Consider the following 144,179-nt stretch of genomic DNA (forward strand, 5'->3'; position numbering starts at 1 on the left):
TTTGGTTTTATAAATATGTTGGCACTTTATGCTTCTATACCTCTACATTCTGCTTTATATGATGGCCATTTTGTTACTTCATAACTTTATGAGCATTCCTTTCCTGGCTTCACCAAATCATCAAAATAAAGGTGATACTGTGATAGGATTTTTACATTATGGGGCATTCTGTTGTAATCATGTTTAAAACAGTGATTATTGAATATGTTCATTATTATGTTTCACTTTTCATTTGTATTTAGATTGTGCTCGTCATGTTTGTGTAGGGCAATGCTTTTAGTTCTGCAAAAACCTCCTAGTCCTGGGTTTGAAACCTTTATACAGTTAGCAGCATTATTGACTCTTAGATGACTAATTTGAACACAGAATCTAATCTAATAATAAACCTTGTGTTTCAGAATTCAGATTAAAATCCAGGATACGTAAAAGTAAAAAGAGACTGTCTATTAATGTTATTAACCCAAGAAACCTGACAGTTATTTTGTTTATGGTGGGACAGGTTTTGCAACACCTCTATAGCAAGCAGCTGCAGATGATAACTTCGCCTTCAACTTATCCTGTTACCATTAGGTGCGGGTTTGTTTTAGTACTGGTTTCTGTTAGATACTATGATTAATAATGTTATTTGATTAAATTTTCTTAACTCACTGAAAGTGTCAAAGTGTATACTCTAGTCTTGTCATTTGAAAGGTGCTTCAATTTCGGGAACCTTCCAATGTAGAATGTGTGAAGTTTTTTTGAGCAATTTTGTTATGCTTGAACCGTCATTAAAAACAGCAACAGACAAATGCTACAGGTGAGTTTATGATTGATGAGGTTGTGAGCCTATGCTAGAGTAATTTTTTCACCTCCTCTACGTTGAGTCATGTTATCCATACTCATCTTTTCATAATTTTTTGTAAACCAACCAACCCATTCTACTGCACTATTAGATAGCGTGTGAGACATCCCATACGGCATGTGCGGATGTGCCCTATTTTACATGTAATTTCTGAGTTTAACGTTTTCATATACAATTCAACTTTCGTAATAATGGATGCATATCAATTATTTAGAATGACGTAGCTTACTGTATGTGCTGCATGTTGGAGCCATAGTTTGCTGAATGATGATAGAAAAGGTTTGTTGACTTATTGAACCAATAGATTCACGAAATGCTTTTCGGTGATACAAGCCTTGTTTTTATTAGTTTGATGTGAAAGTAGTTGATATAAGGAAGATACACATTAAAGATTGCCAAGCTTCTTAAAGCCAAAATAAGTAAATGATCAAAATCAAAATTCAAAATTAGACGGTGCAGTAGTTGTTTTGCATTTATATATTTCTATAGGACTCAAATAATGAAAGATATGATACGTTTTATCTGCTATTCGACATCTTGACCGTGGGGCCCGTTCTCCAGATACTGACGCGCCAATTTGCGGTTACACACAGATGAAGAGTGAAGATCCATAATTTATTTCAAATCATTCTAAGCTTTTTTTTCTTTAATGTATAACATTAGGCATTTCAGAAGCGAGCAAAGGTCTATGAATGCCACACGGGTGTGGATTTTCTACTCCTATTGTAAAGAGTAAAGACTAGCTAAATATGAAAATGATATTTCGTCTAAAAGGAAAATGAGATCAGACCGAATTGAAAAAATCAAAAGAAAAAAAATAAAGCTCAAAATGAGGCGTGAAAAGAGGCGCGTTTTTTTTTTTTATATTGTAATAAAATGGAGTTAGGATTTGGATCTTCTAAAGTTTGAATTTTATTTTAGAGAGTAAAGTGTGATCTCTCACCATGAATTTCATAGATGAGACCAAGAATAAATATGAAAGAGAAACTATTCAAGGGTAGAAGGATCACACTTTACTCTCTAAAGTGAAATTCAAACTTTAGATGATCCAAATCCATAGAGTTAAGATTTAAAGTTGTATTCGAGTCTCAAAGTGATCCCTAAAATTAATAATTACTAAAAAATGGACTCAGTCATACTTAAGACAATTTTCGTCCATTTCTGCCGCCGGAAAACTAAGTTGAACTAAAACTACGTCGTTTTGTACTTAAAAAAAACTTTCAAGTCTCCCCTCCCCAACCCTACTCTCAACATTGCTCTTTCACTCACAATGGTAAAGGCAAGCTCTCCTCAACATTCTCTGTCGTCGCCTCTCGCCGGCCTCCATCTCGGTGCTGCGCCGCTCGTCCGCTTCCTAACCTAGTCTTTCACACTTCCCAATCTGCTTCCCCTTACCAAGATGAAATCGAGGTGCTCTCCCACTACGCCGTCTAGATTTTGCACTTTTTTTTATTGTTTTCAAGTGCTCCGTCAACCGCGTCCACTCCTCCGTCACCACTGTCATTGCTCTCGAGCACGTCGCACTCGTTGGCGACTCCAAGTCCCACCAACAGCTCCACAACAGCGGCAGTTTTTCGTTCCTCGAGAATGTCTCTCACGGACAACTCCATGCGCTCTCCACCATCCCAGCTGACAGCCCTTCCCTCTCTACTCGTCCCCGTCTGCACTCTTCTTTTGTCTCCTCTTTGTCTCCCTCTGCATCCTTCTTCTCTTCTCTACGGCCAAGGTGAGTTTTTTTAATATTTTTTAGTTATTTAATCTTTATTGTTTAATATTTTGGGTGATTGTTGCTGTTGCTGATGCTGTTTTAATGTAGCTTTAATACTTGATTTTTTGTTGTTTTTCATTCTGTAATTATTACTGATTTTTTTGTGATGGTTGTTGTTTAGGTTGATTGATGCTTTCTATTTAGGTTATAATTGATCTTGTTTGATTATTGTTGGTTCTTTTTTTGTGATCTTTTGTGATTATTGGTTTTCTTAACTCTGTGATTTTTGCTAGTTTTGATAATGTTGTTGCTACTATGAAGTTGAAAAAGAAGAAGAACAGTATAAAGAAGAGAATTGGTGAAGATAATTGGGGATTAGGTTTTTTTTATAAATACAAAACTACGTCATATTGGGGATTAGGATTTTTTTTATAAATACAAAACGACGTCGTTTTAGTCCGGCTTAGCTCTCCAATGGCAAAGATGGACAGAAATTGTCTTAGGGACTATTATGAGTCCCGGAGTGTAATTTCAGAGATGAATTTGAGTAATTTTAACTTTAGGAATCACTTTGAGACTCAAGTGCAACTTCAAAGACTATTTTGAGACTTAACTCTAATAATGTGTGATATGCTCCGTTATTTTTGTTATTGTAAGATTTACACGGCTATAGGACTCCTTTTGCTTTTCAGAGAGTGTGGTAAATAATTTTTTATTTCGCAAAACACAAAATGTCAATCACGTCTTGAGTAAACAAATTTCTTTTACAATTTTTAAACATAAAATGGCATTGCCATGTTGCTCTTTCTTTATGTTTTTTAATTAAAAAAATGAAAATGTTACTAACGTGATATTTTAACAATTTTTTAAATATACTTCAGTCAAAACATCACTGACATATTACAAAAAAGTAAACATTAATAACGTTTTGTGAAAATGTCAACGACATTTTGTTCTAAAAGAATTAAAATAATATAAAATTAACTATAAAAGGAACATTGTATTGTGCTAAAATATAGTAGTGTAGTTGTTCTTTATTTGGAGAGCTTAGTTCTCCATATTCAGACAGTGAAAAACTTTGTGTGTGTGATGAGTGTATAAAATAGAGTGTTATGTTAGTTTAAAAATATACTATAATGGTCAGAGTTTACTTCAGATATATGAGGATGTGAGCTTTTTATGTGAGAATTCATATGTTATTGTTGTTCCTCTTTCAATAACATATGAAGAACTTAAGAGTATACTTTTTCAAAGTATAGATCATCAAGTGCTAAAAAAAGTTATAGTTATGGTTTGTTTTGAACTATTTGTTTTGTTATAGGCTCTGTTTTATTGCTTTAGGATTGTAGTTGTTTTGCTTGTTTTTCGGATATTGGGTACTATTTGGTTGTATGGTTTGTAACTCTGCACTAACTCACTCCTTTGTTGGAGGTTGTGAGTGATTCAACTATCAAAAAAAAAAAGTGCTAAAAAAAGTGACAAATATTTTGTATAAGTAGTCTGTACTAGTATTTGGTGATTTCGTTCAATTTCAAATAATGCATGTAGCTTATAAAGCTAGTATGCAAGGAACGTTTTTTCGAGTCATGTTATGGTTACTTTGCTGAAATTAATTGTGTTGTTCAAATGGCGGATGGAGTTCAGACTAGTACATCGTCATCTATAAAATAAAAAAATGCGTAAAAAATTACATTTCACATGTCCACGAACACAACTATATAACAATTCACTTAAAGATACATTTTTTTACGGTTTGCGCCACTTGAAAATATCCTTTTTTGACCTTCTTCTTGAACAATGACAGGCTCTATCTAGATCGACTCGTACGGGCAGGGTCAATCCTAAAGTCATAACATTTATCGTGAGCATCTACGTGATAACGAAAAATAACAAATATAGTCATGATCAATTCACATTAATATAAATACCAATCCTAATCAATCATAAATATAATCCTAGACAACATATAACAACAACAATCAAATTACCCGAACCATCCTCATCAACCATATCCTTACCTAAACTAGGCTGATCAACCTCATCCTCACCTGTATGAGTCTCATCAACCACATCGTCGTTCTCCTCCTGGTCACCCTAATGCATAGGAATATGTGTTGGGGTTTGGCGACATCCAATCCCCCTATGGACACTCCTAACTGAATCAACAAAAATTATCATGCCTAAAGTTCTTAGAATAGGACCGCGGTAAATTCCTCCCATCCAAAAGTAATCGTCCAAAAACAACTTGAGGCATTGGCACCTATAGAGGATCCTGAGTATAGAATAAATCATTCACCCACTGAAATGACTTAAAATCTTGAACCCAATCAATAATGTGTCTATATTGTTCTTCATCTTGTATCACTGTATTTAGTAATTATGACAATAAATATTGCGGTGCCTGTGTCGGTATATATTCCTTGCACATGGTAGAGGGTTGACCATATGACTGTATAGAAGGTTGTGCATATTTCTGTGTGTATGGTGAATATAGTTGTGAGTATAATGGTATGTGTAGTTGAATGGAAGGTTGTGCATTATCATTCGTCAGCACTATGTTATATGACGCTCCAAGTTTTATAGCATCTACTGGGGTCTTGATGAAAGTCAAACTGTCTTTTAACCCTATCAGTTGGATGCCAATCTACGACCTCAAAGCATATTAGAGGGGCATTTTGCACTCTATAGATCTGCACCATGTTGATCTCAAATAGAATAAGATAATGGGCAATCCAGTTGGGACTATATGCATCCCACACAAACTATAAAAATACATCAAATCTCAAAGGTATAAATACACAATCATCAAAATATTCAACATAAGTAAAAGTATAAATGACAAAATACGTACTCCGTCTAAAAAGAGATTGTTCAACCTTCTCCTAATGTCAGGAGTTATCTAACTTTTATATTGATCGATGGTGGGTTGATAATCATTCCACCTGACATATCATGTTTATCTTAGAAAGTACTTACTACAGCAAACATAATGAAATGCACATCTTATTTAAATTTTACCTACGAGTGAGTGAAAAGTTAGTATCCACCAGCAGAGACCTTATTGACGGCTTTCGTATCCAAGCCCACACAAGGAGCAACGCCAGAAGACCATCCACGTCCTTGCAATCATATCTTGATGCCCGATATAATGATCGATACATGTCTATAAGGCATGCAGAACCTTAACTAAACTTATTAATCTAGGAAAACTCACGAAGCAATGGCATATACTTCCAGTGTATAGTGATTCCATACTTGTCACTGAATAATGTTGTACCAAATAGCAACATGATGTGACATTTCACATATATTTTCTTACTTGATCAGTCAGTGAAATGTTGGCGCCGCTTTAGAGCACGGAACCATGCTAGCTTAATTCTGCTTCCTCTATGGTCGCTCGGCCTAGGAGCACTGCTGAATTGGTTCATGCACTCATTCTCTTATGCACTTGTGCTTGATCAGTTGATCCAGTCATCGGAAAACCCTGATCTGAGTCCGAAAATCATGGTGACATCCTCCAAAATAATTATGCACTCGTCGTGCAAAAGATAAAACATGTGTGTCTCAAGACGCTACCTTTCAACCAGTGAGTCTATGGTCAGACTGTGAGACATGATCTTTTCAATCTGAGATATATGATAAAATCAGGTCTCTCTCAATTGTTCTTCTACCCTAACATCATATGAATCTATTTAGTGTAAGTGTCTGTTGTGCAAGTTTCTTGAATCTTGAAAATAAGAATAATAATTAACAGTCAATAACTATAACAAGTCAATAGCTATTATTGCTAATAAAATAAATTAATACTCAATTTAATAAAAATTATAATTAATAAATTACTACAAATTCTAATAATTGATAATTACTAAATTAATTATTAATTAATAACCACTACTATAAACATAAAAATTATTTATATATACAGAATGTCAAAAATATTCTATAATATAATTCTCAGCATATATGATATTACGTTTTTCTATTTTCATCTTTTCTAAACCCTACAATAAATATATATATATAGAGAGAGAGAATTAATGATAACACTATTTTTTAACAAATACTTAAAGTAAAAATAAACTAAACTTAATTAACAACATATACTAATAATTACTAATACTATTATTACTTTTTTACTTAATTAGCCATTTAAACTAGAACATAATTTATTAAAAACATATCCTAAGTATTAATAAGAATAACTCTAAATCTACTGTTTTCCTCTTTTCCAATAAATATTGCAAACACACCTAAAATCAATAAACATATTAAAAATTAATAATATTAATTCTGTTTTTTAATAAATAATTAAAATATAAAAAACCTAACCGTGTATATTAATAATTAATGATAATTCATTTTTATTATTAAAAACTAAATTAACTAAACCGTCTTCATCGTAATTTTTTATTTAAAATCATTCTTAACGTTTTTTTTCGTATTAAAATCATCTCTTTTAATAAAATTTTTTATTTTATTCCTAAGCTACCCTTATTTTAATAAAAATATAAAATTTTTAAAAAAATAAAAAACAGAACGTGTTTTGGGGGGAGGGGAAGGGGGAGGGGGAGGGAAGGAAACGCGTTTTCGTTGGGGGGGGGAGGAAACGCGAAGGAGGAAGGGGAGGAGGCCATCGCCTTCATCGCAGGTCTCCGCCTTCACCGCGGGTCTCCACCGTCGCTTCTTGCCATCGCTGCCGCCTTTGGGTCCTTCGCCATCGAACACGAGCAGCGAGAAAGGAGATCTGAAAAAGAGAGAGCGAGCACCGGTGGAGGGGAGGAGGCCGCTGCCATAGCCGCCACCACCATCCGACACCTGCACCGTCGCTAGTCCCCCCACGAGCCGCCGCCAAAACCGTGAATAGAGGAAGACGTCGCCGCCGTTCATGCATGCTTCTGCCGCTACCGTGGAGTGCGTTGCCGGGAAGGGGAGCCCGAGCTGCCGATCTACCCAGCCATGGAGTGCGTCGCCGCCATTCATGCATGCTCCTGCCACCGCCGATCTACCTAGCCGCCGTCGCTCCGTCGCCCACGAGCTGCTGGTGGTCCTGCTCTGGCTTTTGCATTTGCTTCTTTTTCTGCGTCTGCTTCTTCTTCTTCTGCATCTGTTTCTTCTTCTGCATCTGTTTCTGCTTGTGTTGATTTTTTCTACTTTCTGCTTCTACTTTTGTTGATTTAGTTATTGAATTTGTTGAATTTGTGTTGATTTCATTGATGTTATTTTTGGTGGTGGAGGTATTGGTGTTGGTGTTGGTGTTGGTGTCGGTGCTGCTGCTGGTGCACGTAGTAAAGGTGTCGGTAGTGAAGGAGAGTATTTTTGTCCGGAAAAAAATTAAAAGGACGATTTTAATACGAAAAAAAAACGTTAAGGATGATTCTAAATAAAAAATTACATTGGGACGATTTCGATTCTGACCCTCAACGTTAGGGACCAAAACAATACTTATCCCAAATATAAACTAATAATAACTGAAACTTCTAATATTTTATGTAAAATAAATAAAAAAAAAAACCTAAAAATAAATCCTAGTAGTCATTAGATAACAATCGAGGCTAATAATTTTAGTAACATTCTAACACAAAAACTCAAATCACTAACAAATTAATAGTAACAACTATTAAATAAATAATTTTATATTTTAAAAAACTATTTAAAATATACTAAAAATACTAAAAATATATACTAACAACTAATTAATAATATACCCTAATAACAAACTAACACTAATACTAGTACTACTATTACAGCTATAACAACAAAATTATATTCTTTAACTACTCTTAATCAACTAACAACTAATTTATTAGCTACTAAATAAGAAAATAATATTAAAAAAATGATAAACGGTTTATTTTGGTACTACTTTCAGCTTTAAAAAAAGTAATATTAACACTAACTAACTACCTAATGACAAAATAAACTAAAATTAAAAAAATATATATAATGAATGCTGCCATTTTCAACATGTTGGGGTGAGGAGCAAACTTTAAAGTTGTTCTTCAAGGGGATGGGATCGAAGAAGAAGGAATGCATGAGAAAAAGGGTGTTGTTACTTTCAAATTAATGTGTGAGAAGAGAGGGAGAGAGTGTCATCATGTGTCGGACATGCAGAGCAAAACATGCACAAAACCTCATTGTTGTTTTCCAGTGAACAGCATCGACATTTTTATTGCGCTAGTAGCAGCCTCCTATAACGTCGTTAATCACGACTATTGACTTATTTTAGTGATATACACCTCTTTTACTCTAATATTAAAAAAAAAAATTGAAAAGCCAAATGTGAAAAAAGATTAGGTGGTTTTTGTCAGAAATTAATTTAAAAATAAAAATAATGATGGAAATGTGCAAGCATATTGTAATTTGGGGTGTATTCTATATATGTGGATCTGTTGAAGTCAATAACCTGCAAAACGCAGGTTACGTTTTGCATCACCAGAAACCAAAAAAGCTGAGTTTCCTGTAAAACGCAGGATACGTTTTGCGTGAATTCAAAATCAGAAAGCTGCAACAACTTGCAAAACATAACTTCCGATTGGCAGAAAAGCAGATTGAGGACTCGAAACGTGTTTCTGTCCCCTGCATGCAGACCAGACCTGCTTTGTTGACCATATTGAAACTTGAAAAATGGAAGCTGTGTTTGGCAGCTGGCCAAGCCAAAACGCAGGTTGCGTTTGACGGTCTTTCCAGTTGTATGCACGCCACGTGTTGGAGAAAAGTGTTGGGGGTGTATAAAAACGCAAAATGCAAAGGGAGGAGTTACTGAAGGGTGGAAAGTGTTGTGTGAGGAAGGTTATGGAAGGAAGAAGAAGAGTAGAAAGCTTAGGTTCATTTGGTTCTTAAAAAAAAAATGGTGCGTGATTTATTAGACTTGAAGATCATATTATTGAGTACTTAGATCATCCTCAATGGGTAACTAATTTTTTTAAAAAATTTTATGATAAATAAATATATTTATTTGGATTTTATTTATTTATCTTTTAATAAATAATTTAATTATTATTTTCGTTATTAATATTAATAATACTACTATTATTATTATTAACCAGTATTATAATGCTTAAGTCTGATGAAAAAAATTGTTATATGAATAGTATAATAATAAAATACTGTACAATATAATGATAATAAATTATTAATATATTTTAGTAATAAATAAATAATACTGCCTAATAATAATAATTAATCGTTAGTATTTTGTAATGAAAAATAAATAATGTTTAATTATTTTTTAGTTATTATTATTATTATTATTATTATTGTTATTATTATTATTATTATTATTATTATTAGTTTTATTATTATGATTGTTAGCTATTATAGAATACTGTATAATATTTATTATTATTTTTTAATAATAAATAATAATTAAATATTTTTTATTTTTTAATAATTTTTTTAAGATAATAATAATAATAATATTGTTTAGTTACCGTTTTAATATTATTATTATTATTATTATTATTATTATTATTATTATTATTATTATTATTATAGAATACTGTATAATATTTATTATTATTTTCTAATAATAAATAAATAATTTTTATTGTGTAGTAGTTTATTATTATTATTATTATTATTATTATTATTATTATTATTATTATTATTATTATTATTATTATTATTATTAACTGATATTATTTAGAATTTAATAATTATCATTTTTTTTGTAGGCTAACAGAGTTGTCCAAAAAACTCGATCCACCCGATACCTTTAACCATACTGGCAGAGTCTGGTAAGAAACTTTTGCGACAGCTTTCTGCTTTGCCAACCAAGCCTTCCAGTAACTCACAGTGTACTTGAACCTGCCTTGAACTTCTGTAATAACAGACTTCACCTTTATCGAGGGGTCTTGATGTTGGGATTTTTGCTAGTAAAGAATTTGTAAAAATATAGTCGCGTTGTGAGTATAGATTCTAAACCAACAGAAAATTCCTTCGTACAAACGTTTTGGTTGTCACAAGTAACAAATACCTTTAAAATTGATAACCGAGTATTTAAACCTCGGGTCGTCTTCTCAAGGAATTGCAGGGAGGTGTGTTTTTATTAGTGGTTATGAAAAGGTATGTTTTGGGATTTTCAAAAGGGTTGAACAAGTAATGTAAAATAATAAGTCGTCAAAATAATAACTAGTAAAGCTCTTCGCAAGGTATGAGAACTGGAGGTCCTATCCCGGTTATCCTTATCAATTGTGATGAGAATTAGATTTTTCTCCCACTAAGTCAACTTCTAACTATGAAGGTAAGTCAAGTGGATGAATTAATTTTGATTCTTCAGGTCCTAGTCTTTCCTTGGGAAAGGCTAGAGTTATTGGAACTCGAATTAATTCTTGAAGAATTCTAATTTTCAGTCAACAATGAGTTTGATAACTCAAGAGTCACCAATTAATCAACCAGAGCCAAAAGGCAGAAAATCTAAATTATCTATATAAATAAAGGAAAGTAATCATAAATCTGAAATACCTCGAATTGTATTAAATAGAAAGTTAGATTGAACATAGAAATCCATAAGCCAAATTGGCAACATCAAATAATCAACTAAAGTAATAAATAAAAGTAGAAAATAAATTAAAGGAACATTAAACCTGTGATGAAGAAGTTGAAATCCTAATCCTAATCCTAATCCTAAATCCTAAGAGAGAGGAGAGAACCTCTCTCTCTAAAAATTAAATCTAAAACCTAAAATTGAATTATGATCTTATATGAATTGATGTCCTGAGTCTCTGCATGTTCCCTGACTTTAATCTGTGTTTCTGGGTCAAAAGCTGGGTTGAAATGCAGCCCGGAATCTGTGCCAGCGACTTCTGTAATTCTGCAGATCGTGCTCGTCACGCGTCCGCGTCGTCTACGCGTTCGCGTCACTCAGCATTTCTCGTACCACGCGTGCGCGTCGTCCACGCTTTCGCATCGTTCGTGCAGCTTCCAATCCGTGCGGTCGCGTCAGGAACGCGAGCGCGTCACGGTAATTCCTTCTATTTCGCGCAGTCGCATGAGCCATGCGACCGCGTGACTTCTCGCTGGTCATCTCCTCAATTCCTTATGTTCCTTCCATTTTTGCATGCTTCCTCTTCATTCCTTACGCCATTCCTGCCCTATGAAGCCTGAAACACTTAACATACAGATCACGGTATCGAATGGTACGAAGGAAGATAAAAATATACAACAAAAAGGTCCTTAGGAAGCAAGTTATTAATCATAGGATATTTTTAGGAAGGAATTGTAAATACATGCAAATCATATGAATAAGTGGGTGAAAAGCTTGATAAAACCACTCAATAAAACACAATATAAACCATAAAATAGTGGTTTATCAACCTCCCCACACCTAAACATTAGCATGTCCTCATGCTAGACTCAAGGAGACTAAATAGATGAGTAGGGAAAGGCAAGACTCATGCAATGCAACCTATGAATGTGAATGCAATTACATGCTAAAATGATTCTACCTACTTGGTGAAAAAGTAAATAAATCTTTCAAGAATAAATATGAGCTGGATTTCACTAATTCAAATCACAAAATACAATACAAATAATTTGCAAGAAGAAGATAGCTCATGAAAGCAGGGAACATAGAATTAAGCACTGAACCCTTACTGGTAGTGTATATCATTCTAACTCTCAAGTGTCTAGGGTCAATTCTCTCAATTCTCTACTAATCTTGCTTTCTATAGCTTGCTCTTCATCTAATAATCAACAAAAATTTAATGCACAAATACACAAATCAAGAGGTCTTTTAAGGGTTGTAATGGGGTTAGGGTCAAGGTAGGATTATATTTGGCCAAGTGGACTAAAATCTAAATCCTTAATTAACATAAACTTTCCACCTAACTTAGGACAATCTATGTAATCATAATATAGAATCAATAACTACCCATTAACTGTGTTTACTACATATTTATGCATTCCAAGTTTTGAGTACAGTACATATGCATTGCTATTGCCATTTACTTTGGGGTATTTTGTCCCCTTTTTATTTTTCTGCTCTTTCTTTTTTTTCTTTTTTTCTTTTTTTTTTCTTTTCTTAATATATTTTTTTCAATGCATATGATTAAGATTTTGAATGCATAAACATGTTCTTAACATTTTTCATATTTTCACACAAAGTCTAACATACTCAATTCCCAAACCAAATGTTTCCAAACCCACTTTTTTCCACACTTAATTCGTGAGCATTTTCACTAGTCTAAGCTAACCAAGGATTCAACTTAGGGACATTATTGTTTTTCGCTTAGAGTTAGTGATGAGCTAAAGTAAAGAATAAAGGGGCAAAATAGGCTCAACATTGGTTTGCAAAGGATAATGAAAAGGTTAAGGCCATATGGGTATGTAAGCTGAATGAAACAAGGCCTCAATCATATAAGTGCATGCATACATTAAATAATGGAAATATAGAATTAAGCAAGACAAAGATCACAATTTTAGAGAGAATGACACACAAAAATAAAATATATTGATTGATAAAATGCAACCAATCAAGTAGGCTCAAAATCTCACTGGTTTTGTGTGTTCGAGCTCTAAACCATGTTCTAGTATAATATTTCTTCAGACAAGTTTAACAAAAATTTTAATTCAAATTAGTGAAATTCTCTAAAAAGATTCTTGAAAAAGAAAATATTACTTTAACCAAGTGGTAAAATATGAACAAAATCAAACAAATATGCAAATGCAACAACTATTTTATAACAAAAAAAATTTAAACATTGGTGTTGAGATAGGAAGGTACTAACCCACGGAGATCGGTATCGATCTCCCCACACTTAAAGATTTCACCGTCTTCGGTGTATGCTGAGATGTGCAGGTGGACGGGTTGTTCCAACTGATGCTTTTCTTCAAGGATTGTGCAGATAGACTTGTTTGTCTCCCCTTTTAGAAGTTTCTTTCTTTTTTCGTCTTTGGTGGCCGGCCTGAAAGAAGAGAAAAAGAAGAACAGTAACCCAGAAATAAAGATAAGAAAGCAAATAAAACATGGTTGGGTTAATGCCAAATAATGAGGGTCTCAATGACATGGCAGCTACAACAGGCAAGTGAGAAAACAGTAGAAGTACATGGCAAAGCAAGAGTGCAAAAATTTGCAACAATGGGGAAGAGAGTGTGGGTAAGGAAAGATAATATAAATTTATGTCAATGTAAAAGTAATACAGGTATAAAAGATTGGCATTGATTTAAATAATATTACCTAACCAGAACAAGTCACTAAGCACCCAAAATAAATCAAGAGAAGATGCAACAATTAAATAAGAAAAATTTAACACTAAAAGAAAAATAATGAATTTAGAAAAAAAATAAAAATGTGCACAAAATTAAGATGCAATGAATGAAATATGCAAATAAATAAAATGAAAGATAAGAAGAATGAGAAGGGAAAGAAGGGAAGAAAGAAGTAAGGAAGAAAGGATGGAGGAAAAATTAGGATTGGGGAAGAAAAGATAAGATATTTTGGCAATTTAGGGTAAGCTATGCGGCGCAATCGACGCGGACGCGTGGGGGACGCGGTCGCGCAACTTGCGCTTAAATTAATCGACGTGGTCGCGTCGGTCACGCGGACGCGTGACGCATTTTGTGCTACTGGCCCTCGCGCACGCACAACTCTCTGTTCAGAATTCATTATTGCCAAATTTCAGGGCGACGCGGTCGCGTGGTCGACGCGATCGCGTGAGTGGCCATTATAGGAATATGACGCGGACGCATCAGCCAAGTGTCCGCGTGGTAAGGCTTGCGCGTTCAGCACCAATCCAGCACCACTCCAGCACAACTTTCGGTCGTGCACCCTTTCTTACGTCGAATTTTAGGTCACGCGTTCGCGTGGGTGACGCGGACGCGTGGGAGGCTTTTTTCCCACATGACGCGGATGCGTCAGCGACGCGGTCGCGTGGATCAATTTGTGCCAAAGGCACGCCTCCAGCTACGCTCTCGCGTGACTCTCTGTTCGCTTTTCTTTTCTCCCTAATGCACCTGCGACGCGGATGCTGTCGCGTCGCGTGCGATTTTTTTATTTTTTATTTTTTTTAATAATGTAGTATGTAGAATGAAAAATGCAATGAATGTCATGCAAAAATTTCAGGTTCAAGCAAAATTCAAAAATAGAGTAGAATGGAGAAGGAACGATCATACCATGGTGGGTTGTCTCCCACCTAGCACTTTTAGTTAAAGTCCTTAAGTTGGACATTTGGTGAGCTCCTTGTTATGGCGGATTGTGCTTGAACTCATCCTGAAACTTCCACCAATGCTTGGACTTCCAATAAGCTCTATCAATACCAAGTAAATTTACGAAGTGTTGATGAAGTTCTCCACAAGCTTCGAGCTCCCAAAGTTGATCCTCATTTATTCCTCGATCCCAAATCTTGTTTCTACACCCATCTTCAAGTTGATTATCATGATTCCATCTGGGTGGCAAGCATTCTGAATTCTCACTAAAGCGGCCAAACAACTTCTTAGACCCATTCAGTTGAGCTGTACACCAACCTTTGCGTTTAAACTTAAGGCTTCCAACCATAATGAACCTTGCAGGACAATTCTTACCAATGACCATCTTCCTCTTACTCTTTATGCCACAAAGAGCTCTAAATTGACCATCCGTCTCCAGTAGCCCGTATTGTGGAATTAGAAAGCTAAGGGATATGAATTTTACCCACTTGAATGTTGTGAAGGATGATGGCAACTTAGGGGGAGGTGTTTCTAATGAACGTGCAAGCTCCACTCCCTTGTGCTCTTCTTTGACATCTTCCACCTCTTTGCAAGCTTCTTCAATTTCAACCTCTTCCTCTTGGTAGCTTTCTTTTTCATTGTTCACCAAGGACATGGGAGGTTGTGCTTCTTCTTCTTTAATCTCCATGTCAAGTCCAATGGGAGAGGAGTCAAATGTAGATAGGAATTCATTAATGATTAAATCCATCTCTTGATCATCTCCTTCAAAGTCTTCAATCATGAGATGCCTTGGAGGTTGTACACCCTCCTCAACTTCAACATCAAACACCTTGGAAGGAGGCTCTATGAATGGACTTTCCAATGGAGGCTCAGCATCTCCTAAATCTTTGACCACTTATTCTTCTTCAATAATTCCGGCTTCCTCCACTTGTTCCAGTACAAAGTCATGATCCTTACTGTCCACTGGAGTTTCTAGTATCTCCTTCATGCTACGTTCTTCATTAGATTCTCCATATGAAGCCATGGGGTTTCTTGAGTGTCCAAACGTCTGGAAGGTAATTGATTTATTGCTTGCTCCAGTTGATGAAGGGTTGCATGAAATTGATCTACTGATTCCTTGAGGCGAGCCTGTGATTCTTGGGTCGATCCAAAAATTGGCAGTGGTGGTTCTTGGGAGTAATTGGGGTGGAATTGGGGTGGTTCTACATATGGTTTATACGGTTCATAGGGTGGTTGGTATGGTGGATATGGGTTAGGGTCATATGGAAGTGAGTGGCGGAAAGGGGCTTGTGAGTGTGGTGGTTCAAAGCTATGTTGAGGAGGTGGTTCATTGGCATATGATGGGGCTTGTTGGTAACTACAAGGGGGTCCACCATACCTATCATCTTGGTATGCATTATAGAATGGTCTTCGTCCATGATATCTTGGAAGGTGTTGTTGCCTAAAGGGTTGATCAGATCCTTTTGGCTCCGTCCATCTTTGATTGCTTTGACCTTGATGTATATTCCTGTTATAGCTTACTCCTCCTGCAACATAGTTGTAACCAGACTCATAGCCAAAGGGGTGAGAGTTCATAGTAGTGAGAGAAAATAAAAACAAAAAGATATAAACAAAAACTAACAAAAAGAAAATATTTTGAAAAAGATATAATTTTTGAAAAAGGATAAGATAAGATAAAAAATTTTCAAATCAGAAAATTATTTATTTTTTTTTTGAAAAATATTTACAATAACCAATAATAAGGCACACGTTTGCAATTCCCCGGCAACGGCGCCATTTTGTCGTTGGGATTTTTGCTAGTAAAGAATTTGTAAAAAATATAGTCGCGTTGTAGGTATAGATTCTAAACCAACAGAAAATCCCTTCGTACAAACGTTTTGGTTGTCACAAGTAACAAACCCCTTTAAAATTGATAATCGAGTATTTAAATCTCAGGTCGTCTTCTCAAGGAATTGCAGGGAGGTGTGTTCTTATTAGTGGTTATGCAAAGGTATGTTTTGGAGTTTTCAAAAGGGTTGAACAAGTAATGTAAAATAATAAGTCGTCAAAATAATAACTAGTAAAGCTCTTGGCAAGGGATGAGAACTGGAGGTCCTATCCTAGTTATCCTTATCAATTGTGATGAGAATTGGATTTTTCTCCCACTAAGTCAACTTCTAACTATAAAGGTAAGTCAAGTGGATGAATTAATTTTGATTCCTCAGGTCCTAGTCTTTCCTTGGGAAAGGTTAGAGTTATTGGAACTCGAATTAATTCTTGAAGAATTCCAATTTTCAGTCAACAATGAGTTTGATAACTCAAGAGTCACCAATTAATCAACCAGAGCCAAAAGGTAGAAAATCTAAATTATCTATATAAATAAAGGAAAGCAATCATAAATCTGAAATACCTCGAATTGTATTAAATAGAAAGTTAGATTGAACATAGAAATCCATAAGCCAAATTGGCAACATCAAATAATCAACTAAAGTAATAAATAAAAGTAAAAAATAAATTAACGGAACATTGAACCTGTGATGAAGAAGTTGAAATCCTAATCCTAATCCTAATCCTAAATCCTAAGAGAGAGGAGAGAATCCCTCTCTCTAAAAACTACATCTAAAACCTAAAATTGAATTATGATCTTATATGAATTGATGTCCTGAATCTCTGCATGTTCCATGACTTTAATCTGTATTTCTGGGTCAAAAGCTGGGTTGAAACGCAGCCCAGAATCTATGCCAGCGACTTTTGTAATTCTGCAGATCGCGCTTGTCACGCGTCCGCGTCGTCTACGCGTTCGCGTCACTCAGCATTTCTCGTACCACGCGTGCGCATCGTCCACGCTTTCGCATCGTTCGTGCAACTTACAATCCGCGCGGTCGCGTCAGGAACGCGAGCGCGTCACGGTAATTCCTTCTTTTTCGCGCAGTCGCGTAAGCCATGTGACCGCGTGACTTCTCGCTGGTCATCTTCTCAATTCCTTGTGTTCCTTCTATTTTTGCATGCTTCCTCTTCATTCCTTACGCCATTCCTGCCCTATGAAGCCTGAAACACTTTACATACAGATCACGGCATCGAATAGTACGAAGGAAGATAAAAATATACGACAAAAAGATCTTTAGGAAGCAAGTTATTAATCATAGGATATTTTTAGGAAGGAATTGTAAATACATGCAAATAATATGAATAAGTGGGTGAAAAGCTTGATAAAACCACTTAATAAAACACAATATAAACTATAAAATAGTGGTTTATCAGGTCTACTTCGACCAATGGCCTAATGGTATCTGCAATTGTGTTTGAGTCCAACTTGGCATGATCTTGTGAAATCGTGCCCATGGTTCATGTGTGCTTGCCATTGTATCTCCTGATCTCCCAACAAGCTTTTTTTCGAATCAAGTTAGCTCGGATAAACCAGTCGCACCTTGCACCATACCCCTTGCATTTCGTATAGAATGTCTGCGACTCAGACTCATACACAGTGTAATCAACTCCTCTAGAGATGGTGTAGCTTTTGATTGCAGATATCACCGACTCTCTCGAACCAAATTCTATTCCAACACTAAACTCGCCATCTTCCGCCGCAACGTTGCATTCACCTACGACATGCGCACCACCATCAGTCAGACAAGGCAAATAAAATAAGCACTATAGGAAACTTGAGTTAATAATCATAACATACCCGTATTCACATACTCAGGAAATTCCGGGACATGCATGGCTTCGAGATCTAGAGTCCGCATAAAAGGCGGAACACCAAACAGGTGTTGGCTTACAATCGCATTTGCTTGATTTTGCACCGCTGGATTGCCTGCTAAGTCTCTGTCATCGTTTTCGTCATCGAGTTCATAGTTAGCTTCGAATTCCTCTTCACTGTCATTATTATCTTCTTCTCAATCTATATCCCCGAACTCATCAACATTGACCTCGTCGCCGACCGTACCCATCCCCGACAGCTGTTCAAACTCAACGTACAGCTCTATCATCAGCACGTGAGATCGGGTTTGTTGATAAATATATAACATCTGCTGCATACTATCATCGTCAGTGATGGACATTATTTGAAACTGTATTAGCCCACCAAATACTTGTACAGGACTTCTATATAAAAGATTACTCACCCTTTTCAAAATGTGGCTTTGAATGTTATTACAATGACAATTTTGCAACTCCACAAAACTCATGGTATGGAATAGCAAATGACAACGGACATTCACAAACAAAAGTCACTCCTTCATGTGTGTTTGGTATAACCTCACCGTTATAATATACTCACAAATATGCAACACCTTCCATAACTTCAGCCTCAACTAACTCTATTTTTTTGGACATAGTTATCTGCCAAAAAAGTACACCACTAAGGACTTTATGCAAGAAAGAGTAAGAGGAGAAGTGAAGATAAAGATGAATGAAACTGGACTTCGTATTTATAGGCAAAGCTGTGAATTTAAATATTATTTTGTGTACAAAACGCAACCTGCGTTTTGGGACTTCTAAGAAAAAGTTTCTGACACTAACAAAACACAACCTACATTTTGTGGGCTTCAAAAAAATTTTTAATTTTTCTGGCTTAAAAAACACAACCTGCGTTTAACCTAAAACAAAATAAAAAAAATGGAAATGCCAAAACTAAACCTATGTTTAGTGAATTTCAAAATTAAAAAAAAAAGTACAAAACGCAACTTGCATTTTATATCTGACCCGTAGTTGTGCAATTTTTTTTATTCCCTCCATTTCATAGTGTTACACGTTAACACTTTTCATAACAAAAAAAGCAGCCGATTTTTGTATCGTGTGTGTGTGGATGGAATAATAAAAAATGGCTATTTCTCCTAAAGTAATGTGATTTCTATATATATATATATATATATATATATATATATATATATATATATATATATATACTTTTTAATTTAGATATGGAAGAAAAATGGTGTAGGATGTGGTTATGAAATGCATGGGTGCTTTACGCAGTTGTGGTGTTCGTATCAAAGTAATCGAACGGATCAATTTTAGGCTAGGTAATCGAACGGTTCGATTAAAGGAGCACAAATCGGACTGTCCGATTTGCGTCCATCCAGCCATGTGTCGCGCATATGCAGCATCCCAGCACTGTGCTCCTATACCAACATACCCCTTTCCTAAACTCACTTTCTCCCTTCGAAGTTCCTTTCTTGAACCTACTTAGCCACCATTTTCTCTCTTCTTCTTCTTCACCATTTTAACTCCTTCTTTTTCAATTAAAAAAATTACAATGCCAAAGAAAAAAAAATGTAAAAATATTGATCGTTTTGAATATCATATTATCAATTATCTCTGTAATTCTAATTATATAAGTTTGTTTTTTAAATTTTTTTATTTTACAAAATTATTATTATTATTGTTAGAAATTTAAGAATATATGTTTAAATGATATATATTACAGAATTATTATTATTATTATTAAAAATTTAGAAATATATGTTACAGAATTATTATTGTTAGAAATTTAGGAATATATATTTAAATAATAGTTACAAATATATATGTTTAAATTTAGTTAATGAACATTTTAATCAATGATAATGTTTGAATTAGACTAACGTGATAGATTAGTAAAAAAAATATATGTTTATATTTTTTATAATAATTTTGAAAATTATAATTAATTATTATTAGAGTTACGTTAATTCTTGTATAATTTTTTGTAATAATTTTGGAAATTATGATTAATAATTAGGTTTTGTAAAATATAATATATTTTTGCTCCGGTAATAATTATTTATTTATTGTTAGATATTTAATTGACATAAATATATTATTATAGTTGAGGTTTTAATAAAGTGGAACATTATTAGTTAAATAAAAATTGGATTTATTTATTAATTATTATTAATAGTAAGTTAGTATTTATTATTAGTGAAATAGGAATTGTTACCAGTAAATTATTTATGAATAAGTAAATAAATAATTATGTAAGAAACAATTCAATAAAAATTTAGGAAATAGTTGACTAAAATATTTAATATGAATAATAATATCATAATTTTTAAAAATAAAAAATTATTCGAAATAATTTTTAGTATTATTAATAAAATTTAGAAGTTAAATTATTATTATTCTGGAGTTTAGTAAATTGGATTTAGTAAAATTAATTGTTTTTTGATATTTTCAATAATTAATGATAGTTGTTAGGTATTTAATTAATATGTTTTGTGTATTTAAATGTGAAATTTTTTAATAATGATAATTAATTAATTGGTAGGTTAGTTGTATTTGTACATACATGCTAGTTACTAAATTAGCTAATTAATAGTAAGTTTAGCATTAGTTTAATAAATTAATTACTATTATTAGAAAATTATTAACTTTTAGTAGTAAATTAGTAATTATTAATGATTTAACTAATAATTTGTTATGTTTTTGTAGAGTTTACGGAATTTGACATGTAACCACCTACTGTCTCCGGATCGGTACAACCATAATATGGAGGAGCATTTACGATTTTCTGATTTTTATTATGTTTTTCAGATTGGAATAATTCAATGTCAGAAAGGACTGGTAAATGCTCTAGTCGAGAGCGGGCATCCAGACACACATATTTCACCTTCTGATTTGTGAGTGTGCTGTGACAATGAAAGATGTGGCTATTATTCATGTTCTTCGGACAAACGGTCTTTCAGTGATAGGAGTGACTATGAGTAGTTTTGAAGTCTTAGAGGCTGAGTGTTTGCACCAATTCGGGGTTGCACCGAGAAAGTCAGACTGTAGAGAAAGTGATGGGTGGAAAAATAAATGGTTTTCAATTACAGCAATGAATAATGACAAGAGGTGTTATATATTTGAAATAAAGGGTCTTGGCTAGGAGAAGATTAATTGGAGTTTCTATCCTTGTTGATTTTTTCAAGTATAATAGTAAAAGGTTATTGCTTCCACTTAGTTATCCTCTAACTAATAAAGAAAAGTCAAGTAGATAATACTAACTCTAATTCACAAGTCCTAATCACTTCTCACGGAAGGATTAGAATTAGTGAAAATTGAGTTAGCCAGCAATTTTTTATTACAGATTAATACTTGAGTATTCCAACTCAAGGGTTTCTAATTAATCAACTCCAAAACCAAGTTAAAAACTCTACTCCATTAACATGAATGCCATTTTCACAAACATGTCAAGGGAGTAGATAGGAGACATGGTAATTAAAATTAAATTAATAAAAGCAAATTTGGAACTGATAATCAATTAAAAGAAATCAAACAAGTAATGGAATTAAATATAAAAATGGTTTTTTGCATTAATAAATTTAAAATTAAAAAAATCCAAACATGAATTCAAGCAAGAACAAAAGAGTAGAGTGATAGAAAGGCAAATTATAACGATAATAACTCTACTTGAAGGTAGTAGCATCTCTCTTCAAATCCAATCCCAAAAGCAAAACTAAGAAATACTAAGAACCCTAGGAGAAGTAGTGTTTTCTCTCTCTAGAATTCAAAAACTAAAAAAAACTAACGTAATAGTAAAAGTGAAGTGTGTGTTCAGTCTCAGCTACACCCCTACCTCTAGTATGCATTTTTGGGCTTGAAATTGGGCCAAAAAGAGTTCAGAAATCACCCTAAGCGAATTCTAATACCTGCAGCACGTGACACTCTGTCACGCGTACGCGTCGCCCACACGTACGCGTCGCCAATGCGTACATGTCGATTGACAAAATCCTAGTCACGCGTACGCGTCATCCATGCGTGCGCGTCGCTCGTCTCCTGCGCCAGTCACGCGTACGCGTCGTCCACGCGTGTGCGTTGCTGTCAGCTTCTCAAAACTTCAATTTCTTATTTTCCTTCTATTTTTGCCTACTTCTTATCCATCCTCTAAGCCATTCCTGTCCTGTAAAACCTGAAATCACTTATCACACACATCACGGCATCGAATGGTAATAAAGAAAGATTAAAAATTAGCAATTTAAGGCCAAAGAAGCATGTTTTTAATCATAACACAAAATTAGGAAGGAAAATGTAAAACATGCGATTTCTATGAATAAGTGTGAGAATAATGGATAAAATACACTAAATTAAGCATAAAATAAACCCTAAAAATGAGGTTTATCAGGAAGTTTCATAAAATTGAAGTGGCTTTGGGATTTAAAAGAACATTTACAGTTGATTGACGAAAATAGTATTCCGAGGTACGTGAAGTGCCACATTATATTGTTATTTGAAACAATCTTATTTGGAGACAAGTCTGGGGTATCTGTGCACTGGAAGTTTCTGCCTTTGCTTCGTGGTTTTGGCAGTGTCAGACAGTATAGTTTGGGATTGGCATGCCTAGCACACCTGTACAGAGCGTTATGCAGGGCATCTTGTTTTGACTGCAAGAAAATCGATGGTCCACTAACACTTATGCTAGCTTGGGCTTAGATCCGGCTATCATATCTTGCGCCGGTTCCTAGGAAACCTCGTAATGTGTGGCTTGCTAACGGATAACATTATCGACTTACATTGTATCTTCATATTTAGAATCCAATTGTGTTAATGAAATAAATCATATTAGGTAGGGTAATTGGGAGTGTGGAGACCGACGCTATAGATATCTTAGTCTTTCTCACTTTAAGAAGTCATTGGATGATCTTCAAGAAGGCCAGTTATGTTTTCATTAAAGAAGTATTTATTTCGGATTTAGTCTTATTATTATTTGGCTTGTAATCATCTGTTTCTTTTATTGTGTGCAGTTTGTGTGGGTTGCCTACAGTGTTGATCGCATTGAACCAGATATAATTCCTGCAGACATCTACATGCGCTCAGTTGTGTAGAGCACTACGGTACCATTGGTATCATTTGAATGCATTGAGTGGCATGCAACCGATAGGTTTAAGTGACAGTTTGGTTTCATTCAGGGAGTTTCTCATTAGGAATGGAGTCTAGACAAGACACACGGAGAAGTCCTGACCGGTCCTAAGAATCTTGACTGGGACACAGCCATGACTCATTCATTTTGAGTGATGCAGTGGACAAACAGGTATAATCACGTTCTTACTGAGCTTTTCATGCCTCCACAACATCTCTTAGAGATTTACATGTAATGGTACTGTACAAAATACGGCAACCACTTGAATTTGTCGGATCTTATGGTGTAAGAGAATGATGAGGGTTGTCCAGTTAGGGACGATGACAATCAAGAGCAGGAACCACAGTCACCGCCACCTCGACCTCCACCTCCACAAGAACAACCATAGTCCTCGGTCCCATATGTACCTCAAATACAGTTTACCCCGTCATACCTATTACATCAGCAGTATTGGAGTACTCCACAGTTTGACACAGGAGATGGAGTTTCATTTAGCCAGTTACTTAGGTTCATGGCTGCAGATCCATGCCAATCACAATCTAGCCATCAGCCTGATATGATGATGGGTAGGTATTCCTTGGACGCGAGGCATCCATGTCGAACTTCCTTGGACCCTGTTAATAATGAACTTCGACATACTCAACGTTACCTATATTCACGACAAGCTTTTGCAGGTACGGTGCCTTCAAATTTCTCAAAAATTTGACTCTATATGCCTGATGCAAAACATGTAAAAAGATTTAGGAGGCGACCAAGCTCCATTACTATGGGCAACAGCTGTATTGATGGATTCGTGTCAATTAGATATCAGTCCTACACCATCCTGAGTCACCACATATTGTCGCAGGTTACTAAGAAAAAAGTGCAACGCATTAGAAGTCTCTCCCTCCACAATAGCAAATGCAATTGGGACGATATTGTTGTTACCATCTTGTGAAACTGCAACCAACAAACAACCCTTATACTTTTCGTACAAGTGAGTCCCATCCACCTGGACAACCGGTTTACAATGTCTGAATGATCTAATGCAGGGGTAATAACTCTAGAAGACTCAATGTAATACTCAGATATCAATTACCAAGTCATCGCCTTGATATGCAGGCATAGTTTCACAATGGACGACTACTGATGGCTCCTTATGACACATGGCCTCAAACCATATGGGCAAAGTTTTGTACGATGCTTCCCAACCTATAAATATTTTTTCCACTGACTTTTACTTAGCCAACCATGCTTTTCGATAGCTGATGGTGTAATTGAACTTCGACTGCACTTTCTCAATAACTGATTTCACCTTTATCGAAGGGTCAGCCTTAACCAACAGCTTTATTGCTTCTGCAATTGTGTTCAAATCCAGCTTCGAATGATCTTGAGAAATAGTGGCTCTGGTACAAGTGTGACTACCATTATACCTCCTTATAACCTAACAGCACTTTCTACTGATCATGCTAACCCTGATCAGCCAATCACAACCTGACCCATACTGTGTACACTTGGTATAAAATGTCAATGGCTCCAACTCATACACCTGATAGTCTACACCACTTCGAATGGTATTTTTCTGGAACTAAATTCCATTCCCACGAAAAATTCACCATCTGCCACAATAAAAATTTTTACCACGACGACAGCTAAACCATAAATATTTAATAAGTGAAATTAAAAGTAAAATCTATCTATAATTTATAAATGAATCATATCAAGAAATTAATACAAATTAATAACTAAATAAAAACATAAATAAATACTAATTAATATTTAACTAAATCAATAACTAACTAAAAAGATTATTATCTTAAATTTAACTAAATAAATACAAACAAATGCTAATTAAGTATATTTTCACATGTCGCGTAACTTTTTGGTCCATCGATCAATATAAATTATTACAAAATTCTAATCCTTCATAAAAATATAGGTAATCACGTACTTGCATTCATATATTTCGGAAACTCCGGAGCATGCATGACTTCCAAATCTAAAACTTGCATGAAAGATGGCTCCTCAAACGAATGTTTGTTTGCTAGTGCATCATTTGCCACGTCTGTCACATTTGCCTTCATAATGCCGTCACCTTGATCTTTGTCTCTGTCTGGACCAAAAATTTCATAATTGCTTTCAAACTCTTTTTCACTGTCACTATTGTAATCTTCTCGTTCAATATTTCAATTAGTTTCAGATTGTTCGAACTCAATATACAACTCAATGAACGACATCTGAGTGCAACCTTCAATGTACATTGAAAATATCTCTTACATGCTCGCTTCATCAGTTATATATTTGGATTGAAATTGAACGAATCCACCAAATACCGGTATAGGATACCTGTATAAAATACATGATATTTTCCTGAACTTTCAGAATCTATCTTCTCACAAATCACACCTTTTAGTTCTTCAAATAAGATTGTTAATGGAATAACAATATCTAACGAATTTTCACAAATAAATTTCACTCTTTCATATGTTTGTAACAAAATTTTACCAACATAATATACTTTTAATAGGACTCTATATTCCATTTTTCTCACTCACATGAATATGAACTTCACTCTCAATTTTTTTAAACTCATACGAGATGATAGAGATAGATTTGGGTGCAGGAACTGAGGGGAAAAATGAAGAAGGAAAGGAAATCTGCAAACTCGTAGACAACTTACACACACTAATATATATATATGTGTCCGATTTGTATTGATGCATTAAAATAACATATATAATAATCAAATCGGATGGTCTGATTTGATCTTCCCGAAAAAAATTAAAATTATATTGAAATCGGACGGTCTGATTAGATACACCAAAATTCAAAATTTCCTTCCCACATAAAGGCGGTCCGATTTGTGTACCTAATTTTTTTAATAAAGAAATCGGACGGTCCAATTTCTTCACCTCATGATTCAAAAAAAGCTGCTCCACATTTATGTCTAGCAGACTAACACCTTCAATATTCATAACGAGGCACAACACACACAGAGCTTCCATATAAAAAAAAGAGCCACATATGGGCTTTTTTATATAAATAAATATTCAAAAAACATTAATTCCAAAAATACGCACGGCATCAATTTATTCCACAAATACGCAGGGCAATTCTTGGGAGACGCCTGCGAAATGGTATTGCACTACAAATCATGGATGGTGGCAGGCATCAGCATTTCGCCGCTGGCATCGAGGAAATGGTGCATTCCAAGCATGGCGAGCACGAATTGGAGCACTTCAAGGGCAGCGCCAGCGAAATGGCCCATTGTGCATGTGGGACTAAAATAATTAGAGGAATTAAGTTTAGATTTTGCTAATGCAATTGATAAATAAATTGGTAAAATACTATCTTAATTTTTATATTCGAATTAAATTTTAATTTTGTGTTTAATATTTAATTTTTTTTTTAAATATTTTATATTTTATATTTTATTTTTAATCAATATTAATTTTTTTTAAAATATCATTTGTTTAAATTAGGATTTTTTTTTTCTTTTTTATTCTTTCTAATAATTTTACCATCAAATCACTACAACTACTATCATATCCATCACCATTGGAAAATAATAATGAAAGAAAGAGGTATATTTAGAAGAAAATAAAATAATTTTTTTATCAAAAACCTAATAGAACAGAGGATTATTATATTGTGTCTATAAATTTTGTACCTAAATTGCTTAAATAAGTATTGAAAAGTGAAACTTATATTTCTATGAAATTAAAACATGTGTAATTTATAAACATTATAGAATAACGCCTAAAACAAAATATTACATTTGACACAACTGTGATATTTTAAATTTTAATTTAATTGTGAAAGACTAAAATAATATTTTCTAAACATGGGATTGTGTAGCCATAACTTGCTAACATCACTAGTCATGATAAAACTCTCCTAAAACTTATTAGTTCAAGTGGCAAAAAACTCACCTTAGAGAATACCATATTAGTTGGTCTCTACTTTCTACTGTTAGATATATTTTGCAAATATCAAATTTCTAAGAGGTGAGATAAACAAACAAAAGAAAATCAAATGATTCAAATCCAAATATAATCCATAAATGTTCACCTATCTAGTTGACATTATTCCCCGGGAACCCTTACTAGTTACAGGGTACTGTAAACACACAAGATTAACGCACCAACATAAATATGACCGTTGGTCCCCAACGTTCCGAAATAACTTTACGAATTTCGAAAAAGAAATATATCCTCACTCCTCAGTCCCTACTTACCGTTGCAAAACGGCCACCTCCTCCTTCCCCCTGTTCCTGAAAGCAGAACTTCAAGAACAAGAACACCATTTCAAGAACCACCCTCACTCGCACCCAAGACTCCATGCAAATTTCTTTCAACCTAACCCAAAACAGAAGAAAAAGAAGCATCAGCAGCATAACTTACTAATAATGGCAACGCTGGCACCTGGAATCCTCCAGAAGCTTCTAGAAGGCCTGAAAACAGGCGAAAAGCCGACGAGCGAGCACCGTAGCTCCCTCCTACAAATAACCGACATAGTCCCTGCGGAGCTCGACGAGAAGAGCCTCTTCCCCAAACACGGCTTCTACATCAAGCTGTCCGATTCCTCGCACTCCATCTACGCCGCACTCCCTTCTGACCAACACGACTTCGTTTTGAGCAACAAGATGCAGCTCGGCCAGTTCATCTACGTTGACAGGCTGGAACCCGGTTCGCCCGTTCCCATCGTTCTCGGCGCCAAACCGCTTCCTGGAAGACACCCTCTTGTAGGCACTCCTGAGCCTTTGATGGGTTTAAGAGAGAGGGGTTCGCACAGAAAGGAAAATTCCGCTTCTGTCCCTAGACGAGGCTCTTGGGAAACTTTGTCCTCTCCCATGGTTGTTAAGCCTGTGAACTTGGATTTTGACCAGTGTACCCCTGTTAAGGGATCTGTGGTCAGGAGTGTCAGTTCTTTTATCTCGCCGTTGGTTAGAGTCAGGGCTGGTGGTGGTGGTGGCGCTACGCCGGCTTCCGGTGTGAGGAGTTCGGTTGGTGGAGGGGTTCTTACGGCTAGAATGATGGATTCTAAGGGAGAAAGAGAAAAAGAGAGTCCTGGTTCCTTAATTAGGAAAAGCTGTGTGGTGGGAACTTCTGCTACCAAGGTTTTGAGAAGCAGAAGTGTCTGTGAACGAGAGCCTAGGGTTCCTATTAGTCCCTTCAAGCTAGCTGTAGGTACATTCTTCCTCTTTGGTTATTAATATTTAATAATCACATTGCTTAATAGCTAATGGTTCATAAGTAGAATTTCTGGTGTAGTTTAAATGAACATTATTTTAGCGTAGAATTTGAATTTATTGTACAATTTTCTGAGGTTGCTATGGGGTGAATTCCACTGGTATATTACAGGAAAAGAAAAGCACTACTCCACCACCGAGGTTGAGGAATGCAAGGGCGGTATGTACCCCAAGTGTTGCCGGAGATTCACAGAGCCAGGACTCATCAAATTCGTCAAACATGGCTTCTCAGCCGTTGTCTAAGTCTACAACTAATAATTCAGCTTTTGATAACTCCAATGGCCTTAGCCTTCCCATGAATTTACCAGGAAAGCTGAGCTCACTAGGGAAGGTAGAAAATTCGAAAAAAGCTTGCTGATTTTGCATTCCTCAATGGTTGACTTCCAAATTTACAATTGTGGCCTCTATGTTCTTTCCTTTAACAGGAAGCTGTGCAGCAAAGAGAAGTGGCGCAAAAGATTGCCCTTCAAGCATTAAGAGATGCTTCAGCTACTGAAACTGTAATCCGGTCCCTCAAGTATTAACTCCTTCCCAATTTGATTTTGTATAGCTTTGCTCTTTCTCTACTAAATTTGTAATAGCTGATAAAAATTCATTTTCTTCCTTTAGGATGTTCTCGAATTTATGCAAATCAGCTCGAGCTGATTCTCCTGCGGCCTGTTTCGAGCGGTTTATTGAATTCCACAATGAAATTGTGCAAGGAATTAACGACATGGTGTCCATTCAAGCAGCTACTTCAGCTTCAGAATTGGCTCAGAAACCAAAGGGAGAAGAGGAGCCACAGGTTTTACATGAAGTCACACAAAACTCCATGGATCAATCATCCAACAAAAGAAAGTGTGGTGTGTACAAATCAATGGCTGCAATTCCTGAAAGGCAAGAAAACAAGACAAGCACCGGGAGGGTTCTCAGATCAAATATCAACCAGAAGGTTCAAAAACTCGGAGCACTGGAACCAGTTGGTGAGAATGACGAGAACAAGAAACCAGCAACAGCACCATGTAGCAGTTTGAGCAATACAATAAAGCTTGCTAAACAGATTGAGACAGAAGCTGGGAACTGGTTTATGGAGTTCATTGAGAAAGCATTGGAAACAGGGTTGAAGAAAGCAAAGGGAGAATCAGCAGGTGATGTTAGAAAAGTTCCTCAGTCTCTTGTACTCAAAGTTATGAACTGGGTTGAGGTTCAACAGTTTGATAGCAACAAGCGACCTAGTCATCCCAAAGCTGCACAGATAGCTCGAAAGTTGAGGATAAAGATGAAAAATCCTTGATAATAGTTGTTGTTGTTGTTTGTTGTTCAATTTGATGAACACCGCTTCAACGTTTGTGTGTACTACTGGTTTGGAATAGCAGTTGTGAGATGTCTTGTTTCGATTTGAGCAATTTTTTAAGATCTTATTGTAATAATAGCCATTATATTTGTTTGTAACAATAGTCATGATTCATTAATCACTATATTATACAAGTTTATCTGGTTCCACTTCGAAATTTTAGCCACATGTTTTACTAGCTATGCCTAAATAAAAGTTCAGTTCATACACAAATATCAGTTACCATATTAGAGTAGTAAGGTCATTTAAAGGCTGTGTTCTTGTTAAAACCGTCTTCTGAGCTAATGTGATCAAGGGCTAACAAAGCTATGGACATCATTAAAAACACACAAAGTATATACACCTCTAACCTCTCAAATTGTCTTATTATAATCTCCTTTTTATACGATTTGAGATTATATGCCGTCATACCATCCCTGTGTCTAGGCTTACTGCTTGATGTTGTTGGTCATGGATTCCTTCCTCAGGTTCTCAATGGCTCCACTTGCGCATCAGAGAGTAATGAATTCAGATTATATCTTATAACTTGGTACAGTAATAAATATTTTAACTTGTGGTTACTGGCTACTGATTGTTTTGCAATATATAATGTTTACAATATGGCAACTAATCATATGTTCTAGTACTTATAAAGTATACAGATGGCAGACAAAAACAGTGAAAGCTCAGAAACATTAGACTACCTCTGGATTCAGTATTTAATTTTGGTCAATTTGTTGAACTGATTGCAATCCAAATTTTACAATGCCTTTGGAAAATCTATGGTCTTTATATTTGGGCAAATTGTAGTTGCACCTCAACAAGAAAATAACGAGTTTCCTTGGAAGAAAAGTCTTGTATACTCCTCACAATCGTTATCATTAACATGCTCATTGCTTAATGCTTATAGTATATTCAAATTGTCTTTCTTCCACATATTGCTGTTTTTCTCTTAATGCATTGCATAGGTCTAACCAGCTTTTTATTGTGTTAGGACTATGTGAGTAAGGAAAAGCTTACCAAGACACAATAGTGAGTCACAAATCTGAAATTAGTCTGCAATGTTACGTTCATACGTGATACAAACTTTTTTCTTTCATACTTACAAATGAATAGCCAGCTTCATTAAAAAACAGAAGCTGACAAATTTATTAGCTCTTTAAAATGTGAGCTAATATTTTCATGAGTGGAAAGACCAAGAAATGTTACAAGTTTACAACACATTTACTTTACAACAGTATCTACAATTGATACTTAAAGAAATAAAAGAATACCGAGGTGAGTAAAAAATACTGGGTTTTACCACACGTGAACAAATTGTTCTTGTGGAATAACTGAAGGCTTGAAGCCAGAGGACCTCCTTTCAGAAAAATCATGGAGGACCTTGATGAGGGCACTGGCCTTCTTGCTTGCTCTAGATGTGCCTTCACTGAGTTGGGAATATAAGGACCCCATAAGCGAAGTGCTCTTTACCAAATCAGCAACCACATCCACTCCTCCATGCATTGATAGAGAAAGCAGCAGAGTCACACAGTGATCCTTCCCCATCCTTGAAGTGGAAGAACTAAGAATCTGAACAGCTATATGCAGAACTCCCCATTGAAGAATCGCCATTGCTCCATCATTCTTCTCTGCAAGAGTTGCCAGAATTGCTAGTGAATCTGTGAGAAGATCTTCTTTCTCACATGTTCTTAATATGTCAATAAGCAAAGGGATTCCCCCTGCAGCAAGTACCCTCTTATGGTTCTCATGTTGGTTCATGAGGATGCCATACATTGCAACCAAGCCATTCTTTTTGGTGCGATCTGAACCATCTTTGATCAGCCTCACCAATGAAGGAATTGCGTCTGGTTCCTCCCCTATCAGTTTCCTATACTCAGCATCTGATGCAAGGTAGAACAACACCGCGGCAGCGTGCTGGCGAGCTTCAATCTTTAGCCCGTTCTTCAGGACCCGAACAATGAGTGCTAACCCCAAACTCTCAGCCATTAGAGCTCTACTCTTGGGGTACTTTGAGAGGTTCAGAAGTGCTGCAATGGCATTCTCTTGCGCTGACGAATCCCTAAGTGACAACATCTTCAACAAATGAGAAACCGAACCGGCTTCCACCAAACAAGACCTATTAAAAATGCTTGTTTTGGAAAGAAGCCTCATCTCAAACGCGGCTCGGTTCTTTTCTTCAATGGCTGTTTCATTCTCAAGCCTGGCACTGAGAGAACTAGCAAGCATCTTCATGGCACCCTCAGCAGCAAAACTCCCTGGATGCAATGTCCTAGTGATGTCGCTACTCTTCCTTTTACCCAAATCGGTAATAAAAGGAATGCCATTAACATAGCAATGCTGCTGAATCAGCCTCTTAAGCACCAAATTTGGGACCAATTCCGTGCTTATAAGCCTCTTACCTGTCTTGGGACATATTGCATTCCCACTCCTGAACCATTTGAGAATTGAGGAACGATCATAAGTGTGACCTGTTTCTATAGTCACTGGATCACTCATCAGCTCTAGAGAGATTGGACATCTAAAATCATCAGGGTTGAGCCCACTCAGAATTTTCTCATCTTCAACACTGATTTTTCTTCCGGCTTCAGGTTTTGGGTTGCTGTTACCACCTTCACCATCAACAACTTCCATCACCAAGCACCTACAATAGCACATGAACCCCATCAAGCTACATAAAAATCCAACCTTTGACTTCTCCTCACTGTTACTCTGAAACCCAATTTCAGCAGCAAGAAACTTCACCTCTTTGTTACACTCACTCCACTTCCTAACCCCAATATAATCAAGAACCAACCTTAGATCATCCTCATTCGGTTCAACCCGGTTCTCAAACCTGGTCAAAACCGACCTAACACAAGTCAAAGCCTTTTTATCGTCAACCTCAACTTCAAACACTGCATTCCTCGCTTGCCTCATCAACAACACAACCTGGTCTCTAACTTCCTCGGACACATCGACAGAATCAAAAGGGAAAACATCCAAAGCCGTGGCAATTGATCTTGACAAAACCACAAACTGTGTGGCGACTCGATCCGACTCCATCAACATCGTCAACCTTGCACCTTCACGTGCAGCATCTTCCAATAGGAAAAGAAGCTTCTGGAAGGTCAAGTGGAGCTCGGAAAACGAAAGCGTAGCCGAATCCGGAAGTCCCGATTGGTTTTCCCGGATCTCGTCGATGAAAGGTTGGAGAAGATGAACCAAACGAATGGCGTTCCTCGCGTTTCGCTTGTTGCAAGGGAAGGTTCTCCATTGGAAACTCGAGATGGAGCGAGAGAGGGCTATGAGGGAAGCGATTACGGTAGAGAGAGAAACATTCACGCATGGATGAACCGCCGGAAAAGTAAGAATCCGGCGACCCGACCCATTTGTTTTACCGATCATGGAAAGAAAACAAAGGAAGACAGAAAATCTGAAAAAAAAGGCAAAAGTGAAAAAAGGTTTGTTTTGGATTTTGTGTTTGGATTTTTGGATCACTGTTTTGTTTCTTTTGGGGTGTGTGTTAAGATTCACGTACGTTTGGGTTTATTTATAGAAGGTTAAGGGAAGGAGGACACGTGTTGAAAGATCATAGGGTGATGCGGTGTAATGGGATCTTGAGATGGAGACACGTGGGGGTTCATGGATCTATAATGGCGGCTTTCGTAGATTTCTTCGTTTTGGGATGAAGACGTTGGAAAGAGCAACACGTGGCGCGGGATATATGGAGGGGAGGCGTGATTTTGAAGGTGCTTGGAGAGTGAGTGCCGACAGCTACAGAGGTTGACAACGTGGTTTTATGAATTTCAACACGGCTTTCAATTATTTCATGTATTATTATTATTATTCAACTATAGTTATTTCATTATTATATGTTATTTAATTAAAGGATTATTTTAATAAAGTCTTTGATTAAATTTAAAAATTTATTATTACAATAAAATTTTATTTAAACTAAGTCCAAACAACTTTATAGGTATGGAATATGTTATTTTCGTGAACTATTAAATTTATTGAATAAGAATTAAAGAATATTATTGATAAATTTTAATAAATATAATATATATTAGTACATAAATAAATAAATACAGATATAAAAAATTATGAGAGCTTTTTCACTAGAGTGAATTAAGTATAGAGTAAAATTTTTATTATATTAAAATAAATTCATATTAAGGTGTTATTTTTAATTACAAAATATAAGATATAAAATAATTAAATTTTATTATATTATTGACATATAATTAGATTATTTCATATATATCAAAACTAAAAGCAAGTTAAATAACTATCTTTTTACCAATATTATTACGTGATCTAAAGTTATATAAATATTATTAAAAATATTTTTATTTAAAATATTATTACATATATGTAATCACATAGAAAGAATTAACTTCTTAGAAAAATTAAAATTTATTTTCTTTTCTAATTTTTTTTATTTGTTTTATTTATAATTGAAAAAATAGAAATAGAAAATATACAATATTATTGTTTCTTTTAATATATGTTACATATTGTTCATACACTGGCCCAACACTAAGGCCCAGGTCCAAATACACCAAAAGGCCCAATCCAAAGATTGGCCTTTGTTATTCACCGACCTCCTCAAAAGAGGTCGGACTCAACACAGACTTCTTTCCAAAGAAGTCGGGTTCAAGAGATAGCTGGCAGATAACGCTTATTCAAATAAGTAACTGCCCCTAAAATCTCTCTAACCACTTCTAGAAGCCATATCCCAACAATCCCTAGATAAAAGGGACGGTTATCCACCTAAAAAGGTGGCACTACTCCAACGGTGGTTATTGGATCACCACTATAAATACCCTGACACCCCTCAGGTATCTCTAAGTTCCAATACATTCTAAACCTGCTTTACCCCATGCTGACTTAGGCATCGGAGTGTCTTTGCAGGTACCACCCCCCATCTCTTGGAACACACAACTCGGAGGCGGCTCCCAGACGAAAACCAAGTCGGAGACCACACTACTCCAGCGCTTGGGCCTCAAACAAGTCCAACCACCGTCCGGTTCTAGGTAAGCCCCGGAACATTGGCGCCGTTGCCGGGGACCCGGAGCTCAATCCTTGATAATGGCGGATGATCAACAAGATGGTCGGACAACCTCTCGACATGAATAAGATGAAAGCATGTTAAAAAGAAGCTGGAGTACAGCTTCTATGGATACCAGAAATCCCGTAAAAACTTCTCCCAATGGGCAGAGGATATCAAATAGGGATGACGATTCTACTTCTACAGTTAAATTGGATTAAAAGAGAAGAAAACACCGTCCCAAGGCCATTGTAGAAGGCAAACCAAAGACGAACTCGAAAGCCAATTGAATAAAAGAATTTTCAATTCAGAAAATTCAATTGGCAAAAGAAGTTACGTGAAAAAAAAAAAGACGAACTTGAAAGCCAATTGAATAAAAGAATTTTCAATTCAGAAAATTCAATTGGCAAAAGAAGTTACGTGAAAAAAAAAAAAGACGAACTTGAAAGCCAATTGAATAAAAGAATTTTCAATTCAGAAAATTCAATTGGCAAAAGAAGTTACTTGAAAAAAAAAATGAACTCGAAAGCCAATTGAATAAAAGAATTTTCAACTCAGAAAATTCAACTGGCAAAAGAAGTTACGTGAAGAAAAAAAAAAAAGAGGAAAAGGGAACGTGACTAATCCCAACCTCTTCGTGAAATAGGATGGATAATGACATCTGTGCCGACTTACAAAAGTCCATGATACCCACTCATGGAATGGAGCAGTTGCATGTTCCAAATTCACAGGTTTTATAAATAAATAAAATATCCCATATTAGTCAGTAATTGAAGAAAGAAGGAAAAACGTTGTTGATAAAAACAATGAAACCTTTCTTTTCAACTTATGCCAAAAAGTGCAGCATCAATCCATTTGAATGCAACCCAATCCGACAATGAAGTGATGAATCCAGTTTTTTCTTCGTTGGATTCACATATCAATTACAACAGAGTAGTGAATAACACGAAAAATTCACATGGTACATCTTTCGTTGGTTGCTCACAAATTACATCACTGCCAATGAATATGGAAAGAAATATTCCTGCGGTAGAATTTGATGTTGTTTGCACACCAATAAAGATGGATGTCTTCCAGGAAGAAAACTGGAATCTGATCCAAAGAAAAAAGAAAGTCGGAGCGACAAAGGCCCAGTCTTCATTGGAGGGAATAATGGTCAGACTTTTCTTTAAAGGTCGGATGAGTTGGGAGCTCACCAAAGAAAATCCGACCTCTTTAGTATCCGACAAAGAAGAAATCCGACCTCATTTTGGAGTCTGTAAAAAATCCGACCTCTTTTACGATCAACTCTACAATGAGGTCAAAAACCTCGAAGAATATCAGAAAGAGGTTCCGACTTCTTTTAAAGATCAGAGTCTACAATGAGGTCAAAAAACCCCAAGCTTAGAAAGAAAGCCCGACCTCTTTCCAAGCTTAGAAAGAAGAATCCGACCTCTTCTAAATATCCAAACTTATGAAGATAATTTGACCTCCTCTGAGGATTCAAGTCTACAAATAAAAATCCGACTTCCTTTAAGAGCTTACAAAGAAAAGTCCGACTTCTTTCTTGAGCGGACGAAGAAAAGCCAACACCAAAAGGAAAAGATCCAACAAAGTCACTTAAGACTTGAAAAAGAACTACTACAACATACTCAACTTATTCGAAAACAATCTACCTAGATTGTGCCATGTTTACAACAAAAGGGATACTACAGCTAGAAAGTGCACCTTACTCCTTAATGCACACTTTTTCTGACTTGAAGTGATGAGATCCAAAGTGGCATAAGAAGTTATAAATACAAATCGTGGTCTAACCTCATTAAGCCACTTGTACTAAAACAAGCTGGCAAGGGGCAAACCTGAAACGAATTGCAAAAATAACTTGAGGACAGTGTGACCATAATCAAACATCAATACGAAGAGGATGTAAACCCGACCTCACAACAATTTGTTTAAAACAAATTGAAAAAAGGATGGCGATTTATAAGAATGCCTCCTCGAGTCAAGAGATAAGGATCCGACCTTACTAAGTTGACACAACAAGTATAAAACAAGTTATCCGACCTCCCAAAAAGAGAGTCCAAAATAACTTGTAGAAGTCACATAGCAACAAATAGTAAGATTCAAGAATGGCATGACTGAATACTCGAGTCCGGCTTTATGAAGCTCGACTTCGAGTAGGGGCACTGGCTTATCATGAAGGCTAAGTCCAAAATTATTAAAAACTAAAGACAACATTCTACAATGATGCTAGAGCACGAAAGAAGAACGTGACCCCCTTCCAGAAGCCTGAGAGCAAACTCAGATAAGGAAAGAGCTCTTGAGACAAAGGATGACTACGAGATTCGCCGCAAAAGACCTCATCTTGATAAGAAAAAATATCAGGCTTGGGCGAATGAAAGATGACAACAAAAAGGATAGGACCCTACAAGATTACTGAGATCTTAGGAAAAGGCTATTACAAGGTGACTGACTTAAACAGCACCGAGCTACCAAGGTCGTGGCATGAAAAGGTACTAAAAACGAACTCTACTCCCTGATGTACTCTTTTTCCAACTTCATGATAGGACCCTACAAGATTACTGAGATCTTAGGAAAAGGCTATTACAAGGTGACTGACTTAAACAGCACCGAGCTACCAAGGTCGTGGCATGAAAAGGTACTAAAAACGAACTCTACTCCCTGATGTACTCTTTTTCCAACTTCATGATTTTTTCCCAAAAATTAAAGGATTTTTTCTGAAGAAGGGTTTTTAACGAGGCATTGTAGTAGAGACTAAGGGATCATAGATAGTAAAAAACCCTTAGTAGCAATAAAAGTACCTTCGCAAATAAATAAAGATCTTTTATCTCTTATAAATTCCTTCTCGTTTTTCTTTCTTTCTACGAAACGCACCGACTTAAGCTCGACAAAGCGTGAAAATCCCATGAACCGACCTAGATGGTCGTCAGGATAAAACGACGAGGTACAAGTCGGTGTAAAGAGGTTATAAAAGTCGATCGTAATAAACTCGGAAATTATCTGACTTACAAGTCAGAAAAACCGAGAAAAAAGGAAACGCATCGCAAAAATAACCTAAATCATAAGAGCTCAATAGATCAAAAATTGAGTGTAAGGAATACCAAAAAGAGATTAGGAAACCTATTGAAAGCACTAAGGCAAAAGGCTGTCCCGAGTTGTTAAAGAAAACTTAAAGAAAGGGACAGTCAGCCAAGTAAAAGGTTTTCCAAAAACAAAGATCAAAAAGGTTTTTTCTAAGATTACTGAAATCTTAGAAAAGGGCTACTACAAAGTGTCTAACTTCGAAGGTGAAAAACTATCCAGGTCGCAACACACCTCCAACATAAGGAGATAAAACAATTCCTTATGAAAATTGATTTTCTACAATTAACACACACCAATTGAAGCTCGATAAACCGCGAAAGTCACGGGCCGATCATATAGAAATCGCCTGGATGAAGCGACGAAGAACCAATTGGTGGAAAGAAGTTACATATGCGAATTGGAAAGAAAACACCTCGAAACAGCTCGGGCCAAACGGGTTGAAAAAGTTGTGTTTAGAACAAGTCGCAAAAGTAACTTAATATGCCCCTTGAGGCATAAATACGATCTAACAACTCGATCCACACGGATAACAAATGGATCGTACAAAATCTCAAGCCCAGAATCTCATCTCTACAAGTTCTAAAAATAAACGACCTAGTCGTATAAAATGGAACACTTTCACAAAAACAAGTTGTTCCAAGAAAACTCGTTCTAGCATTCACAACAACATAAGGATAACTTGGATAAAACGAGTTATGCCAGTCAACCATATTTTCAACGAAATTGTGTCAAGCACAAGTCGTGTCTATCTAAAAGCAAAGCTTTAAAAGTGATTTGTATCAAAATGAATCACTTCAAACGACTCGTATAGAAACGAGTTAAAAAGGAAGGATTGTAAACGTTTTTGAGCAAAATCGAAACGTAAAAACTATCCTCCAAAACAACTTGGATAAAACAAGTTGTATCATACACAAGGACGACAACCTTGTAAAAACTAGAAAGGGGAGGGAATAAGCATATAATCCTTTCACCTAAGGCGCCAATTTATGCTCGACAAAGCGCAAAAATCACAAGCTGGCCTTTTCAATGGTCGCTCGGATAAAGCGACGAGGTATAAATTGGTGTCCAATGGTTATAATACGGCTTGATGATTTAAAACAACTCAAGCCCATGAGTTGAACAAAATCGAGTAAGAAAATAACCATATGATCTAAGTAATTTAAATTGCGCAAAACAACTTGATATATAACGAGTTGTGCTTCAAAAAAGTGACTTGTATAAAAAACAAGTCATCTAGAAAACTCAGAATGAATGAGTTCAACAAAAAAAGGCTTCATTCGAAAATCCTTTCTGCTTGATTGCTCGAGTCCGACTTCATAAAGCTCGACCTCAAGCAGGGGCATAATGGATAAAGCAACGAAGTCCGATGGTTATAAAGATGATCTGATAGTTTAAAAGGACTCAAAATAAACAATTTGTACTTGAAACAAGTTGTAAGAAATCAGAATAAGTTTCAGAAAGGTGATTTGTATTAAAACAAGTCATGGATCCTCAAAACAACTCGAATTGAACGAGTTGTATGAAACTAGGACAAGAAATATTCTTTGGTTAAGTAAGATGTGCTAAAACCAATTATACAGAGCCTACAAGCCCGAGTTTAAATACTCGAATCCAACTCTTAAGAAAAAGAGATTGAACTCGAGTAGGGGCACTGTTCATACACTGGCCCAACACTAAGGCCCAGGTCCAAATACACCAAAAGGCCCAATCCAAAGATTGGCCTTTGTTATTCACCGACCTCCTCAAAAGAGGTCGGACTCAACACAGACTTCTTTCCAAAGAAGTCGGGTTCAAGAGATAGCTGGCAGATAACGCTTATTCAAATAAGTAACTGCCCCTAAAATCTCTCTAACCACTTCTAGAAGCCATATCCCAACAATCCCTAGATAAAAGGTACGGTTATCCACCTAAAAAGGTGGCACTACTCCAACGGTGGTTATTGGATCACCACTATAAATACCCTGACACCCCTCAGGTATCTCTAAGTTCCAATACATTCTAAACCTGCTTTACCCCATGCTGACTTAGGCATCGGAGTGTCTTTGCAGGTACCACCCCCCATCTCTTGGAACACACAACTCGGAGGCGGCTCCCAGACGAAAACCAAGTCGGAGACCACACTCCTCCAGCGCTTGGACCTCAAACAAGTCCAACCACCGTCCGGTTCTAGGTAAGCTCCGGAACACATATATTGTAGAAATTGGTGCAATTAAGATAGCGACATAGCATAGGTACTTGTGGTTTTCAAGTCGTATCGTCATTCTTAATTTTTTTACGTAGTATTTTTATTTTTTGTTGTTTAAAGAAATTAGTAGAATTTTAAAGCATGATGCCTCAACTTAAGTATGGTTATAATAAGAAGATCAAATATGATATATAAGTTATTATAATTCCATACTTAAACCATTATGATTAGTTTATGACAGATTAAATTTTGATAATTTAGATCTACATATCATCTTTAGTTTTTGCATTATGTAGAAACAAAATTTTACATATATTTATAGAAAGTAAAAATAATAATGGATAATTTACTTAATTAAATCAATTGAAGTTAAATATTATTAGATTGTCCTAAATCTAAATGCACTACAATTTTGTTTTCTAACTTTTTTATATAAATCATAGCATTGCCATTAGTTTTAACTTTTAAGTTTTAACCCAAAAAAAAAACTCAAAAATAACCACGATTTATGCATTCATTTCAAGAATAAATTGTTGTATATTAGGTTTTATGCTTTTCAAGTACCCCAAGTAAAAGCCATAGGAGGACAACGATTTATGGCCATATATATGTGCACTGCATACAAGAAAATATATTACCATTCATGCCGAAAAGAGTTTAAAGGACAATTTACATAAATAAAATGAATAAAAAAAATTATTATGCAAATATAACATTTTGAAAAACTATATGTAAATGTAACAAATCCAATTATATGTAATTCGTGACATTCTAATGTGGAATCTGGATATACGTAATCTGCTATACTTTGTTGCGGATTACGTTGAGAAGCAAAAAATTCATAAACCGCTACATCCTGTAACAGTTTATGAACAAATGGATCCAAAACGTATTCTGTTACATTTTCTAGCGGATTATGAAAAGAGTGAAAGTTTTGAAAATGTCTATATATACCCAACAAGTTGTGTAGAGTGTCATTTTCATTCATTCATAACTTGAGGAATGGAGAGTGAGGAGAGCTTTTTGGTGTTAGTGCACTCTTTTGGAAAAATAAAAAAAAAAGTAAGAGGCGCTGTGAAGTTTACCGATAGAGAATCACTATGTGTTTTCATCATGTCATCTGATACATTGTTGGATCTGAAGACCAGTATATTACAAAAGTTGGGTGCGTGTGGCACAAAGTGGGTGAAGAAGCTGTTCTACAAGATTCCTATTGCAGTTGTGTCAACCGGTGTGCAATATGAAACATTCGTGTTACGATCAGATGAAGATATGCAGGTGTTGTTTCATTGTCGCTAGAGTTTTCCGGAAGTGAGGATACACAAGTTGTTTGCGAAGTTGTAATATGGCATCGATAGTTCTGGGGCATCCGCGCTAAACCCTCAGTCCACCACGATGGGGGGTGCCTCTACCTCGATGCCCGTCATTGCACCTGAGTGTTTGTTGGAGTATCGGCCAGCTGGTCCAGTTGGGGTATTCACCTCAGCCCATCCATCTTCAGATGTTGGTCGTGAGGGAAAACTGGATCGGATTGAAAATGCGATGCTAGAGGATGATTCGGATGAAGAGCCTGCTGACATTGGAGGGAAAAGTGATGATGAAATTCCGACAAACCCAGCAACATGTCAACCACCATCAAGTGCCAACACACATGAGCAACCTGCACATTTTTCTACCCTGAACCTGGAAGTCGTCGGCCAACCGCCGGAGTCAGTTCCAACCTTTGAGGGTCAAAGTTTGCACGAGGAAAATTCTGTAGTTGAATTTCAGTTGGCCAATCTTTCCACAGTAAGGAGAAAGCTGTTCTTAGTGTAAAGGATTACAGCATTCGCCGCGGTGTTGAGTACAAAGTGATGGAGTCGGATCATCTTAAGTACCATGAGAGATGCAAGGAGTTCGTCAAGGGTTGCACATGGATGATTCGCATCAGCCTTTGAGCGCGAAAGGGAACCTGGGAGGTTCAATGGTACAACGACCACACATATGCTTGGCTACATCGATATCAAGCGACCACCGACAGCTTGATTATCACGCGATCTGTGTGAAAATATTTCCTCTGGTTCGAGCCAATGCGGCGGTATCGATAAAGGTGTTGCAAGAAGCTACCAAAGCAACATACGGGTTCAAGCCAACTTACAGGAAGACGTGGTTGGTAAAACAGAAGGTAGTAGCACAGATATACGGAGACTGGGAGGAGTCCTATACCAAGCTACCTTGTTGGATCCTTGGTGTGCAGTCTACCATGGAGGGGACCGTTGCGTTGTTGAAGACGTCTCCGGTTCAAGTCGGTGATGACGTTGACGACTCAACCGTGTACTTTCATCATCTTTTTTGGACGTTTCCTCCTTGTGTTGAAGCTTTCCGACATTGCAAGTCATTGGTCAGCATAGACGGTAGTCATCTGTATGGCAAGTATGGTGGGACTTTACTCCTAGCCATCGCCCAAGATGGGAACTCCAACATCTTGCCTATTGCTTTCAGTCTTGTGGAGGGGGAAAATGTCGAGTCGTGGTCTTTCTTCCTGACTAACCTGCGCCAACATGTGACTCCGCAACAGGGGATATTGGTCATCTCGGATAGGCACAACAGTATCAAGGCTGCACTAGAGAACCCTAACAGTGGATGGTTACCCCCTCATGCGTATCGAGCATTTTGTATTTGGCATGTTACAGCTAACTTCGCACTCAGTTTCAAGGGCACGGATGCAAAGCGTTTGCTTGTGAACATTGCTTATGTGAAGACTGAGGCAGAGTTTTATTAGTTTGATATAATGCGGACTGAGAATCCAGCAATGTGTGATTGGGCGAACAGAATAGAATACGATAAGTGGACTCAGCACCAGGATGGTGGCAGATGATTCGATCACATGACGACCAATATATCTGAGTGTGTTAATTCTGTTCTGAAGGGTACATGGAATCTTCCAGTTATCGCCCTGGTGAAGTCCACATATGGTCGGCTAGCAGAGTTGTTTGTGATTCGTGGTCAGACGGAAGAGGCCCAGTTGGCCAGCGGTGCCAAGTTTTGCCAGTCTTTTATGAAGGCGATGGACCGCAACTTGAGAGACTTCAGGTGCTTCACTGTCACTCTATTCGATAGACGCCAGTCTGAGTATATCGTTGCCGAGACAACACCGACTGAGACCTTTTCACTTGGGACGTACCGAGTTTTCCTTCAGAACTTTCAAGCTCTCCATTATCCATGTTGACATGCGATTGCATGTTGTGCCCAATCAGGGGCGGAGCTAGAAGAAATATTAGAGGGGGGCCAAAAATATTTACACACTAAAAAAAGACTAAAATAAAATTTTAAGGGGGGGCTAAACTGAAATTTACATATAATTTACATGTAAAAAATTAAAATTAGGGGGGCGATTGCCCCCCTTTCTATGTATGTAGCTTCGCCCCTGTGCCCAATCACGGCTTGACTGGTTTATCTATGTCGACGAAGTCTACACCATGCAGAAGTTGTTCAGGGTGTACCAGATGGGTTTTGTGCCGCCAATACCAGAGGGACTTTGGCCACCTTATGATGGTCTGACCGTTATTCCGGATCCTAGCTTGAGGCATTGTCGTAATGGGCGACCGAGGTCTACCAGAATCCAGAACAACATGGATTAGGCTGATCCTAACTGACCGAAGCGATGCGGGCTCTGTAGACAGCCTGGGCACATGCGTAGATCTTGCCCCCAGAGAGGCTCCACCATTGCTGGTAGTTCGTAGGACTTGTAGTGTTTGTGCTTCAAGTTTCTGAATTTTATTTTCTCATGTAGCGATTACATTTTTGGGTGTTAGTGTTAGTGCCTTGGGTGTGTTAGTGTTAGTGTTAGTTCCGACCTATTTGTATAACTTATGACATTTTTATTTCCTGTTAGTGTTAATGACTTGTGACTATTATATTTATATGACTTATGTAGTAATTTATTCTGTGTTAGTGTTAATGCCTGGCGTGGCTATTATATTTGTATGACTTATTGCTTATGACGAGTATATTTGTATAACTTCGTATATTTTGCATCACGGATTGTTACTATTATACTGGTATTCATGAATATGTTCCAAAGTTTTCACTCTCTTTATAATCCGTTAGAGGGTGTAACGGAATACGTTTCGGGCCCATCTGTTCATAAACTGTTACAGGGTGTAGCGGTTTATGAGTTTTTAGCTTCTCAACGTAATCTGCGACAAGGTGTAGCGGATTACGTGTATCCAGGTTCCGCATTAAGGTGTTACGGATTACATATAATTGGATTTGTTGCATTTGCGTCTGATTTTTCAGAATGTTGTATTTACGTAACAGTTTCTTTCATTCATTTTATTTATGTAAATACCTGAGTTTAAACCTATACATTTAAATATATTTAAAAACTTAATATATTTAAAAATTAATATCAATAGTTTTAAATAATTAACAATAAAAGTTATAAAAAATTATCACAAATAATTAAATAAGTAATATCAATAACTCTAAATAATTAAAATTAAAAAATACAAAAACTAAAGTATATTAAATCTATACTGATTTTTCTAATAATTTAATTACACTAATTTATGTTTAATGTATATTTTGTATAATATAATATTTTTTTAATAATTTAAATTACAATAATTTAAATCATTAATAAAATATCCTAATACTTAACACTAATTTCTAAATAATTATCTATATATTTTTAAATAATTAACTCTAATTTTTACAAAATAATTATTCTAAATTTAAACAAATAATATTTTTTTATTTCTATTTTTCTAATATCAATAAAACAAAAAGAAAACTTTAAAAGTTTGAAAAAAAAACTTTAACCTTTTTCATGAATTTATATATACATAATGTTTTAAATACATATTTACTAATATTTGAGAAAAAAAATTATATTATATATAATAAGTTAGGATTTTTTTACCTAAATAAACAAACAGAAAAAATTAATAAACTATTTTTTTTATTCAACATTATTTACGCATATGTCTTATTTTTATTTATTTTAGATTACAGCGGAGCTTAACTATCTAAAAATATAAATATAAAGTAATTAAATTTTAAATTGCAACAAGACGTACTTTTTTTAGTCAATTGATAATAAATTTGTAGGGATATCTTCTTTTCTTTTAAAGTCAAAATTCCTTCATAAATTGTAGTATCTACAGTGATTTAAATTTTTACTGAAAAGATCATACTTGCTGAGCTTCATGGCTTATTAACTAAAATTAAAAATGCTATAGTAAAATTAAATCACTCACTAAAATCAGTCACTAATATATTTATATATAAATATATATATTTTAATTTATTTTTTATGTGTATTTATATTTTAATATATATTTTATACTGATAACGTGTATAGTATAGTTGAACTAAAATACATAGCTCAGTGCAATTTAACTGCGATTTAATTTATGCCAGTTACGAACTTCTTTCAACATGCTTCATTGATTTACTCTACGAGAAATTTCCAAAATAATTTTTCGGATCAGTCGATGTACGAATGAACTATCTCTCTTGAATTAATTTTGAGTAGTTTCATATACTTGAAAATGATGAATGCAAGAACAAAGAGAATATTAAAATTCTCCTATGCATGCACGAGTACCGTGCGAATTGCTTGAGGAGATAGTTGAATGTGAAGAATGTTTGCTCCAAGCTTTGACTCATGGAAGGAAGGATGCATATAATAAGTCAATAACAACTCTTTTTTCTCTTCTCTCTCGAATGTGGAGTTAAATCCTAAAATAATTTCTAATATTCACAAAATACTTCGATTTAGTTCTTAATTTTTTAATTGTACTATTTATATTCTTGAAATTGAAAAAAATATATCAAATTGATCTCTCTTAAATTTTCCGTTCAACTGGCTTTCTGATGAGAATGACCTGGCAAATGATTGTCACGCTGGACAATAAAAAATATCGTCGTATTAGGTTTTGACGCTAAACCCATAACAAGACGATATTGTTTCAACTAGGAAAGAGTTACAAAACGTTTAAACCCTCCATATTCAAAGAGATCACTTCGTCTTCTTCATCTTGTTCGAATTAAAAGCTCCAAACCCTGGCATTCAGAAGTCCTTGTGAGAGTTTTTGGGGTGAAGCAATTTTGAATTAAGAAGAATCTAGTCATCGTTGGCTCAAAATCGGTGAAGAAAAGAGCAAAGCTTCTACATGAAATCTCCTGTCACAGAGGTAGGCATGCAGTATATAAAATATTTTTGTTCTATTTTTTATAGTGTTAAGGTATCCATCATTATGGATTTTACTTGGAAATTTTGTGTAGGTTGATGAAAAACTATCGATGTTATATTATTAGTTAGGATTTTTTTGCACCGAGTGGTGTGGGTAGGGGACTTTTAGAATGCTTTATTTTCAAACAGAAAATAAGGGTTGTTCTATAATGGCAATGTCAATGAAGTAACTGTTTATAAATAATTTTGGGTTCTGTTGTGGTTTGCTGATTCTATACATTAGATAAAATATTATAGTTTTTTTTGTGCAGATGAAAAAATTGCTGGACATCATGTTTCATCATGGTGGAACGTTTAAGAAGAATGTTGATGCAAGATTGGTTTACTCACCCGACAATAGAAGTTTCTTAGGAGATTTTGATGAGGATACACTTGATGTTTTCTTCATCAGAAACTATTTCAAGGAGTTGGGGTATGACAAGGTAGTTGAGTGCTGGTGGCTAGCTCCGGACAAGAGCTTGGAAGTTGGATTGAGAACTCTGACCACTGATGATGAATTAAGGGAGATGTGCTTCCATGCACAGAGGAATGATGGAGTAATCGATGTTTATTTCAAACATGAAGTTTCTAAACCTGAACTGTTGGAGGGGAAAAAAGTTGTCCTCTATCTAGATTATGAAGCACAAGATATTTTTGATGGTGACTTGAAGACTAACAGGAACAACCTTAAGAATACCTTAAATGAAATTTCAGATGACAAATCAAATGCAAACCCAATTCCTCCTACTTTCATCCCCATCCCAAACAATCCATCTGCAAACCTAATTCCTAATACGCTAAATTCCATCTCAAACAAGTCTATTGCTAACACCTCCACCACAAATCCTATCAACCCCAAATCCATAGGTGATCTTGAGAATCCCAAATCCCATCATAAACCCAACTCAAAAATCCAATAGGAAGCCCAACCCAACTCTTATTGTCAAGCAAAATCTGAAGTCTAAGTAAAATCTGAAGCCCAAGTAGAATCTGAAGTCCAAGTAAGTACGGATTATGCATGAATAACGTGGGTGGAAACCGTGCTAGGTTCCCACGGTTTATGAGTAGTCTATGTGATCATAAGATCCCTTAAGTTACCACAGTTTATGCGTGGAGTAATATAAATACAAAATTCACCTATCACATTAACTAAACTTATTTATTTACGTAAAGTTTGTTTATGGACTCAGAAAAATTGTTTACATTTTAATACGATTTAAATTGTATTAGTATATTTTTATTTTTAATCAATTTAATTTTATTTAAATAATTAGATTTTTAAATTATAAAATTTGTATTAGTTTGTAATTTAAATTTTAAATAGATATAATTTAAATTAATGATTTATAAAATTGTATGTATTCGCATTATTGTACTCATATGATTAATTATATTTATTCGATTTATTGTACTAATATAAGTGTATTTATTTGTTAGTTAAAAATTAACAACCGTTATTTTTTTTATAAACCGTGCTTACCTGTCACGGTTTATGTGTAAAAAGTAAAACATGGTAACTTATCACGGTTTACATAATAATGAATCAGGACACGCAAGTAAAGAAATTCCAATTGTTGCATTTGAGTAAAGATTTTTCCCAACCATTTTATTTAGGTAAATTGCCCTTAATTTTTTATTAGACACAGTCAACAAGGCTGCGTTTGTTTCTGAAAACAGGATAGGACAAGACACTAAGAACAAAACAAGACAAGACACTGATGGACAGAGACACAAAATTTTGTGTTTTTATATTTTATTTAGTAATAAACTAGAACAAATTATGAAAATATAATTTATTCTTATTTTTTTCATTCAAAAAATTTGAGATGAAAGATATAATAATAAAAAATATAATTATAAAAAATTAACAAGAATAACGAAAGAAAAAATAAAAAATAAGTTGTGTTTCTTGTTAGTATCTCTGTGTCCTTTCTGTCAGAATGGACACAAAATACACTAATTTAGTGTCTCTGGACATATTATTTCTATCTATATTTCTCCTGTCAAACACAATTTTATATCTCTGTGTTCTTATATTAGTGTCCTGTCTCTGTAAACAAACGCAGCCTAACATACAAGTCAATGTGTTTAATGATGATATATAAAAATTTTTGTGATTGAGTTGTAACTTTTCTTAAAAGATAAAAGATTTTTTAATATTAATAAAAAAATAATGTATAATAATACAAATACTATATATATATATCGAAAAAATCATCACAGGTATAATAGTATTGAAATATATTAATATATTTAGGAATGATCATCACAACTTAATCTATCTATTCTATCTATTCTATTATATAAAAATCGGATGTCAACACTTAATGATGGAACTGACGTAGCATGCTCTGGAGAGTGTTTCCCGATTTAATTATTTTAACTCATTCAATACAATTTATTACCATGACTTAATTATATTAGCTAATTGATTTGATTAGATATTTAAATATTAATATAATTTATTATAATATATTACTTAATTAAATTTACTACATTAATTATAATTTGTTATATTAGTTAATTAATTTATTCATTTATAAAGTCTGAAATAAAATAAATAATTTATTGTTTATTCTAATTGAATTCATTAAATTTAATTATACATTATATACGAATTAATAATAATTTGTAAATCACTTTATATTATATATGTATTAACAAAATATTATATACGTCTTAATGTGTTAATTAAATATTATATACGCACAGAAAAATAAATACAAAGATGATTTATATAATATTAATAATATTATATTAGCACGGTATTTTTTTTTTTGATATCATATAGTATTGATCATGATAATATTATTATATAGTATTATATAAACTTTCTAATATCTATTCTATTATATAAAAATCGGATGTCTGCATTTAATGATGAAGCTGACGTGGCATGCTTCGGAGAGTGTTTCCCGATTTAATTGTTTTAACTCATTCAATACAATTTATTACACTGACTTAATTATATCAACTAATTGATTTGATTAGATATTTAAATATTTCTTTTCTTAATATAATTTATTATAATTTATATTACTTAATTAATTATACTACATTAATTATAATTCGTTATATTAGTGAATTAATCTTTTCATTTATAAAGTCTAAAATAAAATAAATAAATTGTTATTTATTCTAATTAAATTTGTTTATATACTATATATGAATTAACGTCTATTCTATTATATAAAAATCGAATTTCTACACTTAATGGTGAAGTTGACGTAACATGCTTCGGAGAGTGTTTTTCGATTTATTTCTTTTAACTCATTAAATATAATCTATTATGAGATTAATTATATCAACTAATTGATTTGATTAGATATTTAAATATTACATAATTATTATAATTTATATCAATTTATTTTAATAGTATTTCCTAATTTTTTTTAATATTCTGGTAGTATTTTTTAATTTATTAAATCAAATTAGGTATAAATTATGTATATTAATTAATTGATTTGATTAAATTATTAATAATTAAAATAATAAATCTATAAATAAAATAAGCAAATGAGATATTTTTAACTAATAATTAAATCAAATTAAATTATATGTATTGAGTCAAATTCAAATCATGTGAATTAAATACTAAACTAAAATATGATCATTTCTTGCTTATTCAAATTAAATGCAATAAATACAAATTAATTTTATTAGATAATTATGATTTTCTGGTCTTCTATATATAGACAACCAAACAAAATGATAAGAATCATCATTTTTATCGCTCTTGCTATTTCAACTCTTCTTTTCTTCTTTTTTTATGTAAAATTTCTTTTATGGATAAATAAAAAGGTATAGATGAATAATATTTCGTTGATTGTTTGTTTATAACTCAAAATATCTCAATTTAAGCCTTATCGTTGCTGATGGAATTGGATGACAATGTGCTCGGCATACTTGCGGCTTAAGAAATCAAGTCATGTGCTCGAGGTGCACCGATGCAAACTTTTGGAGCACTGCCGTTGAATTCATTGTATAGCTACAACAAATTATGATATAGTTAAAAAACGTTTATGCATGCATGTTATTCTTCTTTATATATGTATCCCTCTATTTTTACAATTCACATTTTTATATATTAGATTCTTTTGACATCTTTATAATAAATAATTATTTATTTTTATAATTACTATTTATAAAATTTATTACATAATTTTCTCCTCTTAATATCAATATTTAATGAATATAAGATACAAAATATTATTTATATTATTTAACATACAAAACAAATATCTTAAGTCATTATGTAGAACAAGAAGTATAATAGTGCAAATACTTACTTACTTATTTATTTTATTTATCTATTCTATTATATAAAAATTGAGTTTCTACATTTAATGATGGATTTGACATAGCATGCTCCACAGAGTGTTTTCCGATTTAGTTATTTTAACTCATTCAATACAATTTATTACAATGACTTAATTATATCAACTAATTGATTTGATCGGATATTTAAATATTAATATAATTTATTATAATTTATATTACTTAATTAATTAGACTACGTTAATTGTAATTCATTGTATCAGTGAATTGATTTTTTCATTTATGAAGTCTAAAATAAAATAAATAATTTATTGTTTATTCTAATTAAATTCATTAAATTGGATGACGCATAGCAACGCATACGGTGGCGGAATAGACACAACAATGGTAGTGACTGGGCAGGTGGAATAACAGCGACGAGATGGAAGTTGCATGTTCTTCTCTACTGCATTCGAAAGTAAGTCAAGCAATATTTTATTCTTCTGGGTTTTTGGGAGTAAGGTCACAGAATTGAGGGCAAGAAAAGTTAGGTGGCTATTTAGTTTTTCAAGGCTTTTTTTTTGTTCTAGATTTCTAAATACCTAAAAGAGTACCGTGTTAAAGATTGTATATCCTTTATTTCTTTCTTTTTTTTAATGTAAATGAATATAAAATAGATTAAAAATTGTGTACGAAAAAGTTAAATTAAGTTAGACAAATATATTATTATTATTATTATTATTATTATTATTGTAATTGAATAAATTAAAAAAATTAATTAAAAAACATCGTTATCCTTGAATTTAACTCTATCTATTATGCAAAATCTCTATTTATATGATTTATTTCTCATTATATCTAGATTACATCTCATTAATAATTATAGATAAAAAAATTTTATTAATTGCATTTTAAGTTTTCAATTATATGTCAGAATTAATTTTTTTAATCTAAAGTTAATGTAAAAAATAAAAAGAAATTCACATCAAATTATTTAGACTCTAGAGTCATTAATAAGTTTTTTGACCAATAAGATGTCATTCATAATTTTCTCTAAAAGTTTAAGTTGTATAAATATAATTAGATAATTTTAATAAGAATAATATTATACATTTAAATTTATCTATTCTATTATATAAAAATTGGATTTTTGTACTTAATGATAAAGCTGACATAGCATGTTTCTTAGAATATTTTTCGATTTATTTCTTTTAACCCATTAACTATAAGTTATTACGATAAATTAACTATATCAACTAATTAATTTGATTAAATATTTAAATATTATATAATTTATTATAATTTATATCAATTTAATTTGGTAGTATTTTTTAATTTATTTATTTTAATATTTTGTTAGTATTTTTAATTTATTTCTTTTAATTTATTAATCCAAATTTATTGTGTGTACTAATTAATTAATTTGATTAATTTATTAGTCATTAAAATAATAAATCTATGAATAAAATAGGCAACTGAGATATTTTCAACTAATTATTAAATCAAATCAAATCAAATTATATATATTGAACTAAATTCGAATCATGTGAATTATGGACCAAATTAAAATAAAATAATTTCTTACTTATTCAATACACTTTTTGTATTTATAAATAAATTGTTGTCTACTTCAATATATGAAATTTTTATGAATTTTTTATTACGCAATTCACTTTAACACAAATAAATTAATTTATAAAAATTTAAACTTGAACGCTTGATTAAACTCAAATTTTAATTTATTTTGTCATATTATTATATAAATATTAAATTCTTTGATTAAACACTTATTTGATTACGAAATGATATTATATATTACTTTATATTGACAATTAAATTTCAGTTACTACACAAATATTATATTTTAGGTAATTGTATATTTTTTTGTTATATTAAAAATTATTATATAATTTTAAAATCATTTAGTTATGTTTATTTTTTTAAAAGTATTGTCATTATTGGAGAGTAACTAATGTTTGTGATAGTATAAAATTAAAAAATAAAAATACAAAATATTAATAAGTGTGTTTTGAAGTATAAATCTTGAAGTAAATATATGTAATTATAATTAATGATCATAATTAAAAGTCTTTATTTTATTTCAATTTGTTCAGGACATGTTTGTCTTAAATTTTATTTTTTTATTAATTAGTATTTTTTTGTACATTTAATTATCATTAATTTATATAAATCAAAATGTATAACTTAAAAAGATAGATACGTGTATAAAAAATAAAAAAATATTTTTTTTGTTCGTTAGTAAAAAATGTATGTCATTTTATTTTTTTTTGGCATCAAATTTTATATTTTTACCATAAGTTAGAGTAAATTATTAAATATAAATTAGATTTACTACTTATTATCCTAATTTGAATTCATTATATTCGATTTATATGGAAATGTAAATGAAGACAATTAGATAACGTTATTGGGTTTAGGGGATTCAGGTAATTTTAGGGTGACTTTGGTTTATCAACATAAATTAGCCTAATATGTGATATTAGTTATTGTTATATATAATAGAATAGATGACATATTTATGCATTGTTTAGATTAGAAGAATTTGTAGAGGAATAACATGCTGGAGAAGAAAATAGATGGAAAAATTAATTTTTCATTATTTGGTTCAACAAAGAAATTGAATGAAAAACATAAAAGTGTATATGGAGCTCACGTAAATTTTTTTTCTTCAAAGTTGCGAAAAAAACTGATTCAAAAGTGCAAACATGGATAAAAATACAGAGTTACCATTTGAATTATAATTTTTCTCTATTATGATTTTTTCTCTTCTTACTTTTCCTTCCATTCAAACAAAAGAAATTTTTTCCTCTATTTTCTTTTCATTCATTTTTTTCATCTAAACAACACACACAAAAAATATACTTTTCTTTTCATTTTCTTTCCTCTTATTTTTTTATCTTATATCCAAACAATAGTTTAGTGTTTATCCATTTATCTTTTATTAATATTGTTATAATAAGGATACATGTAACTTTATAAAAATGATATAACCTAGACTTTGATTATCTGAGAATTTATTGAGTGGCTAGAATAGCTCCACGTCATGAACCAATGAATGCTAGCAATAAGGATGATCACAAAAACAGCCGAAACGGGTATTTGCAGGAATTACTCGCGTTTTGGAGCTAGATGGGGACTCCCGAAATCCTCACGACCTGCCATGCGAAAATGGATGGGGACTAGGAGTGGCAAACGGGTCAAAACCTGTCGAGCTGGTTGCATAACCCGCCAAAAAATGCGAGTTGGGCTGAAAATTTATGACCACCAAACTTAAAAATCCCGCCTACCCTGCACCGCCTAATCCACGGGATTTGGAGGACTTCGACGGGACGGGGCAGGCTTTCCCGCCCGCAAGCTTTTATTTTGGTAGAGACATAGAGACATTTTTTACAAATTTTTATAATGTTATTGATCTACAAGAGGATGAAGATGATAATTGAAGGAGTTTTAAGTTATATTTTGAATTATGTTTATGTTTGATTGATTATAAACTTGAAGATGTTTAATTATATATTTTGGATAATATTTTTTTGCTTTGGACAATGCTGGTTTTATTATTTTGTTTCAAAAAAATTGATTTATAAGTATATTTATTACATATTTATAATTATAAAGACGTTAATGTGCGTGAATTTAAAAATTATAATTTTTTTATATTTTTAGAAATTATAAATTTATTGAAATTGTTGTGAAATTATATATATTGTTTAATATTTAATGGTTTATAAAAAAAAGAAGATCCCGCTAGCCTACCATTAGGTAGGCGGGGGAAAAATTCAGAACCGTTTTACTAGGCGGAGCGGGCTTTTGGCAAGACAGGGCGGACTTTCCCATTTGCCACTCCTAATAGGGGCACGGACATAAGTACCCGCCCCATGAAACTTATTAAATATACGCGAATATAAAATTATTAATTTATCCTATTTTATATATATGTAAATCTATTTCTTGAATTTAGTAACCTTAATTTCTGCCTCCAATTTGAATTTTTCCTTTTTCTTCCAGACTCATTCTCAGCCTTGATCCTCTCTCTCTCTAACTCACTTTCTCTACCTCTCATCAAGTCCGTCACTATGTCGCTCAGTATCGTCCTAAAAAATTATGTTATGTTATTATGTTGGATTTTTTTATGTTTTCTCCTTTTGAAATGTTATTTTTCATAACGAATATGTTATAAATTGTGTTGAATTATATTGAATTGATTATTTTATGATTTATTATATTATGTCTTTTTGTGTTAATTTTTTAAAAAATTTTCAAAGAATATTAATAGATACCCGAAGAGATCTACGTTCTCTTAGGAGTAATTAAATAGGAACTTACAATGACGGAGAAAGAACAGAGACATTTTTTTAAATAGGAATGAAGGATGAAAAGTGGGTTTCTCACGCTCCCCTGAGTTCTCATTACCATATCTAACTAGCAACGGAGATCCAATTTGAGCCGATTTAAGAGGAAACACATGGACTTCATTTGCATTGGGTCTTTAAGGTAACGAACTCAAGTCAGATTTGGGACCCTAACAATAGATTTTAGTTGATCTTGCTTGCATTGAGGTCTTACCAGGTTCAAATATATCTTAAATTAATATTTTGAGTCATTGTTATAGCAAATACCATACTATTTAATATTATAACACTTAGTATATATAAAAGTTAGATATATTTACAAGACATTTTTTAATTCAAATTAAAAAAATTAATTATCTCTTTTTTAGTTTTAAATATTATTTTCTAATGTAACAAAAAAGTGAAAATAACAATAATCACTCACATAATTAAAATAGAGAATTTTAATATATACATGACACTATATATCAAGAATTATTATATATGATATATAATTTTTTTTCTTTTCTGTAATGACTATTTATATAATTTATTGAACAATTTTAATTTTTCATCTTAATATTTAATAAATTTAACATACAAAATAAATAACTTAAGTTATCATCTAGCACAATAAGTATAATAGTGCAAATATTTATTTATTTATTAGTAGTAAAAAATATATAAATAGTATAAATTGATATTTTTTTAGTATAAAAGCAATAATAAAGATTATTAATTAAGTTAATTACATAATTAAAAAATTAAGAAGAATTTATTAAATAATAATAAAAAATAAGATTACTATTTTCACATATTACAAAATTTATAAAAAAAATTGGATAATAAATCAATTCTCACTAGATTATATATTAATTCTGTCAAAAAAAATAAATAATCAATACATTGGATATTATTATTTACGTACTAATATATATATATATATATATATATATATATAATCGATTATTAAGTTTATAATTAATTTTTAATCTAATTTTTGGTAATTAAAATTTAAATGATTGAAATTATTAAATGATGAATAGTTTGCATCTAACTAATTTATTTTTATTGAAATTAAAAAATGATGAGTTGTTAATCAATTCTAAATTTAAATTTAAATTTGAGTAAGAAAATAAAAAAATATTTTACATTTTATCTCACTAACCAAAATTAATTTTAAGATAAGAAATTACTTTGTACATCATATATATTGTAAGATAGTATGGTCATTTGTTATTTTTTAATAGTAAATATTGGCAAATAAAATGGTGTAAGAAATTAGAAGAAAATGTATTTACAAGTTTAGAAAATATTAATTTATTTTTCAATAGAATAAATTATATATTGAATAACAAAAGTTGTTATCGGTTTCTTTTCACACTAACTAATACTCAACGATGGTGTTTCGATACACCATATTTCCAAAAAATATTAATCGATCTAATAACTTTTGTAATGACATAAGTTTATGAATTTGAAAATTTAAAAATTATTTCATAAAATGTGAAGTTTTAACAAGTAACAATGTTGATCATATTGTTTTGATTTCAAGAATGAATACGATAGTAATAAATAAAATTGTCCCAAGAAAATTTCAACAAAGACAAAAATTCATAAGTATTTCTATTAATGAAAAATTAATCTATTTTAAAGACAAATACAATTTTTTCTACAGATTTTTTAACTTGGCAAGTCGAGAATTAATCCACCACATATTAATGTTCTATTTATTAAGGGTCTGTCGCTAACTAATGGATTGTGATACACAAGGCGAGATTCGAACTCCAAATACTTGCTTAAGCGGGCAAATGAAATGACCATTCAATAAATTTAAATTGATTAAAATAAATATTAATTATTTTTAATATTTTTAAGTTGTAAAATATTTATAATAATAATTACTATGTATATTTTTTATTTAAATTTTAATAAAAAATTTTATATAATTTTATGTATTATCCCGTGTAGGACACGGGAACATACACTAGGGATAAAAATCGGATGTCTGCACAAAATTTAGATCTTGAATTACTGAATAGCATAAATTGCTCTGGTTTGCCTCCATATAAATTAATACTCAAGGTTGGTGATCCGGTGATGTTATTGAGGAATATTGACCAATCCAGTGGTATTTGTAATGGTACATGGCTACAAGTTAGGAAGCTTGGAAATCATGTCATAGAATGTGAAGTCTTAACGGATAACAATGTTGATCATATTGCTTTGACTCCAAAAATGAATATGGTACCAACAAATGAAACCGTCCCAGTTAGATTCCAACGAAGACAGTTTTTCATAATAGTATCGTTTGCCATGATAATTAATAAGTCTCAGGGACAAACTTTATCTCATGTTAGATTGTATTTGCCCAAACCAGTTTTTACACATGGCCAACTATATGTGGCACTTTCAAGAGTTAAGAGTAAGAGATATTTAAAAGTTTTACTTATGAATCACGTAGGAATGTCTATAAATTTAACTATCAATGTTGTTTATGGAGAAGTCTTTGAAAAAATAAGATTTTAATATAAATATTTTAATTTTATTTTAAATTCTGTATCAATGTATAATTATTTTACTTAAAAAAAGTGTAAAATAATTATTACTCACTATTTTTAAATTAAACTTTAATTTTGAGAATAATTTTATAAATTTCTTAACATAATAATTATTTTATGTTTTTTTTAAAATATTTAAACATATAATTTTTTTTTACTTTTATAAATTTTTCCGTGCTGAGCACGGGTTCATACACTAGTTAGTATAGAAAATTGGAAAATTATTCTTTATGGCAATCATTCTTTGTGGAATAGTGTGTCCCTTGTATAATATTGATAATTGTTGCTTAATTTAAAGTAATTGTATGTTGGTATCTTAAATTTATTTTCAATAATGACCTAAATAGATAAATCTAATTGAATTGAATGATTATATAAAATATTTTATATTATTAATATACTAAAATTAAATTCATTTTTTGGTACAGAATTTTATAGGTAAATTTTATACAAGATTAAGTTATTTTTTATTTTTTTATTTGTTTTATCTATGTTACTTTATTTAATTTTAAGTAGCGTCATATTTACAATTACCGCCTGTATGATATTTTATAAAATATGAAAATCAATTTTTTTATAATTTAAATATCAATGTTTGAATAGAAGAACTTAACAGACTCACAATGAGAGAGAGAGAGGAAAATTTACTTACAGAAAAGAAACTCGCATGAGAATAGTGGCGACAGGCTTAACAACGACGGTAACGGGATGTGTAGCGATGATGACATAAGCTGTGAACAGTGACGGACCCAGAAAAATTTAGTAATGGAGACAAAAATATAATAAAATTTAGGTATAGATATTTTTTTTGTTTCCACAATATTCAACAAGTTAAGGACTAATTCGTCATGAATTTGAATTCCATTTAAGAATCTACAATTGGCTGGCAACGAGTTGCTATACATACGAGACAGAATTTGAACCCTCAATACTTATTTAAACAGACGACTAAGTCGATCACTTGATCAATCTAAATTGGTTTAGATATATTCAAAATTTAAAATTAGAACTATTTAATACATATTGATAAGAACTAAAAATATACACACAATCATTATTATAATATTTAAAATAATAAAAAAATAATTTCATACGCATAATATAATATTTAAAATAACAAAAAAATATTTATAAGGACTTTTTTTATTTTTAACATGATTAAATATTATTTTTTATATATATTTTTAAACAATTATTTTACTGAATTGTCAAATCTACTTATTATAATTTTTATAGTATAAATAAATTTTTTAACCAAAATAATTACAGTATATTAATACATAGATAATATTTTTTTTATCTTAAACAATTTTTAAAAAATCACTAATAATTTAAGTTGTATTTAATTAGAAAACTAAGTTTTAATTTAATTATTAATTAATTAACTAATATAATAAAATTAATTATCACTAATTTTTGAGTGTATTTATTTATTTTTTATACTAAATCAAATTTAACAATATAATTATTATGTGTTAAGTTTAACAAAATATTTTTTAACATAAAATTACAAAATAACTATTTATATTTTATTTTGAGACAAATATAATATAATAAGTGGTATATATGTATATAAGTATTAATTTTTTTTTAAAAAATTTGTGGGGGCAAATGCCCCCTCTATATTAAACGTGGGTCCATCTCTGCCTGTGAAGGAAGATGGGAGTTATGAATAGGTAAGCGGCGATTGACTCAGCAACAACATGACAGGAGTTATGCGGTTTTTTTGTGAAGAAGTCGAGAAGAAGAAGATTTTAGGTGAGAATGATTGAGTTTATCTTGCATGGCTATAGAGTATAGACTGAAGCTATGAATCACGTGTGATGTGAGGCAAATCTTAATTCCTAAAAAGTGTTTATATGTATATATTCGGAGCGGGTACACCCTACACCCGACGATACCTGTCTTGAGCAAAATCTGCCCCGACTCGGGTCAAGTTATTACCCTTTTCATCCGGGTATGGACAGGTCGGGTACCTGCGTATTCGAAAACTCCTGCCAAGTCTAACCACGTATTGATACTCCTTTTATTAAGGGTTTATCGCTAGCCAATGGATTGCTATATACACAAGATGAGATTCTAACTCCTAATAGATGTTTAAACGAGTGAGATGATCACTTAACAAAGTCAAATTGATTAAGATAAATACTAATTATTTTTAATATTAAAAATTTTGAGAGTTTGATTTTAATTATAACTTTATAAAATATTTATAATAATAATTACTATATATATTATTTAATTTTTTAATAAAATTTTTAATATAATTTTATGTATTATCCCGTACAAGGTACGGAACATACACTAATTAAATATAATAATACAAGAATGCATATAAAAAAATAAAAATATTCTAGTATAAGAAATTGATCACGATTTATATATAATAACACAATAATATTATATATAAGGAATGAAATAATTATTGAAGTACTAAATATAACCACCGCTTAAATGTGCATTAATATTTGTTGATAATATATATAACGTAATAATTATCATGGTATAATAATATTAAAATATAAAAAAAATATTATTTATACACTAAAATTACTCATTAAAATCAGTTACTAATATATTTGTGTATAAATATATATGTGATTTAATTTATTTTTAATGTGTATTTATATTCTAAAATATATTTTATATTAATGTCTGATTTTGGTGACTGATTTTGGTGTACACATAACATAACCCTAAAATATAATAATATGCAATGAAATATTCATCACGGCTTAAATAATTATGTAATTCAAACTATAATAATTTTACTAAATGAAATATAATTATGAAACACTAATAATATAAACAAATAATTTTATACTATTTTAATATTTTATAATAAATTTTTTAGCTAAACTATAAAATAGAAAAACTAATTTTGCATGATTTATTATATAAGAAGATTATAGATATATAAATATTTAATATATATAATTTCATTTAAATAATATTACAAAATCTAATGAAAAAAACTATGGTCAAAATCTAATTCTGTTGTCGTACCAAAAAACACTAGATGAAGATTTTTGGGTAATTACTATTGTTCTAAAAATCAAACTCGGTTCAACCTAATTAATTGAGAACCGATCATTAGACTGGTCCGATTGGGCTCGAAAATCATTTGAAAAAATCGATAAAAAAATTGGTTGAATCGGTGGTTAATCGATGAACCAGTAAAACCGGCCAATTTTTTAAAGGTCTTCGGGTTCGGTAATCCTCCCCAAAGTGCCGTTTTGGGCTTTAGAAAAAAAAAAAACAAAACGGCAAAACCCTAAAACTAAAGAAGGAAACTAACACAGCCACACCCACACCCATACGCACTCACTCAGCATCAACTATCCTCTCCTCTCTGAAACTACACAGCAATACAGCATCAACTAAACCTAACCCCCAGCCACCTAGCCCTGCAGCCCGCCGCCCCCAGCCACCGCAGTCTCTGCCGCCACTGCAGCCACGCAGCCCCCGCACCAGCCCTCGCAGCTCCCCACACCCACGCAGCCTCCACCGTTACCGTAGAAGATCCGTCGCCGTTGTAGGAAGCTGTGTCGCCGTGATTGGAAGCTCCCTCGCCGTCGTTTGGAAGCTCGTTGGCCGTCTCCTCTGTTCGAGCTCTCTCTCTCTCTGTGTCGCCGTTGTGTTTCTGCCACTGCCCTTCCTCCTCGCAGCCGGTGAGTAATGTGATAAATTGAGAACATTGAATGCTGTGTAGTTTGTTAAACAGTCACTTTGCTGTTCATAATTTTGTTCATTTTTTTATTCATACTTGTTCATAAGCACTGATAATATTGAATGCTGTGTAATTTGTGAATTTTGTTCATAAAATGTCTGTTTGCTGTTCATAATTTTGTTCATATTTGTTCATAAACAATGATAATATTAAATGCTGTGTAGTTTGTTAATTTTGTTCATAAAATTTTTGTTTGCTGTTCATAAGCACTGTGATAATTCTGTTGCTGAGTTAATTGACTTAATTCTATTCATAAATTTTTTGTTTGCTGAGTTAATTTTGTTTGCTGAGTAGTTTTGTAAGCACTGTGATGAAAGTTTGTAAGCTGAGTTAATTTTTTTTGGTAAGCGCTGTGATATTTAATTAAACCGGTTGAATCCCGATTGAACTCCGGTCGAACAGGTAAACTGTTTAACCAGTGATTTTACCGGTTTATTGATCGGTTCGGTTCTCGCAACCTTGGTAATTACTCTTGGTTGTTATCCAGTACCCAGACCCAAGTCCCAACCTTAGATTGCTGCACTTCTGTGACTTCATCTTCTCCCTTTTCCTTTGCCAACTTCGCTGCTCCGTTCAACTCCTGCACCGTCGCCGTCCTGCATTGCTACTCCGCATCTCTGCTCTTCTCTTCGCCGGCATCTCTCACCTCTCCGGCCATTTCTCCCCTGTCCCTGGTAAGATTCACTGCTCTCTCCTTTTCTGCTTGGATTTTGGCATTTTACTTCATTAATTTGATTTCATGCTAATTAATAATTAGTTTCTGATAATGTAATTTTTCATATTTTAAAATTCTATTTTTTCCCCATGAATTTGATTTTGATTTTTTGATGTTGGTGGCTGTTGTTTTTGTTAATGAATGTGGTTCTGATTTTGTTGGCTATTCTGTTTACAGATATATGATTCTATTTCCATTTTTTCACCATATCTCCCTTTCTGCCATGCTGTGTTCATGCCATTCCTCCTGTGCAATACAAGAAACTCCCATGACTGTGTAGTGTGTGGTTTATCATTAATTAGAAGAGGCCCTGTTTTGCTTTTTTTTGTTATTTAACATTAATTAGTGATCTTTTAAGTTATGTGCGTTTAGTTAAGAACTTTGATGGGATGAACTTGAATGTGAAATTTTAGGAATGAAATAGACAAAATATTACTTGGGAATGTGAAATTTTGAATTTTATTGTTATTGAATCATTGAATTTAGATATCTAGAAATTAATATTGATATATTTTAAAGAGTTTTATTTTATATTTAATTAAATTGGTTCGATGACAGTTCACTTGGTTACACCATTGAACCTTTGAACCAGTCACTTGACTAGTTCACTGACCGATTTGGTTCTTGCAACCTTGGGCAGAACCATATTGATATGCTGTGTGTGTAAATTGCTAGGCAACAAAGTAGCAATGAGTTCTTGTTACTTCAGCCCTCTGCATACTACTTGTCATCTCACTTCTACAGGCTTATCTACAAAGTTCAAGATTCCGAAGCTTCACATGGTAAATTTCTTGGGCTAATACTTTATTGTCATCCTTATTATTAATTTCTCCCTTTAAAATTACTTTAATCACCCAGTGTAGCATGTGTTCACACATTAATTGTCAACATCTAGTTTCAGGTAGCATATTTCTCGTTTGATCGATGTTTGAAGTTACACCACATGAACCATATTCACCTTTGATTGAAAAGGTGTTTCAGATTATCCACATGAACATGCTTAAACTATTAATTATTTTCTACAAAAATAGAAGGTTAAGAAACTACCATTTTGTGTTCCCCCAAAAGATTCATTTTTTGACAAAATAGTCTCTGAAAAAAAATGCCATTTTGACCCTCCAAAGATGATCTTAATTTTACAAAATGTACTATTTTTTCCTAACCAATTCATGCATTTGATCCAATTTTTGTAAAAACATTTGCATAATTATTTAAAAGGTATATATAGAAAAATTGAGTTAAAATACTAAAATTCGATTTTTGTACCCTTTTTAAATTTCATTTTAAATGTTTTGCCATTCACATAATAGAAATTGTAAAATTAAATCAACTTAACGTAAAATCATCAAATTTGGAGAATCGAAATATATCATTTTTCTTTCTAAGTAAACTTGAAAAATTCTGTCGGAATTTGATCTTTAGAGCCTTTTTAGAGCATGTCTCTTCATATTTGGTGCATTTTGTTCGATAGAGATGATCCTTGATGGGCCAAGATGTCATTTCCTTCTTTCTGGGTCCATTTTGGAAAGAACTGAAGCTTTTGGGGACCAAAATGGTAGTTTAGTCTCTCCGTTTTATTTTTTGAATAAGTGGTTGACACTTGACATTCAAAATGAATGAAGCAAACTTACAAGCTACACAAGAAAAGCCTTTAAATACAAAGACTAAAGAAACAAGTGAAAGTAATTAAATTACCAAGCACCCACCAATTTATAATAAAATGAAGTCAGTTTTATCTAGTTTGTGTCTTATTATATAACCTTCATTAATAAAACCCAATAGAAAACCTAATAATGGAAAAATAGTACACTTCCTACATAATTTTAACGGTAGATAAACCAAAAAACCATATATTTTTCTTATCCTTGTAAACTTTGGTAGGATTTCTTCTGAAGCCTGTGGAATCGCCTAGAGAGTCTAAAAAATGCAACTCTCAAACAAGAAACATAATCAACAGAATCACCCAAGGCCTAAATTCATCTTATACAAAGTCTTGCCAAGTAGGAAAGTCTTGCCAAGTAGGACTTACTGCATACTTTCTGTTGATATTGTTTGGTTTCCAGTCATGGAATTCATGTAAATATGACTTTTTTGTGTGGCTTTGTATTATTTTTGGCTGCTTGTCGACTATGTTTCTTCAAATCTCTATATTTTCTTGTGTGAAATGGGATAGGTTGATAATAACTTGTAGACACTATTGGGTAATATCATTCCTTAGGATAGAAAACTATGAATTGTTAGTGAAGGCTTACGAATATTGTATACTTGGGCAAGCTAAATAGGTATTGGCAATTGCCAAATACTTATTTTGTATTAATGAAATTGATTTCATGTCATTCCTGATTCCACATGAAGAGCCTCTTCAGTAAGGCAACTTCCTTACCGATTTGTGCTGATATCTTCCTTTTCAATTGTATTTAAGCAGAAAAAGAGGTGTCAAGTCTCTTCAAGATCTTCGAAAGTGACTGCATTTTATGGCTTGAGGACCCCTCCTTATGAACATGTAAGTGAATCACTTAGTTACTGGATTTCATGTTTCTATATGAAGATAAATAGGATTTTGGTGCAACATTTACCAAAAAACTAAAAACTAGAATTTCGCCACATATTATACAATAATGAAGATCTCATAATTTACATGAAAAAGAATTAAAAATCCCAGAAACCTTTGTGGCTCTTAGAAACTGGAAGCTTTTAAAACATTTTTCTTCATTTCAAATTACAAATTTGATTCTTGAACTTGTATTTTTTCCAAGTTTTGTTTGTTTGTCTTATACTTTTGCACTGCTTCATGCTCTTATAGGATGCACTAGAGCCGTATATGAGTAAGAGGACAATTGACATGCATTGGGGAGAACATCATCATAATTTTATAGAAGGTTTGAACAAACAGCTGGAGAAGGATGATATACTATATGGGTACACCTTGGATGAACTAGTCAAAGTGACGTACAACAATGGCAATCCCTTACCTGAATTCAACAATGCTGCTGAGGTACTGATTAGGTGTCATTTACTCCAAAAAATTCCCTTAACTTATATTTATCCATAAAAAGGAAAGAAATTTAAGGAAATTAAAAAGATCTAATACGAAGTAGCTATGATAATATACTACATATACAAATGGGAGCATCCCTGAGTAATTTACTAGCACTTTCAGAAACACCGAAAGTTTCATTTTGGAGCTACATAGGTCATAAAGGGACTTCATTCTTCATTCTTCAATACTGGGATGATGTATATGTCTCCACAAAGAACTTAAGATTTTCGGTACAATAGCATGTTAAGATATATACTGCTGTAGGTTAAACACAAAACATGACAATTATGGTTAAAAGAAGAATTAGGACATTAATTGTAACACCCTAATATTTCCAAACCAGGCTTAAGTTGTGCTTGGATTATGTTAGTGGTTAGCATTTAAGTTTGCGGAATTTAACTATATTTATAGAAAATAGTTTACAAAAAATAGTGGGTAATTAACATTTTTCCCCTTTCTTTTATCTTCTTGAAAGCCATTTTGAAAATAACTACGGTCATGATCATTAGGATTATTACTGGTATTTGAAACTTAGGGTATGCATAATGATAACACTGCAAAAGTTGAGCCTACAAATAAATGTCTTTTATGTGAGGTTGGCTATAAATATCAAGGTTGCGAGATATGGCTCAAATGTGATCAAAAGATAATTTTTGCTTCATGCTCCAAAAAGCAGATCTCTGAGACCTAGTTGACTTTGCCGCCAAAAGAAATCTCCATCTTTCTGATTTCCATAGTTAGTGTATGACTTAGAGTTCAATGAGGGTCCTTTCTTCGAGAATCTATGGGTGGAAATCCTTTCAGTTTAGTGAAGGACAGTATAACATGAGAGTGAGGAGGTGGGAAGAGATAAGGGCATAAGGCGAAAGTACGCGAATGACATATTGAAAAGATAACCAGAGATACAAGAGATAGATAGCCTAGGGATTTTCTATAAAAAGAAGATTAGAACGAGTCGGAAAAGGTTCAAATGTTCCTTAGGTGTGTTCAAATTGGGTTATGAAAAATCTAATTCGGGTTTAGGTGAAGTCTTTCTTCTAGAGTGTCACTTTGCAAGCTCTGTAGTGTTCTCTATATTTGGAAATAGGAAATAAATTATAGATAATCAAGTTAGCTTTAAAATGACCCTTAAACCAAGTCAAATGTATCTGTAGTTGGAGATATTTATAATTGATCATTTGTCAGGTTGGTTGGTTATAGCGTGATTTCCTACTCTAAACTTGCTACTATTTTGTCTCCCTAACATAATTCAAAATTGATCTTGTGGTGATCTGAAAGAATGAAGGAATTGTTCTCATCTTCTCATAGTGTCAAAGATCATTTAAATTCGATAAATATGGAATGAGTTATGACTATATTTGTAGAGTTATTATTGCCGGTTAAGAATTTACTTAAGTTTGTGTTGTCATACTTTCAAATTTTAAATTAGGGAAGTTAGTTTTCATGTGCATCATCTAGGTTTTTGCCATGAATTTAATTAATTAATAACGAATTTATTATTGAATAATTAAACTTATAAATGATCTTATGGATTTTGAATTTCTTTTGCATCTTAAGCTTGTGTTTATTAATGATCATTAAACTTTTATAATAACTTTTAATTTTAAATATCTACTTTTATTTATTAAAATTTTATGTTGTGATATTTCTTATTTTTCCCTAAGTTTATCAATAGACTACCTTATGACTTCTAATTTGTTTATTATCATACCAAACATTACAAAATGGGATGATTAACATGGTTAAAAAATTTAGGATGTTACATTAATGGTTTTGGTGGGGGCATTATTCCATGTCTGAGTCGTTTTCTCAAATCTGTGTCTAGTCCATATTTAAGTTTTTTTTATAGATATTTTGGAATATACATATAGTACTTCAAATATTAAATATTTTGTCTTGATCTATATAAGATTTTAAGGATTTTCATTCAGTCTTTGTAAATTACACCAGATAATCCACGGACTAATACAACAAAGACAACCTCACATTGAAAAAGAGGGACGAAATGATACCGGGAAAAAAAATCCTAACAACTTAGGAGGGAGTGGGGACCAAAAACATATTTAAGCCAAAATATGCAAACCAAGCAGACACTTAATAATCATTCTTGTTCTTGTTCTTGAACCATTTTCTTTTTGTGGCAACAAATAAGTTGTCAGTCCTATCTGTATGATTAAGCTAATCTTGTTTGTTCATATGATTGATAATAATGAAGAAGTTGCAATTGTGACTGTAAATGCTTTTTTTATTTAAACAGAAAAACACACATCATAGCTGTGTCAGGTAATTAATTGTGCCCCTTTCCCGCTCAGGTTTGGAATCATAACTTCTTCTGGGAGTGTATGCGACCAGATGGGGGTGATATGCCCGAGCTAGGTCTTCTTCAACAGATTGAAAAAGATTTCGGATCATTTACAAACTTTAGAGACAAGTTTGTAGAAGCTTCCCTCACACTATTTGGTTCTGGCTGGGTTTGGCTAGTTTGTAAGTCTACTCAATGCTTAAAAAATAATATGTTGGTTGCACAGAATTCATAAATGATCTTAATATGTGTATATAACCATTGGAGTTCCCCTATAATACATGTGTGGCTATGGAAGGACACACAGGTTTTCTAGAAGATTTCAGTTGACAGTAAATAAAGAGAAAAAAAGGATTAGTTCAGCTAGGATCAGTGATATTTTGGAGAGTAAGGGTCTCTTTGATCATGCTAATCAAGATCCTTAGTCAATAAACACATTTCTTGAGTACTTTTTGTCCCCCCTGCGGGCGCGTATTTTTTTTTAATAAAAAGAATAAAAAAAGAAATATTTCTGATTCCAGTCTAACATTATCAAAGTAAATCAATTTTTTCAAAAAGTAAGATGTTCAAATTGTTTTACTGGTGTGGTTCTTAAACCCTCATTGCCATTATGTAGAATACTTTTGTTTATTATTCCTGAGGCAGAGCTAAACTTTCCTCATTCCCAGTTCAAATATGGAACAATTGTTTGGATGATCTGTGTTTGATAGAACTATGTTCAAGTATATTATCTTAAACTATCGAATATTTATAATTTTAGGATTAAGGAATAAACAAAGGTGAAAGATTCACCAAATATGATTATAGATAATAGGAAAAGATCAGCCTAATATGTATTGCTAGGTCAAATAATGTAGTCCTATTGATGTGAGCCCATGTATGCAAAGAATAATGCCCTAATAATATGCATTAGGTATATGATAAAACAGAAATCTGAATTTAGAAATCCTAAATTTTGTTTTATCAATTAGATGATTAATCGACTTCACATTGCACTTTATAGATATTTTATTCAATATCCTCTTCCATAAACGTAATGTCATTAGGATTCCATTATCATCCTCCTGTGCTTAAAATTGTCAAGGTTGTTTGTGAATAATCCATTGATTTAATCTTTTATCAGTTGTCTTTTTCCTATTCTGTTGATACAATTCTTTTCCAGATATTTGTTCTAATAATGTCAATGGTTATTGCTAATATTCACATTTGATTGTTTTAGTGAAGCGAGAAGAAAGACGACTAGCCATAGTGAAAACTGCAAATGCCATTTGTCCAATTGTGTGGGATCACATAGTAAGCTAATTTCCACATTCCTCCAAATTGGTTGATTTATTATTGTCATTGGAACTGATAATATTTTTATGATGTAGCCAATTATCAACTTGGATTTGTGGGAGGTATAATCTCTCTTTCTCTCTATCACAACAAAACTTGTGGTCATGAGGATGTACATACAATTACATCGCAGGAACCTTTATGTTTATCATTACTAACTGGAAATGCTTTCTTCCCTTTTGTACAGCATGCTTATTATCTGGATTATAAGGTATGTTCATCATGGATTATCACTTAGTTTCCAGGAGAATATTAACTGAAAAATTCTGATGCGACTTTTTGGACAGAATGACAGGGCAAGGTATGTGAATGTATTTCTTGACCACCTTGTATCTTGGGATGCTGCATCAATGCACTTGACACGGGCAGAAGCTTTTGTGAATTTAGGGGAGCCTAAAATCCCTGTTGCATGAACTGCTGAAATGGTATATGTGATCCTCACTGCAAGGAATTCCCCGTGTGTTTTTTCCCAGTTGTCGATTTTTGCAATTTTAAGTCTACGATTAATGACAACTTGACATATCGGGGTGTATGTGACTTAGAACAGTTTAAAAGGGTTTAGGCTACCATTCTATTTGTATGCATGTAATATCTTCTACAGATATATATATATATATATATATATATATATATATATATATATATATATATATATATATATATATATATATATAAAAGAGTAAATACTTAACCTGGTCGCTGGCCATCTTTTTTCTTAAATTGCTGCACGATCATGAATTTGTTCATCCACCCCGTAACTCTCTCTCTTCGGAATACGTTGAAATTAAGGAGATTGGAGAGGTAGTTTGTCTAATTTGTGTTTATAATATGAATTATGAAGAGTTAATTTTGCATGTTAACGAAAAATCTGAGTAGTTGAAATTAGTTATAATTAACGTGTTTTAATGTTTCCATAGATATTTATTGTAACCTTAAAAGTAAGGTTTTATTTAATTCTTTGTTAAAAAAACGGTTACATGTTTTGTCTGGTAGAAATGTTCTAAATTTTGTTTGGTAAACGATAATGTAAAATATTCATAAATTGATAAAAAAAAATGACCACAGCACGAGTATTATTGGCTGAACCAACACTACCTAATGTATCATGCGGGCTCTGATGTCATGGCTTTGGTTCAACTTGCCACTTGAAAATAATATAATTCACACAATCATTAAGAATTAGCATATAACATATATAGCACAAAAACAAAGCAATACCGCTTGAGCATTCCTCCCCACACTACACTCATGGCTACTGCTTTACTTGGAATTGTCATTGGAAACTTGCAGACTTTTGTGCAGAATGAGCTTGCAACAATTTGGGGGGTTGAATCACATACCGTAAAGCTATGTAGTAACCTCAGTTCAATCCATGCAGTGCTCCAAGATGCTGAAGAGAAGCAAATTACAGAGCGTGCTGTGAAGCTTTGGCTGCAGAAGCTTTCAGATGCAGCATATGTGCTTGATGATATCTTAGATGAATGTTCAATAGAATCCAACCGTCTAGTGCTTAAGGCACATGTTATGTGCTTTGCCTGTTTTCATCCCAGGATCATTCTGTTTCGTCGTGACATTGGTAGGAGGATGAAAGAGATTACCAAAAGATTCCATGAGATTGATGAAGAGAGGAGGAAGTTTGAGTTGCGTGCAGGTGTTGCAGAGAGGCAACAAGAAGATGATCAATGGCGCCAGACGAGTTCTGTCCGAACTGAGCAGCACATGTATGGAAGAGATCAAGACAGAGATGAGATTTTGAAGTTTCTTTTAAGCCATTCTGGCAACAGTGACGAGCTCTCCGTCTATCCCATTGTTGGTATTGGAGGACTTGGAAAAACAACACTTGCTCAATGGATCTTCAACGATGATTGTGTAATCAAACACTTCGACCTCAGAATTTGGGTTTGCATTTCCAATGATTTTAACATAATGAGAATTTTGCAGTCCATTGTAGAATCCATCACCTTACAAAACCCCAACCTCTCTACTTTAGAATCAATGCAAAAGAAAGTTCAAGAGATGCTACTCCGCAAATGGTATTTACTTGTTCTAGATGATGTGTGGAATGAGGATCAAGAAGAATGGAAGAAGTTGAAATGCATGTTACAATGTGGAAGCGGAGTAAAAGGTTCTGTAATTTTGGTAACTACTCGAAATGAAAGTGTTGCATCCATCATGGGAACATGCTCTATTCATCGCCTCTTACCTTTGTCCGAGGATGACAACTGGTCATTGTTCAAACACCATGCATTTGGCAATAACGAAGAAAGTGCAGAGCTTGAAAAGATAGGAAAGGAGATTGTGAAAAAATGTGTAGGTTCCCCTCTTGCATCCAAAGTACTTGGAAGCCTTCTACGCAACAAAAGTGAGAAACAACAATGGCTTGATATAAAGGAAAGTAAGATTTGGAATATATCCGGAGGTGATGCGATCATGCGTGCTCTGAGAATAAGCTACTTTAATTTGAAGTTGTCGCTAAGACGGTGCTTTTCTTTTTGTGCCATTTACCCTGAAGACTTTCGAATCTTGAAAGAAGAGCTAATTCATCTCTGGATGGCGAATGGGCTTATTAAGTCAGAAGGAAATTTGGAGGTTGAGCATGTTGGCAACGATGTGTGGGATGAATTGTGTCAGAGATCATTTTTTGAAGAAGTGAAGGATGATTTATTTGGAAATGTTACATTCAAGATTCATGATTTATTCCATGAACTTGCTCAATCTATTGTAGGGGAAGAGTGTAAGGTTTCTAAGTCTGCAAACTTGAGTAATCTGTCAAGTAGACTCCACCATATAAGTTTGGTAGGCTTGGATGGAGAATCCAAATTCAACATGGGTGCCTTCAAGAAAGTTGAATCCCTAAGGACTTTTATTGAGTTTGATTCGTTTGTTTTGTTTAATTCACATGGCTTGCCACCATTCAATTCTCTCCGAGCATTAAGCATGAGCTCTATGCAACTCTCTGCACTCAAAAGCTTAACACACTTGAGGTACTTAAATATTTGCAATAGTTTGATCATAACATTGCCTAAGTGTATTTCTATGCTGCGAAAATTGCAAGTTCTAAAACTGTATTCTTGCTTTTATCTCCGTTCCTTACCTAAACACTTGACATGCCTACAAGATCTTAGACATCTCTCCATTCAAAGGTGTCCGTCATTAGTATCAATGCCCTCGAAAATCGGTATACTGAAATGTCTCAAGACATTGAGTACTTTCATTGTGGATTCAAAAGCTGGGTCTAGCATAGCCGAGTTACGCGATCTTAATCTTGGAGGCAAGCTACATATCAAAGGACTTGAGAATGTCCTCAGGGAAATTGATGCTAGAGCTGCTAATTTGATTAGTAAAAAGAACCTGAATTGTTTATACTTGTCCTGGGGCAATAATAATGCAGATTCAGAAAAGGTGCTTAATGGCCTCAAGCCTCATTCAAATCTCAAAAGTTTTGGGATGAAGGGTTATGGAGGAACACAATTGGCCCCTTGGTTGAGAAATACCTCACTTCTCTCGAGCTTAGTCAGTGTTACACTTCACCACTGCAAAAGTTGTGAGCAACTTCCTCCACTTGGTAAGTTACCTCATTTAACTTATCTTTCTATACGTGGAATGGAAGGTGTGGAACACATCGATGATGACTCGTATGAAGGCTTTGAGGAGAAGGCTTTCAAGTCCTTAAAGAAACTAATGCTACATGGGTTGCCAAACTTGATCTCGATGTTGAAAGTTGAAGGAGCAGAGATGCTGCCTAATCTTCTAGAAGTTAGTATTTCATCTGTTCCCAAATTTAAATTGCCATGCCTTCCATCTGTCAAGAATCTTGAAATTCAAGACATGGCTTCCTTCCCAGTAGAAATTGTGAATAATTTGGATCATGTTGAGACACTATGCGTTGACTACTTCCCTAATCTCAAGGCATTACCGGATGTATTGCGCAGCCTCACCTTGTTACAAACTTTAGAAATCGGATATTGCGATGAGCTTGAGACTTTCTCAGAAAATGTTCTGCAAGGTCTGAGCTCACTTCGAGCTTTGAGCATTTACCGCTGCAAGAAGTGGAAGTCTTTATCCGAAGGTGTGAGACACCTAACTTATCTCCAGTGCCTTGACATCTCATACTGTCCAGAGCTGGTGGCTGTACCAAGCAGCATGAATGTGCTAACTACCCTCCACCACGTTACAATCTTCGGTGGGGACCATAATCGAGTTCTTCCAGAAGGCTTGCAGGGTATCCCTTCCCTACAAACTTTGAGTCTATACAATGTAGATTCATTGCCAGAATGGTTAGGAGACATGACTTCTCTTCAAGAACTACGCATCAGTTACTGCCCTGAGTTGAAATCATTGCCAAGTAGATTTGGACAATTAACAAACTTGCACAAGTTATTAATTGAGAAAAGTCCAATGTTGGAGAAGCGATGCAAAAGGATAACAGGGGAAGATTGGCAACAGATAGCTCACATCTCAGAACTCGAATTGGTTTCAGGACACAAAAGGACATTTTGCGGTAAGTTGATCAATGTTTTCTTTGTAATTTTCCTTAGCTTTGGCTTAAAATGAGAAGAAAAATTTCGTGAACGAGTTCGATAAGTAAATTTACACTCTACTTTTAATTACTTCTTAATGTTTCCAAACTCCATACTATACACGTAACATTCTTTGGTTGGTCCTGCATACAGAGAAAATCAGGTTTAATTGGAATTCAAGGAAGATTTTATTTCATAATTTGATGAACGGTGATCAGTGCCTTTATTTGGATGATGAATTTGACATGATAGCTGATGATCCAAAATTCAATTAAGTTTGCCAAACAAGGAAATATTCTGGTTAGTATTGAGAAGCATGTCTGTCTATTTGTTTATTTTTTTACATTCTGGTATTTAAGTTTTTTATTGTTGGGGAAAAAAAGGAGAGAAATGGTTAAAAAGAAAAGGAACGACCTTAAGGATCCTCAAATAAAATTGAAAAGGATGACACAAAAATGCACAAAATTTTACATTCTCCACCATTTCAATTACAGCATAATGTGTATATCTTATGACAATGAACATGCCAATATGTGCAGGTCCTCAGAATTTAAATGAAACATGATGTCCTGCATCCTCTGAAAATGTCTTAATAAACCCACATGCTTCCAAAGGCTTCTTCAAGTGCCCTCTTCCTGCTTATTTCCATACTCCATCCTGCAGCCCTTGCACCTCTTTCGGCTCGTAGCCGCATTGTTTCTTCATCATCTGCATATCCCAACATGTCACCACCACCAAGAGGTAAAGGTTGTGGAGCCATGCCAGTGGGTCTTGGCTGTCCTGCAAATGTAGGTGCATACTGTCCCTGAGGAGCTGCACCAAACCCTGCTTGCGAATTTTGGTTTGCAGCCTATTTCCAAGAGAGCAGAGAAGAGAAACTTACTCAAATGCATATATTGCAGCATGAACATCTTCAAGGATCAAAGATTTAAACACACTTGGAAGTCAGAATTCTTTAATAAGTCTCCCATTAAAAATCTTACAATTAGTATCCCAAAAATATTACTCCCTCCTTTTCACAATATGGGTCACTTTGGTTCCTTGTCACATTACTTAACAATAAATTCAAGAATTAATTACAAAGCTATTGATCAAAAGCCCCTTATCATACAACTAATTTATAGTGTAAATCTTTTGCTGTTTGTGTGCTTAACAGTGTAGAGGGTAAACATGAAATAATTAATAAATATTATATTAAAAAGTGAGAATAACAGATATATTGAACCAAAGAATTTTCTCTGAATTGATGGATATTGAACTGGAGGAAATACCAAATTGCATGTAAAAGAGGTCACTTTGATTTTATACATTTGATGGGAGATGGGGTGGACAAAAGTAACACTGCAGGACCTACTGGAACTGAAACAATGAGACCATATGTGGATCGTAATTTTTAGAGAAGTATATACATAATGAAATCTTCACAACCTTAGTCTGAGCACTATTCTCTGTCATCCCATTAATGCAAAATCTTATGCACTTCACTTCCACTTCCACTCTCCAAATGCTAGAGCTTGTTAAGAAATGATTATTTATTTTATTTTCACTTCATATTTCTCGACAATTGTTAAGACATAACAACAAATCAAGTGTTTCCTCACTTGACGGATTTGCTATTGGCATTTCTCAACAACCATATTCATTTCGGTTTTTTTATTAAAAAGAAAAGAAAAGAAAACTGATGGGGATTTCTTTATTTGTTTGGGATTACAATGATTATTTTAGTGTTTGTCAAATATCAAAAAGCCACCCAATTCTAACACAAGGGGAAATGGTTGTTTTCAATGATAATTTATATGTTTGTAAATGCAAAAAGCAGAAAGTAACTTAATAAAAATGAATATAAACTTAGTTTAAAATAATAAAACAAATTGATTTAAGTTCAACAAATCATGCCAAAAGATTAACAGTTAATAACGAAAATAAAATAGATCAGCAATATAATGCTCACCGCATCATTGTCTGTTTGTACAGGTTGGCCCTTGCTTGCTGCCAGAGCTGCAGCCAATTCTTCAGCCTGTTCAGTAATTCAATTCCTATCAACACAACGATACATTACAAAAGTTTGAAGCCCACCTAAGAAATGGTGTGTCTGCATGCGTTCGCCCCATTTTAAAAATGTCAATTTGAAGCTCAGATACAAGCTAGACACTGCTCAAAACATGGCATACACGGCTCAGACACATAGAGAACACAGCTCCAATACATACAACATATGGCCTATTTGTTTTTCCTGCTTTTTTTCCAGGTGAGATGTTTAATTTTTTGCAAACCAATCTTCTTTTATCAACCTTACCTTTTGGATAGGCCAAAATACATACATATAAAGACCAAAAAGAGAAGGAGAAATAATGATGTGGGATATTGTACAACATGAGTTTTCACCGATTGATGAAATTCTAGAAGTTTCTAGTCATGCCCTTGATGAACCACAGATTGAAATTGTGAACTTTGTCAATAAAGGAAATAACGTTAATACTTACGGCTCCATTTGGTTTCTGTCTCAAAATTTGAGACAAAGGCACAAACACATAGCTATACATAGAGTCATAGACACAATAGTTCAGTCTCATATTAAGTTTGTTTGATTGTGAAGACACTAATCAAGAGACATAAATACATTTTTCATAAAATACCAATTTTCCCCTATTTCCTCTCCTTTCTTCTCCCTTCATCTTCAAGAGAAAAATCATTAACCTCCTTTCTCCTTTCTTCTTCAACAGAAAACAGCAACTAAAAATTAAAAAATCCAACCTCAACACATTATTAACTGCACTAAGTCATTAATCAATTATATCACACATCCATACTTCTAAAATAAATTAAAAATAAATAAAGAAAAAGAAAAGAAAAAGGAAAAGGAAAGAGAAGATCAAGAATGGGCCAGAGGCATTGGAGGGAGAAGAGCCAACAGCGGTAAGAAGGGAGGGGAGGGGAGAGGAAGAAGAAGCAGAAGACAGAAGACGACGCCAAAGACAAAGACGAACGAAGAGGCATTACAACTCAGAAATACCTTTCGGGCCCGATTAATCATTATTTGCTCTGTATTTTCTTCCTGATACTTAGCAATTCTTGCTTCAATAGCAGCAACATCTATTCCTTCAATCAAATTGAATGCTGCAAATGGTGGATATGGGATAGAAATCTTCTCAATAAAGCAAAAAGGAAAAATGTTTAATCTGTGAAACACTTGTAAACAAGACACTTGAAACTTACTCATGTCCTCTACTTCCTCCAAATAATCATTGTATTCTCTCAAAGAAGGAAAATCATCTTCACGTTTATTAAATCTATGAATACACAGTAAAGTAAACATTATTGAACAAATTTGGTATAACATGGATATATTTATGCAAAAATACGTTTGAACCTAATGTTTCCCACATGACATATTAATCTAGCAATTAAGTTACAATAGGATTGAGGAAAAATTACATGTTAGCAATCCTCCTCCTTATGGCTATTTCCTTATTGTGGGGATTGTTGGAGATCACCATTCCGCTGTAGTCAACTTCCTATTCCCCTCCCTTCCTCAACTGAAATTTTAAGCATTAAGAAAGAATGTGATTTACAAGTATGGATGAGAAATATCAAATACCTTTTCTGCTTATGAGAATCATGAAGTAAAATGAATGCCAAAATGCTATATGCAAGAATAATCAAATAAACAACAATTTGAATACAGGTCATGTACAACAATTTCGGACTTCCACAATTCAAACAACAATTTTGGATTTCCACAATTGAAGAAGGAAGACAAAACTAAAGCAACAATCAAATTGAAACAACAAAATCCAAAACATCTGCCCTTTTTCCCATGTCTTCTATAATCATACAGTAAACAGTATCAGAAGCATTCAGAAATGTGAAAATGAATGTGAAAATGATTTGGGTTTCATTCATAAGGATAGTAGGTTTTCTTGTGCAACACTTGGCATACAGATCTCATGATAACCAACAAGAACTAAACCATATATTGAAGATGAAATATATGCATAATACAACTATTAAGATGCAACGAGTATAATTGAGTTTAACCTAATGAATAGACAATAGAAATAGATAAGAGTTAGATAACGAATACAAAAAGAATAGTATAAATAGATATAAGTACGGATGTAATGAGTATAATTGGGCTCGGCTCAATTATTAGAGAGAGAGAATTAGATAATCGATATTACTAAAAAAAAGTATAAATAGGAAATAAGTATTGTCATACTAAATTAGTGAACATGTGAATTGTGAAATGTAAAATGTCTTGGGACATCTCTCCTTCTCCTGAAATTCTCTTTTAACTAATGAAATCTTTTCTTTTCTAATTATAATAAACCTATTACAGTGGTGCTTTCATTGAGCACTCTATCCAATTTCTAGAGTGGTTTGGCAAGCTCAAATATCATCTAAACTAAAATGTTACCGAATATTATGACAATTTCATGGCTTCATGCAAATTCTGTTCATATGCATCTCTTCAAAAAAAAAAATATTTTGTTCATATGCATGATCATGAAATTTTAGTTGCTTGCTTTATAAATGGATTGCAAATTCACATTCATAGAGAAATGTCTTTCGAAAATACAGAAACTATTTTCCGAGCCCTGGCAAAGTTCTATTAAGGAAAAATTGCAGATCAAGATTCAGATGCAAACATCACAGATCAACATTTGAAGTCAAAAAGACCAGATCACAGTTCGATAGCAAATCCAGATTCGGAGATAAAATTTGTTGTTGCAAACATGGAATCATCAATAGCAACAACTGAAATTCAAGAATCACTCTCACCAACATACGAGAAGCAAGAAGACGAAGATGACTTAGATGAGCCGAACAACGGCTATGGCGATGCAACGAGTGACCTCTAATATCGAAGCAAAGGCGAAGGGTTTGAACTGGCGAGGGTGAATGTTGTGCAGAGACAACCACCAAAGCCACCGAACTTGAACTCGCACGCAGTGGTCTTTGACGGAGATGCGAGAGAAGATGTGGCAGAAGCGAAGCCGCGCAAGACGGATAGCCTGGCGGCAGCAAGTGATAGTTGGTTCTTGGCGGTTTGTTTGGCCTGAGGAGAAGCTGCTCACAGTTTCATTTTGGACGATCGGAGACGAGCGGCGCAATGCGATTTGTGGCGGCGGATCAAAAGCTCCTCAGTCATCGGACTTGCCTTCTCATTTTCACACACCGACGTCGGCGCAAAACAAGCCGCAGGAGTGCTTCCTTTATTTTATTTTTTTGGACAAACCGCAGGAGTGAGGAAGAGCCGCTCTTTCCTGTTCCAGAGTTGGGCCTTGGATGAGCATAGACCATGCCATCGTTGAACCTTCTTTTGTAAACAAGCCTATATCCAATCTGGTATGAAAAAATGTGCCTGTCGTAAATTTTATCTATCAAGCCCAATGGAATTCAGGTATTAGAAGGCCACATTAATAACCAAAACGTTTTTTTTTTTAAAAAAAACCTCATTAATAACCAAAACAAAAGGAAGGCAACATTTACATTGGGTTAATACAATGTCCCCCAAAAAAAAGAAATATGAGGTTAATACAATATATATATTTTTAATATATACCCAAAAATATAAAAGAAAATATATTTAATACAATATATTCAAGTTTTGTTTATACAGTAACTAAAATTTATTTTGCTTAAAAAAATAAATTTAATTTGTTTCTTTTCACAACTTTGAGGATAAAATTGGAGTTAAATTTCATTTTAGCCCTTGAGATTGACGAGTTGCACTAATTTGGTCCCTGACTTTTTAATTGCCACAATTTGGTCTTCTAAATTAAAAAAGTGCACCAATGTAATCTTTCGTGTATCTTCCGTCGCTAAAACGCAACACCGTTAGTGGCGTAGTTCAAGTTTTGTCACGCTAGACATATTAAAACGACGTGATATGCATTTTGGCGTTAAAAAATGCACTAAATAACGTCGTTTGAGGGTTTGAACAATACTAAAATGTTATATTCCTCCCTTTTAATATTGTTTAAACCCTGAAATGATATCACTTAGTGCTCTTTTAGCGACAAAACATGTACAATATTGTTTTAATATGTCTAACATGGCAAGATTTGAGCTATCTCACTAGTGGTGCTGATGAATGACTATATTAGTGCACCTTTTTAAATCTAGAGGACCAAATTGTAACAATTAAAAAATCAGGAACCAAATCAATACAACTCGTCAATCTCAGAAATCAAAGTGGGGTTTAACTCGATAAATAGTTGTCTTGAAAGAGAATATAATGTTATGATTATAATTAAGTTCGAAAAAAATTATAATACTAAAAATAGTAGAAATAGAAATAAATATTGATGTAATGAATATAATTGGAACAAACTCAATTATCGGAAATACAATATGATAACGGTTATTACTAAAAGTAGCATATAAAAATATTATAATACTAAATTAGTATTTTTCTATTCCTAATTTTTAATTATAATAAATTTATTACATAAAAATAAAAAATTAATATTTCATTAACATGATATTTCAGTAATGTTAACTAAGTTGATCTAATATATTTATTTATTTATTTATTTATTTTTCATTACTTTCATTCACCTACTCACTCAAATTTTATGGTTCAATTTAGTTGGTCTTAATTCACAAAAAAAAAATTGTATCTATAATATTTCTCACATTTTAATTTATAATTTTTTTTATAGCACTTTGATGGACAAAACACATGATATCCAACAAGAATCTAACTTTATTAAAACTAGAATACTTATTTTTTCGACCAGGGTGATTTGAACTTGAACGTGAGATCCAGACACCTTTAGGTGAAAGATCCGACATCTTCTCCTATAGAAATGAAGTCGTCCGAATTTCTTGTGAGGAGATAGGGATGGTATCTACAAGAAACTTTAATACTTAAGTTAGCAGCAAGGATTTTAGGCAAGTTTTTTAGTAGATTGGAATTCGAATGGTATTTATAAATATAAAGGTGGAGTTAACAACTACCTTTTGAGTAGTTCCACATTTGGAGATGGATTAGTTACTCTTTTTTGGTAGAGATGTTGTTGAGATCTCCTTTCTAAATGAATGGGAGAGATGGTACAAAAACACAATTAGTGATTACGTAAAGAAATTTACTACTTTCGTACTTCAAATCTCTAACTTAACTTTTGATGATGAATTGTCTTTTTTATTGACAAGTTTCACTTTCAGAAAAAGCAAGAATTAGAAAATTTTAATTTTGATACATACACTATTATTTTTTTCAAAGACATTACTATTATTGCAATTATAAATAGGTTTTGATTACAGTACCTAAGTGCAAAACGAACATAAAAAAGGGGACTCCCAAAAATATCCATAATACAATTATCTAAAAGGGACTTCAGGTAAAAGGTAAAGTGAACACCATCTTTTCCCTTGTGCTTCATCTTCGACGACCATAAGCTCCATGTCTTTCAAATTCCTCAACAAAATTCAACGCTTGAGTTAAAACTTCCTCACATTCTTATCTTCTATCCTCAAAAACTAGTAAATTTCTTGCCAACCAAATTTTCTGTAAGAGGTAGCTAGCCTTTGCCATGTGATTCCTCATTTTTCCTATCTACTATAGGTATTCAATCATTTTTTCCACCATTACCATTGTTGAAGGCTCGAGTCTCTCAGTATCACACTCGCCATTGAGAAAAAACTCCAGATACTCTGTACTTCCGAACAAAACACCATGGCATGAAGATGGATTTATGGTGCCAACAAGCATCTTGGGCATATGTTGCTGACCTGTGCTATTCGGGTGTGGAGATTCGTCTTTACTGTCAGACCCTCATGCGCAAACTTCTAGATCAATGCTTAATTTTTTGTTGACTTTTCAAATCCCAAATGCTCTTCCATACCTTCTTTTCTCTAAATCTCTCATTTAGTTCTTCAATTGGTGGATGAACAAATTTGTAAGCTATTTCATAACCTGTGTTAACTGTGCAGTCACCTGAGTTATGGTTGTTTTATATTACTGAGTCTTCTCCCTGTTCAATTTTCATTTGACAGATTTGTGGTGCAATATTCATACTAAAGTTTTCTTGAATTAATTCGGTGTTTCAGTTGCCTAAAGAATCGATGAGTAGCTAGATATAAGTCAAATTCTTCTTACTGCATTCCTCTACATCTTATCTGAATGGCGGTAAATTCTCGAGCTATGGATTATCTTTGATTTTTACCATGCTTTCCCTTGTGATCTTCCATTTTGCTCCCTCTTCCAGGACCTTCCTCCCTTCCAGCAAGCTTTGCCAGGCCCAAGACAGTCTCATACTAGGTTTAGCTTGTAGAAAAGAGGTTAGTCTAAAATAGTAAAATACCTATTTTTAAATATCTTGTAAAACAGAGTGTTAGGTATAGTTAATAATCACCATCCCTTTTTTGCTAACATTGCTAAGTTGAAAGCCTTAAAATCTTTGAAACCCATTCCTCCATGTTCCTTTGTTCTGCTCATAGTATCCCAACTAATCCACTGTAGCTTTTGCTCACTATATCTCTATTCTCACCAAAACTGCATCATCATTCTGTGTAGGTCATCTAGCATCGTTTCAGGCAATCTAAAGCAGTTTAACGTATATATAAATATTGTTGTTCCTACTACTTTGATCAATGTTTCTCTACCATTTGTTGACAATAATGAGCATTTTCAACCCTATAGTTTCTTAGAAACTTTATCTTTCAAAAAAGCAAAGGTCTGAGTTTTGAATCTATTGATATTTGATAGTGGAAGGGAGTCCTAAGTATCTGTCACGTGCTCCTATATTAGGAATTCTTAGTAATGCAGCCAACTCTTCTTTAATAGTCTGAGGGGTGTTTCTACTTAAAAAGACAGCCGAATTACTCAAGTTAACTATTTGTGCGCTTATAGAGCTATATTGTTGCAGGATATTGAGCAGATTACCACAGTTCTGGGAATTTGCCTTACAAAATAATAGAGAGTCGTCAGCAAATAAGAGATGATTAATAAATGACACCTATTGTTCAGCCGAAACTCCTAAAATAGGTTATTCTATTCTCCTTTGTGGAACAAAAAAGGTAGACCTTCCGCACATATAAGAAAAAAATAAGGGAAAAGTGGATCTTCTTGATGGAACCCTCTACTAGCTTTGAAAAAGCCCGTAAGAACATTATCCACAATAACAAAATAAGAAACTATAGTGGCACACTCCATAACTCACTCTATCCACCTCTGACAAAATCCAAGCTTCTCCATCATAAACCATACAAACCTCCATTCCACCTTGTCATAGGCCTTATTCATGTCTAGTTTCAAGGCCATATCTGTTCCTCCATAAGTTTTAGTCTTCAGAAAATGTATGCATTTATAGGCCACCAATATATTATCACTAATTAGCCTTCTCTGGATAAAAGTGCTTTGGTTATCACTTAGTATTCTGTTCATGAGGGGTTATAACCTGTGCATTAGGATTTTTGATATCACCTTGTAAAATATTGTGCTAAGACTAATAGGTCGAATTTGATTCATAACTCTGCATTCGAAAATTTTGGGATTAGGCATATCTCCGTTTGGTTAAAGCTCTTCAGAATGCGTCCACCTCCAAAAAAACTCTTAACAGCCCAATAGACATCTTCCTTAATGACTCCCTAATAAAACTAAAAAATTTTTGCTGTAAATCTGTTGTCCCCAAGTTTAGCTCCTGGGTTAGTGGAAAAACAATTTTTTTAATTTCCTTTTCTCCATCAGTTTTGTAAAGTTTCGGTTAAGATCAGAAGATACTTTCCTTCTAATGTCCTCTAGCATCAATGCTGGGTCTTGAGGGTTGCTGGTAGTAAATAAGTCTTCAAAAAATTTTTGTGCCCGACCACCGATTTTCTCTGGTGTTGTACACCAATTCCCATTCTCATCTTCAAACTTTCAAATCTTATTCCTCCTATTCATGGCTTAATTCTTTGAATGAAAAAATCTTGTATTTTGATCTCTTCATTTTGGCCAATTTATTTTTTATTTTTCTTTTCAGAATCTTTCTTCCATCATGCTAGCATTGCTGAGTTCTTCTTCCAGCTGTATAATTTCAATTTTATCTATCTCTGTTGATTTTCCTTTAAGCTCTGCTAGTTTATCTTCAAATCTTGCCATATGTCTCCTTGAGTTTTCAGCCCTTGACTGCCACTTCACTATTTCAAATATGCAAATTTTTAACTTTTGAAATAGTTGAAACATAGATGAGCCATTGATGCTGATCTTCCACACTTCTGGAACAATGTTATCCACTTTCTCTTTCCTACATCACCTCTCTTGAAATCTGAATCGCCTTTTTGTTTTTGAGTTGCTGAATTAGTTTTCAGAAGAATTGGTCTATGATCTGAGCCGATATCTTTCAAATGTTTTTTGGTAGCCAAAGGATACTCCTTCCGTAATTCTAGAGAAAGAAAGGCTCTATCAATTCTCTCTCTAATTACTCTCTCCCCACAACTCCTATTCCACTAAGTGAACTTCTCTCCAACGTAACCCATATCCACCAGCCTTATTCGATTAATAAAATCATGGAAATTCTGCATCAATTTGACTGACTTATCTCTACTTCCCTCCTTCTCATGTCTTACCATAATTGCATTAAAATCTCCTACAACCAAATATCGATCACCCATATGTCCAATCTCCTCTAGTAAGTCTATGTATTGCGTCATATGAGTATTATCATCATTGTATAGGTGTACTCCCAACATTTCTCAATTGATTGTAGTGTTTTGTCTCGCTTAAAAACACTACATCGAGAGAATGGTAACTCTTAATCCCTTTGATATTGTGAACTATCGGGGATTTTCTCCAAACTCTGGCAATTTTATGTGAGCATCTTCATGAATTTTGGGGTGCCTCTTATAAGATGACATCCAAAAGCCCTTCAGCATTGCTCTCCATTGACAATTGTTTTCCTTCTACATTTATCTCATCCCCCCTCTGCCTTGTGCTTCTTTTAGTTCTAATAATTTGATGGTCCCATTTGTCTCTGCCTTCCTTACTAGGTATTTTATTTTTTATTTTTTACTACTCCTTATAACTTCCTTCTTTTTATTACCGATATGAAAATTTTTTAGCTTTCTCAATTCCAACCTTCTTTCATCTCTCCCATTGTCTCTTACTTTTGGATTATTAATTGTAAGGTTTAATAAGTTTTGGTCATAATGGGTTGGGTTATTTGATGATAATAGGTGTGTGTTAGGAATGTGTTTGTCGGATATGAGTGTAATTGCATGTTGTTGGCTAGATGTAGGGTTTTGGGTTGATGTGGGCATGAATGTGTTAGGTTTATGTGGTGATGTATATTGTTGGCTGTTTATAGCTGTTATGGTTGGGATGCGTATGTATTTGTTTGGGGTGGTTGATTTTGTGTGTTGTGGGTTCAGGTCTATTCTATGATGGTAATTTGAAGTACAAGTTATTTCAGTAAATGAGAGTTGAGAGAAACTCTTTATTACGCTTACGGATGTGGGTTTCTGGTTGGTTTGTTGGAATCCCGCTTCTTTTTTCCGTTGGTTAGGAATTGGATTTTCTCTTTGATCATCTACTCTCCATTCTAACTGGTCTGCCTTTAGCTCCTTGCTCCACTTCTCCTCCACCTCTAGATTAATCGTTGAAACTTCCAAGTAAAAAAGAACAATTTCTGGTTTCATGCCCTATATGCCCACAAAAACTGCAGCAAACCCCTAACTTCTCATACTTCCACCCAGTCTCAAACATTGATTTATCAGGGCTGGCAATCTTAATTCTTTGTCTCAGTGTTTTAATCACGTCCAAATTAACCCTTACCTTCATTATCTTATCTTCTGTGCCTCTCATCGTAAAAGCATTAACTTCTAGTATTTCACCAGTCGTTGTCTTATTCTTCTTGCTGTTGTTTTTGTTTTACTAGATTCAGGCATTCTCCGCAATTGAATCCAAACTGGTATTTGGGAGTAGTCTTCATCTTCTATCTTCATAGGAGGGTTCTACTGCTTAAGATGTATCATATTTGCTTAAACAGTCAAGGTGGTCCTCTTTCTACTCTGATCACATCTATTTCCTTTCATGCATCTTCACCCTTAGTCCCCCTGGGTGGTTTCATATAACGCTAAATGCTCTTTTCATGGTGCCTTCACTGAAATCCCTATCTGCTATTAATCGTCCTATAAGATTTTTAGTGCAAGCTTCAATCCTTTCCTTTATATCTTTCTCTTCAAGAACCACAATCTCTTCCTCTTATTCTCTAAAAAAATTCAAATTTTGTGTAGCACGAATATTACTAGTAGTCATGTATGATTTTTGGGATTGCAAAGGTCAAGACCAAGTTTCACAATATGTTAAGAGATGAAAAATTAAGATTTTACACTAAACCCTAACAGAGCACAACTCACCCTAATAGGCACATATTCTTAAGAGAATGTTACATATACTATTAGTTTAAAATTTTTTTACATGTATATTAAATTATATATTATTATTTAAAAAAATAACTATTTTTTCACTCTATATGTTTAACAATTCAAAGAACATGGATAATATATTATTGAATGACTTTATAAAATATTTTATATTATTCATACCTAAAAAAATTAAAATCTAATTATAATAATATGCATAATTAGCTAATGCATAAAAGGCATGCCAGAAAGTCATGGTTATGAAAATTGGACCGAATTAGTCGGTCGGACTGGTTTGACCGAAAATTAGAGACAATTACGATTCAGTTTAGTAAACAAAACCGTTAAATGAAAAATCGCTCGGCCAGTTAAACTACACCGATACCCGGCTGATTTTTTAAAAACAATATCGTTTTGTTATTTTTTTTAAATTCAAATATAGGTTTGGTCGAACTCTTCTCCCTTATCATTCTCATTTTCTCAAAACTGAAGAACATCTCCCTCAAAAGAAACGCCGACCTCATCTACCGCCACTATCGCCGTGGTTTTTCTCACTGTCGCCACCCATCACCGTACTCAAGATCTTCGTCTGTTCGTCGTGCTCCAACCCCTCTCCTCATTCGCCAGTATCCAGCTTTTTCATAGTGCTCGTCAAGTCGTTGTGCTCCAACTCCGTATACTGCTTAGTTGCGCTTTGCCCGCCGTCCCTCGTCGTTTATCGAGTTATCCGTCATGCTTGTCCTTCGAAGCCTCAAACCCCTCATCGTTCATCTCATCATTCTCAAAGCCTCCAACCCCTCCCTAAATTCGCCAATCATCAGCGTCCACGGGCCATATTCTACCGCTCTTCACCCGTGGTCCGTCGCTGTGGTCATCGCTAGGTCGCCGTCGTCGTGGTCATCGCTAGGTCGCCGTCATCTGTTGCACTCAATTGCTCTTCCTCAAACTCTGCTCACTGCCTCACTTAGCAAAGGTAATAGTTGCTCTGCTCAATGCTCAAATTCATTCTTGGTTGATTAGCTTTGCTTTGTCACTGTTTAATGATGAATCTGTTTGTTACTGCTCAAACTCCATTATGTATCACTCAATTAAATGGTCATTTATAATCTATTGTATTTCTAAAGATTTGCTATTGCTACTGTAAAATTCAGTAGTGCACTTTATGTTATTGGTGGATATAGTGAAGTTGATTATTTGAATTAAAAATTTGGATTTACTTTTGCTTCTTTCATCATATCAAAAATAGATATTATGTTTTTTAAGTATTAATAGAATGATCCTTTTTAATAATTTTAAGTTTACTGAAAGATTTGACCCTAGAAAATATTCGTGGACCAAAATACTAGACATGAATACAAGGCGAGACTACCACTCAATAGTTGTGTTGAATGAGAAATTGTGAGTCAACTTTTTTATTACCTTCAATTTTAATTTTGTTGTTCTGTCAAAGACTAGCACTATTTTATTTTCTAGGAATAACCTATATTATTATTTTACATTGTTATGAACTTATCTATTCATCTTGTAGAAGCATGCATTTGGTGACTGATTTTGTTGTTATTAAAAAATCTATACATGTAATTGAAAGAATTAAGGTTGAAAAGTGTAACAATAAAAGAAGAAGGACCTGGTCAAAGTTCAATTAATCAAGAAAATCAAGATTAATTAAATTTGTTAGTTCTCAATAGGTGTTAAATTTCTGATTTTAGAAATTAATGTTTGCTAATCTTGGTCAGTGTATATAAAAGGTGTGAGTGTAAAATGTTAGAATATATATAAAAATTTATTTTTACCTTGTATGATTTTACTATTTACTATTGAATAATTATAGTTTATTCTCTTTTTCTATTTTTTTTTCTGCTACTAGCCTACTACTTCTTTTTTCTGTAATTTTTACTGGAATGTGTAACCATTTTAATTTTTCTTCAGAAAGAATATTATAAAAATTGTATATTTATCTACTAATACTAATTTTAATTGTAATTTATTGGCATTTGTTTTATATATTGTGTTAATTGAATGTATCTATATATAATAATTAGCATTTGTTATAAACTTATTTATTAATTAGTTGTTTATTTATATTTTATTTATTATTTTATTATAAAATAATTATTTTAATTAAATTATGAGTAAATTAATTAAATTAATAATTAAAATGGTTAAATAATTGATCTGATTTTCAAGATTTTGCAAAAACCTCATCATTTTCAAGATTGTCTTTTGGTATTTGATTAAGGATGTCATCAGCTACCTAATGAGGTTTTGGCTTATTCCAAGATTCTTCACTCTTGGACGCCAAATCGATATATGCGTAGGTATATATTACCTATTTGTATACGAATTTAATTTTCATATATTAACAGTATAAAATATTTTATATAATTATATAATTATAATAATTTTTTAATAATAATTTATATAAGTAATATAAAAATAATTATTTTTATTAATATAAAATAATATAATTAGATATATATAAAAAATTTTAAATTAACAATATAATAAAATTAAATTCTTTATATATTACTATTGTTGTTAGATATCCGACAGAGAAACCTGCAACTATGTTTAATTTCATTATCTTGAATCTTTGGAGGTAATTGTATTTGGTATACATCTATATACACTGCACGTGGACAAATCCCAAGGGTGACAACTATCGGTTCATGTTTCTTAGCTGAGTACATAAGAATAATTAATTAATTATTCGTGTTATATTCAAATTATTCTTCTCACAACATGATTTAACAAACAAAACAAAATAAAATTTGCACATTCATTTTGTTTCATTTATTGATCACACTATTTTTATTATTAAATGAAATACGAATACATTTTATTTTATAATTAAAAAGTTTAATTTTAATGCATAAAATTAATCATTTTTAGTTTTTTACTAATATGATAAGATAAAAGTAACCATCTGTATAAAATCTTTTCATATATAAAAATAAATTTTTTTAAAAAATTATTAGTTTAATACACGAAATTAGATAAATCTCATCAATTCAAAAAAATATACTTAGATTACCCCTATTAGGGGTGTTCGCGGTGCGGTTTGGTTCGGTTTTTGAGAGAAAAGTCATCCGATCCGATCGTTTAATTAAAGTGCGGTTCGGTTTGGTTCGGTTTTTTTCTCGAAGCTATCCGAACCAAACCAAACCAATTAAATTCGGTTTGGTTTGGTTCGGTTTGTTCGGTTTTTTCAATCAATTAAAAAAAATACTACCATAACACCACCTTCTGCTCAAAGAAGATATTATATTGGAAATTACACTTGACATCTAGTAAGAATAATTGAAGATCAAAGTGTGACTTGTTCCAATAATATTCCAGCATCAATAATATGAACAATAAAATGAACAATAAACTGATTTCAATAAACTGAACAATAAAATAGATTGAAAAAATAAAATAGACTGAACAATATTCCAGCATCAATAAACTGATTCCAACAAGTCCTCAACAAAAAGCAATAAACTCAACTGAAGTTTAAATCAAGCACAGAACCAGCAATAAACAAGCAGCTGAAGTTTAAATCATTAAGCACAGAACCATCACTGAAGAATGCACTCGGAGATCTGATGCTTGTGGATTCATTCGGAAGAGAAACTGGCGGTAATCCGGATTCACCCATATTCTCACTTGAACTGGCGTCAAACTACATAAATACAATAAATCAAGGCCAGAAACACAACAACAAATAAATTAATAACCAACAATAAACTGCACAACAATTAATCAGCAAGTTATCAACATTCAACAATTAATCAGCATTCAACAATTAATCAGCATTCAACAAATAAATTACCAATATATTTGTTGTTACACTTGAAATACTGCAAATATCTCAACATAGTTACCTATATTTTTGGGTTCACCACTGGATGAAAATTCAAAAAGAAACCCATAAGTGTCAAGAGCTGTTCTCAAATCTGAGTACTCAGGAAACCAACCAATTTCGACAGGCAATTGATCAACCTAAAAATAATGATTCTGTATTTAATACTAAAGTATCAATTGAAAATAGATTTAAACGAAATATGCTCAGTCAAAATTGTTACTGCTACAACCATCATCTATCATTACCAAAAGAAAACATAACAAACATGTCTTTACCTCTTTCCTAGAAGAGAGAACTGCACACCAAAAGTCAGATGATGAGTTTCGAAGCTCTTCATTTGATGAATATAACACTGAACGAACAAAACAAAAATAGATGAGTGACAATATTACTGCTATGCTTAAAGCTGGTAACAACATAACATGAGACTAAACTTTCACTCACTTGTGTTGAAGGACCAAATGGCTACTGGTTTTTCTAGCAAAAATAATTTAACAAGCAACAATAATTTATCCAGCAACAATACCTAGCAAAATAAACCAATAACCAGCAACAATACCAAGTCAGCAAATAATTCAACAAACAGAACAAAATCAGCCAGTCAGCATGAATAACCAGCAACAATACCTAACAAAATAAATCTATTAGCAACAATACCAAGTCAGAATCAATGATTAAAATAACTCAACAAACAGAACATTGCCTAACAAACAGCAAACAATGAATCAGCAAACAGCAAGTCAGTAACAAAATCGGGTTAAAAATACCAATTCTGAGTAATTTAACCAAATTAACAATGAATCAACAAGTCAGCAAGTCAGCAATAAAGTAAACAATACCAATGCTGAGTATAATTTAACCAGATTAAATTCATCAAGTCAGCAAGTCAGCAATAAAGTAAACAATACCTGACTCGGTGGCTCAGGCTCCATGCCTAACTTGAATCGGTGGCTGGGCGTGAGACTGGGAGGAACGTGGGTGCTATGTTGAATCGGTGACTGGTGGGTGGCTGGGTGCTGTGTTGAATCAGTGGATGGGAGACTTGAATCGGTGACTGGTGGCGCTGGGTGCGAGGGATGAGGGTCGCGCTCTGCTACTGCTGGCGCTGGGTGCAAGGGATGAGGGTCGCGCTCTGCTAGGCTGCTACTGCTGTGTGTGAGGGTCGTTCAGGCTGTGGCTGGAGCTTCGTGGTGCTCTGTCCGCGAAGAACGTGGCGGCAGACTGGGAGGAACGTGGGTTCGCCGCCGAGAGAGGAGAGCGCCACTGTAGAGAGGAGAGCGCGACCAAGGAGAGCGCGATTCTGAGAGGAGAGCGGCAGAGCGCGATTCTGAGAAGAGAGCGGCAGAGCGTGATTGGGAGAGGCTGAGACTTGAGAGTTTCGATTGGGGGTGGGAGCCTGGGAGGCGTGGGGTTAGGGCTCAGGACTCGCGCTCAGGGCAAGGGAATTGGGGTTTGGCTGTTTGGGGGGTGGGGGTTGGTTTTTTAGGGCATTTTTATACCACCGGTTCGGTTAGGGTTTTCCTGGTTAAAACCGAAAACCGAACCGAACCGCAAAAAAACTGCAAAATACATTTTTTCGATTTTTTCGGTTATCGATTTATTCAGTTTTCGATTTTTTCGGTTCGGTTGACCGGTTTAATTCGGTCCGGATCGGTTTTGAACACCCCTAACCCCTATAAGTAATTTTGTGGATATTGTTTTGAACTAAACTAATAATATGAATTGGGCTAATTAATACAAAAGTCAGCATTAATGAGAGCTCATTCAATTGAGAATTAAAGATAGTCACCAAAAATTGAGAATTAAAGATAAGGAAGTTGTAACAATAGATTAAAAAAAAATATGATACTCTAGGCAACTTGTATTTTATTTGATTTTTTTAATAGGAGTAGTTAATTAGATTAATTTTGTAGATTAGTCATAAGAGAGAGATAGCATGTGAAAGTGGAAGTGAAGCTGACTCATGCAAAACAAAAAAGGGGAGGCAATGCAACTAACTACTCAAGTAAAGTGTTCAAGTCAAGGTGTCCTAATCCCAAAGAAACCCTAATTGAAAGCCCTATGATTATTGTTATTGATTTTCACTTGTACTTGACTACTTGTAAAATAAGTAAATAACCCGTCACATGCACATCACAATAAGGCTTTGTTTGGAAAGCCGCGTGCAATCGCTCATATCACCAGTGTCAAATAATCACACACCCCAAACGCATCCGCGAATAAAGCAGATTCTTTTTTCACTTATCGAGGCCCCCACATCCATTGAATTATTATCAGATATTTTTATTTTTAAAATAGTTCTCTAGTTTAGCTATGATGAATTAATATTTTAGAAATTTAAAACTTTTAGTATTTTTTATTCTTATAAAAAATAAGTTATTAAATAAGTTATATATATATATTACATATATTTTAATATATTTTATATGAATAATTGTTTGTTTTTTATATACATATATCATAATTATTTTTATATTTAACACCTAACAAAGTACTAATTAAGTACTTGTTTGGATGTCATTATTTTGATAAAAAAAAATTATTTTTAATAAAAAAGATCTTTTTTTATTTTTTAGTGTGTTTGACAAATTTCTAATAATAAATATAAATATACTAAAAAATATATTTTTTGAAAAACTATAATTTACATTTTTTTAAAAGAATTTTTTTCTTAAAAAAACATATTTTTATATAATAAATAAATAAAAAATATTTTTATATTATTATATCCAAACATAATTAATAGATAAAAAAATCTTTTTGTATGAGATACCTTAACATAAAATTACTTTAACTTTTTTATAAAATCTTTAAAAAAAAAATAATTCAAAACAAATCTTTAAACTCACCCAAACAAGTCCTAAATCTATTTTAACATCATTAATGCCAGTGTAATATATAATGCTATAATGTTAGATAATTACTCACTTTTAAGATTATTTTATTTATTCTTGTGAATGACAATTTTAAACTCAAAGATTTAATTAATTTTTCGTATAGAGAAGCCTTAAAGATTAATTTTTTTTATTAATTTTAATTAATATTTCATTTTTATACTATTAAAATTTAAATTTAAAATTTAAATTTAAAATTTAAAATTTAAAATTTAAAATTTAGTTTTTAATATTTAAATTTAATTAAATATTAGAAAAAATTATAAATTTTTACATGTAGTATTATTCTTTTATACACTAAAGTATTTAACCATAATGTATTGACATTCGACAATGCAAAAGTATAATTTACATTGTGATTTAATTAAAGTAAATGACTAATATGAGAATTTTTATTTAAATTAAATAACAGGATTTGAAGCCTTTAAATACTCACAAAAATTTGTATCATGATCGCAGTCTCGCCCAGTAGCAACTTTCGGTAAAGAAAAAACGTAACTTTATTGACTTGGAGTGTTATACTTATATGGCAATGATGAAAAATACCCAAATTTAAATTTAAATAAATAAATAAATGCAAAGAGCGTGTGGGTTAACCCACCAATCCACCATTATATAATTAGAGAACAAAACAAGTAATAGGGTGAAAGGTAAACAAAACAAACTAAAGTGTGTGCGCTTCGTGCAAACTACTCATCACAAAACGCTTCACTGACCATAGACATGGCGGCAGAAGAGAGCATAGTTGACTCCACCGATTTTCCCGTCAAGAGGCCAAGGGAGAACGAAGAGAATGGCTCAGCTTCCGCCCTCACCATCGACGCCGCCGCAAAGGACCCGAACGGAATCTCTGCCGTTATCCCTGGCTGGTTCTCCGAAATCAGCCCAATGTGGCCCGGTTCGGTTTTTTTATACCATCACCCTCCGTATTTCAAAGATGGAAACTTTTCCTTGTTTCTGGTCACCCCATAACTGAAATTTTTAAACTTGCTGTCTTTTTTATTTTTATTTTTTTTTTAAATATATTTAACATCTTGTGAAGGAACACGGGTTTTGATTGTTTGGTATATCATTTATTTACTATCAATTGGCAGGTTTTGTTTTTTGAAATTGACGTTTTGATTGTTTAATTGTTTTCTGTCTCAAAATTATAAAATCTCATCTCAGCATGATTTTTAGTTTGCAGGGGTGTTTACTACATGACTTTTTCTCTCTTGGTTCTGTTGTGTTCTAGATTTTTTTTTAACCCTTTATCATGGATTTTAAGGACTCTGTAACTAAGAGTTGATGATTGGTGTAGTAACTAGTATTTTTTCTGTTAATAATAGTAATTAATAAATAATGAAAAACATGGAGTGTGATTGGTTACTTTAGAACATTTGGAAGTTCTGCTTTCATCTGTTGCATATTTTCATGACTATACATATGGATTCATTGGAGACTTAAAGATCTATGCAGACTTTTTTTTTTCCACATATGAGAGTTAACTTGAATGCTTGTATGATGTAAACAATTTATTTATATATATCTATTCCTGTTTGTATAATCCACTTTGAGGTTTTTACTATGTGTATGATAAGATGAAGCATGTAAATGAGCTCTACTTAAATGATAGAGGAATTGGTTGGTTAACTGAATGGATTATGCATAAAAGTGCATTTCAGATCTGTGTATTCCATTTTGAGGCACTTAATCATTGTCTTAAATGATTCAACCTTCCTTTTTTTTTGCTATATTTTCAACTCACTTTATATTCTATTATGTTGGATTCGCTTCAAGGGCCATCGCCTTTGCTCTGTTATATGAAGATATTTTGGTTGAATAATAGTCTGTTATCATTAATGGAACTACAGAAGTGGATTTTCAAGCTCTTTGCAAGGGATTAAATATATTTGTCTACATCTTATGCCTTTAATTTTTCACAAAACCAAAATGGGATATTATCCTTAGATTAACTTGCACATTGTTATCAAATGCTTCAGTAAGTTTACAATGTTTGCACCTGTCTTTAGTAATAAGACTCAGGAAGTGGAATTCGGCTGTGTTTTTGCAGGGGAGGCTCACTCGTTGAAGGTGGAAAAGATTTTGTTTCAAGAGAAGTCTGACTACCAGAATGTCATGGTCTTCCAGGTACATATACATCAAGTAAAGTTAAAGTTTCATTTTTTCCCTATTCATGGTCCTAGTTTTATTTAAGTTGTATGTGGGTGATATCTTTTTGCAGTCTTCGACATATGGCAAGGTTCTTGTTCTAGATGGAGTCATTCAGCTGACAGAAAGGGATGAATGTGCTTATCAAGAGATGATCACTCATCTTCCTCTTTGCTCGATTCCAGATCCAAAAAAGGTCTTTTGATAATTTGAATCTCACCACGAATTTTGTACATGTCTATTATGCCTTATTTGTTGCCAAATATGTGTGATAACAAAATCTATTGTGATTTATATATATAAGGTGACTTCTGGTGGATGTTTGGTTTATAATTGCAAGAAAATTTATTTGTGGTTTATTCTCCTTTTTCTGACCCGAGACCTAAGAGATTAGATTGTTTTCCGTTCTGTAACTTTATGAAATTTAACTGTTCTTTCCTTCTTATAATCACCTTAATTTTCTATTAGGTTTTGGTTATTGGGGGAGGTGACGGTGGAGTCCTACGGGAAGTAGCACGCCATTCTTCTGCAGAAAAGATAGACATCTGCGAGATAGACAAGATGGTTGTCGATGTAAGTCTTGGCATTATGACACTTGCTTCCTCGCTCTAATCGATGCTATATATATATATATATATATATATATTTCACTCGGCCTAAAAGCTATAACACTTTGATATTTAAAGACCTCTCTAGTATAGCAATACATGTTCAATATTAAAACTGAAATCGTTATACTTTCGCAGGTCTCCAAACAATTTTTCCCTGATGTAGCTATAGGTTATGAGGACCCACGTGTAACACTTCATGTTGGCGATGGTATGATCAGCTACATCTTTTCGGTTTAGAAAAAAATGTTCATTAGCTGTTATAGGACTACTTTTCTCATGATATTTTCTCTGAATGTTCTAGGTGTTGCATTTTTGAAGGCAGTCCCAGAAGGAACCTATGACGCAATTATAGTGGATTCATCTGATCCTATTGGTAGGATATACATGTAATGGCTTATAGTTTTTCTGGCCTCGTACATACGTAATTTGTTTCGTAAACTGAGATTATTTTTTATATCCTTGAAGGTCCTGCCCAAGAGCTTTTCGAGAAACCTTTCTTCGAGTCGGTTGCAAGGGCTCTTCGTCCAGGAGGTGTTGTGTGTACTCAAGCAGAAAGTATTTGGCTCCACATGCATATCATCGAGGACATCGTTGCAAATTGTCGCCAGATATTTAAAGGTTCTGTCAACTATGCTTGGACCACAGTTCCTACATACCCGAGGTACTCATTAAATCTACTTTCTATTTTCAAATTTGCTTTCTGCAAAAGATTCATGTATGTTCTTATGGTTATAATACTGTGACATTTTAATGTACTTTGTGGTTTAGTTATGATGTAGAACTCTAGAAGTGATGAACTGATGATTAATTCGTATTTCTGCCATTGCAGTGGGATGATTGGTTTCATGCTTTGCTCAACTGAGGGGCCTGCTGTAGATTTCAAGCATCCGGTGAATCGCATAGATGAGAATGATCAGAACTCGGCAAGGCCACTGAAATTTTACAACTCTGAGGTAATGCTTCTTCTCCTTCATCATGCCGTTGTTTTCTTAAGTAGCGTTTGTTTTAAGGTACTAAGACGAAAACTGGGAAACTAAGACTCAATATTATGTTGGCTCAGAGACTGGTACTGAAATTTTAGTCTTTGTCTCCAAAATGTCAGTATCTCTACTATCTCCAAAAGGTTGAGACACAAGAGACTGAAATTTTAATAACATTTTATACCTAAAATACATCTATTTCAATTAATTAATTCTAACTTTACCCTTTGTGCAAATTAAATTAGAGCTTCATTTTTATTTCAATCTCTATCTCCCACTTTACACTAAACACAATACTAAGACTTATTTCAGTTTTTGTCTCAGCCTCGATCTCCCAGTTTTTGTCTCTCTTTCAAACACTATCTTATTATTGTTTCCAACTTGTTGACTATTTTCTAATGTGTTCTTTTGTTGTTCCAGCTTCATACAGCTGCGTTCTGTTTGCCATCTTTTGCTAAGAGGGCCATTGGTTCCAAAGCAAACTGAGGGAATTCGCCGGAGATTCGACTTAGCACGTGCCGTCGTCCTTGAAATCCGGCCCGGCATTCACCCTTGGTAAACTAGTCCATTATCTATCTATCAAGGAACTGCGGAATAAGTTTAGAACTTCAAGTCGACATTGAAGAGAGTAACTTTTATTTCTTGAAATGAGTAAGATGATGGATTCAGTTGTTAGTAGCTTTACCCGTTAATCATTATAGATAATGCGCAACCTTGAGAGACCTTAAGAGCACTTTTTTTCTTTAATTTGTAATGCAATATGGTTGTTTTTTAATTTTTACTAATTTGCTTAAAATTGAAACGTGTGCTTAATTTATTTATTTTTACCTTCATGCATTTGGCGTACATCTAATTTTTTTTTAGAGTAATATTTCAAATCGATTTCTGAAAAATTTAGTTGCAAAATTTAATCTTTAATAAATTTTAATCACTAAATCAATCTTAATTACTAAATCAATCTTAATTTTTTATTTTGTTAGACAAATTAATTTTTATGACAAATTTTGATAAAGAATTAGATAAATTAATTTTATTATTATTTAATAAATAACATAGTTTCTAAAATTTTTTTAGGTAAATACTTCTATAAATGAACAGTATGAAAAATAGTATAAAAATAGAAATAAAAATTAGTGGTTGAAATTTATTAAAGACTAAAGTATACAACTAGAACTTAGAGTTGGGTATAATTTCTTTTCTAAATAAAAAATAGAAATGCTTGCATTAGATAATGGTTACATACCGAAGTACTGTTTTCCGTTCGTATCTTTGTTTAATGAGATCATTTCTACCAATTCTGTCAACTATTTTTTCTTTTCCACAATATTCACACGATCTTCACAAACGTCAGCAATTAGGTTTCTTGTGAATTTTTTTTGGGTTATTCACGATTTTTTTTAATTTGACAGGTTAAGAACTAATTTATCACAGATCAAAATTTTATTTAAAAATTTGATGTTGACCAATGAATAATTACATGTATAAGATGAAATTAAAAGTATGATAAATTCATAAAAAATAAATTAGATAAAATTTAAACATCAAATAATAAGTATTATAGAATTCTCTTTTTTTTAAGGTACGCCGACTAGCTTATCGGACTATTAAGTGATACGTGATAGAGAAAAAATGACTTTATTTTTTTGACGTGGGTCTAAAGATGACACTAGTTATTCTATCAAAGTGTATTTTGGACTCTATAAAAGTTAAGAGTGGGTTGAAGTTTGGTTCCAGAGCCTGACTGCTAGGTAGTGATCATATATTTTCCATGGTCCGTCAAGAAGAGCGTGGTCGAGGTCTTCTTGAGCATAAAACTTGACGAGGTAGAAATCGTTTCCCAAGTCGATAACATCAATGCCTCCAAATCTGCCCCACATGATCTCAAGCCTTCTTTTCATGACAGCATAACTTATCTTTCTACCTAGTAGTTTAACAATCAGTGATCTCCACCATGGCTTTCATAGTTCTCTTTCAACCTTTTCACTTATGACGATGTTAAATAGTCCCTCCCCCATATCTTGCACCGTGATATCTGACTTCTCTATGTTGCTCTGGTTCCCATTTGACTTGTCTTTTGCAGGTGTTGGGGCATCTTTCTCCTTGCTGTCCATTCTATTGTCTTCATCTTCTAAAGCATCATCTTCTAAGGGGTCAGCTTTGCCTACTCTGGTTGAGCCCCTGACCATGCTTGCATATGTTTTCCTTGCTTGTTCTGGCTCTTCCTGCAGCCAGTCTTCTACCCGAGGGATAAGTACAGTAGTTTCAGTGAAACCTTCGTTACCTTGTCTAACCTTTTTCACACTGCGTTGGAGGAGGTCTTGTTCTTGTTCCGTTAGTTGATGGTCGAACGGAGTACGTTCCAGCCTCCCTAAATCAATCATGAGACTAAGTGGAAACGGGAACGAGCAGCAAATATACGGAGAGAAAGCTAACGGTCATAACAGCATGGATCAGACTTCCTGGCTTGCCCATAGAGCTGTACAATGATAAAATCTTGAAAAAGATAGGAGATCTGATTGGCAAGACATGCAAAATTGACTATAACACTTCCAATCTATGCAGGGGTAAGTTTGCTAGATTATGTGTGGAAGTTGATCTAACCAAACCACTCTTGGGAGTATACATGATCAATGGTAAACTTTATCAGATTGAATACGAAGGAATACATCAGATATGCTTCCTATGTGGGAAAATAGACTATGAGCAAAAACAATGCACCATAGAAAAAGAGATAGACTCAGAGAGAGGGCAGCACTTACAGGTGAGAGACGAGAACTATAAAGAAACAAGCATGCATCAAGCTGAAGGGCATAACACTCATAGAATGGATGCAAAAGAAGAAGAAGCAAGAAGAAAAGAGAAGGGCAAAGAAACAATACAACACACCAGCAACAACTTTGGTCCATGGATGATTGTCCAAAAACAAAGATCTAGGAGAGAGACAAAAGAGGAAGGAAACAAAAACGGTGAAGGCACAAGCAAAGCAGTAGAAAAGGAGAAGAAAAATGAAAATTCATCTAGATTTAAGGTGCTAGAAGTAGAGGAGACCCAGCAAGAAGAGGAAGAACTACAACAAAAGGAGGAAGAAAGAGACACTAACAAGCAAACTACACACAAAGCATCCCCACAGAAAAACAAGGGAAAAAACCAAATGCAACAGAACCAGAAAAAACCAAAGGAAAACAACAACGGGACTTTCACTCAGAACTTACCTAAACAAACAGCACAGAGCAAAGGGAAAGCAATAGGATCACATAAAGCAATTAAGATTACACAAGAAAAGACCACCAGCCATAACCAAGAAGGACTAATAGAGGAAACACACAGAGAAAATTGGAATGAGACAAATGATGACACACAAAGCACTGAACTAGAGGAGATACAATGCACAGAATTAAATAAGAATTTTATGGAAGAAGGGAGACCTCTAGATCCAGAAAAATCAGATCGAAACCAGGAGGATAGCATGGAGACAGAGATGTAAAAAGAGATTGAAAACCTAATAGAAGGTGTGGACTTCGAAACACCAACTATTAGCGAGCCCAAAGACAATGAAGCTGTAGACATGCAACTACAACACCCCGTGAATATGTTTATCCTATCTTGGAACGTTAGAAGGGCGGCTAGTAGCACTTTTAGACGCACCCTCAAAGAGTTACTTAAATAATACAAGGCTGAAATAGTGGTGCTCATGGAAACCAGAATAAGTGGAGATAACGCTAGAAATGCCATTAGAAACTTGGGTTTCAATCACTTCATTATAGAAGAAGCACAGGGTTTCGCGGGGGGTATATGGATTTGTTGGAACAATGACAACTTAAAGATAACTAAACTAGAATCTCACTCTCAATACATTCACACCAAAATTGAGGTTCCATACAAGGAGGAGTGTTATCTTACTGCTGTTTATGCGAGCCCTCAAGCTCAGAATCGCAGATCCCTTTGACCCCTCCTCCAAAATATTGCAAATAGATTAGACAAGGCATGGTTGCTCACTGGGGACTTTAATGAGATCAAGGATCCAACCGAAAAGAAAGGAGGGGGTGATACAAATAACAGAGCTTGTAGAAAATTTAAGGAACGGATTAATCACTGTGGTCTTATTGACCTCGGTTTTGTTGGGACACGTTTCACATGGAGAGGACCAAAGCGTGAAGGACAAGACAGCGTGCTAAAAAGACTTGATAGAGCGCTGGCCAATTCAAAGTAGAACTTAACCTATCAGAATGCTACAGTCCAGGTCCTTCCTAGGATTAATTCGGACCACCATCCCTTGCTCATATCAGATGGAGGAGAAAGCAGTAGAAGAGGAGATAGACCGTTCAGATTCGAACTTATGTGGTCTACCCACCCAGACTATGAGAACATCCTGCAGCAACACTGCGACGAGAAAATGTCACTCCCGAGTAGCCTGAACAATATTCAGGAGGGGCTAATAAAGTGGAATAAAGAAGTCTTTGGTAATATATTTAGAAAGAAAAGAAGAATCTTGAATAGACTGGCAGGAATTCAGAGGCACCATTCCTACGGAAACAACCCCTTCTTGGAACAACTTGAATCCTCCCTTCAAAGGGAGCTGAATGAAATACTCGATAAGGAGGAAATATTTTGGCTTCAAAAGTCCAGAGAACAGTGGATCACAGAAGGAGTTAGAAATACAAAATTTTATCACACCAAGACTATTATCAGAAGAAGAAAAAACAAAATTCTAAAACTAAGAGACCAACAGGGACATTGGATTGAGGAGGAAACACAATTGAAAAAGCACATTGAAGAATACTTCATAAAGCTCTACAAAGAAGAGGTAAATAGTGTTCCTTTTGATTTAACTAACATATCACTACATAATTTGGAACCATCTACCTGCAGGATCTTGGAAACTACCCCTACAGATCAGGAAATCAAGGATGCACTTCAAAGCATAGGTTCCCTAAAAGCACCAGGAGAAGACGGTTTTCCAGCCGTATTCTATAAAAACAATTGGAGCCTTCTAAGAAAGAAGACGTGTGAACACATCAGAAGCTGCTGGAACAACTCGGACCTAATCAAAGAATCTAATTCTACTTTGTTGGCCCTCATTCCTAAAAATCAGCATCCAGAATTCATATCTCAATTTAGACCAATAGCTTTCTGCAATGTTCAATACAAGATCCTCACCAAGATCATAGTTCAAAGATTAAAACCAATACTTAATGATAGGATCTCCCCCCACCAATCCAGCTTCATTCCGGGAAGAAACATACAAGACAACATAATGATAGCTAAAGAGATTATGCACTCGATGAGAAAGATGAGAGGGAAAAAAGGCTATATGGCAATTAAAATTGACTTTGAAAAGGCCTATGATAGAATCAGCTGGGACTTCATCAACCAAAGACTACTGGAGTTTAATCTGCCAACAAAATTGATAAACATCATCATGAATGGAGTAAGATCAGTGAGCTACAAGGTTCTTTGGAATGGAAACAAGCTGCGTAGCTTCTCCCCTACTAGGGGAGTTCGACAAGGAGATCCAATTTTGCCCTATCTTTTTGTGATATGTATGGATAAATTATCCCAATACATAGAACAAGAAGTAGGAAAAGGAAATTGGAATCCCATTAGAGTGGGAAGAGACGGACCGGAAGTTTCACATTTGATGTTCGCAGATGATTTGTTGCTTTTTACGGAGGCTTCCCCCCAACAAATCAGTAATATTAAGGAGATTTTGAGACTCTTTCATCAGGCAGCAGGCATAAAGGTCAACCAAGCTAAATCATCTATAGTGTTCTAAAAAAATATCACGGCCCAAACAAAGAATGAAATTTTGAGAAGATCCGAGTTCAAGGAAAGCAATGCCCTAGGACGCTACCTTGGAGCGCTCATAAACAACAACAGAAGAGGAAAAGATAATTTCAAAACAATCATTGAGAGAGTTCAAAACAAGTTAAAGGGCTGGAAAAGTAAATGCCTATCCCTAGCTGGTAGAATTACTCTTGCGCAATCTATCATAAACCCAAGCGTCAATTTTGAGATGCAACATGGAAGAATTCCAATGGGTGTATGCCTTGAAATTGAAAAACTACAAAGCGAGTTCATATGGGGTGATAATGAGAATCAAAGAAGGATGCACCATATCAACTGGAAGACACTATATACTCCTAAACATGATGGAGGCCTTGGTCTAAGAAAACTAAAATCAATGAATGACGCCTTCCTATTGAAAATCCTATGGCAACTCAAAGAAAGACCTAATACTCTCTGCTCAAAAGTCATATCTTATAAATATTGCAATGGTAATATTCATACAGCCCAACCAACAGCAAGAAGCTCAGACTCACCTCTTTGGAAGAAATTGGTCAAATTATGGCCAACATACAAGGAGAATACCATCTGCATCATAGGAAATGGCTTGTCTACAAATTTCTGGCTTGATCCTTGGGTCGAAGGGACTGCAAACCTGTTAAGTGAAACAATGCAGAATATTACTGATCTTGAAAGCACTGTATGGGAATGGACAGACAACGAAGGAAACTGGGATAATAACAAACTGAAGAGATTTCTACCAGATGAAGTTGTACACAAGATAACAGCCACCCTGCCACCTGCAGAGGAGCATGGAGATGACAGAATAGATTGGAGACACTCCGAAGATGGAAATTTCATGGTGGGAGCAACCTACAAAGCTTTGGAAAATTGGTCAAAACCAGAACAGAATAACTGGAGCAAGCTATGGAAATGGGAAGGCCCACAAAAGGCCAAGACTTTCATGTGGCAAGTCATGCACGGCAGAATCCTTACCAACCAGAGAAAAGCCAGGATGTTTGGGGGACTGGAGAGTTGCCAGATCTGCAATGGGCAAATTGAAGACATTGTTCATGCTCTCCGTAATTGTCCGAAAGTGTCCAGAGCTTGGATGAACCTAATAAAACCAGAAAATGCTCAGATTTTCTTCGGAACCAACAACCTCCAGGAATGGATTCACATAAACTTCAACAACAACCTGGGAGCAAACCAAAATGTGAACTGGATAGATATGTTCAATATTGCTTGCTGGAGCTTCTGAAAATGGCAAAATCGGGAGGTGCATGAGACTGGTTACCAAAGACCGCCGAAAACACACAAGGAGATCTTGAAAATAATAGAGACATGTCGAGAAGCTTTCAAGAAGATAAGGAGAATAATGCAAGCTCATCGAAGAGAAGAAATAGTCATTAGATGAAACCCTCCCCCTATTGATTGGATTACCTTAAATTTGGATGGAGCCATGGAGAGGGAAACAGGGAGAGCAGGCTGTGGTGGACTCCTAAGGGATGGAAGGGGAAAATGGATTGGTGGGTTTTCCTACTTCATTGGGCGTTGTTCAGCATATAAAGCCGAGTTGTGGAGAGTTGCCAAAGGCTTGGAGATAGCCTGGACTATGGGAATCAGAAAATTGGTGGTAGAATGTGACTCACAAGTAGTAATTTCAACTTTTAATAGGCAAAAAGATCTCAATAGACAACCAAATGCCCTGATTAGAAACATTGATATTTGGAGACAGAAAAATTGAAAAATTTGTTTTGTAAATATTTATAGAGAAGGCAATAGATGTACTGATTGCCTTGCTCGTAAAAGTTTAGATTTATCGATAGGCCTTCACTTTTGGGACACACCTCCTAGAGAAGTGATTAGTCTTTTAGCTGATGATGAACAAGGGGTCTCTATATCCTGCTTAGTTTGTACTTAGTCTCTTCTTTTGGACATTTTAGCCCCGACATAAAACAAAAAAAAAAAAAGTGTATTTTGGACTCTAGTCTATTTTTATGATAAAAGAGCTAGTTTGGTTCATCATTATCAGCTTTGCTTTTTGTCATTTCTGTTTGTATTTGCTTATTTCATCAAATATAAGATAGAATATCAAATATTGCCATCATGATTCATGAGATAATCATTGATCAGAAAATGCATTACAATGATCTTTACTCTTCATAAGGAATATATTATAACCCGCATATTTGGAAACATTGCTACGTTGCAGCACACGATCACATCCTAAGAGGTCCACGGCCTCCTTTTATTATTATTATTATTATTATTATTATTATTTAAAAATCTTAATTTAGAATAAACTAGTATGTGTATCCTTACTCTACACGAGATAATATACAAAATAGAGGTAAACTAAAAAGACAAAGATGCATAAGTCATAACAACCTTTATTGATGTTATTTTATCATTTAATCTTTTAAATTATAAATAAAATTAAGGACATAAGAAATGTAGTAATTTAAACATTAATATGTGAAGAATTATGATAAGGTGGAAACTCAGGTGCAGTCGACTTCACGTGAAGTTGATACCTGAAAATCGTTAGATAATTTGACTGATTTGATTAAATTTTCATCTAACGGTTCTGAGGTATTAACTTTACGTGAAGTCGACTTCACCTGAGTTTTCACCTTAGGATAAACTTGTATAAAATAAAATGATAAAATTTATAATAAAAAATTATAAAAACTTGAATAAATAGAAACAAAATAAAAGAAATAAAAGAAAATGCTTACAATAACGAATAGTAATATTTTATAATTTATAAAAAAATCAAAGAGTAGAAATAACGTACCATAAAAAAAGAAAAAATATTACCAAATAAAAGAATAATTGGTAAAAAAATAAAATTCTCTTCTAACATACATAACTTTTACCATAAATAAGTTATGAAATATAGAAATAGGTAAAATAAAAAAATAAAATTGTGTTTTTCAATAAATTAAAAAATATTCATTAGCATATAATTGATAGTAGACATATAACTATTATTAGACAATAAATTGCAAAGAAATATTAATAGACTTATTATATTTGATATTAAAATACAAAAAGAAATATAAACAATAAATAAAAGGGAAAAGCTCTACATCCATGTAAAAAATACATGAATGTTATCCAAGTAACTTCCTCCACACACACGTTTCCTCACCCCACAGTCGTTTGTTATACACGTGCCTCATATAACGTATTGCATTTTCCTTCTTCTTCTTCTTCTTCTTCAACCTAATAAAATTCGTCGTTCTCTTCTGTTCGCGTTTTTCTTCTCTGCTCGCATTATTCATTATTGATCTGCATTGAATTCAACGTGATAAGCTCTGTCATTCTTCTTCTTTGATCTACAATTTTGAATGGAAACAATGAATGATTCAACTTCAAATCAGTTGAATGAGGTTATTACGTTGAGATAACTAGGGAATGATTGTTGCATGCTATCACAATAATCTTAAACATTGAACAAAGTAAAAGGAGGCCACTGAACCGAACAACATTCATTTGGTGAACCGAAATCACAAAGACCACCGAACCGAACAATGTACATGTGGTGAATAAATAGTGATCAACTTTCAATCAACAAGAATAGTATTTCTCCTCCTCCTCTTCTTTCTTCTTCTTCTTCAACCTAATAAAATTCGTCGTTTTTCTCTGTTCGCGTTTTTCTTCTCTGCTCGCATTCTTCATTATTGATCTGCATTGAATTCAATGTAATAAGCTCCGTCGTTCTTCTTCTTCTTCGATCTACACTTCTGAATGGAAACAATGAATAATTCAACTTCAAATCAATTGAATGGGGTTATTACGTTGAGACAGCTAGGGAATGATTACTGTATGCTATCACAATAATCTTAAACATTGAACAAAGTAAAAGGAGGCCACCGAACCGAACAACATTCATTTGGTAAACCAAAATCACAAAGGCCACCAAACCGAACAATGTACATGTGGTGAATGAATGGTAATCAACTTTCAATCAACAAGAATAGTATTTCTCCTCATTTTCCTCCTCCTCCTCCTTCTTTCAAATTTGCACTCGTAGGTTCTTCTTCTTCAATTCAGTAGATAGTATAACTAGGACTTTGAAATTAGTTGTTACTTTGTTCAGTACTTCTTTTGCATGGAAAAATACTATTTTTGTTGATTGAAAGTTGATCACCATTTATTCACCACATGTACATTGTTCGGTTTAGTGACCTTTGTGATTTCGGTTCACCAAATGAATGTTGTTCGGTTCGATGACCTCCTTTTACTTTGTTCAATGTTTAAGATTATTGTGATGCGTTTCGGAAGAATAATCCAAATCGCAGTCATTCAACTGATTTTGAAGTTGATTCATTCATTGTTTCAATTCAAAAGTCCAGATCGAAAAAGAAAACGAAGAAGAAGAATCACAAAGCTAATTACGTTGAAATCAATCCAGATCCATAACGAAAAACGCGAGTAGAGAAAAAGAAGAACAATAAAGAAAACTCGAACAGAGAAAAACGGTGAAGCCTATAACGTAAGCAGAGAAGAAGAAGAAGTAACATTTTTTCATAATGAGTGGGTGCGTGTTTTCACTCTCATTAATGCGCGTGACTCTATTTGGGATTGGGCCAACTTGGTTACATGGATGTGTAGCGCGCTCCTAAATAAAAATCTGAAATTGAAAATCAAAGGAAAAAATAAAGAGAAATTTTTGATAAACAACTCAAACATCAACATGTCAATAAATTAAATCAAATAATATATATTTAAATTAATTAAATTAAATAATTGATATAATAAATTAATTATAATCATTTGACTCAATAAAGCAAGTTAAATAAATACAAATATCTTATAAATCATGTAAAAATTATAACACTTTTAAAAATTATTAATCAAAATACATAAATAAATAGATCAAAACAACATTTAAGATATTAAGACGTTGACAAAAATAACAAAAAATGAAAATAGAAAAGTTATAAAAGATTTAAAAGTTTGACAAAAATAAGAAAATAACTCATTGTGAAATAATTCCATTTTTGTGAATTGAATTATGTGACATTATGTAAGGTGGTCACGTTAACATTTGTGTTTAGCACGTTAGTCCTTTTAGTCAACAAATCTTTCATATGTAAGGTGGCCACTAATCCTAATGAAATTCAAATGCACTCGGTAGAAGCTAATAGATGTGACAACATGGAAGGAGCAAGTATTACATAATCACGAGTGTCAATGTGCCATGTTTTCAGCCAACCAAAGTAACCAACAAAAACGGTACTATTCTAGTTACCTATGTAAGTTCTGAGATGTCGAATATCAGTTCAATTTGTCCTAAGAAACCATACTAAGATCTGCATGAATGCACAAACAAAAAAAGGAAAAATTTCCAAGAAAATTAGAGAACTTACTGAGAAAGGAAAGGGAAGTTATGAAAAGTGAGGAGGCTAAGAAATTCTTATACCATTTTAATAGTTGGGTCTTGGCTTTGCTAGAATAAATAATAAAAGGAAAATATATAAAAAATAAATAAAACAAATAAAAGTAAAATATATTTTTTGTCCCTGAAGTTTGGCAAAATTTTTAAAAATATCCGTAAGTTTTATTTGTTTTAATTTGGTCTCAAAATTTTCAATTTGCATAAAATATACTCCTAACAGCTAAATTATCAAAAAAATTAAGACCAATCCAATAATAATACTTGACAATTATGTTTGATTTGCTTGTATTGAAAGTTGTTCTTCTATAATTAAATTGGTCTTAAATTTTTTGAAAAATTAGCCGGCAAGAATATATTTGATGTCAATCGAAAACTTTTGAGATAAAATTGAAACAAAATAAAATTTAGAAATTTTTTAAACTTTTACCAAACTTTAGAGATAAAAAGTATACTTTACCAGTTTGTATAAACTCTCAACCGAATAAGAAATAAAACCAAGAAACACACTGATTCACATATGTTCATTATGTTTACCCTGAATTTAAGGCAAAACTCAAGAACCACGGGAACTAAGGAACCACATAAAGAATAGGACCCAAAAGTCACCTATATCGTTCACAATTAACTCGATCAGCATTCTAACTCTACTTTATATTCCATCACCATCAACCTAAACTAACCAACAATCCCATTGGTTCCTTCAATTTTGCCTCATTCCAAAGTCCAAACACATTCAGCTCACAATAAACATCACAGTAATGAGCAATAAACCTTAGCCCGCATGAAACATGAAATTTATAGATGATTTTTCTAAGAGTAGTTTACAGGATGAAGATGAAGATTAAAGGAGTACCTGAGAATGAGGATGACAAGAAAGCAGGAAGTCTTCGTCGATGGCAGCAAAATGGCGTAGATAAAATGGAAGCATTCTCTTTAGTAAAGACTTGAATGCAAAAAGCACAAAATAGACTTTCCGGAAGTAGCTTTCCTCATGGCAAGGACACAGTTCGATTCTGAGCGCATTCAATCTATGAATAAGTCTCTCAATGGCTACAATTGTTGGGCATGGGACATGTCAAAATCAACAATTATTTTTTTTATAAAGAGACCAAAAGAATATTATAGTGTTGAATTGAACTAAAGCACTTGTCCCCTAAGATTGTGATTCACAAACAACAACTATAAGCAAAAACAAAACCGAGAGACATTTCGACAATTGCAAACAGCCAAACATATCAATTCACAAGATGAACAATCTTAGCCAAAACACATTCAAGATCCACTAGCTCGTTCTGTTACACTTAAGAGTTCAAGTTTGTAAGAGTTGTACCCTAAATTGGAGTGACACATGCTGCAAAACTACCAAAGACATATAGGCAACTGTACAAGAAGTAACAGATCTAACAAGAATTGGGACATCCTCCTCTTCCCAAAAAGTCCACCTAGCAATTAGCCACTAGCATCAGGAAAACAACTGGAAAATGTAAACAATACGCATTTTCTGTGCTGGGCAATAACGAGGATCATCCACTATCTATTGTCCCTCATCAGCATGGATTCTACAGACCAAAACAATGGCTCTCTGGATCATCCACTATCTATTTCCCATAATTGAAAATTTCATGATCATCAAACCCTGCAAACAGATGGAAACATGTTAATTAATGGCATTGTCTAGCAAGCAGTTTCCACATCCATTAAAATACACAATTTACCTTCGCCCAATTCTTCAGCTTCATCATTTGACGGCCTTATGAGCATCGAGTTAACAGAAGGGTCAAGTACCATCCAATATGAGCTCCCATTCTCTTCAAAGAGTAAATCACTTGGCCTGATCCACTCCTCAACCATGCCAATGCTATTGAAAGATAACGGATCACTCAAATTTTGTTCTTTGCTAGTGAGCCTGAAAGAAAATTAAACAGGATATTAGTCTACAATCTATCTAAACTTTTTCTTCGAAAAAATAAAATAAAATCTATTAGTCTACAATGGTCCAAGCTCACATTTGTCTTAATTGTAAGTTGTGCTGAACAAAGGCAAGATCGCTAATATGTTGGCTTACTATAAAATTCCCCGAATTCACTTTTTGTTCGAAAGACATCTGGTTTCTCTTGTACATTGGCAAACTGCATGTCTGACTGAGAATACGAATTGATAAACGGGATAAGTTGGGGCAGCCTCCTCCATATGTTGACCACCATTCAGCTATAAATGAAACACATATTCTTAATGAAAAACAAAGAAACAAACAGAAAAGAAAAAATAAAAGGGAATTCTCACAAAGGGTCATGAGAGAAAGGAAATACTCAAATAGGATAAGTGGCATAATTGTTAGTGTGATAATTCTAGGCCAGTCATATAAACATTATCTCCACCTTTTTTACAGGATTTCAGAATTATGCTGGCAGTCACTCTATGATGTAAACAAGCTTACAACCACAAGGTCAATGGGGAGGTCGACACAGAAAATTTCTCTCTCAGCTCATATCAGTTAGATCGGTTTACTTGTCACAGCATAAGCATTTTATGCAAAAGAGAAGGCAGATATTTCCCCGTTCAGTTTCTCAGTTTTCTACATCTATGCATCATAACTATTTTGAGTAGTGTCTCAAAAGATTTAATTTTTTTCCTATTAAAAGTTATTGAAAGTAGAAGTTAAAACACAACTTGGTTAGTGAACATATATTCCTATCTAAGAGAATAGGTTATTAACCCTTACTAGGAAGCAGATTATTTCTAGCTCTGATTGCCATCTTTCTCCCGAAATCTCCAGCAGCAGTCTTGTATAAGGTTATCTCCTTGACAATTTTATCTTGGATTCTTGTATCAGGAACTAATCTCTCTATACAATCAAACAACCTTGAGAGAATCTCACTTTGCATATCCCCATGAATACTATAGAAGAACTTTGGATTAAGGTAGAAGCCAGCAGCATGAAGGGGATGATTCCACAACCTTTCCCATCTGTTATGTATAATATTCCAGTACACCATATAATCCTCCCTCTTAACAAGTGCTTTCTTAATAGCTTCTTTTGCCCGGTAAATTCCAGCATAAATGTATCCCATTGCAGGTTTCAACTCACTAGTAGCTATTCTCAGGACCCCCAAGAGAGGAGCTGTTAGACGAACGATCATTTGACATGAGGACCAAAAAACTTTATCACTCAGGATATCTAACATTTCCAAACCTTCTGCTTTCTTTGAGTATGGACAATCCATCCACTCTTGAGATGTGATCATGGTCTGTAACTTGTGTTTGAGATCAACAAATCGTTTTATTGTGGAAAAGTTTGTTGACAAGTGTGAGAATGCAGGATCAACAATATCAGTCCCTAAAGTATACCTTCTAACCATACTCAAGACTGCACTACAATTGTAGACAAATCTAGTTATAGATCTAGCTTGTTCAATCACAATACTAATCCACTCAATATTTCCAAAATCTTCAAATATAAGATCAATGCAATAAGCTGCTGAAGGGCTCCAAAAAAGGGTAGGAAAAGTATCAGTTAGCCACTTACCAGCAACAGCATATAGTTCTTCACCTGGTGTAATCACTTGCAGCACATGTCCAACTCCAATTTCTTCTACTACTTGTCTTATCAACTCATAACACTTTGCAGGAACAAAAATCTCGGTCGAGTCAAAGGTTTTCAAACAGATTATTCCATCGGGAAAACAGGCAAAAAAATTTAGCAGCACTCTACCGGCTTCTGTAGTCAACTGATCAACCAAGATAGAACAGCCTGTCCTCCCCCATTTCAACCTGCACCTCTCTACATCATTCTTCATTTCTTCCACAGAGTATTTCAGGACCCAACCGCGGAGTTCATGCTGCGAGGGACACTCAAATCCCGAACCCCTTGAAGAAATTGCCTCCACCATCTGTTTAAAATAGACTGAGTTCACAGCATCAAAAGGTGCACCAACATAATACAAAAACTGACCTATTGCTGTCTTAATGTCATTGTCAAACCCTTTGGGACCCAAAGCATTTTTCTCCACCGCAAGAACAGCTTCAGAATCAGCATCAATATCTGTAGAGTGCATCGGTGTTGAGTTCTTCGTCATTTCTACATTTATACTCATTACTCCACCAGCAACCACTAATTCATGATTCTCAAACACCTGATTTGAAACCATGGTCTCTTCTTCTTCAGCCTTCTGCTTCTTCCTCTTCTTCGTTGCTGCATTTTTACTCATCCCCTCACCAACATGAGCATCCACTACATTTATACTAATTCCCTCACCAGCAACCACTAACTCATGATTCTCAAACACCTGATTTGAAACCATGGTCTCTTCTTCTTCAGCCTTCTGCTTCTTCCTCTTCTTCGTTGCAGCATTTTTACTCATCCCCTCACCAACATGAGCATCCACTACCTCATCATTCTCATCCACCTGATTTGAAACCAAGGGCATGATCTCTTCCTCAATCTTCTGCTTCTTCTGCTGCTTCTGCTGCTTCTGCTTCTTCCCTTTCTTAATCTTCTTCGTCTCACTATCTTCCAAGCTCTGCTGCATATGAAACGTAACATCCTTGGGAACAAGACTGCAAATGGATCCATTGCCCTTCCTACAAGCAAGATGTTCCTTAACCCTATAAATGCCACCACCATTGAACAACTTCTTGCAATATATGCACTTCAGTTGCTCCTTCTTCCCATTCTTAAACATCTGAACATGCTTCCATGCAGGATCACGTTTCATGGGTGTAACTGGAACCTCCTCAAGGTTTATAATTGAACTCATTTGAATTAACCTCAAAACCCCTCCAACTAAAACCTCAACAACATGCACTGTGTCACAAAATTGAAACTAGACCTACTTGTAAGTTCGAATTCTATTTAATAACAAATGATAAAAAGAGTTCACCTGTACGATTTGGATGCTAGAATTGGGAATACGAGGGAAAAAGAACAAACCCGGGTTAGCGTCAGCGTCAGCGTCGTAACGAGTTCTTTGACTTCTTTCTGTTCGAACTTCAAAGAGGGAAGAGAAGAGAGAAGAGAACCGTGGACATGTAACCGGATGGACCGGTTAGGGCAAAGAGAGGGATGTATGAAAGGAGGATGTATGACTATGAATTGAATCGGCAAGGTTCCAAAGGTTAAAGGTTATCCGGGTCGGTTTGTTTCTGAGTGACTCAGTGGAAAAAAAAAAACCGAAAGGGAAAAAATCATATTGCTGCAATAGCTTTATTGGAAAACAAAAAATGCTAATATTTCAACTATTAATAAATATTATTCAATTTACTCTTTTTTTTAATATATTATTATATGATTATTTATTTTTTATAAAAATTAAATTGTGAAATATATAATAAATTTTTTATTTTATTTATTTTAAATTTATAAACAAAAATTTAATAATCATTTGATCTCGTTTTACTTTTTTTCCCTTTTTCTTCCTAAATATTTTCTTTCTTTATTTTTTTACAACACGTAAACACACTATTAACAAAATATTTAAAAATAAGAGTATTTATGGTGTGAAATGGATCAATTTAATATATGAATACACCAAATCAATTCTCAAAAAAGTTTTAGTCAAATATTTTAATTCTAAAAAAATTAATTGATAAAATAATTCTTAAAGATTATTTTTATTAGATAATGCACTCTACATTAATTTTATCATCAATGAATAACAGCATTTGTCCACATGAAGCGTTAACTTGTTATGTGATTGTTAAATACCAGGTGTATAATGGACAAACAATCTCTGTATACAATTGCTAAAATTGTGTCGTCTTGCCATTGTTAAAAGTGTTAATATTTATATCGACTAATATATCTTTTTTAGATTTTCTTCGGGACTAAACTGAAAATTTTAAAATTTTTTAAGAATTTAATTGTTTTTTTTTTTAATAATTTGGTGGAGATTTAAATGTCTAAATTTGTAATCTTATCGTATTGCTATTAAATATTTAAGCACTCAAAGAAAAAGCGATAAAAATTTAGCTCTAATGGCACCTAACAAGGAAAGCAAGTTATCATCAAATCATGGTGAAAAATGCATGAAAAGTGGACAACTAACATTTATGACAACGTTAGTAGAGACAAAATTGTCGAAAGAGGGCGCCACACATGGAGCAGGGGTTCCTATGAAATTTTGGGTACTCAATCTACAAAATACTATAGATATTTTGGATCATTTGATATAAATGAATGAATAAAATAAATGTATTAGGTAAATATTTCAAGGGTTATCTAAAATCGATGTGATTTGAATCTGAATGTGAGATTTAGACTCCTTTAGATAATAATGCTAATGTCTCTTTTAGTGAGGTAAAATTGTCTAAGATTTTTTAGGGAGGATGAGGGTGATACTTGCAAAAAATTTCTATATTTAAGTTAGTAAGAATTTTAGACAGGATTTAGTAGACTGAAATACTTAAGTTAGATGAGATATTTATATAGTAAAAATGACAAAATTGTTATCTTTATGTAACTTATCCACCTATGATGGGTGGTTATTTTCCCTTTTATGTATGAATTGTTAAGATCTTATATTTGAATTGTTGGGCAAATCAATACATACAATGATTACAACCACCAAAATCACGTCGGGCATACAAATTAATGGGTTCGTTCCTCATGTAGGTCGGACAGACAAAAACGATTTTTTGGACCTTTCTTTTGTGGGTTTGGCTTGTCTACTTTAGGTCTGACTTTATTATTGGGTCATGGTATGAACAGTGTCCCTGCTTGATGTCGAGTTCGTTCAAGTCGATGTCGAGCATAAATAGGTCGCCCTTGATTCTTCATCTTGCACAGTTCACAAATTGTTTTTTCGATGTGATCTTATCTGAAGAGGTTGGCTGACTCGACGTATTTTTGAATTCGTAAAACTCGACGTGATTTTGGTGGTTGTAATGTCCCAGTAACGTTCCCTATTCCATAACCATTTTTCGTGCGCTTTTTGGTAACCATGCATCATTTAAAGTGGGATAAAGTTACCATTTTACTCTTATATATGCCTTTATATATGCTCGACCCTTCTTTTTTTCATCATCTTTTCATTTTCTCGCCTGAAATATCCTTCATTTTCTTTCGAACTTCAGTCTTTTCGAAATTGGTTTCTTACAATTTGCTATCTGTTTCTTGTATTTCTTGCATTTAGTTGGTAATTGTTGGAGTTTCGAATAACCAATTGCTCTTGATTATGTGAGTGTATTTTAGGAGGTTAGTGTTGCCTCCAATTAGTACTAGCATCAGGATTTATGTGTGCATTATTTTACATTTCTTCCATCTCTGTGGTGTTTACAATGTCATGATAGCTTTGTTAGGTTTACTGTTGATGATGATACCGACTTCTTTACAAGCATGACCGACCTCTTTATTGTAGATCTTGTTTTTTTATAGGTATATGATTTCTATATGTCTCGATTTATAATATAAATCATGCCTTCTAACATGCCAAAAAATTTAGATTGGGTAGACATAACTATTTTAGGAGTTGTGTCTATGATGGATAGAGAAACCTTAAAAAAATTTCGTCTTAAGTACTTAATTTGTTCTAAACAAGAGGATGAAGAGAAATACACTTTAGAGGCCCCCGACCCTGAGGAGCGAGTTTGCTATGTCCGCTTTAATAGGTTAGAAGATCACTTCCTTTTCATATACGAATGTCTTTTCACCAGACTCAAGGTTAAGTTTTCTTTCATCGACTTCGGGTAAGACATATTGTTAGCCTACTGAACAGATCCTACTCAGTTACACCCCAACTCGTGGGGTTTTATGAAAGTTTTTCAACTAGTTTGCCGAACTCTAGAGCTCCTGATCTCTTTGAAAGTCTTTTTCTATTTTTTTTCTAACCAAGCCTTTTAGTAGAAAGAAGCAGCAATGGGTCTCCTTCCGAGCTGTACAGGGTAGGAAGATTTTTTTTTAATTTTTAAAGAATCTTTTATGATTTCAAAAATTATTACTTTTAAATCTGACCTGTAGAGGATACCCGACCTTTTTGGGTGAATGAGAAGTCTAAATATATATTTTGGTTATACTCGAAAGAGAAATTCGCAATAGGGAGACACGACCTTAAGGATCTGGACGAGGAGGAGCAATTGATCGTGGCTCTCTTCCAAGAGTGGGGTCGATCTTCACACTTCATCACAAAGAAATTTTTGATAGCAAAGCCAAGATATGTTCGGATCGAGCTAGGTAGTTAGTTTTGTTTTTGTGTATAGTCTTCTTTATATAATTGTTTATGTTGCTGAATTTTTCATTTCTCATGTAGAAAAAATGGTAAACAACTCTGATCATTATAAGAAGCTAAGGTAGACAAGGAAGAATATTGTGGCCCGACAAGCGGCTCAACTTGAGGCTAAGAAGACGGTCCCTATTCCCATTGTTGACCTGACATTGACTTATACTTTTGTTGAACCAACTTTGGAGGTTTCTCCTACCCCTCCATCTCGGGCGGCTATTGCTCAGCCATTACTAATTCTTCCGGTTTCGGAATCAACCTTTGGGTTGGCTTGGAAGAGGAAGACCCCCTCTAATACATTCGAGAGCATCTTCAACTCAAAATTTGATGCGCTTGGTTTTACCAAGGAATACATCCTTCTGGGCAACAATATTGCTATGAATGACCCTACTATAAATAATATTAAAATTCTTGTTAAAAGGGACATTCATATTGTTGGGGTATGTACAACCCTAATGAAGAAGCTAAAGGAAGCACCCCTTAATGCACTCAAGTCAGAGGCTTTCAAGTTAAGAAAAGAGGTAGAAGAGCTACAGAAGGCCAATGCTTTGCGGGAGGCCAGGGAAGTAGCCATGAAGTCGGATGCCACCCAGTTAGAGGATATAGTGAAGTCGGACAATGAGGAGTGTGCCAAGGCCGTCATCGAGAGAGAGCATATTATGGCAACGAACGTCCAACTTTACTAGGAGAAGATGTTCTTGGCCAAGGACCTTGAAGAACTTAAGAAGAAGTATGAGGAGTTGGAGTATACTTCCACCAATGACTTGGACGAGGCTATAGAGAATGTGAATGCTCAAGTCCAAGTCCTAGCTCCCTACCTCGACCTCTCTATTGTGTATCCAGACAAGACAGCCATCAACGGAGAGGCTGTTGACATTCCTGAAGATGACAAGGATGCTCCTACTTTTGTGAGTTTGAAGGGGCCTTTGCTCTCTTTGGTGGGATCGACTTCCTCCCTTTTGGAGGTCAAGCTTTCTGCAATCGAGCTGGAGGTTCTGGCTGCTGCTTCTGAACCTCAAGTAGTCACCTCCGAGTCAAAGGTTGCAACTCCTGAGTCTGAGATTCCTGCCAGTGATGACCACTCTACTCCTGTTTCATGATGTTTCTTTTATTTTGTTATATTTGTAAGTATGGTGCCCGAGTTATGGACTGAACAACAAGTTTTTTTGTAGTTTGAATATATTTAGCCCTTTTGGCTTTTAATTCTACTGCTTTTGGGTTATAGTTTATCATGCTTTATTTGCATAATTTTACTAAGTTACTTTTGTGATTTATTTTGACAACTCATTTGCATTCAAATTGTTTTAAAGACATTTTAATTCGTGTATGTAACTATTATACAACAATTCGGACCTCGTCGCTTTATCGTGCCGACCATGAAAGGTCGGTCATAATTTTTGTATTTTGTCGAGCATGAATTGGCATAAATGAAGAAGTAATGAATGTAGAGAAAATACATTTTTATTAACTAAGATGAATTACAATTTGCTAGTTGCTACTAAGAGTTTAACCTTTTATTCCTAGCTCTTACTATGGTGTCTCATTAAAACCCCTTCAAGAAAATTCTTTGGGAACAAGCCATAAAGTTGGGAAAAAGAATATACTAGGGAGCAAGGTTTGGTTTCTAGCTATAGTATTTCTTCATATTACAAGCATGCCACAACGTGGGTAGCTCGACACCCTTGAAGTCGGACACTTTGTAGTAATATTTCCCTAAGATTTCAATGATCTTATAAGGTCCTTTTTAATTTGCGGCCAGCTTTTCTTTACTCGACTTCTGTACCCCAATGTCGTTAGTATGACCATTTTGATCTTATAGATATTCTTTTTTTCAATGCTTCTTCTCTTATCTAATCTTGTTCTTAAATTTTTGGGAGAAGGTCGAGTTCTTCCTTATGGTCTTGAACATTACCAACTTTGTTGTAAAATCTCACCCTTGGATTTTTTCATTGACTTTAATAGGGATTATGGCTTCTATACCATACACCAATCAGAATGGAGACTCTCCAATTGTTAATTAAGAAGTTGTCCGATATGTCCATAGAACTTGTAGGAGCTCTTTATCCCATGCTTTTTTTGCTTCTTGTAACCTTCTTTTGAGCCCAACCAGTATAATTTTGTTAATTCTGCTTGCTCATTGACTTGAGAGTGCTCTACCAATGTGAATTGGTGCTTGATTTGTAGATTTGCTATCAAGTTTCTGAATGTTGAATCAGTGAACTAAGTTCCATTATTAGTGGTAACTAAGAATGGTACTCCAAATCTTGTAATAATGTTCTTGTAGAGAAATTTTTGACTTCTTTGAGCTATTATAGTTGCCAAAGGTTCTACTTTGATTCACTTGGTAAAGTAAACAACGGCTATAATGAGGTATTATACCTGACATGGCACTTGAAAAAATGGTCTGAGCAGATCTAACTTCCATTTTACAAAGGGCCATGATGAGGTGATACTAATGAGCTCATTTGGAGGTGCCACATGGAAGTTTGCATGCAGCTGACAAGGCAAATATTTTTTCACGAAGTCAGTTGCATCTTTTTGCAAAGTCGGTCAGTAGAAGCCAACTTGTAGTACTTTTTTGCCAATGATCTTGCCTCTAGATAATTTTCATAGATGCCACTATGAATTTCATTTGAGACTTCTTCACCAAACTTGTGCTTGTATTGATCCAGGAATCTCCACTAATGTTTGTAATTCCAATGGCCACCAGGATTCCAAACTAGGCGCATAACGCCTTCGAGCAAGTTGAAGCAAGTGACAAGGCCCCAAGAGTGTTGATTGTGGGAATGAATTACAGGGTCCCAAACCTTGCTTTTACACCCGTCTTCTTGTGAATCACCATTGTTCCCACAGGGTGGCAAGCAATCTGAATTCTCACAGAGACATCCAAACAACCTTCTAGACTCATTCAATTGAGTTCTACACCAATCCTTGCACTTTAATTTGGAGCATGTAACCATATTGAACCTTGCTTGACAACTCTTGCCACTAACCATCTTCCTCTTACTCTTAATGCCACAAAGAGCTCTAAGTTGACAATCCGTCTTCAATAGCCCATATTCAAGTGGGAAAGTAAAGGTTAAGGATATGAATTTTACCCACTTGAATGTTGTATTGGATGGTGATGGCTTTGGAAGAGGTATTGCAAGCTCCACTCCCTTGTGTTTTTCTTTGAATTCTTCTACCTCTTTGCAAGCTTCCTCAATTTCAACCTCTTCCTCTTGGTAATTTTCTTCTAATTCAATCTCTTCTTCATTGCTTACCAAGGGTATGGGAGGTTGTGCATCTTCCTCTTCTTCCATATATGAGGGTGGAAAGTTCTCTAATTCACTGGAGTATAAACTCCTTTGATTTGTTTCCTCACTTTCTTCCATAGGATCTTGCATTGTATCTCTTGGGAAGGAATTTGCTTGTTCCTCTTCCTGGTTCTTGATCATCGTCTACACATATTTCTCTACATTTTTGACACTTGTCTTTATATCATGTAGGCATTCTTTCATGAGAAGCTCAAGATTTGATGGTATTTGAGAAGAATAAGGAGATGGTGGCTCTTGATATGCATAAGAAGGAGATGATGGTTCTTGATAAGTGTAAAAAGAGGATGGTTCTTGGTATGGATAGAGAGGTGGTTCTTGGTATGAATATGGAGATAGTGGTTCTTGATATGAATATGGAGGTGGTGGCTCTTGATAGTTGGAACATGGAGTATTGAAGTTCCTTTGGTTTTAACTTTGCCAACCAAAATTTGGATAGTTTCTCCATCCACAATAATATGACTCACTACTCGGGTGTGAGTAGTAACCCATGTGATCTCTCTCTATTATTTTTCCTCAGCACAAAACACCAAACAGAATTAAACGCACCATGTGGTAAACAGATAAATAAAGAAGAAAGAACATAAAAAAAATTTAAACTCAATAATAAAATAACTAAGAAGAATAAAACAATTAAGGGGACACCAAACTTAATTTAAAAGATTATGAAAACTTTTTTAAATAAAATAAATCAAAATATTTTTTTTAAAAAAAATTAAAGACAAAAATAAAACAAAACTAATAGAATATAGAGAGAGAAAAAAATAATTAAAGTAAACAGAAACGAAAATAAAAATAGAAAGAAAATAGAATAAAAATGAAATAATAATAAAAAAAATAAAAACGAACTACAGTAAAAAAAAAAGAAAGATCAAAAGCAAAAGGAAGTAAAAAGGAAACAGGGGCAGGGGGCACGAATGAAAGAACGCAAGAACGAAGAAAAGTAGAAAAAAATTTTACGGGAAAGAAAATAAATAAAAATGAAAATAAAGATTAATAATAATAAAATAAAACTAATTAAAAGAAAAATTATCTAATCTAAGAAATCAAACAACGAATTATTGTTAATCACAATCAATTTCCGGCAACGGCGCTAAAAATTTGGTACGGTATTTTACAATCCACAAACTAACCGGTAAGTGCACCGGGTCGTACCAAGTAATACCTTACGTGAGTAAGGGTCGATCCTACGAGGATTGATAGATCAAGCAACAATGATTGATTGATTGACTTAGTTAGACAAACAGAAAAAAGTGTTTTGGTATTCAAAGAGCATTAAACAGTAAATTAAGAATTTCAGAAAACAAGCAGCAATTGAGTTGTGAAATATATATAGGGAAACAGTTAAGGTTTCAGAGTTATCTATTTTTCCGAATTAACTTTTCTTACTAACTATTTTAATCATGTATGATTTAATTTATGGCAAACTATATGTGACTAGACCCTAATTCCTTAGACCTTTCTAGCCTCCTCTAAAATTCATTAACTACCAATTCCTTGGTTAATTAATTCTAATTAGAAGGTGAAGTTCAAATTTCAATTTGTATGCCACAAAAATTCTAATTACCCAAAAATAAGAGGATTATATGTCACGTATCCTGTTAAATCCAAATAATTAAAATTTAGGAGAAATTGTTTTCAAGCTGTTGTTCAAGTAAAGAACTTTTCCAAGTTTTACAAGAACTTAAATAGAAAAGAGGGTCATACTTCCGTTGGGTTAAGTATGATTTTGGTCCCTAACGTAGGGGCTGAAAATTTTTTTCGCCCCTCGCCTTTTTTTCGCTCCAAAATGGTCCCCAAAGTTTCAGTTTGTTTTAAAATCGTCCTTTTTACCAATTATATTTTTTATTACCAAATTACCCTTTATTAAAAAAATTATAAAATAAAATAAATATAAAATAAATAAATAAAAAAAGAAAAAAAAAGAAAGAAAGGGGGGATACAGAAGCGGGGGTGGGTGGGGAGAGAACGGGGGGAGGGGGGAGGGGGGAGGGGGGAGAGAAAGGAGACCCATGCACCGCCGCTGCCCCCGCCCGCCGCTGCACCGCCTTCTTCTTCTTCTTCTTCTTCCTCTTCCTCCCGCCGCCACACCCATCGCCGCCCCCCACTTCTTCTTCTTCTTCTTCTTCTTCTTCTTCTTCTTCTTCTTCTTCTTCTCCCGCCGCCACACCCACCGCCGCCCCCACTTTTTCTTCTTCTTCTTCTTCTTCCCGCCGCCGCACCCACCGCCGCCCGCCGCTTCTTCTTCTTCTTCTATGAATTCTGTTAATTGAATTTTTTTGTGAAATTTTTGGATCTGTTTATCTGAGTTGAGTTCTGAATTTTTTATGATGATTTTCTGAGTTGAGTTTTTGTTTGTCTGAGTTTGAATCTGGATCTGAGTTTTGGATCTGAATTCTGATGAGGATGACGATGATGATGTTGATTTTCCGAGTTTTGGTTGGTGTGATGGAGATGGTGATGGAGTGACAGTGGGTGGGGGGTGGTGGTTCTTGTTCTGGTTCTGGTGGTGGTGGTGGTGGCATGATTTTGGGGAAGAAGGGATAGGGGCATTTTGGTCCGAAGGACCATTTTAAAAAAAACTCAAACTTTGGGGACCATTTTGGAGCGAAAAAAAGGCGAGGGACGAAAAAAATTTTCAGCCCCTACGTTAGGGACCAAAATCATACTTAACCCTACTTCCGTTCCACCCAAATTCATAAAATAAAGAGCGAAAACAATTCTTAAATTATAAATCCATACATGAATTAAAATAGAAAAAGCAATAAAATCAGTCCATACAAATAGACAGAGCTCCTAACTTTAACAATGGAAGATTAGTTGCTCATACTTCAGAAAAAAAAACTAGGATTGTGATAAATGTACAGAGTTCCAATCTGATGGCCTCTAAATTGGTATCTAATTCCCTAATGGAATCCCCCTTTTTATAACTAATCCTAATTAATTTAAAATATAATTTCAAAAATTAAAATAATATCTTATCCTATTTTAAAATCAAATTTGAATTTAAATCAGAATTAACTAACTACTCCGCGTCTTGTAGCATGGGGACCACTTGGCTTTACTGGATTCGCGCCTAACTTGGGTGCTAAAATGGGGCCCAGAAATCACCTCTCAGCATTTTTTGCGTTTTCTGCATGTGGCGCATGTCACGCGTACGCGTCAGTCACGCGTACGCGTCGATGGTCTTTTTCGCAAGTCACGCGGACGCGTCAGTCACGCGCACGTGTCACTGTGTAATTCTTCAAATCACGCGTATACGTCAGTCACGCGCACGCGTTGCCATGGAAAGCTCCAAATCACGCGCACGCATCAGTCACGCGTACGCGTCGCTCCTCGCTGCCATCTCCTTTGATTCTTGTGCTGCAGAAACTCCACCAAATCCAGGCGAATGTTACCTAAAATAAACAAAATTACAAAAGACTCAAAGTAGCATCCATATTGGCTAAAAGATAATTAATTCTTTATTAAACTCAACACATTAGATGCAAATTCACTAAGAAAAGATAGGAAAGATGCTCACGCATCACATAACTTGGGAGTCACTTAAGACTATTATTTTCAAGGCTCTAACCTCTTCATCCATTCGTAAGCTAGCTAGCATTGCTTCAAATTCAGCTTGGTTATTAGAGATTGGGATGTCGAGCTTAAGGGGGAGTTCTACCCGAGTTCTTTCTTCATTTTCAAGAATAACTCATGCTCCGCTGCCTGCCTTGTTTGATGAACCATCTATGTACAAATTCTAAGTAGTAGAGCTTCCTTTGATTCTCTCGTGTACTCCACCAAGAAGTCAGCCAGGTATTGCAATTTGATAGTTGTCCAAGTTTCATATCTCAAGTCAAACTCGAACAGATTGACAACCCATTGTAGCATTTGTCCTGCAATGTCTGTCTTCTCTAGGATATGCTTTATGGGTTGATTAGTTCGAACCCTTATGGCGTGAGCTTGAAAGTAGGATCGTAATCTCCTAGAAGCCAAAACAATGGCATAGGCAAGTTTTTCAATCTTCTAGGAGTTTAGTTCGGCTCCTTGTAATGTCTTGCTTGTGAAATAAACAAGTCGTTGTCTGCTTTCATCTTCTCAGACAAGGATGGCGGCTATAGCTTTGTTAGCAATTGCTAGATATAGCATGAATTCTTCTTCGCCCTTAGGTCGCGTTAATATGGGAGTTGACTGAAAAACTTCTTAAACTCTTGAAAAGCTTGTTCACATTCTTAGGTCTATATGAAGTCACGCTCTTTTCTAAGGATTGCAAATAATAGAAACGATTTTAGGGATGAACCCGCCAAGAATCTAGAAAGAGTTGCCAGTCTGCCATTCAATTGTTAGACTTCTTGTAGACAAGTTGGACTTTTCATATTCAGGTTGTATTTGTCCGAGTTGACTTCAATGCCCCTTTGGGTAAGCATAAACCCAAGGAACTTTGCTGCTTCTACTACGAAGGTGAACTTAGTAGAATTTGATCTCATCTCGTGCTACTTTATAGTGTTAAACATTTCTGACAAGTCAGTCAGCAGGTTGGTTTTGATAAGCATATCATCAAGTAGACTTCCATAAGCTTTCCCAAATGGAGTACGAATACCTTTTTCATCAATCGCTGTTATGTTGCTCCTACATTTTTCAATCCAAAAGGCATAATCACATAACAATAGTTGGCCTTAGGGGTGATGAAGGACGTCTTCTCTTGATCGGACTTGTACATCAGGATTTGATTGTATCTCGAGTAAGCATCCATGAAGGAGATAAATTTGTACCTTGATGCTGAATCTACTAAGGCGTTAATGCTAGGGAAAGGATAAAGGTCTTTAGGGTAAGCTTTGTCGAGGTCGGTACGAACATCCTCCACTTCCTATTTTATTTTTTTACTAAGACAACATTCGCTAGCCATAGAGGGTATTCACTTCCCTTATAAATCCGACTTCTAAAAATTCTTGAACTTTCTCTTCCATAACATGTGCTCTTTTTTGGACTAAGATTTCTTTACCGCTGTTGTATAGGTAAGGAGCCCGGTTGAATAGCTAACTTATGACACATCAGATTGGGATGGATGCCAGGCATGTCAGAAGCTTTCCAGACAAAAATGTCAGAAGTCTTTTGTGAGAGCTTTATGAGATCTTCCTTCAATTATTGATATAGATTGGTTCCTACATTGGTGGTTTTTCCTACTTTGTTGTTTATTTGTACTTCTATCTTTTTCTTAGGCTGAGGTCTCAATCTTCTCGGACTCAGACATTGTCAAACTCTATGGAGTTTACTTCCCTTCCTCTTAGGCAGCCCCATAAATTTAAGCTTTCATTATAGCATCTTCTGGTCAGCTGCTGATCTCCTCTTATGGTAGTTTTTTCCTTCGAAGTCCGGAATTTCATCTAGAAATAAGGAGTTGACACTACAGCAGCAAGTCAGTTTAGGGTTGTCCAACCTATCAAGGCATTATATGCTGACGCCATGTCTACCACAATGTAGTTGATGTTTAAGGTTCATGATTTTAACCCTTTATCAAAAGTAGTATACATTATGATGTACTTTAAAGGTTGGATAGGAGACCTCTAAGCTAAAAAGAGAGTCTGGATATACTTTCAAATCTTTATCCTCCAAACCTAGCTTGTTAAAGGCTGGTTTAAATAGGATGTCCGTTGAACTTCGTTGATCCACCAATGTCCTGTGAAGATGAGTATTGGCTAAGATCATGGTTATGACCCTTGGATCATCATGCTCGAGCATGATACCCTGAGCGTCTTCTTTAGAGAAGGTTATTGTAGGCAGGTCGGGTATCCCCTTGTCCTCTCCGACCTAGTAGACCTCTTTCAAGTGTCTCTTGTAGGAGGACTTAGTTACTCCTCCTCTTGCAAAGCCACCAACAATTGTGTAAATATGTCTTTCAAGTGTTCTTGCTGGTCTTTCTCGCCTCTCCCTATCTTTCCTGTCTCTTTTCCTTTTGTTGGTTTTGTCCGACCTCCCAGCCAAGTATTTATATAGTCACCCTTCTCTGGCTAGCTTTTCTATGATATTTTTCAAGTCATAACAATCATTAGTAGCATGATCGTAGATCTTGTGGTATTCGCAGTATTCTGACTAATTTTTCCCGTTCTTGCTTTTAATTGGTCTTAGAGGTGGTATATTTTCAATGTGACATATCTCCCTATAGACATCGGCCAAGCAGAGTTGTAATGGGATATAGGAGTGGTACTTCCTAGGCCTGTTTGAGTTGTAATCCTTTTGTTTTGTCCAGTTGTAGGCTTTCTCATTTGAGCAGTCTCTTCTATGTTGATGTATTTCTTTACTCGTTTTTGAACTTCGTACAAAAAGTCAGGTATCTTTTTTATATGGACTATGAGAAGGGACCCTCTTTAAGGCCATTAACCAACCCCATGATAGTTGCTTCAGTAAGCAAGTTCTGAATATCCAAACATGCTTTGTTGAACTTTTTCATGTATGCGTTGAGGGATTCTCCGACCTTTTGTTTAACACCTAAGAAACTCAGAGCGTGCTTGCCTTTGTCCTTCTAGATGAAAAATCGTATCTGGAAGCCCTTGGCTAGGTCGTCAAAATAGGAGACCGACCTTGGAGGAAGACTATCAAACCACTTCATGGCCACCTTAGTTAGGGTGATCGAAAATTCTTTGCACCGAGTTGTATTTGAAGCGTCGACCAAATATATCATACTCTTGAAATTGCTCAAGTGATGATGGGGTTGGTGGTGCCATCAGAAAGATCCATGTTTGGGCTTTTGTCATTCTTAGGGACTTTTTCTCGCATAATCTCCTTTGAGAATTGGTACTCACTTCCCATGGGAGTGGTTTCCTAATCAGTTCGAGGTCACTTTCCCTTGAGATCGAACTATAGTCTTTCCAGTTTTTCCTCCAACTTTCTACGGTGTTGTACCTCTTTTCATAGAGTTCGTTCAGACTCGCTCCAGCTTGATCTCAAGCTACTCCAGACGGTCTTGGTGCCCATGGACCAATTCCATTATTTTTGTTGCTTTTCTGTCTCCTAATGTTCCAGGTCTATGGATCTATGATCCTAATCTTCGTTCACTTGGATTATCTGTTTCTTCATCAACTTTCCTACCTCTTAGTAGGAGGAGAGATAATAACTACTTGATCATTATTAATCCATTGTTCTCCTTGGGGTTCTGATTCAGTTGTCGTGTGTCCATCTTTTGGATAATCGTCCGTCATGTTTGGGTGTTGAACTCCAAGTTTCCGACAATGACACTAATATTCCGAGGGTTATCTAAAATTGATGTGACTTAAGCCTGAACATGAGGTCCAGGATCCTTTATATGATGATGCCGACGTGTCCTCTAGTGAGGCGAAGCCGTCCGAGGTCTTTGAGTGAGGATGGGGATGGTACCTGCAAGCTAAGGGACTCCGATACTTAAGTTAGTAAGGGTTTTAAGCAGATTTTAGTATATTAAAATTGAGAAATACCTGAGCTAAATAGGATATTTATACAATAAGAAAGATAAGATTGTTCTCTTTATGTAACTTATCCACCTATAATGATGGATGGTTTCTCCCCTTTTATTTAGGGGTTGTTAAGATCTTATACAGTTAAGATTCTGCATATAGATCGGGTTTTTAGACAAATGGATCCATTCTTCATGTAGATTAGACAAACACAAAAAGGTTTTTAGATCTTTCTTTTGTGAGTTGGGCTTGTCTACTTTGGACCTGACTTTATTATTCGGATAGGGTATGAATAATGAGTAAGAAAATGTACCCATACCTCTGATGAGCGGATAATTTGTATGCTTTTTGGCATTGTTTTTAGTATGTTTTTAGTATCTTTTAGTTAGTTTTTAGTATATTTTTATTAGTTTTTAATTAAAATTCACTTTTCTGGACTTTACTATGAGTTTGTGTGTTTTTCGGTGATTTCAGGTATTTTCTGACTGAAATTGAGGGTCCTGAGCAAAAATCTGATCCAGAGACTGAAAAGGACTGCAGATGCTGTTGGATTCTGACCTCCCTGCACTCAAAGTGGATTTTCTGGAGCTACAGAAGCCCAATTGGCGCGCTCTCAACGGCATTGGAAAGTAGACATCCTGGGCTTTCCAGCAATATATAATAGTCCATACTTTGCCCAAGATTTGATGGCCCAAACCGGCGCTCAAAGTCACCTACAGAAATTCCAGCGTTAAACGCCGGAACTGGCATAAAATTTGGAGTTAAACGCCCAAACTGGCATGGAAGCTGGCGTTTAACTCCAGAAAAGGTCTCTACACGAAATTCCTTCATTGCTCAGCCCAAGCACACACCAAGTGGGCCCGGAAGTGGATTTTTCTGTCATTTACTCATTTCTGTAAACCTTAGGATACTAGCTTTTACTACTTATAGGATCTTTTGACATTGTATCCGTACCTTATGACCTCATAACATTTTATACACGTTTCTTTCCACAGTATGAGCCTCTAAACCCCATGGTTGGGGGTGAGGAGCTCTGCTGTGTCTTGATGGATTAATGCAATTACTACTGTTTCTTATTCAATCATGCTTGCTTCCATTCTAAGATAACACTTGTTCTTAATCCGGATGAATGTGATGATCCGTGACAATCATCATCATTCTCAACTATGAACACGTGCCTGACAACCACCTCTATTCTATCTTAGATTGAGTAGTTATCTCTTGGGTTCTTTAATCGGAATCTTCGTGGTATAGGCAGGACCTGATGGCAGCATTCAAGAGAATCCGGAAGGTCTAAACCTTGTCTGTGGTATTCTGAGTAGGATTCAATGATTGAGTGACTGTGACGTGCTTCAAACCTGTAACCTACTGGGCGTTAGTGACAGACGCAAAAGAGGGATTCTATTCCGGTAGGGGAGGGAACCAAACCGGTGATTGGCAGTACTGTGACAGAGTGCGTGCATTAGCTTTCACTGCGAGGATGGGAGGTAGCCATTGACAACGGTGAAACCCTACACGAGCTTGCCATGGAAGGAGACTTGCGTGTTTGATGAAGAAGACGGTAGGAAAGCAGAGATTCAGAAGATGGAGCATCTCCAAACCTCAACCCATTCTCCATTACTGCAATACAAGTAACCATTACATGTTCTTTTGCTTTTTACAATCAATCCTGATAATTTCTGATATCCTGACTAAGATTTACAAGATAACCATAGCTTGCTTCAAGCCGACAATCTCCGTGAGATCGACCCTTGCTCACGCAAGGTATTACTTGGACGACCCAGTGCACTTGCTGGTTAGTTGTGCGGGATTGCAAAAGTGTTATTGCAATTTCGTGCACCAAGTTTTTGGCGCCGTTGCCGGGGATTGTTCGAGTTTGGACAACTGACGGCTTATCTTGTTGCTTAGATTAGGACTGTTTGTTTTTGTTGGTTTAGAGTCTTTTATTTGAGTCTAGTTTCATATTCTAAGTTTGGTGTCAATTGCATGCTTTTATTTTCCTTTTAAATTTTCGATTTTGCATGTTCTTAGTCCCTTTTTGATTCATAAAAGTTCTAAGTTTGGTGTCCTCTTTGTGTTCTTCCCTTTAAAATTTTCGAAAAAATTTGTGTTTGATTTTCTAAAATTTTAAGTTTGGTGTCATTTTGTGTTTTTCTCTTTCCTCTTTTTAAAAATCAAATCTTTTTCATAAAAAACTTTTCAATCATATCTTTTTAATTGTTGTTTTCAAAATCTCTTTAATTAACTAATTGATTCAGTTCTCAATTTGCTTTGATCTTCTTTTCTTTTTGATTTTCGAAATCTTATTCTTTTTTTTATTTATTTCTTTTTGTTTTTGTTTTTATTTTTCGTTTAATTCAAAAAAAAAAAAAACAAAATTTATCTCTTTGCAATTATTATCATTTCCCTTTTGTCCATCATGGACTCAAGTGGAATTAATCAGTCCAAAAGGACTCTGGGGTCATATGCTAACCCCACTACAGCTGCATATGGGAGTAGCATCTGTATACCTCCCATCAAAGCAAGCAGCTTTGAGCTAAATCCTCAACTCATTATCATAGTGCAGCAAAATTGCCAGTATTCCGGTCTTCCACAGGAAGAACCTACTGAGTTTCTGGCACAGTTTTTACAAATTGCTGACATAGTACATGATAAAGAGGTGGATCAGGATGTCTACAGACTATTACTGTTTCCATTTGCTGTAAAAGATCAAGCTAAAAGGTGGTTGAATAACCAACCTACAGCAAGCATAAAGACATGGAAACAGTTGTCAGACAAATTCCTGAATCATTTTTACCCTCCAAAGAGGATGACACAGCTAAGGCTAGACATCCAAGGCTTTAAACAAGAGGATAATGAATCCCTTTACAATGCCTGGGAGAGGTATAGAGGTATGCTAAGAAAATGTCCCTCTGAAATGTTTTCAGAGTGGGTACAGTTAGACATTTTCTACTATGGGCTTACAGAAAAGCTCAGATGTCTTTAGACCACTCAGCTGGTGGATCTATACACATGAGGAAGACAATTGAAGAAGCTCAAGAGCTTATAGACACTGTTGCTAGAAACCAATATTTGTACTCTAGCAATGAGTTCTCTTCAGAAGAGGAAGTCATGACAATAGTCACTGACTCTAATCCTCAAGAACAGATAATGGAGCTTAATCAACAACTACTCCTGATGACTGAACAGCTAGCAGAATTTAAAGAGATGCTCCATGAAACTAAAGTTGCTAATAAAAGCATAGAACTACAGTTGAATCAAGCAAAACAGCAAATATCTAAACAGATAACAGAGGAGTGTCAAGCAGTTCAATTGAGGAGTGGGAAGACCTTGAATAACACTGCTCAAAAGAGCAAAAAGCCAAATAAGGAACAATTGACAGAGGACAATCAAACCACTGTTCAAAATCCCTCTGAGGACAGTAAGAGCCCAGAGAGGAATATTGGCGTTCAAACGCCAGAAAGGGAAGGAAAACTGGCGTTAAACGCCCATTCCTTGCCCAGTTCTGGCGTTCAAACGCCAGAAAAGGGGGAAAAGTTGGCGTTAAACACCCATTTTCCACCCGACTCTGGCGTCCAAACGCCAAGGGAGGATCAGACACCTGAGAGTGCTGACAGTAATCCCCCTAACAAGGCTTCTTCAACCACTTCTGTACGGAATAAACCTGCAGCATCTAAGGTTGAAGAATATCAAGCCAAGATGCCTTATCCTCAGAAACTCCGCAAAGCGGAACAGGATAAGCAATTTGCCCGCTTTGCAGACTATTTAAGGACTCTTGAAATAAAGATTCCTTTTGCAGAGGCACTTGAGCAAATACCTTCTTATGCTAAGTTCATGAAGCAAATCTTAAGTCATAAGAAGGATTGGAGAGAAACTGAAAAAGTGTTTCTCACTGAAGAATGCAGTGCAGTCATTCTAAAAAGCTTACCAGAAAAGCTTCAAGATCCTGGAAGCTTTCTGATACCATGCACATTGGAAGGCACTTACACCAAGATAGCCTTATGTGATCTTGGAGCAAGTATCAATTTAATACCTGCATCCACTATCAGAAAGCTTGGGTTAATTGGAGAAGTCAAACCAACCAGGATATGCCTCCAACTTGCTGATGGCTCCATTAAACACCTATCAGGCATAATAGAGGACATGATTGTCAAGGTTGGGCCATTTGCCTTTCCAACTGACTTTGTGGTGCTGGAAATGGAGGAGCACAAAAGTGCAACTCTCATTCTAGGAAGACCTTTCCTAGCAACTGGACGAACTCTCATTGATGTACAAAAGGGGGAAGTAACCTTGAGAGTCAATGAGGATGAGTTCAAGTTGAATGCTGTAAAAGCTATGCAGCATCCAGACACACCAGAGGACTGCATGAATGCTGACATTATTGACTCTCTGGTAGAAGAGATCAATATGGCTGAAAGCCTAGAATCAGAGCTTGAGGACATCTTCAAAGATACTCAACCTGATCAAGAAGAACTAGAGGAGGCAAAGGAATTTTCGAAAATTCCTCAGGAAGAGGATAAGCCTCCTAAGCCTGAACTCAAACCACTACCATCATCCCTGAAATATGCATTTCTGGGAGAGGGCGACACTTTTCCAGTGATTATAAGCTCTGCTTTAAATCCACAGGAAGAGGAAGCACTGATTAAGGTGCTAAGGACACACAAGACAGCTCTTGGGTGGTCCATAAGTGATCTCAAGGGCATTAGCCCAGCTAGATGCATGCACAAGATCCTGTTGGAGGATAATGCCAAACCAGTGGTTCAACCACAGAGGAGGCTAAATCCTGCCATGAAGGAGGTGGTGCAGAAAGAGGTCACTAAATTACTGGAGGCTGGGATTATTTATCCTATTTCTGATAGTCCCTGGGTGAGCCCTGTCCAAGTTGTTCCCAAAAAGGGAGGCATGACAGTGGTTCATAATGAAAAAAATGAACTGGTTCCTACAAGAACAGTCACAGGGTGGCGCATGTGTATTGACTACAGAAGACTCAATACAGCCACCAGAAAGGATCATTTTCCTTTACCATTCATAGACCAAATGCTAGAAAGACTAGCTGGTCATGATTACTACTGCTTTTTGGATGGCTACTCAGGTTACAACCAAATTGCAGTAGATCCTCAAGACCAAGAGAAAACAGCATTCACATGCCTTTCTGGCGTGTTTGCCTATAGGAGAATGCCTTTTGGTCTGTGCAATGCACCTGCAACCTTTCAAAGATGCATGCTCTCTATCTTCTCAGATATGGTAGAGAAATTTCTGGAAGTCTTCATGGATGACTTTTCAGTATATGGAGACTCATTCAGCTCCTGTCTTAACCACCTATCACTTGTCCTAAAAAGATGCCAAGAGACTAACCTGGTTTTAAACTGGGAGAAATGTCACTTTATGGTGACTGAAGGAATTGTCCTTGGGCACAAAATTTCAAGCAGGGGAATAGAGGTGGATAAGGCAAAGGTAGAGGTAATTGAAAAATTACCACCACCTGCCAATGTTAAGGCAATCAGAAGCTTTCTGGGGCATGCAGGATTCTACAGAAGGTTTATTAAGGACTTTTCGAAAATTGCTAAACCTCTGAGTAACCTGTTAGCTGCTGACACACCATTTGTGTTTGACACACAGTGTTTGCAGGCATTTGAGACCCTGAAAGCTAAACTGGTCACAGCACCAGTCATCTCTGCACCAGATTGGGCATTACCATTTGAATTAATGTGTGATGCCAGTGATCATGCCATTGGTGCAGTGTTGGGACAGAGGCATAACAAACTTCTGCATGTCATTTATTATGCTAGCCGTGTTCTAAATGATGCACAGAAGAATTACACAACCACAGAAAAAGAATTACTTGCAGTGGTCTATGCCATTGACAAGTTTAGATCCTACCTAGTGGGATCAAAGGTGATTGTGTACACTGACCATGCTGCTCTTAAATACTTACTCACAAAGCAGGATTCAAAACCCAGGCTTATCAGATGGGTGTTGCTTCTGCAAGAGTTTGATATAGAAATAAGAGACAGAAAAGGGACAGAGAATCAAGTAGCTGATCATCTGTCCAGAATAGAACCAGTAGCTGGGGCGTCTCTCCCTTCTACTGAGATCTCTGAGACTTTCCCAGATGAGCAACTCTTTACCATCCAGGAAGCTCCATGGTTTGCAGATATTGCAAACTATAAAGCTGTGAGGTTCATACCCAAAGAGTACAGTTATGTGCAGAGAAAGAAATTAATTTCAGATGCCAAATACTACCTTTGGGATGAACCATATCTCTTTAAGAGATGTGCTGACGGAGTGATCCGCAGGTGTGTACCCAGAGAGGAAGCACGAAGGATCCTATGGCACTGCCATGGATCACAGTATGGAGGACATTTTGGAAGTGAGCGAACAGCCACTAAAGTTCTCCAGTGCGGCTTCTACTGGCCTACTCTCTATAAAGATTCCCGAGAGTTTGTGCGTAACTGTGACAGTTGCCAAAGAGCTGGTAACCTGCCTCACGGATATGCCATGCCTCAACAAGGGATATTAGAGATAGAACTGTTTGATGTATGGGAAATTGACTTCATGGGGCCATTCCCACCATCATACTCAAACACTTACATTCTGGTGGCAGTGGACTATGTATCTAAGTGGGTAGAAGCAATTGCTACACCCACTAATGATACCAAGACCGTGCTGAAATTCCTCCAGAAAAATATTTTCAGCAGGTTTGGCGTCCCCAGAGTGCTAATCAGTGATGGGGGCACTCATTTCTGCAATAAACAGCTATACTCTGCTATGGTTAGATATGGAATCAGCCATAAAGTGGCAACTCCATATCATCCACAGACAAATGGGCAAGCTGAAGTCTCTAACAGAGAGCTAAAAAGAATCCTGGAACGGACTGTGATGGCCCGAAGAAAGGATTGGGCAAAGAGCTTGGATGATGCTCTGTGGGCATACAGAACAGCATTCAAGACTCCTATAGGCACCTCTCCATACCAACTGGTGTATGGGAAGGCCTGTCATTTGCCTGTGGAACTGGAACATAAAGCCTACTGGGCAACCAGATTCCTAAACATGGATGCACAGTTAGCTGGTGAGAAAAGACTGCTCCAGCTAAATGAGCTAGAGGAGTTCAGACTCAATGCCTTTGAAAATGCAAAAATTTATAAGGAAAAGGCAAAGAAGTGGCATGACAAGAGATTGTCAACCAGAGTCTTTGAGCCAGGACAGAAAGTTCTGTTCTTCAACTCCAGGCTCAAACTGTTTCCAGGAAAACTCAAGTCCCGGTGGAGGGGTCCGTATGTGATTACAGGAGTATCACCATATGGATATGTTGAGCTTCAGGATATTGATTCTGACAAGAAGTTCATTGTTAATGGACAGAGAATCAAGCACTATCTTGAAGGAAATTTTGAGCAGGAATGCTCAAAACTGAGACTTGAGTGATTCTCAGTGAAAGTCCAGCTAAAGACAGTAAAGAAGCACTTGCTGGGAGGCAACCCAGTCATTAGGAAGTTGTGTGATTAGTTCTTACAGAGGCAAGTATCAAAAATGAAGGAATTCACAGAGTTACAGAAGGATTCAGCTCAAAAAGCAGAGAAAATGAGCTTACTGGCGAAAAAACGCCAGTAAGGGGCATTTTGGGCGTTAAACGCCAGAATGGGTACCATTCTGGGCGTTTAACGCCAGGAATGGTGCCATTTTGGGCGTTAAACGCCAGAATGGGCACCATTCTGGGCGTTTAACGCCAGGTGTGCAGCATCCTGGGCGTTTTAGAAAAACGCCCAGTGAGGAAGAATTTCTGGCGTTTAACGCCAGCCAGGGTACCTGGCTGGGCGTTAAACGCCCAAGTGGGGCAACAGATGGGCGTTAAACGCCAGAATGGGTGCCATTCTGGGCGTTTAACGCCAGCTTGGTGGGGGGACCACAATTTTGTTTTCAAATCAGATTTTTTTCAAACTTTCCTTTTCTCACCCATACTTTTCTACAAAATCACACTTCAATCACTCATCATTCACTTTCAAATCTTCAAAAATCAAAACTTTTTTTTCAAATTTATTTCAAATCAATTACAAACATTGTTCAAAAATTTCACCCTTTTCTCAATTTCTTCTCATATCTTCTCAAATCTCCTTTCAAATTCCCTTTTTTTTTTCGAGAACTCCCCTCCCCACCTTATAAATACACGTTTGTTCCCCTCTTCCAACCACACCATTCGAATTTTCTCTTCCTCCCCCTCTCTTCTCTCTTCTCTTTTGCTTGAGGACAAGCAAACCTCTAAGTTTGGTGTGTTTTTCCGTGATCACTAAGCCAAGATTCATCAATATCATGGCTCCTAAGGGAAAACAAACCAATTTAAGAGGCAAGAAAGAGAATAATCCAAAGAATCTTTGGAATGAAGAGAAGTTCTTAACCAAAGAACATGAAGACCATTATCATAAAATAATGGGCCTGAGGTCAGTGATCCCGGAAGTTAAATTTGATCTGAAAGAAGATGAATATCCGGGGATCCAAGAGCAAATTCGAAACAGAGGATGGGAAGTTCTAACCAATCCTGAGACAAAGGTTGGAAGGAACATGGTTCAGGAATTCTACTCAAATCTATGGCTAACAGATAAGCAGAGAATGACTGGAACTGCTTACCATACCTATAGAACCATGGTCAGAGGGAAAGTTATATACTTCCATCTGGACAAAATAAGAGAAATCTTCAAGTTGCCTCAACTACAAGATGATCCTAATTCCTTTAATAGGAGGATGGTGAGAGTAGATAAGGGGTTGGATCAAGTTCTAGAGGACATATGCCTCCCTGGAACTAAGTGGATAACCAATTCTAAGGGTGTCCCAAACCAACTCAAGAGGGGAGACCTCAAACCAATTGCAAGAGGTTGGCTAGACTTCATTGGGCATTCCATATTGCCCACTAGCAACCGTTCTGAGGTCACCATCAAGAGAGCAGTGATGATTCATTGCATTATGCTTGGAAAAGAAGTGGAGGTGCATCATGTGATTGCTTGTGAGATCTACACAATTGCAAATAAGAATTCCACTGAAGCCAAATTGGCTTATCCAAGCTTGATTTCCTTGCTCTGTAAAGAGGCTGGGGTGAAGATGGGAGTAGATGAGTTCATACCCATTGAACACCCAATCACCAAGAAGTCAATGGAAGGACAAGTGCAAGACAACTCCATTAAGAGGAGGGCGCAGGAATTCCTTCCTGAATTTCCAAGAATTGACTACTGGTCCAACCTAGAAGCATCTATCAACAAGTTACAAGAGACTATGGAGCAACTGAAGGAAGAACAGCAGAATCAGAATTGCATGCTCTGCAAATTGCTGAAGGAACAAGAGAAGCAGGGGCGTGAAATCCAAGAGATGAAGCGCCAAAAGCTCTCCTCTCAAGCTGAGGGAGCATCCACTTCTCAAAATCAAGGTTGTTAAGTTCTAACTCTGTGAAAACCTCTATCATTAGGAGCCTATGTTTGCGTTTTTTTTGTTTTATTTTTTTTTATAATTTTTCTTTAGTTTCATCTTATATCTATGTTTGAGTCTTGTTCTTAGTTCATAATTAATAAAATTTAAGTTTATGCCTTAAAGCTATGAATGTCCTATGAATCCATCACCTCTCTTAAAAGAAAAATGCTTTAATCACAAAAGAACAAGAAGTACAGGATTTCGAAATTTATCTCTGAAACTAGTTGAATTAGTTTGATGTGGTGACAATACTTTTTGCTTTCTGAATGAATGCTTGAACAGTGCATATGTCTTTTGAATTTGTTGTTTTTAAGAATGTTAAATTTGTTGGCTCTTGAAAGAATGAGGAGAAAAGAGAACTGTTATTGAGGATCTGAAAAATCATCAAATTGATTCTTGAAGCAAGAAAAAGCAGTGAAAAAAAAAATATTTTCGAAAAAAAAAGAGAAGAAAAGAAAAAGAAAGAAATAAAGTGGTGATCCAAAGCAATAAGAGTGTGCTTAAGAACCCTGGACACCTCTAATTGGGGACTTTAGCAAAGCTGAGTCACAATCTAAAAAGGTTCACCCAATTATGTGTCTGTGGCATGTATGTATCCGGTGGTAATACTGGAAGACAGAATGCTTTGGGCCACAGCCAAGACTCATACACTAGCTATGTTCAAGAATCATCATACTTAACTAGGAGAATCAATAACACTATCTGAGTTCTGAGTTCTCATAGATGCCAATCATTCTGAACTTCAAAGGATAGAGTGAGATGCCAAAACTGTTCGGAGGCAAAAAGCTACTAGTCCCGCTCATCTGATTGGAACTATGTTTCTTTGATATTTTGGAGTCTATAGTATATTCTCTTCTTTTTATCCTATTTTGATTTTCAGTTGCTTGGGGACAAGCAACAATTTAAGTTTGGTTTTTTGATGAGCGGATAATTTGTATGCTTTTTGGCATTGTTTTTAGTATGTTTTTAGTATCTTTTAGTTAGTTTTTAGTATATTTTTATTAGTTTTTAATTAAAATTCACTTTTCTGGACTTTACTATGAGTTTGTGTGTTTTTCTGTGATTTCAGGTATTTTCTGACTGAAATTGAGGGTCCTGAGCAAAAATCTGATCCAGAGACTGAAAAGGACTGCAGATGCTGTTGGATTCTGACCTCCCTGCACTCAAAGTGGATTTTCTGGAGCTACAGAAGCCCAATTGGCGCGCTCTCAACGGCATTGGAAAGTAGACATCCTGGGCTTTCCAGCAATATATAATAGTCCATACTTTGCCCAAGATTTGATGGCCCAAACCGGCGCTCAAAGTCACCTACAGAAATTCCAGCGTTAAACGCCGGAACTGGCATAAAATTTGGAGTTAAACGCCCAAACTGGCATGGAAGCTGGCGTTTAACTCCAGAAAAGGTCTCTACACGAAATTCCTTCATTGCTCAGCCCAAGCACACACCAAGTGGGCCCGGAAGTGGATTTTTCTGTCATTTACTCATTTCTGTAAACCTTAGGATACTAGCTTTTACTACTTATAGGATCTTTTGACATTGTATCCGTACCTTATGACCTCATAACATTTTGTACACGTTTCTTTCCACAGTATGAGCCTCTAAACCCCATGGTTGGGGGTGAGGAGCTCTGTTGTGTCTTGATGGATTAATGCAATTACTACTGTTTCTTATTCAATCATGCTTGCTTCCATTCTAAGATAACACTTGTTCTTAATCCGGATGAATGTGATGATCCGTGACAATCATCATCATTCTCAACTATGAACACGTGCCTGACAACCACCTCTGTTCTATCTTAGATTGAGTAGTTATCTCTTGGGTTCTTTAATCGGAATCTTCGTGGTATAGGCAGGACCTGATGGCAGCATTCAAGAGAATCCGGAAGGTCTAAACCTTGTCTGTGGTATTCTGAGTAGGATTCAATGATTGAGTGACTGTGACGTGCTTCAAACCTGTAACCTACTGGGCGTTAGTGACAGACGCAAAAGAGGGATTCTATTCCGGTAGGGGAGGGAACCAAACCGGTGATTGGCAGTACTGTGACAGAGTGCGTGCATTAGCTTTCACTGCGAGGATGGGAGGTAGCCATTGACAACGGTGAAACCCTACACGAGCTTGCCATGGAAGGAGACTTGCGTGTTTGATGAAGAAGACGGTAGGAAAGCAGAGATTCAGAAGATGGAGCATCTCCAAACCTCAACCCATTCTCCATTACTGCAATACAAGTAACCATTACATGTTCTTTTGCTTTTTACAATCAATCCTGATAATTTCTGATATCCTGACTAAGATTTACAAGATAACCATAGCTTGCTTCAAGCCGACAATCTCCGTGGGATCGACCCTTGCTCACGCAAGGTATTACTTGGACGACCCAGTGCACTTGCTGGTTAGTTGTGCGGGATTGCAAAAGTGTTATTGCAATTTCGTGCACCAACCTCACTTCAAGTTTTTTGCACGGATTGGCTCGGTGTTTGACTTTATATATATCTATTATTCATCTGAAATTTGTTGCTAATTTGGGTACATAGTGTTGATAATAATAGGTTGAAATATAGATTGATGGAGATACAAATTAGGTTGGATGATTAGATATACAAGAAAATTATTAAAAAAGTAGTTCCAAAGATATAACAAAAAAGTAAATAATCTAATATGATAGGCAAATTCTTGAGTGTAGATTGACTAAAAACATCTATACATATGTGTGTGTGTTTTGGAAGAGTCTTTAAAAGGACAAGTGTCCCTAGTAGTGAATAAGAGAGTTGTGATGAATGTTGTTTCTACAGCGAAAATCATGTTGAACAAGTCAGATGATTTTATTTTTTAATACTGACATTACGATTATCTTTATTAATTAGTAAGAAGGTTAATTAAATTAATTATTTGGGCTTTTTGTCACTGATGCTATTTTTTTTAGCAAAAATTGAGTAAATAGATTTTTACATTATAATTAATCCAAAAACTTTTGCAATGACTCTTGATCCATCATAATAGTGCGAACTTTGGCACTAACCAATGGATATGATTGATATCATATGGACATATATATCTTATGAGTAAAGGACAAATAAGTCACTGACTATTTTTTTGTATATATTTTCATCCCCAAGATTTGAAAATACTTTTAAGTCCCTGACCTTTTCAAAAGTTGGACAAAAGAGTCTTCCGTTCATATGGGTCCGTCGTAACCAATAGAAAAGGCTAAGCTAGCAGCAACGAGCAAAGTTGGAAAAGTTATCTAGACGTGTAAGTGGTAAGTCCTTTGTTTTCAATTTGAAGTCCTACCCATTAAAGTTTCTTTTAGTGATTTTGTTTATAGTTAGGTTTTATAATCTCTCCAATTTGTAGTTTTTTTTATCTATTGCATTTGTCCTAATTTTTGAAAGAAAAAGATTAGTTAGCTTTGTTTCATCTTTTAACTTTACTAAAGAAGATATAAAATTTGGAGTCTGAGCTTTTGGACTTGTCATTGTGTTAATTCATTCTTATTTTATTTTAGTTTTTTTTTTATTTTTGGACCGTTATGGTGTATAATATTGTGGTCCTTCTTGAACCTCTCTTTATTATGCTTTGCAGTTTCTGATTTCTAAAAACAGATATTGAACTGTAAATAGTTATAAATGCTTTGTTTAGCTGCTCATTCATGTTTATGTAGTTTCATGGGCAACATTTACATATACATTCTTGGCTAGCTAGATTTGTTGCTGCAATGTTGTACTTGTTGATTCACACATTAGGTGCCACGTGGAGAATTTCCAAAGAATTTTCTTAATGAATGTAAACAGTGAACCCCCTCCCCCCCAAAAAGGTGAAAAGTTAACTGCATGGATCAATATACTCTTTCTATTAATTCAACTACTGATCATTGGTGAACACTAGCCATTCTTATATGTAAGTGATGCATTACTTCGTTGAGTGTTGAGTCATTGAACTGTGTAATATAAAACATCTATATATATATATATATATATATATTTGTATACATATAGTGGTTATGATTTGCGAAATTGAAATTTATCCTCCTAACTGTTGGTTGCTTTGGAGCAGAGGATTAGCTGGTGCCAAGACATTGCTTGATCCTGTCTCTTGAGGTGTGCACTTAAACTTTTTTAGTTCTTTCTTTTGTTGTTCCTGCTATGTAATAAAAGAAACATAATTTTTTAAGTTATTAACTTATCATCTTCTACTTTTCACCGTTCTGTTTGAGTATGTTCAAAGGATTCCTCTTGCTCATTCATGCACTTATTATTGTACTTTATTAAGACCATCTTGTACTAACTTATTGTTTTCATGAATAGTGTATGGTGTGGAATATAGCAGAAACTAATTAACAATGAAATGCTTCACTTGCATATTAACCAGTTTTTGATTCTTCATATTGATCTGAAGGACATTATTGATTCCCTTCTTCTAGCATGCACGACGCCTAATTTAAAAACCGGTGTTCCATTTAGAGCCCATGCTATTATTGCCAATCCTCCGGCTTATAGTGAATAGTTAGTAGATCAAATATAAAGTGTTAGTAATATTCTTAGAAAGGGAATAGGAAACTAGGATCACAAAAGTAACTTGCAAATTTGAAGTTTGAAATTCAGAGGCTTTTACATAAAAAAGCATGTAGAACATAGAAGTTTGTTTTTCCAAAATTTGTTTCCCAAATTCATAAGGTTATTGTTGATTGCTCTTTGTTTCAAAAGAAAAGTTTTTCTTTCATTCTTGTAGAACATGTTTATTGTTTGCAGATTTGTGTGACACTGGCACATGACTTTTTAAGAATGAAATAGATCAAACTCTATCATCTGCTTTGGCTTGCAGGACACGCACATGTTGCTGAAGCCCTTAGGGTACCGCTTCACATCTTCTTCACAATTCCATGGATGTGTGTTTAAATTGCCTTAACAATTTTATATAGGTAAGATAAGGTTTCATAACAAGTTAGACATAATTTTAGAATTTGATATTTAATATGCAGGCCAACATATGCATTTCCTCACCCTTTGGCATGAGTTTCTCAAAGTACTGGTTACTAGATAAGTCTTTTGCCAAAATAATATTTTATTATTTGATTTTGGTGCTTTTGTGGTTTTCAATAGATCTTTTGTTCCAATATTTCCTTCTGGCTCCAGCTATCTTATATAGTTGTGGATCTACTAATATGGTGGGGCATAAGAGGAATCATCAATGACTTCAGGAAAAATAAATTGAAGCTTGCTCCTATTGCATACTTCAGTATGTACCATGGATCGATATCTCAGTTACCAATTGGCTACATGTGGAGTGATTTTTTGACTCAAGGTGGATATCATATTCTTTTGTGATCTTCAAGCAGATTTTAGTTCGTGATAACTTTGTTACTTGTAATAAAACTGGTTGCACACAAGGATTTAGAAAATTCTTCACTAGACTTGCTTGTGTTTAATGTGATCTGAACAAATTTTTCCATTGAACAGGATTTGGTTCTCTTGGCTTAATGACATCAGTGCTAATATTGCTTTCCTAATCTTTTTCAGTCTTTCTCTGCCATTTTTTCCTTTGCATGTATTTCCAGCATGGATTTTGATTTAAGAAGCTATATTTTTTGACAGGTTTGCCCAGATGGAAAAACCATTGAAGCAGAGGCAGCACATGGCACTGTTACTCGTCATTACTAGGTTCATCAGAAGGGAGGTGAAACCAGCACAAATAGTATAGCATCAATTTCTGCCTGACCTCGAGGTCTTTCACATAGGTAAATGTCGAAATCCATCCAAATAAATTTTTCTTCTATTAAATTCATCAAAATTAATATCCCCACCTGTACTCCGAAAGAAAGAAATTATACTTCGTGAATAGAAGACTAAGAGATTTAACCTTTCCAGGGCAAAGTTTGATAGAAATGCTAGATTGTTGGACTTTACAAAAAAATTGAAAGCAGTTTGCATTGGAACAGTGGAATTGGAAAAGATGACAAAGGATCTTGCACTTCTTATCCATGGGCCTAAGTAATTTTTGACACTGGACACTTCGTTTTCTTTTCTTTTTCTTTTTTTTTTCTAATAAAATAAAATGTTTAACATATTTAAATTCTAATATCCTACCATTTTATGATGCACTAGAATGCAGTTATATTAATTGAGTGCTTAAGCAGCTAGGCTTTAGAGTGTATTATGTGTAGTATATTTTTTACATTGTCTAGGATTATATTAAATCAATGGTTATATTAATTGTGGTTTTAATTTTGTATTTAATTATGTAAGCATATTGAAGAAATAGAAAAATTGACTTATTAGACCAATTTTAATGTTTAAATATCTTGGATTTAATTTGTAAAGTGGGTGTAAATATGTAATTGAGAAAAAGATTTTAATTCAATATTTTGTGTATTTAAATATTACTAAAGATCTATTGTAATATTTTTTGTTGTTTGCAAAGAAAATATTTTGTAACATTTATTAAACTATTGCTATAAAATATCTATTGTAACATTTTTTTAAAATATTATTAGAAAGAATTATTGTAATATTTTTTTAAGTGTTACATAAAATATCTATTGTAACATTTTTTAAATGTTACAAAAAATATCTATTGTAACATTTTTTTAAGTGTTATAAAAATTACCTATGGTAACATTTTTCTAAATGTTACAAAAATTACCTACGGTAATATTTTTCTAAATATTACAAAAAATATCTATTGTAACATTTTTCTAAGTGTTATCATGAATGGTCTGTTGTAACATTTTTCATAATATTACTATAGAATATCTTTTGTAACATTTTTACTAAATGTTATTAAATTTTTAGAAAAATATTAGTAAAACTCTTTAGTAACATAGGGTATATTTAACATTTGTTAAAATGTTACTAATATACATAGGTAACATTTTAATATGATTTGATAACATTTTTTAAATGTTAGTAAAAGCCAATTATATAGTAGTGACTCTATAGTTGTTGTTCAGACGACCCCAATAACAACCATCTTCCTCTTCTATCGCCGAAACCACCACCCTTGTCGTCCTAGAATCACGGTAGCCTCCACCATCTGTGATGAAACCGCCACACTGAACTGCCACGGTCCTCTCTCTTTCCCTCCCCTTCGTTGTCCCACATCATCGCTGTCTTTTGCTGTTTCATCGCCAGTAGTCCACGCCACCACCGCGACCTCCTCCACTTCCTTCTCCTTTCTCCTTTTCCCCTTCCCCCAATTCTAGCTCACATTCTCACTCTTTCTTTTCTTTCACAAAAACATAAGAAAAAGAACAACCCCTCTCACTCTCTAACCACCATCTTCATCAACATCATCGCTGGCCATTTGTCTCACCTCTGGTGATCACATGTCTGGCCACTACAAAACTACCACATGCTGCCTTCTTCTTCTCCTCCTCCTTTTGGCTCTTACCTAATTTCTCTCTAGCTCACCCTCTCTCAAATTGCAGAATCGTAAAATCACAAAATGCTGTCGTTTTGTAGTGCAAGGACTTATTTGTCCTTTACTTTTTTGGGGGACATGCCACATCAGCATCGTAACAGACACATAGCTCTGTAACGAACACGTGAGCATCACTTCACTAATCTCCATTTGTTCTTTGAGAGGCAAATGGACGGAAAATATCTATCCGTCCGCTGTTTGTAAAATTCAAAAATTTAAAAATATTTTTAAATTTTAAAGAATGAAAATGTCCACAAAACAAAAGATTAAGGACTTATTTATCTTTTACTCTAATTTTATATTCTATATAGTATTGAGAGGAAAATAAACAAGTCACACTATTGCAACTTATTCACTTTGACTTATATTATAAAGAATGATTTAGTCGTCAATACACACATTAAAACACATATTAAGAGTATTATAAATAATAATTTTTAAATTATCTATTAAAATAAATATAAAATAAATATATTAAAAATTAATTTTGTTTAACTTTTTAAAAAAATTGTTATTGATGACTTTATTATGTGTTCATCAGACATTTATAAACTAAATGTTACAAATAAATTGGTTTTAAGATAAAAAAGAAATGCTTATTTACATTTAATTTTTTTATTAATTAAGAACAATATAAAATATAAATAACACATTAAAGATATATTGGTCCGTCTCTAAACTCTCAAACTCTTCATAAGGATTTTTGGATAAATATAATACTAGAATCATAAGTTTTAACCCTAATTTTAAATTTTATTTTATTATAAATATTAATTGTATCTTTTTATTGAAAGCAATTGTCCTAATTCAATTAACTTTTCTCGTTGATATGAGTTTTGTTTTGCAAGTTTTGATATACAAATAACATCTTTCTTTATCGTTAAAATAATAAAATAGAATATGAAATTTTTAACAACAAAATGAAGCAAAGCAATATCTAACTATCTACTAATCTAATTTAATCTTCAATTATTTCTTCACCTAACTTTTAT

The 144,179-nt window shown here is 34.4% G+C and overlaps 11 protein-coding genes across 21 annotated transcripts in view; 7 read left to right on the forward strand and 4 right to left on the reverse strand.

Annotated features, from left to right (window-relative positions):
• Nucleotides 1-812, forward strand: part of LOC130979304 (uncharacterized) — a 4,454-nt gene extending 3,642 nt beyond the window's left edge. The window contains exon 4 of the mRNA XM_057902714.1: nucleotides 500-812. Coding sequence (XP_057758697.1) covers nucleotides 500-519 — 20 coding nt within the window. The 3' untranslated portion in view covers nucleotides 520-812. The remainder of the gene's footprint in view (nucleotides 1-499) is intronic.
• Nucleotides 813-27,672: 26,860 nt separating this feature from the next.
• LOC130982408 (uncharacterized) lies at nucleotides 27,673-30,203 on the forward strand. Its single transcript, XM_057906407.1, has 4 exons — nucleotides 27,673-28,654; nucleotides 28,833-29,051; nucleotides 29,146-29,237; nucleotides 29,330-30,203. The coding sequence occupies exons 1-4, from the start codon at nucleotides 27,878-27,880 to the stop codon at nucleotides 29,991-29,993; spliced, it is 1,752 nt and encodes a 583-aa protein (XP_057762390.1). The 5' UTR covers nucleotides 27,673-27,877; the 3' UTR covers nucleotides 29,994-30,203.
• An 862-nt stretch (nucleotides 30,204-31,065) lies between these two features.
• Nucleotides 31,066-33,521, reverse strand: LOC130979345 (U-box domain-containing protein 19-like). Its single transcript, XM_057902766.1, has one exon. The coding sequence runs from the start codon at nucleotides 33,417-33,419 to the stop codon at nucleotides 31,332-31,334; it is 2,088 nt and encodes a 695-aa protein (XP_057758749.1). The 5' UTR covers nucleotides 33,420-33,521; the 3' UTR covers nucleotides 31,066-31,331.
• An 8,697-nt stretch (nucleotides 33,522-42,218) lies between these two features.
• Nucleotides 42,219-43,094, forward strand: LOC130980632 (uncharacterized). Its single transcript, XM_057904292.1, has one exon. The coding sequence runs from the start codon at nucleotides 42,219-42,221 to the stop codon at nucleotides 43,092-43,094; it is 876 nt and encodes a 291-aa protein (XP_057760275.1).
• A 17,936-nt stretch (nucleotides 43,095-61,030) lies between these two features.
• LOC130982914 (superoxide dismutase [Fe] 3, chloroplastic) lies at nucleotides 61,031-69,463 on the forward strand. 5 transcript variants are annotated; one of them, XM_057907049.1, is made up of 10 exons: nucleotides 61,031-61,388; nucleotides 61,935-62,121; nucleotides 62,803-62,944; nucleotides 64,585-64,665; nucleotides 64,966-65,157; nucleotides 67,515-67,686; nucleotides 68,724-68,797; nucleotides 68,875-68,901; nucleotides 69,027-69,050; nucleotides 69,127-69,463. In XM_057907049.1, exons 3-10 carry the CDS (start codon nucleotides 62,852-62,854, stop codon nucleotides 69,250-69,252), a joined length of 789 nt encoding a protein of 262 aa, XP_057763032.1. In that variant the 5' UTR covers nucleotides 61,031-61,388; nucleotides 61,935-62,121; nucleotides 62,803-62,851; the 3' UTR covers nucleotides 69,253-69,463. The 5 variants fall into 5 exon arrangements, with proteins under 5 accessions (XP_057763032.1, XP_057763033.1, XP_057763035.1 ...); XM_057907050.1 differs by having other exon boundaries at nucleotides 62,838-62,944; XM_057907052.1 differs by having other exon boundaries at nucleotides 64,588-64,665; nucleotides 69,127-69,462.
• Nucleotides 69,464-69,847: 384 nt separating this feature from the next.
• Nucleotides 69,848-73,988, forward strand: LOC130982913 (putative disease resistance protein RGA4). The gene is made up of 3 exons (XM_057907048.1): nucleotides 69,848-73,340; nucleotides 73,513-73,659; nucleotides 73,899-73,988. The coding sequence occupies exons 1-2, from the start codon at nucleotides 70,088-70,090 to the stop codon at nucleotides 73,632-73,634; spliced, it is 3,375 nt and encodes a 1,124-aa protein (XP_057763031.1). The 5' UTR covers nucleotides 69,848-70,087; the 3' UTR covers nucleotides 73,635-73,659; nucleotides 73,899-73,988.
• Nucleotides 73,754-78,382, reverse strand: LOC130982916 (uncharacterized). Of its 3 annotated transcripts, none has more exons than XM_057907055.1 (6): nucleotides 78,150-78,382; nucleotides 76,795-76,895; nucleotides 76,576-76,649; nucleotides 76,373-76,476; nucleotides 75,311-75,376; nucleotides 73,754-74,209 (listed from the first exon to the last, which is right to left on the reverse strand). In XM_057907055.1, the coding sequence occupies exons 2-6, from the start codon at nucleotides 76,854-76,856 to the stop codon at nucleotides 73,949-73,951; spliced, it is 567 nt and encodes a 188-aa protein (XP_057763038.1). In that variant the 5' UTR covers nucleotides 76,857-76,895; nucleotides 78,150-78,382; the 3' UTR covers nucleotides 73,754-73,948. The 3 variants fall into 3 exon arrangements, with proteins under 3 accessions (XP_057763038.1, XP_057763037.1, XP_057763039.1); XM_057907054.1 differs by having other exon boundaries at nucleotides 78,142-78,379; XM_057907056.1 differs by lacking the exon at nucleotides 78,150-78,382 and adding an exon at nucleotides 77,398-77,439.
• Nucleotides 78,383-89,072: 10,690 nt separating this feature from the next.
• Nucleotides 89,073-91,003, reverse strand: LOC130982308 (uncharacterized). Of its 2 annotated transcripts, XM_057906272.1 has the most exons (5): nucleotides 90,466-91,003; nucleotides 90,002-90,083; nucleotides 89,833-89,909; nucleotides 89,577-89,694; nucleotides 89,073-89,374 (listed from the first exon to the last, which is right to left on the reverse strand). In XM_057906272.1, exons 1-5 carry the CDS (start codon nucleotides 90,487-90,489, stop codon nucleotides 89,370-89,372), a joined length of 306 nt encoding a protein of 101 aa, XP_057762255.1. In that variant the 5' UTR covers nucleotides 90,490-91,003; the 3' UTR covers nucleotides 89,073-89,369. The 2 variants fall into 2 exon arrangements, with proteins under 2 accessions (XP_057762255.1, XP_057762254.1); XM_057906271.1 differs by lacking the exon at nucleotides 89,577-89,694.
• A 2,075-nt stretch (nucleotides 91,004-93,078) lies between these two features.
• On the forward strand, nucleotides 93,079-97,026 carry LOC130981724 (spermidine synthase). The gene is made up of 9 exons (XM_057905373.1): nucleotides 93,079-93,349; nucleotides 94,505-94,581; nucleotides 94,676-94,798; nucleotides 95,071-95,175; nucleotides 95,349-95,421; nucleotides 95,515-95,586; nucleotides 95,679-95,874; nucleotides 96,043-96,166; nucleotides 96,614-97,026. Exons 1-9 carry the CDS (start codon nucleotides 93,175-93,177, stop codon nucleotides 96,677-96,679), a joined length of 1,011 nt encoding a protein of 336 aa, XP_057761356.1. The 5' UTR covers nucleotides 93,079-93,174; the 3' UTR covers nucleotides 96,680-97,026.
• A 1,546-nt stretch (nucleotides 97,027-98,572) lies between these two features.
• LOC130980633 (uncharacterized) lies at nucleotides 98,573-99,677 on the forward strand. The gene is made up of 2 exons (XM_057904293.1): nucleotides 98,573-98,655; nucleotides 98,756-99,677. Exons 1-2 carry the CDS (start codon nucleotides 98,573-98,575, stop codon nucleotides 99,675-99,677), a joined length of 1,005 nt encoding a protein of 334 aa, XP_057760276.1.
• Nucleotides 99,678-105,107: 5,430 nt separating this feature from the next.
• On the reverse strand, nucleotides 105,108-112,442 carry LOC130981734 (uncharacterized). 4 transcript variants are annotated; one of them, XR_009087022.1, is made up of 8 exons: nucleotides 112,268-112,442; nucleotides 110,110-112,170; nucleotides 109,394-109,595; nucleotides 109,103-109,293; nucleotides 108,718-109,023; nucleotides 108,241-108,437; nucleotides 107,241-107,301; nucleotides 105,108-106,619 (listed from the first exon to the last, which is right to left on the reverse strand). XR_009087022.1 is itself a non-coding variant. In XM_057905392.1 (5 exons), the coding sequence occupies exons 2-5, from the start codon at nucleotides 112,142-112,144 to the stop codon at nucleotides 108,986-108,988; spliced, it is 2,466 nt and encodes an 821-aa protein (XP_057761375.1). In that variant the 5' UTR covers nucleotides 112,145-112,191; nucleotides 112,318-112,442; the 3' UTR covers nucleotides 108,570-108,985. The 4 variants fall into 4 exon arrangements, 3 of the variants coding, with proteins under 3 accessions (XP_057761375.1, XP_057761376.1, XP_057761374.1); XM_057905392.1 differs by lacking the exons at nucleotides 105,108-106,619; nucleotides 107,241-107,301; nucleotides 108,241-108,437 and having other exon boundaries at nucleotides 108,570-109,023; nucleotides 110,110-112,191; nucleotides 112,318-112,442; XM_057905393.1 differs by lacking the exons at nucleotides 105,108-106,619; nucleotides 107,241-107,301; nucleotides 108,241-108,437 and having other exon boundaries at nucleotides 108,570-109,023; nucleotides 110,914-112,170.
• Between the last annotated feature and the right edge of the window lie 31,737 nt (nucleotides 112,443-144,179).

This window comes from Arachis stenosperma, chromosome 5 (genome assembly GCF_014773155.1).
Source record: "Arachis stenosperma cultivar V10309 chromosome 5, arast.V10309.gnm1.PFL2, whole genome shotgun sequence".
NCBI classification, from domain to species: domain Eukaryota; kingdom Viridiplantae; phylum Streptophyta; class Magnoliopsida; order Fabales; family Fabaceae; genus Arachis; species Arachis stenosperma.

Bases quoted from the DNA above. Each gene is read 5' to 3' on its own strand.
- LOC130980633 (XM_057904293.1), top strand. From the start codon at position 98,573: ATGAGACTAAGTGGAAACGGGAACGAGCAGCAAATATACGGAGAGAAA. The intron at 98,656-98,755 runs GCTTGCCCATAG...CAATCTATGCAG, and splicing joins AGCATGGATCAGACTTCCTG to GGGTAAGTTTGCTAGATTAT.
- LOC130982913 (XM_057907048.1), top strand. From the start codon at position 70,088: ATGGCTACTGCTTTACTTGGAATTGTCATTGGAAACTTGCAGACTTTT. The intron at 73,341-73,512 runs GTAAGTTGATCA...TCCTGCATACAG, and splicing joins ACACAAAAGGACATTTTGCG to AGAAAATCAGGTTTAATTGG.
- LOC130980632 (XM_057904292.1), top strand. From the start codon at position 42,219: ATGCAAGGAGTTCGTCAAGGGTTGCACATGGATGATTCGCATCAGCCT.
- LOC130982308 (XM_057906271.1), bottom strand. From the start codon at position 90,489: ATGGAGCCTGAGCCACCGAGTCAG. The intron at 90,084-90,465 runs GTATTGTTTACT...TTATTTTGCTAG, and splicing joins AGCCTGAGCCACCGAGTCAG to GTATTGTTGCTGGATAAATT. The intron at 89,375-89,832 runs GTAAAGACATGT...GTATTTATGTAG, and splicing joins TTCTCTCTTCTAGGAAAGAG to TTTGACGCCAGTTCAAGTGA.
- LOC130981734 (XM_057905392.1), bottom strand. From the start codon at position 112,144: ATGAGTTCAATTATAAACCTTGAGGAGGTTCCAGTTACACCCATGAAA. The intron at 109,596-110,109 runs GTAAGGGTTAAT...TTTCATTTATAG, and splicing joins TAGAAATAATCTGCTTCCTA to CTGAATGGTGGTCAACATAT. The intron at 109,294-109,393 runs GTGAGCTTGGAC...ATTTTCTTTCAG, and splicing joins AACTTACAATTAAGACAAAT to GCTCACTAGCAAAGAACAAA.
- LOC130981724 (XM_057905373.1), top strand. From the start codon at position 93,175: ATGGCGGCAGAAGAGAGCATAGTTGACTCCACCGATTTTCCCGTCAAG. The intron at 95,176-95,348 runs GTAAGTCTTGGC...ATACTTTCGCAG, and splicing joins TAGACAAGATGGTTGTCGAT to GTCTCCAAACAATTTTTCCC. The intron at 95,587-95,678 runs GTAGGATATACA...ATATCCTTGAAG, and splicing joins GGATTCATCTGATCCTATTG to GTCCTGCCCAAGAGCTTTTC.
- LOC130982914 (XM_057907049.1), top strand. From the start codon at position 62,852: ATGAGTTCTTGTTACTTCAGCCCTCTGCATACTACTTGTCATCTCACT. The intron at 62,945-64,584 runs GTAAATTTCTTG...ATTGTATTTAAG, and splicing joins AGATTCCGAAGCTTCACATG to CAGAAAAAGAGGTGTCAAGT. The intron at 69,051-69,126 runs GTATGTTCATCA...CTTTTTGGACAG, and splicing joins CTTATTATCTGGATTATAAG to AATGACAGGGCAAGGTATGT.
- LOC130979345 (XM_057902766.1), bottom strand. From the start codon at position 33,419: ATGATCGGTAAAACAAATGGGTCGGGTCGCCGGATTCTTACTTTTCCG.
- LOC130982408 (XM_057906407.1), top strand. From the start codon at position 27,878: ATGGCAACGCTGGCACCTGGAATCCTCCAGAAGCTTCTAGAAGGCCTG. The intron at 28,655-28,832 runs GTAGGTACATTC...GGTATATTACAG, and splicing joins TTAGTCCCTTCAAGCTAGCT to GAAAAGAAAAGCACTACTCC. The intron at 29,238-29,329 runs GTATTAACTCCT...TTCTTCCTTTAG, and splicing joins ACTGTAATCCGGTCCCTCAA to GATGTTCTCGAATTTATGCA.
- LOC130982916 (XM_057907055.1), bottom strand. From the start codon at position 76,856: ATGGTGATCTCCAACAATCCCCACAATAAGGAAATAGCCATAAGGAGG. The intron at 76,477-76,575 runs GTAAGTTTCAAG...CACCATTTGCAG, and splicing joins GGAGGAAGTAGAGGACATGA to CATTCAATTTGATTGAAGGA. The intron at 74,210-75,310 runs GTGAGCATTATA...TCTTGGAAATAG, and splicing joins TACAAACAGACAATGATGCG to GCTGCAAACCAAAATTCGCA.